The sequence below is a fragment of the Muntiacus reevesi genome, chromosome 2 (genome assembly GCF_963930625.1).
Source record: "Muntiacus reevesi chromosome 2, mMunRee1.1, whole genome shotgun sequence".
Taxonomy (NCBI): domain Eukaryota; kingdom Metazoa; phylum Chordata; class Mammalia; order Artiodactyla; family Cervidae; genus Muntiacus; species Muntiacus reevesi.
In genome coordinates this window covers 156,300,475-156,426,425 of record NC_089250.1, presented here as the reverse complement: position 1 = coordinate 156,426,425, position 125,951 = coordinate 156,300,475, and the positions used below count along the sequence as shown (strand labels likewise).

General features: G+C 39.8%; 2 protein-coding genes and 1 pseudogene across 2 annotated transcripts; 2 read left to right on the top strand and 1 right to left on the bottom strand.

The window, feature by feature from the left end:
- Positions 1-5,620: 5,620 nt before the first annotated feature.
- TDRD1 (tudor domain containing 1) lies at positions 5,621-56,896 on the bottom strand. The gene is made up of 26 exons (XM_065919226.1): positions 56,795-56,896; positions 47,933-48,263; positions 45,169-45,227; positions 39,530-39,674; positions 37,719-37,824; positions 37,158-37,221; positions 36,228-36,332; positions 35,817-35,999; positions 35,176-35,319; positions 34,242-34,413; positions 32,921-33,007; positions 31,160-31,327; positions 30,926-31,033; positions 29,758-29,928; positions 27,232-27,474; positions 26,738-26,878; positions 25,278-25,388; positions 24,353-24,523; positions 22,248-22,523; positions 18,783-18,902; positions 16,839-16,955; positions 14,331-14,498; positions 12,922-13,149; positions 12,238-12,284; positions 12,069-12,156; positions 5,621-6,604 (listed from the first exon to the last, which is right to left on the bottom strand). Exons 1-26 carry the CDS (start codon positions 56,894-56,896, stop codon positions 6,576-6,578), a joined length of 3,684 nt encoding a protein of 1,227 aa, XP_065775298.1. The 3' UTR covers positions 5,621-6,575.
- Positions 39,723-40,211, top strand: LOC136158326 (cytochrome c oxidase subunit NDUFA4 pseudogene; annotated as a pseudogene).
- A 4,406-nt stretch (positions 56,897-61,302) lies between the features above and the next one.
- Positions 61,303-102,616, top strand: CCDC186 (coiled-coil domain containing 186). The gene is made up of 16 exons (XM_065923383.1): positions 61,303-61,512; positions 72,987-73,679; positions 77,010-77,136; positions 79,809-79,937; positions 80,676-80,888; positions 82,080-82,199; positions 86,802-86,906; positions 87,388-87,486; positions 87,651-87,737; positions 88,595-88,737; positions 91,444-91,699; positions 92,329-92,518; positions 93,655-93,735; positions 95,953-96,163; positions 97,663-97,882; positions 98,570-102,616. The coding sequence occupies exons 2-16, from the start codon at positions 73,045-73,047 to the stop codon at positions 98,672-98,674; spliced, it is 2,721 nt and encodes a 906-aa protein (XP_065779455.1). The 5' UTR covers positions 61,303-61,512; positions 72,987-73,044; the 3' UTR covers positions 98,675-102,616.
- Positions 102,617-125,951: the final 23,335 nt, after the last annotated feature.

Sequence of the window (125,951 nt, the reverse complement as noted above, 5' to 3'; positions counted from 1 at the left end):
ATCTGGAAGGTGCCCTGATTTTTTTTTTTTTTTTTTTTGTAATCAAATACCATAAAGCAAAAGTAGCTCAGTCTGGCACACCACCTTGTGCATAGTAAGCACTTAAAAACAAGTCTTTTATTGCATAATCTATAGTTTCCATACTTCATCAAAAAAAGTGTCATTGCATAACGTGTGCTCATTACAAAAAAAAAAAAAAAGAAAGAAAATGCGGTGAAGCAAACCACACCTACTCCACCACCCAGAGATAATCCTGTTAACATTATGGTGTTTCTTCTTGCAGCATGAGTCTACTCAAAATTTTATCGTTAGCTTGTTCCATGCATGGGCTTCCCTGGTGGCTCAGTGGTAAAGAACCTGCCAGCTAATGCAGGAGAAGTAAGAGACTGGGGGTTCGATTCCTGGGTCAGGAAAATCCCCTGGCAAAGGAAATGGGAACCCACACCACCATTCTTGCCTGGGAAATCCCATGGACAGAGGAGCCTGGCAGGCTACTGTCCTTGAGGTCACAAGAGTCCAACATGACTTCATGACTAAATAGCAGCAGCATTCCATGTATAGTGTATCATAGCCAGATTTTCTTTGTCCCTTTTTGACATCTTTCTGTGGCTTTCATCCACTTTTAATGTTCTAGTGTGCTTAACCTATCAACTTTTAATTTTAATCTTTAGATATTTGTGTTTAACCCAGTAACTCCCTGGAGTAAACTGCAAGAATTATATACATTCTTATTGTATGATGTGTATATATATATACACACATACACACAGAAGCTACATTTTAATTCTGGATGTCCTGACAGCTTTATATGTGTGGTTGGAAGTATTTCACATTTTCATTCCATGATTAAGAAGTAAAAAAGCTGAAACTATAAATACTGGTGGAGACACCAAAAAAGAGCAGGACCCTATGGTCCTAGGGGACTATGACCTCAGCCAGTCTTTTGTCTGTAAGAAAACTTCAGCCAAAGAATAAATTTAATCAGAGAAGTGAGAAAAGGCAGAAACAAAGGAAAACACTCAAACAAGATTTAGTCATTAAGCATAATCAAGGATTTTAAGTTCCTTTTCAAGGGCTATAGATAATATTCTGAGCCATTTCCTCTGAACTATCTTATAGAGACTAAAATCCCCACCAGGTGGAAGAAGTTAACCACATGAAGACATGCAGCCATGACTTAAGCTGCTACAATTCTGAGAGCTAGCCTTAAAGCAATGGAAACTAATCAACCTTGGCACTAAAGACTAATTATACTTAAATCAAGATGACACTGATCAAACCACCGCATGACCAACTTCAAAATGACCGTCAGAGCTGCTTCTGCACATAGTCCCTTCCCTTTACCTTGCGGGGGAAATCAGCCTTTGGACAGGAGTCTGCCCTCCTCTCAGGCTGTCAGCACTGAAAATAAAGCAAATTCCTTTTCCAGCAACTTTGCCTCTTTATTGGTTTCAGAGTGGCGAGCAGCTGGACCCCCCACTTTGGGTAACAATATTAGTTGCTTCAAACTCTTTCAATCAAAATTTAATCACCTGTACCTTTCCACCAGGTATGTGTGGGAAGGAGGCAGAAAAGCCAGCAGCCCAAGTGATGGAGGGTGCTGAGTGGTTGACTAGCAGGGGTAGAAGCTTTTAATACAGAGAGAAGCTGGGCAACTACTTTTGTCATCCATGGCAATCCCTGCTTTGTGAAGCTTTGTGGAAATTTAAAAAATAGTCACCATGAAAGATCTTCATCCCAAAGGGCTTGCGAGCCCCTTGTTTCCAAGGACCTGGCAGATTCATCTTTGTGGGCCCAGTGCCCGGAAATTATACATAGTGAAAGTTGCTCAGTCATGTCCGACTCTTTATGACCCCATGGACCATATGGTCCATGGAATTCTCCAGGCCAGAATACTGGAGTGAGTACCCTTTCCCTCCTACAGGGAATCTTCCCGACCCAGGGAACGAACCCAGGTCTCCCACAGTGCAGGAGGATTCTTTACCAGCTGAGCCACCTGTGAAACCAAAATGTGAATTAATTTGTGATCTGCCATGTAGGGCATGTCTCAGTTGTAAACACACAAGGCATGAAGACAACTTTGAATTCCACGAAGAGATAAAGGCAGACTTCAGCTCTCAGCAATGTGCAGAGGGAGATGTCCCTTCAGAGATGAGGAGGTATGGGATTCCCCATCCAGCTCTCTTCCCTACTGACTTTCTGATAGAGATAAGATGCTTAATTTTTAAGTGTTAAGGTTCCTGGACTACAAAATTAAAAGTTGATGGGCATGGTAGTTCCCAGACTTACAGAAGCCCAATTCAAATTCTTTGCGTGCCGTCCCCCAAATGATGAAGCAGGGTGAAGCACATATTTAAATACCCCGAGGAGGATTCGTAACAGAGCCACAAAACTTGTATCTTTTCCAGAACTCTCTTGTTAAAAAATAAAAGAATAGGAAACAATGCATATTAAATGGCAAGGAAACCATCTCAGAGGAAACGAAGGGCTTGGTTCTCAAGTAGTCCATAGGCAACAAATTAAGCCGAAGCAAAAACTGTGGAGCTCATGGCAGCAACAGGAAACAAAGGTGTGGCCGGGGGCATAAGGAACAGAAACACTGCCATCTCACAGCTGAAGACCCTTAGGTTTGGGGCAGGCACCAACTGCTGTTCTTAGGGCGAAAGTATCTCAAGTCCTTAAGATAGTTAGAAAAATTATGCAGAAGGTATAGCTGAATTTGCTTTTAGAAAATGTGATACCTTCTGGCTGCAACAAGTAAGCACGGTATGTCTACAAAGGCAAAGGCTTGGGTAACATTTAGTCATGCAGTCTACATCCAATACCACAGAAGCACTAAGTCAATGCCATGAAATTAAAAGATGTGTGCTACTTGGAAGAAAAGCAGTGACCAACCTAGGTAGCATATTAAAAAGCAGAGACATTACTTTGCCAACAAAGGTCCATCTAGTCAGTTATGGTTTTTCCAGTAGTCAAGTATGGATGTGAGAGTTGGACTATAAAGAAAGCTGAGTACCGAAGATCTTTGGAACTGTGGTGTTGGAGAGGACTCTTGAGAGTCCCTTGGATTGCAAGGAGATCAAACCAGTTAATCCTATAGCAAATCAGTCCTGAATATTCACTGGAAGGACTGACGCTGAAGTTCCAATACTTTGGCCATGTGATGTGAAGAACTGACTCCTTGGAAAACACCCTCATGCTAGGAAAGATTGAAGGCAGGAGGAGAAGGGGATGACAGAGGGTGAGATGGTTGGATGGCATCACCGACTTCATGGACAGGAGTTTGAGCAAGCTCCGGGAGTGGGTGATGGACAGGGTAGCCTGGTGTGCTGCAGTCCATGGGGTTGCAGAGTCGGACACAAATGATTGAACTGAATGCTTTCAAATTCTGCATCTTTAGTTTTCACATACATGTGCATGCCCTAATGTTAAGTATTCATTGAATGCATTTTCAGAGGAATCTGGGTACACCCTTGGAGGTAGTGAAGTAGGCCCTGCCTGACCTATAATCAACCTCACAGACCATCCCATTTCCTCAGTTCAGTTCAGTCAGTAGCTCAGTCATGTCTGACTCTTTGCCAACCCTTGGACTGTAGTACGCTAGACTTCCCTGTCCATCACCAACTCCTGGAGCTTGCTAAAACTCATGTCCATCAAAGTTGGTGATGCCATCCAACCATCTCATCCTCTGGACATCAGTCTGAGCAAGCTCCAGGAGAGGGTAAAGAACAGGGAAGCCTGGCATGCTGCAGTTCCTGGGGTTGCAAAGAGTCAGACACGACTGAGCAACTGAAGGATTAGCCCACGAGTGAGCCCTGGGACCCTCACCAGTGTGGGTAGTTCTGTAGGCAAGACTCGCAGCCAAGCAGAGCTGACTCATTAAACCCAAGTTCCTCAAGGCTGCTGTCTGTGGCTTTTTTTTTTTTTCCAAATAAGAGGAATTGGAGGGCAGCCTGTGGTTCCAATCGTGCAGTTAGGAGTTGTACGATGGTTTTTGCTTGCTGGGATTAAAGGAAGACTCAGATTCGGCAAGACTTCTGCCCATTTGCTCGGGATGACAGTGGTAGAAGTCCCACCCAGAGAAGCGCTTACCCTTTTTCTATGCCTGAACATTGTTCAAGCCACCCTGTAGGCAAGCGGTCTAACGTCCCTAGGAAGCCTCTCAAATCCTGGCAGCAGCTTTCATATAACCTAGGATTAGTTTCATGTAAGGCTTTAGCTGCCCAGCCTCAGTCACTTTCATATGCTTTCTTTTCACCTTGAGGTGCTGCGGTCAGTTCAGTCACTCAGTCGTGTCTGACTCTTTGGGACCCCATGGGCTGCAGCACGCCAGGCTTCCCTGTCCATCACCCACTCCCAGAGTTTGCTCAAACTCTGGTTCATCGAGTTAGTGATGCCATCCAACCATCTCATCCTCTGTCGTCCCCTTCTCTTCCTGTCTTCAATCTCTCCCAGCATCAGCATCTTTTCCAAGGAGTCAGTTCTTTGCATAAGGTGGCCAAAGTATTGGAGTTATTGGGCTAATCCTAGAAGAGCTCAATTTGCCAAACCTGGGCAGCTACAGCTGTGCTGGCGATAAGGCCACCAGTTACACACTCAGTTTATTGCCCTGGGCTGGCAGCCTCAGAGTGGCAGGCCTCACAGTGACTTTATTCCTCCTCTACAATTTGGCAGTTTAGGGCTCTGCTGAGAATGATCCTCAGGTTCACTGGAGCAAGAGAGCTCGAATTTAGACTATCCCTCACCCTCGTTCACAATCTTGAAACTTTCACATTTCCAGCAGCCCTAGAAAAACACATTCCACCAAAATAAAAAGCATACCAAGTATGTCTTCTTCCCCTACTCCCCCCACTATTCTTAATCTATGCATGGTTAAGAATCTCTTCTCTTGCAAAACGGATCTGATTTGTCTCAATAAACAAGGCCTCTGCCAAGGAATAAACTATTTATTTATCTGGTCTCAGCTCTAGAGTACTTATCTATGAGTGAACTAGGTATTCTGAGGAAACCCCAAGACTGGGGTTGGTGCATGTGACAGACCATACATGGCCCTACTGGATGATAAATACATCACTAACCTCAGTGCCAGGCACACAGGTCAATAAATATGTGAATGTGAAAAGATCGAAAACAAGATCTGGTGGTCCAGTATGGAAATATGTTGAATCAATCCAGGAGATATTCAATCCATCTAGTGTGAGACTAGCTGAATCATCAAGTAATATTAAACTGCATTTAATTTAGATTGTTTCTATCCCAATTTCCAGTCTGTACCATAGGATAAAACCTTGGGATCTGACGAACTTTGACTTACGCTTTCCTTAGTGTGTTCTGTGACATTTTCCTAACTTCCCTTAATAAAAAGGACAGTTCTGTGATTCCATAGATTTCATCTGCATTTGCACTGTGGATGGAATTGAACAGAGTAAGAACAAACCAAGCGCCCAGTGCTCCTAGTATGTGCCAGTAAGAAAAGGAAATTAGCAAAATGCTGCTGGTGATAAGAACACAAGGGAAATCTGGCTGTGAAGTAAAAGGATTTTATTGGGCACAGCAGCTTAAATTTTTATCTAATGGAAGCATATCAATGTTTGAACAACTTTTTACATGAGGTAAAACTCCATTTAACCTAGCTGACACACATTACCAGCAAAGGTACATTTTAAAAGAACAAACAAACAAACAAAAAACAAAGTCAAGTTTTTTCTTTGAGCTGGTGACATCTTCTTAGGCTTTCACTGTCTGATACTTAAATCGTGGAAAAATTCCCAAACAGAAACTTCTGCGCTGGCAGGAAGGCTGGCTGGCCCATAATTCCACACATGTGAGTTTAGAGAGTTTAAGATGTCTTTATGTGCGTCAAGAAAAATATATACTCTAACTTGGCTTTTTACATTAAGCTGTTAACTGTGCTCCAGGAACTTGTGCTTCAGAAAATGTAAATTCCACTACACTAAAAATCCAAGTGGCCACAGATTTGGAAAGGTACCTACGGACGGCAGGAGCAGAAAGTGCCTTCCTGGTCAGAGTGGTGAGAGCCCAAGGGCTGAAAGAAAAGTGATCCGAGTGAGGATGGGGAGAGAGAAACTGATGACCTCAGAGTGGACAGGAAAAGAAGGGCAGGCGCCTGAGCAACAACAAACCAGAGAACTTGTATTATGTGGAAGAGACAGGCTGTGACAGGAAGAGCAGGGTGTATTTTATTATGAAACACATCAAACATACAGTGAGAAGTCCAAAAAATAAAACTTGTGTGTCCAACAACTCAAATGACACAGTATTAACCTGGAGTCATATTTTCTTCAGTACCTTTAAGTAATAAAAAGCTCTATGCAGACTAGACAGTATCCCTTATGTATCCCTTCTTGATGCTCCCATGTACTTTCATTCGAGACTTACTGAGAGGATGCATTTAGAGGGGGAAAAAAAAAACACCTACCCAACCTAGACAGAAGAATGGTAAGCAAACAAAAATGCAGACATAAAAGGTCATTAAAGAAAAAGCTTCCAATAAGCAAAAACACAAGATGTGGTACTTTCTCTCCTAAATCTAGCCTTCTCTGTTTCCAGTCTCATTACAGTTGATCTTCAAGAGAGGCTGTTTCTGCAAGACAAAAATCAGTTCTCAGTATGCCTCATATAAAAACCCAGTCACTGTGGTTCTTAATTTCTATCTCAAGTACAAGAAAACCAAATACTCACTTTTAATCTGAAATTCCACATTTCTTTAAGTCAGATCTGCCAGTTAAAAAAATTCACCACTGCAATAACAGGGCTTTATGTTAAGTATAGCTGTTTGTACTCCCCTTCACAGATATGCTCCCCTCCAAATATAAAAAATATTTTATACTAACCTGTATGCTGAAATACTTATCTCTTTGATGAAGAGATTACAGTTTTATGTTCTCATAAACACACCATTCCTAGTTCAGCAATTTTACAATTATATATATATGACATATGAATGCATGCTCAGTCGTGTTTGACTCTTTGTGACCCCGTGGTCTATAGCACGCCAGGCTCCTCTGTCCATGGGATTTTCCAAGCTAGAATACTGGTGAATTGCCAGTCTCCTTCAGGAGAATCTTCTCAACTCAGGACCAGAGTTTTATGTTCTCATAAGTGTATCACTCTTAGTTCAGCAATTTTACAATTAAGCTACTAACAAATTTTTGCAATCAGGAATTCATGATCTGAGCCACAGTCAGCTCCTTGTTTTTGCTGACTGTATACAGCTTCTCCATCTTTGGCTGCAAAGAATATAATCAATTCTTCTAAGGGATTCTTGCCCACAGTAGTAGATGTCTGGATTAAATTCGCCCATTCCAGTCCATTTTAGGTCACTGATTCGTAAAATGCTGATGTTCACTCTTGCCATCTCCTGTTTGACCACTTCCAGTTTACCGTGATTCATGGACCTAACATTCCAGCTTCCTATGCGATATTGTTCTTTACAGCATCGGACTTTACTTCCATCACCAGTCACATCCACAACTGGGTGTTGTTTTCATTTTGGCTCCATCTCTTCATTCTTTCTGGAGTTATTTCTCCACTCTTCTCCAGTATGATATTGGGCACCTACCAACCTGGGGAGTTCATCTTTCAACGTCATATCTTTTTGCCTTTTCATACTGTTCAGGGGATTCTCAAGGTAAGAATATTGAAGTGGTTTGCCATTCCCTTCTCCCTTTTCCTTACTGCAAAATTCAGAGTTAAATTGAAGAAAGTAGGGAAACCACTAGACAAACCATTCAGGTATGACCTAAATCAAATCCCTTACGATTATACAGTGGAAGTGACAAATAAGTTCAAGGGATTAGATCTGATAGGCAGAGTGCCTGAAGAACTACGGACGGAGGTTCATGACGCTGTATAGGAAGCAGTGATCAAGACCATCCCCAAGAAAAAGAAATGCAAAAAGGCAAAATGGTTGTCTGAGAAGACCTTACAAATATCTGAGAAAAGAAAAGAAGCTAAAGGCAAAGGAGAAAAGGACAGATAAACCCATCTGAATGCAGAGTTACAAAGAATAGCAAAGAGAGATAAGAAAGCCTTCTTCAGTGATCAATGCAAAGAAATAGAGGAAAACAATAGAATGAGAAAGACCAGAGATCTCATCAAGAAAATTAATATACCAAGGGAACATTTCATGCAAAGATGGGCACAATTAAGGACAGAAATGGCATGGACCTAACAGAAACAGAAGATATTAAGAGGTGGCAAGAATACACAGAAGAACTATACAGAAAAGATCATGACCAAGATAACCATGATGATGTGATCACTCACCTAGAGCCAGGCATCCTGGAATGTGAAGTCAAGTGATGCTGAGGAAGCATCACTAAGAACAAAGCTAGTGGAGGTGATGGAATTCCAGATGAGCTATTGCAAATCCTAAAAGAGGATGCTGTGAAAGTGCTGCACTCAATATGCCAGCAAATTTGGAAAACTCAGCAGTGGCCACAGGACTGGAAAAGGTCAGTTTTCATTCCAATCCCAAAGAAAGGCAATCCCAAAGACTGCTCAAACTACCACACAATTGCACTCATTTCACATGCTAGCAAAGTTAATGCTCAAAATTCTCCAAGCAAGGCAGGCTTCAGCAGTACATGAACTGTGAAGCTCCAGATGTTCAAGCTGGATTTAGAAAAGGCAGAGGAACCAGAGATCAAATTGCCAACATCTGCTGGATAATCAAAAAAAGCAAGGGATTTTTAATAAAACATCTAATTCTGCTTTATTGACTACACCAAAGCCTTTGACTGTGTGGATCACAACAAACCATGGAAAATTCTTCAAGAGGTGGGAATATCAGACAACTTTACCTGTCTCCTGAGAAACCTGTATGCAGGGTAGGAAGCAACAGTTAGAACCGGACATGGAACAAGAGACTGGTTCCAAATCAGGAAAGGAATACGTCAAGGCTGTATAATGTCACCCTATTTAACTTATATGCAGATTACATCATGCAAAATGCTGGGCTGGATGAAGCACAAGCTGGAATCAAGACTGCAGGGAGAAATATCAATAACCTCAAATATGTGGTGATCCTTGTGGCAGAAAGCAAAGAGGAACTAAAGAGCCTCTTGATGAAAGTGGAAGAGGAGAGGGAAAAGGCTGGCTTAAAACTCAGCATTCATGAAATGAAGATCATGGCATCTGGTCCCATCACTTCCTGGCAAATAAATGATGAAACAATGGAAACAGTGACATTTTATTTTTCTGGGCTCCAAAATCACTGCAGATGGTGACTGCAGCCATGAAATTAAAAGATGTTTACTCCTTGCAAGAAAAGCTATGACCAACCTAGACAGCATATTAAAAAGCAGAGACATTACTTTGCCAACAAAGGTCCGTCTAGTCAAAGCTATGGTTTTTCCAGTAATCATGTATGGATGTGAGAGCTGGACCATAAAGAAACCTGAGCACCAAAGAATTGATGCTTTTGAACTGTGGTGTTGGAGAAGACTCTTGAAGAGTCCCTTGGATAGCAAGGAGATCCAACCAGTCCATCCTAAAGGAAATCAGTCCTGAATATTCACTGGAAGGACTGAGGCTGAAGCTGAATCTCCAATACTTTGGCCACCTGATGAATAGAACGGACTCCTTGGAAAAGACCCAGATGCTGAGAAAGACTAAAGGCAGGAGGAGAAGGGGATGACAGAGGATGAGATGGTTGGATGGCAACACCAGCTCAATGGACATGAGTTTGAGCAAGCTGTGGGAGTTGATGATGGACAGGGGAGCCTGGGGTGCTGCAGTCCATGGGGTCTCAAGGAGTCAGACACGACTGAGTGACTGAACTGAACTAACAAATTAAACATTTCTCCACAAATGATGAAACAATGAAACTAAGCACATTTTCTCCATCTCTAGGAAAAATAATTTAAAGAATCATTCAACTACACTTTCATGACAATGAAGGATGCTTAAGGAGCCATGTATGGTAATTTTCCTCATCCCATAACCTTGTAGTTTCCTGCCCTTCAGAGCTGATCTAATCTAAATGACACCGCAGCACAGCCGCAGGTGAGCAGCAGAGGGCAGCACGGAGAACTCGGCTGCGAGTCAGAAGACCGCCTTTCCTGTCTGTGTGTGTGGTTTCAGGGCAACCATTTAACCTCCTGGAGCTTTCACTTCCTCATCTATAAAATGAGGCTTACTTTCTTTTAATCTTCCAGATACTGTGAAAATTAAATGTGTGACCAGATGTAAAAGTGATTTTTAACTAATGCACTACTCAAATTCAGGGCATGGCACAGTATTCGAAGGTAGTCAAAAATGTGTATTTACTCCTACAGTAAAGGAGAAACCAGTTCAACCACTATGCTTTAAATGAAGCGATGTGTTGTTGTTGTTGTTTTAACATAATGTCTTCAATATATTTAGAAACAGAAAACACTGGTTTCATCTGAGATTGTATATGCAACATTCAATACTCCTATGGGGAAAAAAGAACTTATTTCACAGATAAAAAGATAAAAGCACATACAAGTTAATCAACTTGATTAAAAATATGATGACTTGGCGCTAGGACTAAATGCCAGAAGTTCATGTCATTGCACATTCCCCAATCTATGAAATTTAAAGTATCATTAAATTTCAGATTTTAAACTCAAGTACACAGAACAGCAATCCTGGGTGTTCACTGGAAGGACTGATGCTGAAGTTGCAACTCCAATACTTTGGCCACCTCATGCGAAGAGCTGACTAATTGGAAAAGACCCTGATGCTGGGAGGGATTGGGGGCAGGAGGAGAAGGGGACGACAGAGGATGAGATGGCTGGATGACATCACCGACTCGATGGACATGAGTCTGAGTAAACTCCGGGAGTTGGTGATGGACAGGGAGGCCTGGCATGCTGCAATTCAGAGGGTCGCAAAGAGTCGGACACGACTGAGCGACTGAACTGAACACAAAACAGCTGTCAGTGTTAAAAACAATGTATTAGAAAGGATTGAAAGTTGAATTGCAAGTTAGCATTTATTAAAGAAGTAACCCAAAACTTGTGAAGTAAAGTAAATAAATCATCTCAAAATAAATCATGAGAATCAAAACTGATGATCCTGCATGAATGACAGTTAGCTTAGAACTTAGTCATACTTTCTCAGAAACAGAAACAAACAACTGTGCGTTAACATATGGAGAATAAATGTGACCCCAGTAGGTACCTCCTTAAGAGCTGCTACACTCACAGAGCCCCAGAGAGCAGAAGGACCTCAGGAGCTACTTGCAATGGTCACTTGAGCCCGCCAGAGTGCAGGAATTAAGTCAAAGTTCTTTTGCTTTTAGTTGAAATTCTATCAATTCAAAGTGGCAAGAAGGACAACTTCATTTTGACCAGAAGTCCTAATTGGTTACTGATCACAGAACACTTTCCAAGGGTTATCTTAGATCACAGGATCCCAGGCAGAAAAAATAAGAAGCCACAGCAAGGGAACCACTATTTAAAACCCACTATGGGTTTACCTATGACTGATGGCCAATTCATGTTGATACATGGCACAAACCAACACAATGTTGTAAAAAGAAAAAATAAAATTCAATTCAATTAAAAAGAAAAAATAAATAAAACCCACTGATAGCATCTTTAACCACTAGAGTCACCGGAGCTAAAGAAGGAAGAATATGCTTTGTTCTGAAATGAAATCTATCAGTGCAGCCCATTTTCTTGACGCCTCAGAACTTCTTCACAAAAAGTATTAGCCATCTTCATAGAAGTGTGTACAAGAAAGTGTTAATTTCACTCTAGACACAAAAGAACTTCAGGCTAAGCTTGACCTCACGACAATTTTTACACGTCCCTGCACATACCATCAAGAGCTTTCTCTATGTCAAGCAACAGTTAAGGACAGGATGGCCCTGGACTCAGTTCCACAAGCAGTGTCAAAGGGAGGCTACCAAACGAAAGCTTGGAAGAAGGCAGAATCATTATAGCCAGCCCTCTGATCATCAGACCACAGAGTAAAGCACAGCCTCCAAACACGTGCTCTGCCCTGACAAAATGACTGGAGATGTCCTGTTGGGGGTTGAGTTAAGAGGATAAATAACATCAAATTTAACTTACTTTTTAACAATTTTTTCATTTCAATAAATTTATTTTCATTGGTTGGATTGTTTAAAAGGAAGAGAAGAATTTGCTCATGCTTTTCAACCTGAGGGTGAGAAAGAAAATAGTGTTATTTCATTCCTTAAAATGTTGGGAGTATAATTTAACTTTAGGGAAATTTACCCACTTGTTTCTGTAGCTTCGTGCAGCAGCAGTTCATCCTGTTTGCCGTTTCTAAAAGCAAATGCAAAAAGCTGTTAGACCTCTTAGCTATAAATAACAGGGAAAAAAACAAACCTGGAGTTTGAACATACACAAGCCTACCCTGCAGGGCAGATCCTTTCCAACCCCAAAGGACTAGATGGATTAAACTTCTCATCAGCGCTTTAATGCTGCCCACTACTGTGTCCTGTGTTCTACCAAGTGAGCGCCCTCACCCGTCCAGGGTTTTGGGTCTTGCCTGTCCTGCACAGTGTATCTCTTTTTGGTGGAGATCAGGCCTGACTAATCATCTTATGAAATGACTAGTAAGACCCAGTCTCAAGTATATGAGTTCTTCTCACTTTGATCAGGATCAAAAGGAAGTAGGAAGTAACTGAATGCTTGACTTTTTTAAACCTTGGAGCATTAATGCTATGGACAAGGTTTCCGAGCCTGATATAAGGAAAATCTGGACTGGGAGGTCGGCTTCCTTCCAGGCTCCTCTGAGGTAGCAACATGAGTCAGTACCCCACTGCCGGATTCATAGAAGAGGACGACAAAGGGAACAAACATAGCCATGAGAATAAAGAAGGATCAGACCTACTATATGATGACATCTGTTTCTGGTTACACTTACATCTGTTATTAATTAAACTTGAAAAAACAATACCTTTATTTACAGCACTTGGATTTTCAGATGTGATGTTTTTTGCCAGACCATACATCACCAGCTTATCAGCTATATTGATAGTACCATTCTCGGAACACTTCTCAACTGACACCGTGTGAACATTCTTGATAACTCCTTTTACAGAAATCATTACATTCTGATTCAACATGAAATTCTTCAGTAGCTCTATCATTAGGTAAGAACATCTTCCATTCAACTCCATTAGTCCTGGAAAAAAACTGAGTACTAATCAACAAGTTCCTAAAGGATAATATTTAACTTAATTGTCTAAGGATAATAAAAGGCTCACTGATTTTAGCTAGCTTTAGTTACATACGCTGTAACGTAAAAAGCTGCTGCCTTCGAAAAAAATCAAACCTGACAAATCCTCAATCCTTATTATGTGTCAAGCGCTAGTGAAGTGAAAATCGCTGTCGTTTCCTACTCTGCGACCCCCATGGACTATACAGTCCATGGAAATTCTCCAGGCCAGAGTACTGGAGTGGGTAGCCTTTCCCTTCTCCAGGGGATCTTCCCAACTCAGGGGTCGAACCCAGATCTCCCACATTGCAGGCGTATTCTTCACCAGCCGAGCCACAAGGAAAGCCCAAGAATACTAGAGCCTGTCCCTTCTCCAGGGGATCTTCCTGACCCAGGAATCGAACCAGGGTCTCCTGCATTGCAGGCGGATTCTATACCAGCTGAGCCATCAGAGAAGCCCTGTTAAACACTTAATTTAGGTCTACAAGCCAGAACACTGACAAATGTCTGCCTATGTGGACTTCTGTTCTAATGGGAGACGCAAACAATGATAAAGAGAATTTTCTAACTTTCTGAGTCAAAACCAAAGTAGACGGTGAGGCAGTCCATTATTATCTGGTGGAACCTCTAGGTAAAGAAATTAGGAGTAAGAATAAAAAGCTACTTCAGCATTTTGGTTCCTTATATTCAAATTCCAACTGAAGGGTTGAATAAATATGCAGATATAGGTAAGAGTACAAATAGTAAGGTAGGCTAAAACAGTGTCATGAGAACATCTCTAGTCTGCAACAAGGCAGAAAGACCCCCACAAGAGAGGTCAGAGCAGTGACCCCAGCTGGTCCTGGCTCTGCCACTTTCTAGGTGTGCAACCTGAGACCAACCAGAATCTCTGAGCCTTGACTCTCTGCCACTCATCTGTAAAACCAAAGATGGAATGACTGAATATAATTTTTGTGAGAATCAAAGAAAGAATAAAAGACATGAGTTGGTTTTTTTTTTTTTTTTTTTTTTTTTGGGTAAACTCTGCTTGATATTTAGAAATCTGGGCAGTTACTTAAGATACCCATTTGTTTCAGACTTAATGTTATAGAAGAAAGAAAAAAAAAATCCCACAGACAGCCATACTGGAAAGTGACTTAATTGTCTACCATCAAGGGAACATCTGATAACTTGGAAAGGAAGCTCCAGGTGGCTGGCAGAGATGGGCTGCACTCGGCAGAGAGGCAGAGTTTCCATGTTTCCATAGTCCGCATAGAGCACTTTCACGTCGGCATCTGATGTCCCCAGCACAATGGCACGGTACCAGCAATCATCACCTAAAAATGGAATGGAGTCTCAGTTACCTTCAATGAGGCCCTCCTCCCTTACGATGGTTATTCATAGTTACATTGACATCACTTGGAAATTCACACCAAGATTTCTGACTTCATGCCAAGGATTCTAGATTAAATACAAGCATCACCTCTACTTCTTGCAGATTCTACTGAAAAGACAGTTACAGGATTGAACAGAAAAAAGGCTAAGACCACAAGGATGGAGAACAAGAGAGATGACGATGTAACGTTGGGAAGCTGGAAAGCAGATACATGAATGGAAATAACTTAGCAGAGTTCAACTGAAGCTGCTGTAAGGAAGCCAAGAAGCATCCCAGTTTGCATTTCAAATCCCCAAGTAATCAAGGCTCAATAATTGGTGATAGTCATTCAAAAGTAGGAGTAAATATGAAACTGAGATGGTGACTGAATGTGGAAGCAGAGTTCCTTCCCCAGGACATGTGAATAAACTTTAGTTTATAAACACATTTACACATAATAACTATTTTTACAGGTGATGAAGCTTTATGATTAGCTTTGTGTTTGCATGTTTTAATAACACTTAGAAAGGTCCCCCTTTCTAGGTAATGTCTCCTACCCAAGGACAGAAGACTAGTTTCTTCTTCAGAGAGGACGGACCAGAGAGACTACGGACTGGGGAACACGAGGCAGAGCAGAGATCCCTGTCAGGCCAGTCCGCACTTCAGGCAGGAGACGACATCTCAAGCAAAAGCACCTGAAGACACCAGCGTGAAGACTTCCCAGTGAAACAGCAGAGCCAGGTCACCCCACAGACAAGCTCTGCCCCCACTCAAAGGAACTTCCAATTAGCTTCTTAGTGCCTCACCTTATAAAGACAAACAGCAAAGGATGACCAAACAGAAGAAGAAAGAGAAGACCAGACCAAACAAACGGGATATCAAGGAAACAGAGGCCAAGGACAGAGGAAACCACGAAAATTAAAAGAACATGACCATCCTCAGAGAAATGACCTTCCATCCTTAAAACAAGTATAAGGAAGTGTTAAAACCACACACCTGAGAAACATAAAAACTACTGAAACAAAAAAATGTGATATTAAAAATGAGATAAGAAAGGCCGGAAGAGAAAACCGAGGAAACCTCTTGAACAGTATAAAAAAGATGAAACAGCAGAGGAAATTCAGCAGAAGAGTTTAAGCCTAACATTAGAATACTTGGAAGTTCATAAAAGAGCAGAAAATGAAAGAAAGGAATACAAAAAATTCAGGGAAAAATTTCAAAACTAAAGCCCATAAATTTCAAGATTAACAGGCCCACCCACTGAGTGCTCACTCAGTACAACAGTGAAAGAAAACCAGTGCTGGGGGGAGTCCCCGGTTAGGACTCTACACTTTCCCTGACGGGGCCCGGGTTCAATCCCTGGTTGGCGAACTAAGATTCCACAAGCTGTGTGGAGCAGCCAAAAAAAGGAAGAAAGAAAACCAATGCTAAGTCACATCATAAAATGCAAAACTCGGGATGAAGAGATTACCACAAGTTCCAGAAAGAAGGAAAAAAATATGTACAAAGTTTGGAGAAGCTCAACGCCTTCTACCTCTCCACCAGCAACACCTGCAGCTAAAAGACAATATAAAAGCAATGCCTTCAAAAGTTTAAGAGGAAGATGATTTCCAACCTGGAATTCTATCTATAGGTAAGCTATCAAGTTTAGGGTAGGATACTTTTTCAAACATGGAGGGTAACAGAAAACTTAATTTTATATGTACCTTTTCTCAGCTTCCAGAGGATGAGATATACCCAAATATTAAGAGTAAGTCAAAAGTAAGGGATCCAGAAAGCAAGTTAAGATGAGGGAGGGAGATAATCTGGCATCAAGGAGGGGGTGGGAGAGAAATCCAAGCAACAGAGGGTTGGCGTGATGGTGACACGAAACTTCCAGGAGGACAGCTCAGGTCCCAAAGACAAGCAGTCTAGATAGGAGCTGGTAAAAAGGCCAGGGCTGCCTACGATTATGACAAAAGTGGATCAAGTACATAAAGTACTCTTGGAGAGAATTGATACCAGTACAGAGGACTGGAGATCATTACTGAAAGTATACAGAACACGAGTAACAAAAAAAAGGCCGCAGAAATATTTATAGTGACTACATGGCTAGGCTGTGAATTGCTTTTATGCAACCCTAGTAACATAACACAGAATAATTATCTAACCAAAAATTATGACACATTTCTACCAGGAAGAAAAGAGAGGGAAACTGTAGATCCAGTTGTCATATAAAATAAATAGAAAATTAAATACTTTTAAAAACTGTAAGTCTAATGTTTTAAATGCACACTGTTCCGCGTAACAGAAAGAATCTTACTTGTGTATCTGGCACAACACGCATCTCCAATTTTCGGTGTATAGGGCGATCGGCTTTTCTGAGCATTGCAATATTCTAACAATTCAGCCGTCAATACACTCAGTTTTTCCTGATCTTCTAAAATATATATTAAAAAAAAACACCTCATTAGAACTGATTCAAATGAATTCTTTTTAATGGCTGAGTAATATTCCATTGTGTATATGTACCACAGCTTTCTTATCCATTTGTCTGCTGATGGGCATCTAGGTTGCTTCCATGTCCTGGCTATTATAAACAGTGCTGTGATGAACACTGGGGTACATGTGCCTCTTTCAGATCTGGTTTCCTCGGTGTGTATGCCCAGGAGTGGGATTCCTGGGTCATATGGCAGTTCTAATGAGGTGGATGAAACTGGAGCCCATTATACAGAGTGAAGTAAGCCAGAAAGATAAACACCAATACAGTATACTGACGCATATATATGAAATTTAGAAAGATGGTAACAATAACCCTGTATGCAAGACAGAAAAAGAGACACAGATGTATAGAACAGACTTTTGGACTCTATGAGAGAAGGCGAGGGTGGGATGATCTGAGAGAACAGTATTGAAGCATGTATATTATCAAGTGTGAAACAGATCGCCAGTCCAGCCAGGCTGGATGCATGAGACAAGTGTTCGGGGCTGGTGCACTGGGAAGACCCAGAGGGATGGAACGGGGAAGGAGGTGGGAGGGGGGGTTCAGGATGGGGAACACATGTAAATCCATGGCTGATTCATGTCAATGTATGGCAAAAACCACTACAATATTGCAAAGTAATTAGCCTCCAACTAATAAAAATAAAGGAAAAAAATTAAAAAAAAGTTCTGTGAAGAAACTTTCAGTGCTAATATTTATAAAAGTATATAAAAAGGAAAATTAAATCTAAACTCCAAAGACCCTGTATATTTTAAAATATACATTTCTGTTTTAAAAACAGATAAAACCACTAGGGGGTACACTGTGGGGAAGGGACCCAGTACTGGGAAGGGGTAAGAAGGAAGCCACCGGTGGGCTAATGTGTTGATCAGGGTGGTTAGCCCAGTGTGCTCGTTCTACAAAAACCTACGATGTTAGGCTACAGCTTTACAATTGCTCCGTATACTTGTCAGTGTGTTATAGGTAATAAAATGAAACAAAGTACTTCCAATTTATCACACCGTATGTAGCTGCCAGGATGGAATAACCCTGAGCCCATGCTTCCTACTATACAGTTTAAAGATGACTGTTCCTAAAACGGAGAATAAATTTAAGAGCAGTTATTGGTATCACCACAATTCTTGGGTTGATCACTTAAAAAAAAAAGGTTCATTTTTAAGTATCTGCAAATTTTTCTGAATAGCCAACTTGTATTGTACTAACTCAGCTTCTGAACTATAAGAATAAACTCAAATACACTGATGAGATGACTGAATTGCAATCTTTCATGAAACAAAAAAGGAAAATTAAAGTCAACATTTATATGCTACTCTTCTTCACAATTAGAAGCACTGTCAAACAGTTCTCTAAGTTCCTAGGACTCAGTAACACTGTGATCAAAGAGTGATTTCAAAGTACTTTTTCAACATATCTAAAACAGAATTTGGTTGAAATTCTCTTAATGCTCATAGAAGGTTAAGTTAGTAAGTATAATTCCATACAGACAGTACCTACTTTTAAACAATAAATTATACAGTAATCAAGGACACTGCCTTGTTATAAAAAGCTGCAGATGATCAAGACCAGGCAGAGTAGAGACTGAATGCAGGGCATGTTCACATCTGTTTTTAAAATCAAATTTTCCTTACATATTACTATGATCAATTAAAACACTGAGTGGAAAGGAAACCATCACTTCTCCCTGTCGCTTCCTAAGGAGTTCAGGTAAGTTCATTCTACAATTAAAAGACTAACATAAATATGTCTCAAATTTTTATTTCTTACCTGCCATTTCATTTGGTAGAGCATAAAACAAGTTTGGATTTGCGATTTCTAAAATGCATGCTTGTACAGTTTTATTAACTGGCAACTCTATCGTACTCCACTGATTAGCTGAAGAGATGGCTGAAAATACATGAAATACAGTCCTCTCATGAAACAGATAAAACTTAGTATTCTACTGAATATCAACACTCCCAAAGTCCCAAAATGAAAATCTGTATTTTCACAAAAGAGTTTGTTTAATATGAGGGACTTTGGTGTGCATTACAAAAAAGCTCAACCTATATAACAAGAATCCTTAAACTATGACACTCATATAGTCTATTTTTATTTCTATAGTACATTTAATTATTAACATTTACTCAAACTTTAAGGGATACATAACTGTATGATGTATGTTGGTTTACCTGACAAGTAACTACATTAAAAATGAGTATAGTGTTCAATAAAACCCTGTTTCAATAAACATTCAGTTCAGTTGTGTCCATCTCTTTGTGACCCCATGGAATGCAGCATGACAGGCCTCCCTGTCCATCACCAACTACCAGAGTTTACTCAAACTCACATCCATTGAGTGGGTGATGCCATCTAACCATCGCATCCTCTGTCGTCCCCTTCTCCTCCCACCTTCAATCTTTCCCACGATCAGGGTCTTTTCAAATGAGTCAGTTCTTCGTATCAAGTGGCCAAAGTATTGGAGTTTCAGCTTCAACATCAGTCCTTCCAATGAATGTTCAGGGCTGATTTCCTTTAGGATGGACTTGTTGGATCTCCTTGCAGTCTAAGGGACTCTCAGGAGTCCTCTTCAACACCACAGTTTAAAAGCATCAATTCTTTGGTGCTCAGCTTTCTTTATAGTCCAACTGTCACATCCATACATGACTACTAGAAAAACCATAGCTTTGACTAGATGGACCTTTGTTGGCAGAGTAATGTCTCTGCTTTTTAATATGCTGTCTAGGTTGGTCATAACTATTCTTCCAAGGAGCAAGCATCTTTTAATTTCATGACTGCAGTCACCATCTGCAGTGACTTTGGAGCCCCCCAAAATAAAGTATGTCACTGTTTCCACTGCTTCTCCATCCATTTGCCATGAAGTGATAGGACCAGATGCCGTGATCTCAGTTTTCTGAATGCTGAGTTTTAAGCCAACTTTTTCACTCTGCTCTTTCATATCAAGAGGCTCTTTAGTTCTTCTTCGCTTCTTTCTGCCATAAGGGTGGTATCATCTGCATATCTGAGGTTATTGATATTTCTCCCGGCAATCTTGATTCCAGCTTGTGCTTCATCCAGCCCAGCATTTATCATGATGTACCTTGCATATAAGTTAAATAAGCAGGGTGATAATATACAGCCTTGACGTACTCCTTTCCCTATTTGGAACCAGTCTGTTGTTCCATGTCCAATTCTAACTGTTGCTTCCTGACCTGCATACAGATTTCTCAAGAGGCAAGTCAGGTGGTCTGGTATTCCCATCTCTTTCAGAATTTTCCACAGTTTGTGGTGATCCACACTGTCAAAGGCTTTGGCATAGTCAATAAAGCAGATGTTTTTCTGGAACTCTCTTGATTTTTCCATAATCCAACAGATGTTGGCAATTTGACCTCTGGTTCCTCTGCCTTTTCTAAAACCAGTTTGAACATCTGAAAGTTCACAGTTAACGTACTGTTGAAGCCTCGCTTGGAGAATTTTGAGCATTACTTTGCTAGCATGTGAGATGAGTCCAATTGTGAGGTAGTCTGAACATTCTTTGGCATTGCCTTTCTTTGGGACTGGTATGAAAACTGACCTTTTCCAGTCCTGTGGTCACTGCTGAGTTTTCCAAATTTGCTGGCATACTGAGTGCAGCACTTTCACAGCATCGTCTTTCAGGATTTAGAATACCTCAACTGGAATTCAGAGAAGGCAATGGCACCCCACTCCACTACTCTTGCCTGGAAAATCCCATGGAAGGAAGAGCCTGGTGGGCTGCAGTACATGGGGTCGCAAAGAGTCGGACACGACTGAGCGACTTCACTTTCACTTTTCACTTTCGTGCATTGGAGAAGGAAATGGCAACCCACTCCGGTGTTCTTGCCTGGAGAATCCCAGGGACGGGGGAGACTGGTGGGCTGCCGTCTGTGGAGTCGCGCAGAGTCAGACACGACTGAGGTGACTTAGCAGCAGCAGCAACTGGAATTTCATCACCTCCACTAGCTTTGCTCATAGTGATGCTTCCTAAGGCCCACTTGACTTCACACTCCAGGATGTTTGGCTCTAGGTGAGTGATCACACCATCGTGGTTATCTGGGTCATGAAGATCTTTTCTGTATAGTTCTGTGTTTTTTTGGCCACCTCTTCTTAATGTCTCCTGCTTCTGTTCGTTCCATACCATTTCTGTCCTTTATTGAGCCCATCTTTGCATGAAATGTTCCCTTGGTATCTCTTAATTTTCTTGATGAGATCTCTTAGTCTTTCCCATTCTTTTATTTCCCTCTATTTCTTTGCACTGATCACAAAGAAAGGCTTTCTGATCTCTCCTTGCTGTTATCTGGAACTCTGCATTCAAACGGGTATTTATTTCGTTTTCTCCTTTGCTTTTCGCTTCTCTTTTTTTCACAGCTATTTGTAAGGCCTCCTCAGATAGCCATTTTGGTTTTTTGCATTTCTTTTTCTTGGGGATGGTCTTGATCTCTATCTCCTATACAATGTCACGAATCTCCGTCCATAGTTCATTAGGCACTCTGTCTATCAAATCTAATCCCTGAATTTACTTCTCACATCCACTGTATAATAGTAAGGGATTTTATTTAGGTCATATCTGAATGGTCTAGTGGTTTTCCCTACTTTCTTCAACTTAAGTCTGAATTTGGCAATAAATTGTTCATGATCTGAGCCACAGTCAGCTCCTAGTCTCGTTTTTGTTGACTGTATAGAGCTTCTCCATCTTTGTCTGTAAAGAAATAATCGATCTGATATCGGTGTTGACCATCTGGTGATGTCATGTGTAAGGCCTCTCTTGTGTTCTCAGAAGAGGGTGTTTACTATGGCCAGTGCGTTCTCTTGGCAAAACTCTGTTAGACTTTGCCCTGCTTCATTCAGTACTCCAAGGCCAAATTTGCCTGTTACTCCAGGTGTTTCCTGACTTCCTACTTTTGCATTCCAGTCCCCTATAACGAAAAGGACATCTTTTTTTGGTGTTAGTTCTAGAAGGTCTTGTAGGTCTTCAGAGAACCATTCAACTTTAGCTTCTTCATTACTGGCTGGGGCATAGAGTTGGATTACCATGATATTGAATGAATAAACATTAAACTGATTACCATGATGTTGAATTCAATAAACACTAAACTGATTTTAATTACCTATTACTAATCTATTTCCACAAACGGTATTTCTACAGGAAAATTCTGTCACTTGAAATAGCACAATTTTCATAGCCTATAATAGCAAAGGAGAACACAAATTTAAATAACAGTTTAAAAATGTTACCTTGAAGCCCCAGTGTATCAATCTGAAGGTCATGCTTATCAACAGGTCTGGTTTTCACTAAGTCTATATGTGGTGAACCAGCTTTTAAAACCAGTTGTTCATCAATCAGAATATCGCTAATGATTCTGGGATAAGAAGTGGAAAGATCAGTGAGTTCAATCCCCACTCCGTTTTCAGTGATTTCAACCACTTGGGCTTGTAGTTTTATCCTGGCAACACACGTCTGAAATCTTGCTATGGCTTCTTTACTCCAGTGTTTGTTTCTAGGCTGTATACCTAACAAATAAGAATAGCATTAACAAGAATTCTGTGCCCCAAAGCCACATTTTTTGCCTCAATAACATCCAGGACTCCCCTTGCCAAGTTTACCTTTCAGGTCAGTGGTTTTTAATATCTTTTCTCAATAGTCAATTATACATCTACATCCTCTGTGCCTGTGTTGTAGATAATGTATCTGCAAAAACACTACTCACTACTGGGGTTTTAGGAGACTCAGGGTCTGTCATGACTTTCCTCCCTAACTTATCTTCACCTGGCATTCTTCCCAATAGGCAAAAACAGAATTACTCTTTCTAGAAGCCATCATTGTTATATACACAATCATCAGTATCAATCATTCTGATTTAAACAAAACATACTTTCACATAATTTTCCAATGATAATTTTAAAATGTCATCTTAAATTTGAAACCAAAAAGTATTTTTCTAGGATAACTTTGACTTACACCCTAATTTTCGTAACAGTGATTCTCAAATGTGGCTGTGCATTTGAATTACCTAGAGGGCTGGTGAACACAGATTGGGGGGCCCCACGCTAGAGTTTCCAATTTAGTAGCAGGTCTTGGGTGGGGACTGAGAATTTGTGTTTTTAACAAGCTCTCATACTGATACTACTCACTGGTTGTAGGGTGGGAGGGGATCACACTTTTAAGAAGCACTGACATAAAACATGGTAATTACAAATAATAATCCAAATCATACTCAGTGTAAAATAAGAAACCAGACAGGCAAAAGGAAAAATAAAAAGCATCTAATGCTTCCATACATGACTGCTACTAACATTTTTGTATGCAACCTTCCATAATCTTTACGTGTATATGGAAATACTCACATGGATACACATTCATGATTCTTTTATAAAGAAATTTTATAATACTAAAAACTTATACAAATAATATAAAATTATAAAAATTTCATAGCTAAAAAATTACTACGTTAGGCAGTATTCAGTGCTTTATACTTTATATCTCTTTTATTCTTAATGTCTTTTTGAGGAAGGTACAATAGTTCTCCAGATGAGAGAAAGGAAGCACAGAGTTTAACCAGTTTACCTAAGACCTCACGGCTAGCAGGCAGCAGAGGTGGTGCTAATCTGTTCTCTTAATCACAATACTACCCTGCATCTCTTTTATAACTGGCTTCCTTCACTTAATTCAAGAACTGCTCTTCATATCAACAATACATATTTAACATTTTAATGACTGTGTAATAAGAACAATTAATGGAACTTTCTGAGTGCTAGGCCCCGGTCTAAACATTCACTCAACAATTCTCACAACATCCTTATGAAATAGACATCACCACTACCCACTATGGGCTTCCCTGGCGACTCAGATGGTAAAGTATCTGCCTGCAATGCAGGATACCCGGGTTTGATCCCTGGGTTGGAAAGATCCCCTGGAGAAGGGAATGGCGACCTACTCCTGTATTTTTGTCTGGAGAATTCCATGGACAGAGGAGCCTGGCAGGCTATAGTTCATGGGGTCACAAAGAATCAGACATGAATGAGTACCTAACACTTTCACTACCTACTATATGGATCCTCATTTAACCAAGGCTCTATTTCTAGCTATTTAGATTGTTCTGCCATGATTAACAGTAGTGTAATGAATATCCATGTAGGTGAACTTGGTGAACTCATAAGACTGTTTTGGGAGGATGAATTATTAGAAGCAAAATTGCTAAAACAAAAGGCTGAAATACTTGAGGCTCTTTAAAACAAAATAGCTTACACAAAATATTAAAATTAGAGATATATTAACAGAGAATTTTTTGTAATCTAAGTATTAGAAGACAATTGACAAAATTTCTCATTTTGCATCATACCTACTAACCAGCACTGTATCCCTTGAAATGGAAGTTTTAAAAACTTGGATGGGATCATTTGAAGTTCATCTGCAGTGACTTCTTCAATGTTTCCATAATCTACAAAATGTACTTTAAAGTTTCCATTTGGTAAGATTTCCTTGACCAAAGCACGGTACCAATTACTGTCACCTAGATTTAATACAAAGTTTACAACATGGAGTATTTCCCTTCTATTGAGATTTGAAATTTTTATTTTGAAAAAGACCATCCTTTGTCTAAAGTAGCTAATAAATTTGTTCTTTTTCCAGATGTTACCTTTAGCTTTTAATTCAGAAATCTCTAGAAGAATTCTCAAAATTCATTCTTAGAATTATCCCCAAAGTTTTTATAGCATCACACTTCTACATCTACATAAAGATTTCATTCATAACCTAACCAGTAAGCAGAATATATATATATATATTTTTTAGTAAGCAGAATATTAAGAAAAGACTTAATAAGCTTGAACATATTTGTCAAACTGGAGGACATAATTCTGTTATTGCTAATGAGACTGTTTTACCTGTTACTTGGTAAATAATATAAAAAATAAACAGAAAAACATGCAATGAAATTAAGGGATTTCATCAAATATATTTTCAAGATAAACATGCAAAGGGTAACCAGAAAAAACAATGAACCTGCAGTGAACAGGTCTCCCTTTCACTGCTATCAGAAATTCTGGAAAGAAAAGCACTTTCAAAGTTAAGTAAGAAAGTATCATTTGGAGACTCCTTGTTACAGAGAGAGAAGGGAGAAAACACAAGATCTTAAGCATTCACCTAATTTTGATTATGAAAAATATCTGCCTAAACAACAGGAAGAAAATACACACTAAAAATGAGGTTTGGATGTCAAGAAATAAAAGATTCTAACAGTCAAGACTGTGCCAACTGCAACTTACCTACAAAGCAAGCACAACAAGGCTGCCCTACTTCTGCCTTAAAATCACTAGGCGACTTCTGCTGGCAGTGTTCTGCTAGTAAGTTGTTCAAATCATTGAGCTCCTTTAGGGCTGAAAGCACAACACACAGACGGCATTTAACATTTTTAAAACATGCTGAGTAGCAGACTTTCCTTTAAAGCTGGAAAGTGTTTTGATGATAAAAATCCAGGTACATCTGCAGACAATTATAAAGTACAGCAAATGCCTTTCCCTTTTCCTTATTAAGAACTTGGGCAAGTCAATCATTATTTAGCTAATATTATTTATTATTATTAATAAATAATATTAATATTATTTATTTAGCTAATTATTTAGGTAATATTCTCGGTAAACTCCATACCAACAATTTACTGGGCAGGGAGCCACAATGATGGCATCATTGTCAGTAGGCTAGAGCATGGGCTTTTGCGTGTATACCGGGAAACGGCAGACAAGCCTGCACAGAAAGGAAGTCACATACAAGCTGTCCTGAAGGAGTATATACGAACCACCACTAAGTGGGTGGTGCAGGCAGTGTCTGCGAAGGAAATTCAGAGAGGTGGGCTCTGTGCACTAAAGGTCTCATAGAGAAATCTGAAAGGAGAGGGCATTGCAGAAAAAGAAACGGCTCTGAGGCACAGGACCAAATTAAGCAGCCAAAAACACTTGGTGGGAGTGGTCTGGCAGAGGAGAGTGGAAAGGTGAGCCACTGAAGAAAAACACCAGAGATGTGATGAGAAAGACACGGGCCATGGAGAACTTTAAAAAGCCATCTGAACACCATACAAAGTAGAAGGAAAATATCTTTTAAACATGTGGCAAAGGCCCATTCACAGAAATGGAAGTTAAACTGCATCAAGTTAGAACTGTCACCTTTCAGATTAGTCGAAATAAGAAAATGTAAGCACACACTGTTGGAAATGGTGTGGGAGAGGGCACTTTCACACGCTGCGGAGGGAAGGGGCCTGTCTGACCTCAAGGGCACCCTCTCCAGGGCCCAAGCACACACATCACTCTTATCTGTGCACCTCTCTATGTGTACGTTATACTTAAATGAAGTCAACGATTCAGTTTTTCCAAAAATAAATTTAGGAGACAATCTGTGAAACCCAAATTGGATAAAAAAGAGACACCATTGAAAACAGAAATCACGGCTTACAACAGAATAAAAGGCAACCAAGTGTAGCCAGGGGGCTTCCCTGGTAGTTCAGACGGTAAACAGTCTGCCTGCAATGCAGGAGATCCAGGTTCAATCCCTGGGTGGGGAAAATCCCCTGGAGAAGGGAATGGCAACTCACTCCAGGATTCTTATCTTTCTTGGAAATACAAACACCCACTTGGCCCTTACTGAAGAGGGAACAGTATCATCACCCAACCACAAACTTTTCTTGATTTATTATCTATGACAATGTAACATAAGTAGGTAAGAGTCAACTTACCATCATCCCCTTTAAGCATATGGCAGTAAAATTCTCCAGGACTATCAATCACACAGACCACAACATCTACTGTTTCATCAACAGCAAGTTCAACCCATGTCCACTCCGGTGGATTGACTTTTGCTTCTATACCCAAAGGAACTGTGAAAATAAATGGATATTTTGCTAAACAAATGGCCAGAGTGGTGGGTCAAAGGCAGGAAGAACCTGTTTTCAAAGAACAGAACTTCCAATGACTTTCTTACTGACTTTACAGGAAAGTTAATTAATCTCAGAATTAACCATTACTATTCTCACTGAATTTCAAATTTCAAATTCACATTTCTGATCAATCTTCAGCTGCCAGTGACCCAAACATACTCTCTGGATGAATGGTGGATTTAAAAAGACAAAACGTACTCAACGTCAATTCTTTTTAAAAGTATGAGAACCCACACATTCACAGAGTCATCTGAATTCCAACATGGACATTACCTGGTAGACAACTTACTCACCACTGGTTTCTTTCACGTCACTGGGTTTATCTGTCACTAGTCCCTTGTCCTCCACGGCAAAGCCTGCATTGAGGAGTGCTTTGGTGACACTGATGTGGGGTGTCACAGACCGATCTATAAGTTCCACCAGGGAACTGTTTTCCAGCTTGTCCACCACGTTCACTGTGATCATTTTGTTCTGTACAATTTTCTTCATCAGACAAACAGCTTCTGGAGTCCAAATTCCTAATGATGGCTTTACTCCTAACAAAGAATTTTTAAAAGAATGTTCAAATACTAGAAATTTAGCTCCTAATTTCCACAAAGTTAACCGTAAGGAATCTATGACAAACACTGGAACCAAAAAATCCATTAGAGAAGGAATTTCTAGACATGAAAATGAAAAAACATTACAAAGTTTGTAAAAAAACTTCCATGTTTCTATGTAAACAAACCATCATAAATCCATCGATATGAAATGTCCAAAAAAGCAAACCTACAAGACAGAAAGTAGATTAGTGGTTGCCTGGGAAGCTAGGATTAACTACAAATGGGCATAAGAGATCTCAGTGGGGTGATGGAAACGTTCCAAAACTGGGTTATGGAGATGGTGGTGCAACTTGATAAATTTACTAAAAATCATTGTATTATACACCTAAAACAGTGACTTTTATGGTATATAAATTATAGCTCAATAAGGTTAAGAAAATCATAAACAAAAGTATAGAACAATCCAGGAAAAAACCCCACTCACTAACACTGATGATGTACGAAACATCTGTAGTATTTACTGAAAGGGCCACAGAATCAACAATCCTGACATTATGCCTAGTCATTTCATAAAACTAAGAGCCAAGTAACTTACGAGAAAACCTCCAATCTCATTTGTAATGAAACAGACTAAAATGTTTTAGTTTATCAAAATTGGCCAAGATGAAATAACACAGAAGTATCTATTTGAGTGAAGGAGCTGACTCCCTCCTACATTTTTGGCAGGTGTGTACAGCAGTTCCACCTTTTCCAGAGAACTATCAAAACAGGTACACAGACACGAAAAGCAGCAGACCTCCGACACCTCCATTCCACCTAAGGAGGCATTCTGCAATATGACTATATTTTACAACCTATCCCAAGGAAAGAAAGAAAGAAAGAAAGTGAAGTCGCTCAGTTGTGTCTGACTCTTTGCGATACCGTGGACTGTAGCCCACCAGGCTCCTCCGTCCATGGGATTCTCCAGGCAAGAATACTGGAGTGGGTTGCCATTTCCTTCTCCAGGGGATCTTCCTGACCCAGGGATTGAACCCAGGTCTCCCACATTGCAGGCAGACGCTTTAACCTAAAAAATTAATTTCTAAATTGAGGTATATTTGATTTACAGTACTGCATTAATTTCAGGTGTACAACACAGCAATTCAGTATTTTTATACTCCACTCAAAGTTATAAAATACTGGCTACATTTTCTGTCCTGTACTATATATCTATACAGCTTATTTAATTTATACATAGCAGCCTGTACCTCTTCCTAACAAAACCATCTTGGGTAAGTTGTGAAATGTAGTTAAGAGAACACCGCTAGTAGCAAAAACTTGGAAATATCCTTCTGATAAGCAGATACTAAATTATGGTACTTTGAATCAAAGTTGTAGAAGCCAATCTTTTAAGTTGGAAAGAAGCTCCTGCTCCTAGAGGGACACATTACATGTACAGTAGTTTCTAAGCATACAATCATTCATGTTCTTACTGTTTTTAAAAGCAGTCAAAGTAAAAGTCGCTCAGTCATGTCCAACTCTTTACCACCCTACAGACTGTGGCCCACCAGGCTCCTCTGTCGGTGGAACTCTTCAGGCAAGAACAGTGGAGTGGGTTGCCATTTCCTTCTCCAGAGAAATATTCCTGACCCAGGGATCAAACCCAAATTTCCCACATTACAGGCACATTCTTTACCGCCTGAGATCCCTGGGTCAAGAAGATCCCCAGAGAAGGAAATGGCAACCTACTCCAGTATTCTTACCCGAAAATTTCCATGAACAGTAGAATTTAAAAGCAGATTTTCCCCTAATACACCCAACCAACAGACTGCTGTGATTATATTAAAACACAAGGAAATAAGGAAAGAATAATCAATTTCATAAACACAGGTATATTCAGTTTTATTATAGATAGCAAGGGCTTCCTTGGTGGCTCAGTTGGTAAAGAATCTACCTGAAATGTGGGAGACCTAGGTTCAGTCCCTGGGTTGGGAAGATCCCCTGGAGGAGGGCATGGCAACCCACTGCAGTATTCTTGCCTAGAGAATTCCATGGACAGAGGAGCCTGGTGGCCTACAGTCCATCAGGTCCCAGAGAGTCGGACACGACTAAGCGACTAAGCACAGCACAGACAGCACAAGAGTCACCTGTATTTCCCAAAGGTTTATTAAGATTATTTTTGCATTAAGGTAAGCTGTATCTAAACATATTCCTTGATCACTAGTTTAATTTCCATTCCAATGCTCTTACTTTAGGTTTCAGTATTTTAAGTATATGAGAACCATAAAAATTATATACCTGCCAGCACACACTTTATAGCTTGCATTGGCAATTCCAGCAACTTGGGAGTTATGGGGCAAAGTCTTGTCAAGCTAAGGATCTCAAAGTTTCCATAGTCCACATATCCGACCAGCACAGATTCCTCAGAAGCATAAGCCAGAACAGAGGCACGGTACCACTGGTCATCCTCTGAAAACAGAAGAGACTCATTGGAAATGTTTTTTCTAATGTAGATATAAACAAAAACCTTCCCTCCTCAATTTAGATGGTCATTTAAGGTAGACTCTCTTTTCATGTAACATCAAGCTTTACTGAACAATGTATGCTCATTCAACACTGCTACTTTTGCCTATCAGAAGCTTTCAACTCCTAAAATGTCACTTTTATTCAGCCCTTACCAGGCCACTCTAGTTGCATGCTGCTGTTGCTATTTACTTCCATGCTTTGGCTCCCTAGTAGACTCATTAGGACTGGGAAGATGTCCTGGTCTTGTGGGTGAATCCATGAAGTCTTGATCAATTATAGAATACCCGACAATATGAGTCAACCAGACTCCATCAACCAAGCCACAGATTTACTGCAGGCCTGCTTGTATCTCCCCTCTCGGGAGGGCCACCGGACTGCCCTCCAGCAAATGACTGAACCCGGTCATCACAGGGTCATCATCTGAGGAGCTACAGAGGCTGAGCCTCCAAACCCTCTTCCTGGTCCAAAGAGAACTGGCCAAGACACGACCCTGGGCAGTTCCGCATTCCCAAATGACATAAACAAGTATCTGTATCAGTCTCCTAAACTAAAGAGTTGATAAGATAAAAACCTCCTACACCACCACACCCTCAAAGCTTCCTCCCTCATGCACTTTGATTCTGCTTAATTGGATATATTTAAAAACATAACTGGTGCAGGACAAACTTCAAATGCAGCCATCTAATGCAAACCCAAGACACTGTTTCATTTGTTGGTTCAGTTCAGTTTTGTCGCTCCCGTCGTGTCCGACTCTGCGACCCCATGGACTGAAGCACGCCAGGCTTCCCTGTCCATTACCAACTCTGCGGAGCTTGCTCAAACGCATCGAGTCGGTGATGCCATCCCACCTCGGTCATCCCTTTCTCCTCCTGCCCTCAGTCTTTCACTTGTTGGTACCTAACTGTAAGTAGAAAATTTAACACCACTCCCTCCTCCTTACCGGAGAACTGAGCACAGCAGATGTCACCAATGGTGGGATAGAAATCCGAGCGCGGAGGTACCTGGCTGCAGTACTCGCCGAGCGACCTCTGAAGCTCAGCAAGCTTACCTGGAGACAAAAACCACATCTTAAACCACAGAAATGCAAGTCTCCATGTTACCTGCACATCTGCAGGTGGAGTCTCTTGACAGATAAAGTATGTTACATTGACAGCACTGATCAAGATTTACTTACGCCCACTTTGTAGCTGTTGACAAAAGAAGTCTTCTGGAGTCTGAACGTGGGCGACCACACCACAAAACTCATCCCCTACATTCAGAGTCAACACTTTGGGGATGAGGTCACTTCTGTCCACGACAATTTTGTTTTCAGCGGTCATTTTTCTGACATCGTCAAGATCACCTTATCAGAAAACAGAGAGGTAAGCCATTCTGGTTTTGTTAATCCCATTTCCCGGTTTTTCAGGCTGCCCCGTGCTCTTTCACACCTCTAGGCCTCACTACATGCTGGTCCTTTTTCCAGAACATACTCCCAGATCTCTCAACAACTGGAGTCTTTCCTGCTCGGTATGACGTCCCTGCGAAAGGCTTCCCTCCAAATGTGGTCAGGTGCCCTCCCCAGGGCCCCCAGTACGCACCCCGTGCTTCTGCGAGCAGTCATCTGACAACCCCTTCCCTCTGGGCCTGCATTGCCCACAGGTATTCCGCTGGGCGGCTTTTGTTCCTTCCCCTGGACCCCTGGACAGCATCTGTTACTGCTGATGACTCCCGCTCAGAAGACCGACTCTTCTGTTATTCTGGCAACATTCTCCACGTTCTCTTTCCACCTCTCCCATCACAGCTTCTCCCTTGGTATTGTTAAGCCCAGGTTCATTTCCCTCACTTTACACTCTCCCTAAGACACCACCATCATTTATGGTTTCAACTGTGACTACTTTCAGACCATGAAGTATCGGGTTTTTGCCTCCAGATGGCAAAAAACTACTGACAGCTTTTTAGCAGGGCTGTCACACCCAGATTTATGTTTCCGAGATTCATATAGGCAGTACTATAAAAATACAGACAGGAGACGAGAGATAAATTGGGAGGCTGTTGCAATGATCCATGAATGATGAGGACTCCTGAACCAGAAAAATGGCAGGAGGGAAAAAAAAAGGTTTTTAAAAAAGGAAGCGAAAATAAAGAAATATACAAATGCTATTTAGGAAGAAGAACTAATAAAGATTTAGCAACCAATTATATAGCATAAGAGATGGGAGCTGAGAGATAAAGTAGATTTAAGAAGGACTAAAGTTTCTCTGTGACAGGCTGTGTTCCATCACAGCATCGTTAATCTAGCAATCATCTGAGAGAATGAGAAATAGAAAATAAGTGCATCTACATGTAAAGTCATTGGAAAAAGAGCAAAAAAAAAAAAAGGAGAAAGCAGACTACAAAAAGCAATACATTAAGGCTAGGCAAAGAGAAAATAAAATGCTGACAGCAAAACTTGTTGGTTTTCCTGTTGGATTAAATGAAAATTACACAATTAAATAAGTGGAAAATTTAAGAAGAAATACCACCCTACCAGAAGAGAATGCTATAGCCCTATTTATTACTGCCAGAACGAGAAGGAAGGAGGAAAAACAAATCAAATTACGGAAATGTTAGCTAAAAATCCCTCAACTCAAAAGTGCCGTGATGTTTGGTATTTCGTAATCTCTGGTAATTATCAAATGGAGAATTAGCTGGTAAGAGAGGAAGGAAAACATGAGGGAAGACTGATTAGAAATAAGAAAATAAAAAAAAAAAAAAAAAAAAAAAAAAAAAGAAAGAAATAAGAAAATAATACACTACTAAATTCAAGATTATCATTTTCCTTCTATAAAGTTTACAGAATGGTTATCATTTCCATTAAATCTGACAGTGTGATAGTTGTGCTTTTTTCATTTAGTAGAGAATATATTCTTCAATAACTAAAATCACTATACCGCTCAGTATTAACCTGTATACTCACCTGAATCTGTACTTTGCTTCTTAGAATTCTGTCCCTTAGGTTTCACACCATATCCCATTTCTATAAGCACGTGGTCTAAGAATTTTCCTAAAAGTGATTCAGAAAACATTTTCATTGAGATGCACCAAGTATTAGAGGAAGAGAATAAACACAAAACAAATGCATCCTAGTCACATGATTTGGAGATTATAAGTATTCACATACTGGCTAACTTTTTTACTAGTTCAGCTTCTAGCTGAAAAACATAGTTTATTAATGCTCAGCTTTAAAAATTGAGGCAAAAACCCAATCATTACTTGACAAAAAACTTAATAAAAATATTTCACTTAAAAATTACGACTAACATCAAAGATTTAGCTACCACCTCACTGGCATGCTTAGAATAATCACCATTTACAAGAAAAAAATAAATTTAAGACATAAGACTACTGCATCTCAGATTTAAAGTATGACTGAGAAATATCAACAGTATCCAAAAGCTCAAGTCGTAATATGAAACACACACAGCAAAGAAACAAAACATACAGATTTTATACTTAATTTCACAAAAAGGTGAACTGAATTTTCTACCAAAAACCAACCAACCATGGGTCTTAAAACAGTAGAAGAGTAATAATACCTTGGAAATCAAGAGGCAATTAAAAGCACATAAAGGGAATATAAAAAGTCACTTTTAAAATATGTACAAAGCCATAAAGGAAGAACAGGATCTGAAACTGCTTCCATTTCTACAACTTTAATTCTTGATGTTGTTTAGTTACTAAGCCATGGCAGATTCTTTGTGACCCTATGGACTATAGCCCACCAGGCTCCTCAGTCCCTGGGATTTTTCAGGCAAGAATACTGGAGTGGGTTGCCATTTCCTTCTCTAGATCTTCCCTGACCCAGCAGAGGAGTCCATGGGGTCGCAGAAGAGTCAGACATGACTTAGCGATTAAACAACAATAATGCTAACCAAATCCAGTTCTGTGAAGGCTGTTCAAAGAAAAAGCACTGATGGTGAGGATGGTCAAATTCAGAGAGAAATTCCTGAATTTTCCCAGTAAATGAGTAGAAATTAGGAATATTATAATAGCTATATAAAAAAGATAATACAGTGTTTCCAGACTACATCTAGATCTAGCTCTTAATACACTCAATTCTATAAACTCATGCTTTGTCTCTGACAAACTGCCAACTGCAATAGCAGAGCCAAGGCCGTACTTTCCATCCCAATCTAAATGACTCCAGACCAGGGCTTACTTGGTCTCACTTCATGTTTCTATTTTTTCTCTGAGTTAACATTAAGTGCTCCACTTAAAAAGAAAGAGTCAGATCTTACCTGAACTTGTCATCATAACATCCACAGCAAAGGTCACCCCTTCCTCTTTTAAGATGTCCACTATCTTTAAAGAGCAGTACTGCTCCATTAACAGCGATTTAATAGTTTTGATACAATCATTGCTCCAATTCCCCTCTGCTGGGATAACACTGGCCACAAAGCATCTTATGGCCTGAAAGATTTTATACAAGGTACTAGAGATTAGTATTTGAAAATGACTTTTTTCTAATTATGTAAAGATTTTTTTAAGAACAATGTATTTCATGCTGAAGATTTATCAAAAATCTTCAAGTACTAACCTGATAAACAATTCTATGAATAACTATTTGTCCCTCTTGATAAGTCTATCCACGACATTTTACCTTTTGGGTCTTGAAGTTTGAGAAATCCATGAAAAGACAGTAATTATCCCTCAATTACACATAAATTCCAGTCACTTTCAAATGTAATAAATATAGAAATGATTATTTCTAAAGAGTAGACTGATAAAGTGTCCCTAAAAATGCCAAGTTCCTCACCTGTGAGTGAAAGTGAAGTTGCTCAGTTGTGTCCGACTCTTTGCGACCCCATGAACTGTAGCCTACCGGGACCCTCTGTCCATGGGATTTTCCAGGCAAGAGTACTGGAGTGGGTTGCCATTTCCTTCTCCAGGGGATCTTCCCGACCCAGGGATCAAACCCCAGTCTCCCGCATTGTAGGCAGACGTTTTACCGTCTGAGCCACCAGGGAAGTCTGTGGCAGTACTTTAAGTAAGGCCTAATAAAGTGGAGCCAAGAAAGTCCATTAGTATTTCTCTACATAGTAAAAGATATATCAATTGGTACTTTTTCAGAATAACCATGGTAAAAGAACATGCAAATACTGTGTCTATCAAAACATTAAAAACATCTTTTTTGGGACACTAGTAGGAATTCAGAAAGTAAAAGAGACTCACACAAGGCGGAAACAAGTCAATTTTCCTGTTTAGTTGGTGAATTCTGTTTACTGGGATTATTTCTTCATTTCCATAATCAATATATAAGACTTGTGCCACCTTCTGCAGCAGATCAACGTCTTGAATTATTACTCTGTTCCAGGTCTGAAAGTGAAATATGACAGTGTTCTGCTTCAAAACACCATTTCACAACCTTAGGTTTAAAAACTCTCAATCAATCTATAGAACTTGCTAAGGAAAGGTTACTGTTTTGTTCTGAGATGCTCCATTAACAAGTTAACTTCCTAAGAATCTGGCTCAGAATTCCCCAAACTTGTCCATTTTAGATGCTTTAACCTGCACAATCCCCAGGCTATCCTAGTCCAGCAGACTTGGCTATACAAACAAACACAAGCTCCAGGACTCGTAATCCCTCCTACCCACCCAGCAACTGAGGAGCCTACGTGTAGAGCTGGAGAGGCCTGGGGCATCAAGGAAGTGAGCAAGCAGACCTGGACTCCTGACTGAGGAAGAGAAACGGTGGTGTGACCAGAACCTCGCCTCAAGCCATCTAACGCATCATTAAGAGCGCTGGTGATGAGCTGACAGAACCAAAGTAAATTAAAACGTCTTATTTAATAATTCATTTCATCAGGGGTTACCTGATCAACAGTGTACTTGGCAACACAAATTTCCCCCTTCACAGGAACATAATCTTCTTCGTGTGCCTTATTTGCATAAGTTTCCTTTAAGCTCGCAGAGAGTTGGTTCATGTATTCTAAAACTTCTGAAGAATATAACTGCACATAGAAGTCACCTGGGTGTTTGAATTCAGTAACTGTACCCTTTCAAAGACAAAAAAGTTGCAGTAATTTGCTGAGAAATACAGCAAATGTTAATTCTATAAAGCTCTGTAACAAGATACAAAAAGTGCTAGAGATAGTTTCTGCAATTTGTATCAATTTCAGTACTATTTTGGAGCGATCTTATAAATTCAAATTAAACACGGGAAACAAGGAAAAAAAATCTGTAGTGCTTTGGATCTCTGTCTGTGGAAATTAAACAGCAGATACCTTTATTTCCATGGACTTCCTGAGTTGTAGGCTTCTCAAATCAGAAAACATTATTTTATCAGCACAAATAGCTCTTTCTTTAGTAACTGTGAGAGGACAGTCACTCTGGTTTGAAAACAAAACAAAACAAGTTAGTGAGTTACTTTACAAGCACCCTTTTTAAAACTATGGCCAGTATTTGCTAGAATCAAGGTCAAAACAGCTCAGGTTTGGAAAAAAGCATAGAGAAATAACACACATCTTCAAGAGTCATTAAAACAAAACTGCCCACAGGCAGAGTACACAGCACTGGGATCACGCAAGAATCAGGCCATGATGGTGATAACAATGTTGAGTTTATTTTAAAAAGGGGAGGGGGGGAAGGGGGAGGAGGCAGTGTTTTAAGTTTTCCCTTGTTAACATTTTTATGGGGATGGGTTTTCTTTTTGAAAGTAGAAGCCAGGACCAGCTAGAGAAGACTAAAATTTATCTATATGAATTGGATTCAGTGATACTTTCCAGATTACAAATGATTTACTTCACATACTTACCTACATGGAAGAAAGATATTAACAGGAAAAAAATGTTCCTTTAGATAACAGGGCCCTATCAGAATCCAGTACATAAAGCTAGAGAGCCGTGCACACAGGGACTAAAAAAAGAAAGAACTCGCAGCCATCCGCCTACAGCCAGACACAGCATCTCAAGTCCTAATTTTTAGGAAAAAAAAAAAAAAAAACAGCTGGGCATAAACAATTCTTGTAGACCCCTTACAGTCACCGAAGATCACTAGGGTGTACAGATTTATTTAACATAAAAAAAAAAGAACACTGGTGAAATGGAGAAATAAGTCATAAATATTTTATTTAGCTTCAGTCCTCTTATTTTGAAATAATGGGCATCATTAAAAACTTGCTCTTAGGGCAAAGAAAGAGTATAAACATATCATACCTCATCTTTCACTTCCATGTTCTTTGTTTCAAAATGTGATTTATAATCTTCAAGTTTGTGGAAACTGAAATAAAGCAACCAATTATAAAACATATGGCACAGAACTAATTAATGGTAACATAATTGTGGTAGGGGCCACAGCTATGTTAAATTCTCTGCAAAACCCAGAAAGAGCAAATCAGCCTCTTCCAGAAGAGAATCACAGTAGTAACAAGGCAATACTACCCATGCTGGCTATGCAATGGTCTGCTCTGTGCACAGGTGCGCTTTTGCCAAAAGCCGCCTAATCAAAGGGAGACAAGCCTATTCTCCAAGCCTCAGTGTTCCTATCTGCAAAATGGAAATAATCCCTATGTTACCTAAAACAGAGTTCCGAGGATCAAAAATTATACAGTTGTTCATTTTGGATTTGTACGTTTTGTTATACTTCAGTAAAAAAAGTAACAGGGAGCAACATTTACATACTTCTGCCTGCTTACCTGATTTGATCCTATACTACCAAAAAAAAAACCCCCACATTTTAAAATATCCTCTAATGAAATGCTTAAGACTCACACTTACTTCTGTTGGACAGGCTTGCACACGATTTTGTGGGCGGCCCAGTCCCTTCTCTGGCATATGCTGGAGCAGTAGTATGTCTGCTTGCACTGTGAGCACCTCAGCGACCCTGCAGAAGACAGCCGTGACACCGCCAGTGTGTTATTGCAAATATCTGTCACCAAGAGCAAGACAGATTCAAAGACCAGACATATCACGTGCCACTCTATTAAGCCTATCGAGGAGACTATGGAGAGGATCATGCTGTTCATGATTCCGGGTTAAGACTGAACGTTTAAAGCTCTCTTGAACTGCAGAAAAAGAGGAGTGCCGAGATGAAAACCAGGAGGACAGACTGGAAACACCACTGACTTTGCTAAAGTAGAACCCAGAACACGTGCTGGAAAAGGAACAATCAAAGGGGACAGAAAATCTGGGGCGGTGGTATCAGACAGTGCGCAAGCAGAGTCTGACGGGCGGGGTTCACCTTGTGCTCTTAAGAAGGCACAGAACGAAAACCAATGGGACAACCACACCTAGAAAAACCCAGGAAGTTTCTGAAATGAACTTGAAAGAAAAAATGCTGTCGGTATCCAGACGGAGGAAAACAAGTTATCTAAAAAACAAAACAAAAACCACAAAAAAACAAAACCACAAACCTAGGCTGACCGCGAATGCCTCTGCTCTAGAAGAAATAGGAAAAAGGGGGCTAACATCCAAGCAGACAGTAAGCACAGGAAAACTGCTCGAGATCACTGACCTGAGGGGAAATGAAAATTAACACCACAGAGAGATACCACCACACACACCCACAAGAAGAGTTAAAATTAAAAGGACTGGAAACACCAGATGTCGACACAAGAGGTGGAGCAATCAGAACTCAACAACAGAGGGAATGCAAAATGGGACAACTCTTTGGAAAATGGTTTGACTTTTTCTTATAAAGTGAAGCCTACATCTAGCTTTGACTCAGCAATCCCACTCCCTAGGTCTGTACCCAGAAGAAACGAGAACCTATGTCCACACAAAGATTTATGCAAAAACAGGGAGAGCTATATTCATAATAGCCCAAAGCTGGACACAAGCAAAATGTTCAACAGAACAGATATACAAACTGTGGTCTCACACAGTGAAATACTACTCAGCAACAAACAAATTAACTGTACATGTGACAACATGGATTCAACTCAGGAATATTTTCTAAACGGAAAAAGCTTCACACACACAGAGTCCATATTGTATGATTCCATTTACGAGAAATTTTGTAACTGGAAAAATTAAATTATGGTCAAGACACCACAGTGGTTGCCTCAGGTGGGGCAGGTATATGACTAGGAAGGGACAGGAGAGAACTTTCTGCAGAAATGGAAATCTTCATTTTGACAGGGCTATCAGTTTGTGCACTTCAGCGCATATTATATGTTATTGAATATCTCAAAAAAAAGTATAAAAACAATCAAGCAAAGCAGCAGTAAGAGTGGGAAGATATGGATGTATAGGAATGGTAGAATGTTGGCAGCTGCTGAAGCTCAGAAATGGGCATATGAAGTATATACACTCATCTGTTTATGTTTTACATGAAAATATTTTTCAAATGTGAAAAGGAAAAACTCAACAAGCAATACCGGAGTGGGTAGCCTTTCCCTTCTCCAAGGGATCTTCCCAACCCAAGGATCAAATCCAGGTCTCCCGGACTGGGTAGCCTTTCCCCTTCTCCAAAGGATCTTCCCAACCCGGGGATCAAACCCAGGTCTCCCACATTGCGGGCAGATTCTTTACCAACTGAGCTATCAGGGAAGCCCAATTCAACAGGCATCTGAGAGCAATATGTTTACCAAACAGACCGCAGCGATGGCAAGTTGTTGATCGAAGAGGAGGTCCTAAGGAGTTGAAGAGTGCTGGATTACTTATGGACAAGGAATTCTCAACCAACTTGTGTACTCTCTTTGACTTTGCAGGAGGCACATGATTGTCAGGCTTCTATGAAGAAAAGAGAAGAGCAGTATTAAAACTTGGTAAGAGGGTGAGTGCTTAATCTCCGGCCTTGCGGCTTAGTTTTTCTCTCGGTTTGGGCTCGAGGCCTCTGTCGCAACCATGCTCCGCCAGATCATCGGTCAGGCCAAGAAGCATCCTAGCTTGATCCCCCTCTTCATATTTATTGGAGCAGGAGGGACTGGAGCAGCACTGTATGTCACACGCCTGGCACTGTTCAATCCCGATGTCAGTTGGGACAGAAAGAATAACCCAGAGCCCTGGAACAAACTAGGTCCTAAGGATCAGTACGAGTTCTACTCTGTGAACGTAGATTACAGCAAACTGAAGAAAGAAGGTCCAGACTTCTAAATGAAATATTTCACTTAAAGCTGCTTAGAATGAAGGTCTTCCAGAAGCCATCCACACAATTTTCCACTTAACCAGGAAATATTTCCCCTCTAAATGCACGGAATCATGTTGGTGTATTGTAGTGGGATTTACACTGATGAATAAATAGTCTGAAACTTGAAAAAAAAAAAAAAAAAAGGAAAAAAACTTGGTAAGAATATTCTGTTTTCTTTTATTTGTTAAATATAGATTTGGGATTTTGTTTCTGAGAAGATTAAGTAGATGTACTTTTCCTTACTCCTACCATTAATTACAACCGAACACCTTGGACTTACATGGACAAACACACAGCAAGTCTAAAGGAAGGCAGAAGACAGACGAGGTACGCTGGGGCCCAAAGAAGGACCCAGATGGGGTCCTGGAGAGGCACAGACAATAAAAGCCCCGGCACAAAGCCTGCTCACTCTCTCTCTGGCCAAAAGACCAAGAAAGGGGCGGCCCAGCAAGACAGAAAACCTCCATCAGTAACTGCTCTAGACAATCACTGCAGAAAAAAACTATGGTCCCACTCGCACCAGCAAAGGTAGACTGGGGAGCCTAGACCTCCACCCGCACCAGGGCACAGGGGGTACTCCTCTCTCCACCCGGGGATATGGAGAAGGCAACAGAGCAGGCATCCAGTACTTCATCCCTGTGGGGTCTCCCTGTAGAGGCCATGTGGAGGCCTGGACTTTCTCCTGGCAGTAATGAGCGTCCCTCTTACCCCCATCACCACTACCACCGGGGTGGTTAAGAAGAAGCCTGGCAGACAGTCGGGATTTTCCACCACCATTCAATGGGAATGAGTAGAGCCTCTCCAGATCCTCCCATCTCCAGTCCTCCCTCCACCCCACGGAAGTAGAGAGGAGATGGTGGGGTCGGGGGAGGGTGGTAAGGACACTGGGGAGCTTAACTCCCATCCTTGTCCAGCTGAGCACATTCTGGGACATAAATCACACAGACAATGGTGTTCTTCGGCTACAATGGACTCACATTAGAAATCAGTAACAGAATGAGAAGAGATAAGCTCCACACATTTGGAAACTATAGACAATACACTTCTAAATAACGCATGTATCGCTAAGACAGAAATTTATAGCACTAAAGCGACACATTAGAAAAGAGTAAAGTCTTAAATTAATACTGTAAGTTCTCATCTCAAGAATCTAAACAATAATAAAACATGCCCAAAACAAGCAGAAGGAAGGAAACAATAAAGATAAAAGTAGAAATCAATGAAATTAAAAATAAAACTGGGAGGAAAAAAATCAATCAAACAAGACCTGGTTCATTGAAAAGATTAACAAAATTGATAAATCCCCAGCAAGGCTAACAATGGAGAAAACAAAGGCAGAAATTATCAATATCAGGAACGAAATAGGTATATATTACTACAGACCATGAAGATACAAAGATGATAATGGAACACTTCAAACAACTCTACATAAATTGCACAATGTGGCAAAATGGACCAATTCCTGAAAAATCACAAATTATCATAATATGAAATAGATAATTTGAATAACCCTATAGGTAGTAAAGAAAATGAATAATTTTAAAACTCCCAAAAAAGAAATATTCAAGCCCAAATGGCTTTTATTATTGGAGAACACTACCAAATGTTTAAAGACTTTATACTAAACAATCTATACCCAAAAAAACTAGCATTACCTTGACACTCAAACTATAAAAAGACAATAAAAAAGAGAAAATTACAGACAAAACTCATGAAAATGGATTAAAAAAATCCTTATTCAAAGCAACACTAGGTATAATTCAGTAATATATAAAAAATAACTATACATCATGACCAAGTGGTGTTTATTCCAGAGATACAACTTAAAAAAAAAAATCAATGTAATCTACCAAATTAACAAGTTAAAGGGGAAAAGAATCACAACAGTATCAATGAATGAAGAAAAAGCATTAAAAAAAAATTCAATACCTATTCATTATAAAAAGAAAGCTCTCAGCAAAGTAGGAAGAGAGAAAGCTTCATCGACCTGATAAAGATCATCTACAAAAATCGTATAGCTAACATTCTCAACAGTGCAAAGACTCAATGCTTTCCCTGTAAGCTTCAAACCAAAGATATTCACTCTCATCACTATTAACACAGTGCTAGAGTTTTAGCTCACACAATAACGCAAGAAAAGGAAATAAAGAGCATTTATTTTAAAAAGGAAGAAATAAAACTGTCTTTTATTTGCAGATAATATAATTATCTATGTAGAAAATCCCAAGCAATCTACAAAAAAATTTCTAGAATAAGTGGCTCCTGGAGAGTCATAGGATACAAGATAAACATGCAAAATCAACCGTATTTTTACATATTAGCAATGAAAATGAAGACACATGGAAGTAAAGTGTATAAAAGAATTTACTTAAATAAAAAAAACCCACTTAGGTGTAAATCTAACAAAACATGCACAGCTTATAAACTGAAAACCACAGTGAAAGAAATCAAAGAACATTTAAATGAATTGGAAGACAGACTGTTAATTAGAAGATTCAACCCAGCAAATTCAGTTCAGTTCAGTTGCTCAGTCGTGTCCAATTCTTTGCAACCCCATGGACTGCAGCACGCTAGACTTCCCTGTTCATCACCAACTCCCGGAGTTTATTCAAACTCAAGTCCATTGAGTCAGTGATGCCATCCAACCATCTCATCCCCCGCCGTCCCCTTTCCCTCCCACCTTCAATCTTTCCCAGCATCAGGATCTTCTCAAATGAGTCAGCTCTTCGTATCAGGTGGCCAAAGGATTGGAGTTTCAGCTCACCATCAGTCCTTCCAGTGAATATTCAGGACTGACTTCCTTTCGGATGGACTGGCTGGATCTCCTTGCTATCCAAGGGACTCTCAAGAGTCTTCTCCAACACCACAGTTCAAAAGCATCAATTCTTCTGCACTCAGCTTTCTTTATAGTCCAACTGTCACATCCATACATGACTACTGGAAAAACCATAGCTTTGACTAGACAGACCTTTGTTGGCAAAGTAACGTCTCTGCTTTTAAATACGCTGTCTAGGTTGCAGGCAGATCCTTTACGAGCTGAGCCACAAGGGAAAGCCCCAACACGGCAAAGGAGGCACTAATTCTCAAACTGATATACAGGCTTAATGCAATTCTATCAAAATTCCAGCAAGATTTTTTCTAGTTACAAACAAGAGTACTCCAAAATGTAGACTGGAAAGAAAAAAAACAAGACGGGTAAAACTATTTTGAAAGATGAAAAAGAGAAAATGGGAGGGATCACTGTACCCAACTTCATGACTATGTATCACAGCTCCAGTACTGTGTGGTACTGACTGATGCAGGGAGAGATCAGCAGAAAAAAACAGCGAATCCAGAACAGACCCACACAAATTAGTCTAGCTAACTTGTGACAAAAGGGCAAGAGCAATTCAGTGGAGGAAAGAGAACATTTTTAACAAATGCTGCTGGAGCAACTGGACATTCCTAGCCAAAAAAATTTACCCTCAACCTAAGCCTCATGAGTTAGAATTAACTCAAAATGGACCACACATTTAAATATAAAACTATAAACTTCTTTGGGGGAAAAAAAAATCCCATGGAGAAAGAAATGGCAATCCACTCCAGTATTCTTGCCTGGAGAATCCCATGGACGGAGGAGCCTGGTGGGCTACAGTCCACAGGGTGGCAAAGAGTCAGACACGATTGAGCGACTTAACTAACTAGCTAACTAGTCCATTTGTTTGTCATTCAGTTTGGTTGTTGGACTTGATGTGCTTACATTTTGGTGCTGTTTTAAAAATACTGCTAGAAATATTTCTGTAAAATTTAAAAAATTTCTATTTGAGTATTAAAAAAAATCCCAAAGTTTCTGGAGCTAAACCAGCAAAGAGTTCTTAGACATGACACCAACTCCATAAATACTCGATAAATACTCCGTAAAATGAAAAACTGACCAGGATTTAGTTAAAACCTTTTGCTCTGCTAAATACCTTGTTAAGAGAATGAAAAGAAAAGTCAGAAACTGGGAGAAAATATTTAGAAATCATATATTTGACAAAAGACTAGAATCTGGAATACATAAAGAACTTTCAAAACTCAGTAGGAAAATAAAAAATAAACAATTCAAATTAGAAAATGGACAAAAGACATGAAGAATATTTCACCAAAGAAGAGACACGGATGGCAGATAAACACATGAAAAGATGTTTATCCTTAGCCATCAGGGAAACAAATTAAGGTCACAATGAGCCGTCAGTAGACAAATGTGGAAACAGGGAAACTAAAAATACTAACACTAGCAAACACTGGAGAGAATGCTGGATGCAGAGCATCGGGGTCACTTATATATTCTCGATGGGAATGTAAAATGGTAGAGCCACTCTGCAGAACACTTTGGCAGCTTCTTAAAAACCTAAATATGCAACTACTATATGACCCAGACACTGCACTCCTGGGCACTTATTCTAAAGCAAAAACAAAAACCTTATGTTCACAAAAAAACTCTACACAAGAATGTTTATAATAGTAGTACTTATAATAGGCAGAAACTGGAAACAGTCCAGAATTAAATAGACCTCAGCAATATAAAAGCAATACTCTGATACCAACAACAGTCACAATGAATTTTCAGAGAATCACACTGCGTGAAAAAAATTCAATCACAAAAGGTACAAACTGTATAATACTGTTTGTATAACATCCTATCCTAGAAATGACATTTTGAAATATGGATTAGATTAATAGCTGCCAGAGGTTAAGAAGGGGGTACAGGGGGCAGGAGGGAAATGGATGTGACCTCAAAAAGGTGCGGAAGGGATCCTTGGAGTGATAGAAATATTCTGTATCTTGACTGTATTGTTTCATTATCCTGGTTGTAATATTACACTGCAGCTGTGTAGTGTGTGGCCACAGGGAGCACTGGGTAAAGGCTACAAAGGATCTCTATTATTTCTTACAACTTGTAATTACCTAAATACAAAAAGGTTATTTTTTAAAAAGATACTAGGCTAAAGATAAAACAGTGTGACCTTGAATATTACCTGCAAACTGAGTAATTCTTTACTAACATAATACAAAAACATGTTTAGAATCTTTTATCCAGAAACACCAAAGAGAAGAAAATCCACATTAACTTACACTATTTACTTCTCTGGGTGGTGAATTATTTCCAACATTTAATGGTGAAACAGAGTTACCTGGGGATAGAAAACATAAAAGTCAAATATTACTTTATTCCTGAAAATGTACAGTAACATTGTAATATTCAAATGGGGTTATACCATCATAGCCTTAAAGCCACACTATAAATAAGCAACATCCTACTTTTCCTAATGGAAAATAAGGATTTGCTGAAACTTCCTCTACTAGTACACCCCGCTCACTGTGAACTTTTCTCCATTCACAAAGGAAACAGTTACCAGGCTTTCTGAACTGCAGACTCATTTGCCCTCTTATAAATTACTGAGGACCTCAAAGAGCTTTTGTCTACATGGTTTATATCTATCAATATTTAGCATTATTAGAAATTAAAACTGGGAATTCCCTGGCAGCCCAGTGGTTAGGACTCCATGTTCTCACCGCTGAGGGCCTGAGTTCAATCCCTGGTAAGGCCTACACGCCACATGACACAGTCAAAAAAAAGAAACAAATTAAGAAGTAGAAATTAAAACTAAACATTTAAAAATATTTATTAAAAATAACAAATGTATACATGTTGCCATGATTTTTTTTAAAAACTGCATTTTCCAAAGGGGAAAAAAAAAACACCCAACTGTCTGAAGAGTGGCATCATTTTACATTTATTCACATCTCTTTAATGTTTGGCTTCACCAATGATAGCTGGATTCTCGTATCTGCTTTTGAATCCAATCTGTTGTTATATGTTGCTTTAACTGAAGTCCCTGAAGAAAATCTGGCCTCACACACATATATGGTTACAAATAGGAATAGTATTTCATGACCTTCTCAGATAACTGTGTATACTTTCCTTTAATTCACACCAAAATTCAAGTGGTAGTCTAAGGGTTAGTTGCAATATGGAATCTAAAGTTATATCAATAAACTTTTCATCTGTTACATTAGAATCCACTGATTTATCTTGCACTTTAAATGGATTTTTATCCATGCATGACTACAAAACATTACACATTGGATTTTTGGAAAAGACTAAGAAACTCTGAGTTATGCAGATCTTACAAATGTTGACATATTTCATCAGACAATATTAAAAAATCTTAAATGTTAATATCACCATGCACCTCAGCAGAAAAATCTTCTAAGTATTGTGAAGCTCTCCAGTTCACAGTGGTAGATACACGTTTCCTCAAATTGTATTTTATCATTAGCAACAAAATACTGTCAGCTGTTTCCTTTGAAGTGACAGGCTCACTTTGCCCATTTTTGAGAAAATGACTGCCAGATATCTAAGTCTGAATGACCACAGTTTGTCATTCTTTTCAAGCAAAAATGAAAAATTAAAAAAAAAAATTCTAAAAATGTTTCCATTCAGCTACAATTCAAACAATTGTACACATGCTTTTCATACTTCAGTAAGCAGCAAAAGTTAGAGGTAATTCTCATTTTGTTACACAGAATACTAAAAATACAAAAGGGTCAAAACTTATTAATAAATTTGTATTGCCTTATCAAGGGCATTCTTACGTAAAACTGGTATTTCTGGCTTGCTCTGTCTTAAAAGCAAATGAAAAACAGTGACCCCTAACCCAGGCTGGTACCCCTGCTAAAGGTGAGCTAATGAGGTATTAGAGGCTACCCACCTCTGCTTCTGCACCACCTGCATGACGTCAGGATAGTGAAGAAGAGCAAATAATGTTTTAATATTATTAGGAAAATACTTGTGACCCCAGAGGCCCATGGAGAAAGCAACGGCAACCCACTCCAGTACTCTTGCCTGGAAAATCCCATGGACGGAGGAGCCTGGTGGGCTGCAGTCCATGGGGTCGTGAAGAGTCAGACACGACTGAGCAATTTCACTTTCACGCATTGGAGAAGGAAATGGCAACCCACTCCAGTGTTCTTGCCTGGAGAATCCCAGGGATGGGGGAGCCTGGTGGGCTGCCATCTATGGGGTCGCCCACAGTCGGACATGACTGAAGCGACCTAGCAGCAGCAGTCAGAGGCCCATGGGCTTCCCTGGTGCCTCTGATGGTAAAGAATCTGCCTGCAGTGCAGGAGGCTTGGTTTCAATCGTGGGTCAGGAGGATCCCCAGGAGAAGGCAATGGCTACCTGCTCCAGTATTCTAGCCTGGAGAATTCCATGGACGGAGGAGCCTGGCGGGCTACAGTCCATGGGGTTGCCAAGAGTGGGACACAACTGAGCAACTAGCACTTTTTCAGAGGCCCAAGGGCCAAACTCTGAGAACTACATCACCATATTGAAAGGTCATACCTTACATACATTCACAGAGGCTAAATTCCACCAGGCCCCAACCTCCTTAAAAAGTAGATTTTTAGAACTAAGACTAAAGGAATGATTTTTTAAAAAATCAAATGAAACAAAATATTGTCTTTGATGCATCTCTGTGAACTATTATATGCACAAAATTTGCACAGTATTTCTAGACTAAGGCCAATCTTTAGAACATTCATAAAAAGCCAGTGTTTCCTTTCTACATTTCTAGTGTCTCTCTGAATTGGGTGGGGGGTTGGGGAGAGAAGTTGATTTGTAGATACTTTCTCAAGCATCCTTCTGTGATTAATGTAACCAAAGTAGCTACTTGGCATCTGGTTTTCCCTTCTAAATTAACATTTACATGCAAATACTGTAAGTCAGCCATTTGGTCGTTGTTAATCGGCCCCTGGTGTGTAGTTACAGATACTTTCGGTAAGTCTAAGAAACCATCATAATCAAGTGAGTTTTAAACCTGCAGTTTGTACTCACCTGTTGGCACTATCTTCCTTTCTTCCTTGGATCCAGCCATTTCTCCATCGACACCGTTAGAGTGTGAAGATGGTGAACTGTCTTCCTGACTAGCCAAAAACTGTTTGGTTTGCTCACAGAGCAAAAAATTGTTCTTTTTATTTCCAATTTCTGGGCTTTTCAACCTGAAATTAGGATGGTTAGGATGTCCTCCAGGGCTTCTTAAAGACTCGTGTGATGGAAGCTTGCTTTCTTTTTTCTCAAAATTAAATGGCTCTGTCATTTTACAGGTAGATGCTGCTAAAATATTTCTTGACATCATATTAAGCGGCAGTTTAGCAGTCACAGAAGTCTAAAGGAAGAAATGTATTTAAAAGGCAACTTTTAATTCCAAAAATAGAAGCATTGCAGGCCCAGGTGGTTTCTTTTTTATGCAACAGCTCCTTCTCATAAGTGACTCCAAAGCAGATGTAACTAACTGCGATGCTCTAAAAGGAGGGAAAGGGGCAGGGCACAACTTGTGAAAGAATAACACAGCCCAAGGACACAACACTGATGGATTAGAATCAAATGGGACCACGCTGGCAGACAAGACTGGACCTTGATTCTCCATCAGCAAGGGAAATGACACCCCCACAAGTGCCAGGACAGTTCCAAGGCACTGTTAAAAGACCAAGGAGTGGGTGGTGGCCCAAATCCTGGAAGTCTCCGCCCCTTCCCCAAAACAGATACAATAAGCCTCCCACTCATTAGCATATGAAATTACCCAGCCTATAAAAACTAACCATGCCGATTTTCAACTGCACTTGTCCTCTGCCATGGCCCATACTCTATGGAGTGTGCGTCTCTCTGTATCTGAATAAATCCACTTCTTACCTATCACTTTGTCTCTCACTGAATTCTTTCTGCGATGAGATGTCAAGAACCCGAGCTTCATTAGGTCCTGAAATCAGGTACTGTGGGTTTTGGCTGGGTTGGGTTCAAGTCCCAAGCCGGGTTTTGACTGAGTTTGAGTCCCAGTCACATGGGTTCAAGTCCCAATCTGAGGTGAACGGTTTCAGTACCAAAGCCTGTTCTACAGGCACAAGAAAAGAATGATTCTTTATCATTTAAGTACAAACTCCAAGTTAAACAAAATTCAACAATGGACAATTCAAGAGACATTAAGCATCACACCTCTGTTTCGCATCATTCCTTATTTTAAAAAGCTTCTGGAAACAACCAGGATAGAAAAGGACTATGAGCTCAGTCGGTAAAGAATCTGCCTGCAGTGCAGGAGATCTGGGTTCGATCCCTGGGTCTGGATGATCCCCTGGAGAAGGAAATGGCAAGCCACTCCAGTATCCCTGCCTGGAAAATCTCATGGAGAGAAGAGCCTGGTGGGCTGCAGTCCATGGGGTCGCAGAGAGTCGGGCATGACTGGGTGACTAACACTTACTTAGTTTTTTTTTTTTTAATGTATTTCTGACCTAGAGCCTACAACTCAGTGGTGAAGTGTAACAGAGGGGAGTGTTTAAATCGGGCCATCATCTGCCTGTTGGGCCTTTCAGAACCTCTCTACCCTCTCCTGCTTGTTGCTCTGCTATGACCTTGAACCTGGTCCCCAGAACGGCCTTGCTCTCATCCCCCTGGTCAACTCTTTGCTTCCTAGCCCTCCTTCACAATTTGCCTCAGCTGATTTCTGTTTGGTCTGTTTCCCTCCCCCCCCACCCAAGTTCTCTATTTCATAATCTCCATTTGGGCTTTATAAATTGTAACTTGCATCTGTTGCTTCTGAAGATTTATCTGTGCGAGCGCTTGGTTACAAGTAAGGTATACATATTGTTGCAGAGAGCCTCTGAGAAATCTCTATCCAGACATTAGGCTGGCTTCTTGTTTTTCTATTACTCCTTGAGAATACTAAGTGCTCAGGGGAAGTTAAAAAAAAGTGGAGAAACACTGACCTATAGCTTTGAAATACTGACCTATAGCTCTGTCTTCAGCCTGTAGGCAAAACGTCTGCCTATCTTTCCAAAACAGCTCAGAAAGAGGGAAAAAAAAAAAAGGCCATAGATAGCCAAAACTGGTATGAGTAACAGCTAAATATTATTTACATTACATTTTACATTCAAGTCGCTCAGTTGTGTCCGACTCTATACAGTCCATGGAATTCTCCAGGCCAGAATACTGGAGTGGGTAGCCTTTCCCATCTCCAGGGGATCTTCCCAACCCAGGGATCAAACCCAGGTCTCCACACTGCAATTCGCATTGTAGGCAAGATTCTTTACCAGCTGAGCCATAAGGGAAGCCCAAGAATACTGGGGTGGGTAACATTGTTTAAAATAGAAGATAAAGAAAAAGCAGAAAAATACTCCCCCCTGGTGTCCTAAAACTGCTATCTCTGTTTTAAACCAGGCCTTGTTGTTGTTGTTCAGTTGCTAAGTCGGATCTGACTCTTTTCGACCACATGGACGGTAGCCCGCCAGGTTCCTCCGTCCTCCAGAGTTTGCCCAAATTCATGTCCACTGAGTGACAACACAGGAAAGATCATGAAATTTTAAAAGAAAAGATACACACAAGCAGACGTCAAGGTGAGGGAACTCTCAGGGGACCAGGTCCTGGGACGATGCCTAACAGAAGGCCTGCAGGTGGGCATCTGTGTGGGGAGGCAGGTGTCAGGGAAAGCCTACCTGTAGCAAAAAGCACACTAAACTGAAGGATCAGATTGAGAACTACAACGCTGGATACAGTGAGAAAGAAATACTGCAAAACTACAAAAGGAAAAAGCAGCTCCAGGGGATACTGGGTGAGGATATGAACAGGGAGTAACTAGACTCTGTGCAAGAAATATAAAGAACATCCAGTTAAATAATTAGGGCAACTACCACAAGGACAGAAACAATGTGTAACTTCAAAATCCAAGCCAGGGGGTAATTCGAGTATGATACAGAGAAAACACCAAATAAAATGACCACACCAACTCTAAGTAACCAAAGTATCAATGATTAAGTCTCAATTAAAAGAGAAGAAGAGAGAGAGACCCAGGGAGAAAAATATCCAGGTAGATAATATGCACAAAAGACATACATTAAACAAAATATATGGCAAGCTTGAAAATAAAAGGACTATAACATGTGCTATGCAGATAACCAAAATAAAGTTGGTCTGCTAATGATTAATAGCAGATAAAAGAACCTAAGGTAGAAAATATTCAGATAACATGAGATATTTTATATTAATAAAAGAAACACTCCCAGGAGAGCAGCCAGGAACCTCTAACTCACAATGACATCGCCTTGAGATGTATCAATATAAAGTAAAAACTGATTAGAAGAGAAATTCAAGCTCCAAAAGGACACAGCAACTTTAGAAACATACTAGTCAAGGGAAAGAAAACAATCAGTGATAAGATGCATTTAACTACCACAATGAACTTGATCTAGTAGGGACCAATACAACCAAGAATATTCATTTTTTCCAACACTGAGATATAACGGACTACCAAGTCTACTTCATCTAACTCCAAAAGAAACTAGTATCATACAAGCCAAGTTCACTCACCACACTATACTAATGTCCACCTCAGATTTTACTTCCCTGAAAATCAGCATACAAAACCCACAGTGGAAGATGAAGGGTTTGGCTTTGGTTTTAGTTGTTTTTCTTTCTGGTCACCCCCTGAGGCATGTGGGATCTTAGTTCCCCAACGAGGGATCAAACTCATGCCCCTTGCATTGGGAGCATGTGGTCTTAATCACTGAACTACCAGGGAAATCCCTGTTTTAGTTTAAAAGTAGTAAAATATTACAAAGGAAATGATGGCAAGCCTGACTATAACAACAATTAAAAGCTTACAAAAAAAAGTGAAGAGATCAGGAAATAAGTATTAACTCAAAGATGACAAATTGGATACCTTTAAAAAGTGGGATAAACAGTAAAGAAACATGGAGACAGTGTGGGTGACTGGCTGATTTGCCAGCCTGAGTTAGAGACAGCACTGGCCATCATCGGAGTTCTCCTGAGTTGAGCTTCTCGGGAAGCCCTGTCCTTTTCTGATGAATAGGGACAGATTTGGCTAGCAGGGTCTTTCACTCTTTTCTTCCAGCCACACAGACGTGAGGCCTGAAGATGAACCACCCACATCACAATGAGGAAGCAATAAGCATAATCAAGCAGTACAACTTCAGGACACCAGAGTAGAAAATAACCAGTCTTTGCCCCTGGCAAAGGCTCTGACTCTAGCCCGGATCAGCCTATGCACAGACCTGCTGTGGCATCAGAAAAATAAACCTTTGGGTTTTCCCTTATTTGCTGCCCAAAGGATACAGATACCAATAAAATAAACGCGCAAGAGGCGTGAACGAAACGCACAGAGGATGAAGATTACCTGATTAACATATGGGGTTGGGGGTGGGGTGGGGGGAACATTCAATCTCACATGTAACAAAAAAATCCAAATGGGAATAACTATGTATTACCTCCTACGCAGCATATATGTAATTAAAACACTCAGGGATGACGGGAATATATAAATGAATATGTTCTGTCTGAGCAATAATTTGGAGATTTATATATGCATTTTGTTCTCTTGCATATATGTGTACATATATATATATGCACATAGACATACATAAATATATACATAATATATATTCTTAAAAATGTCCATAGCCACTCACCACACAAGGCTACTTCTAGAAATCATCCCACTGAAATAATTGTAAATATAAAAAAAAAAAAATACGGAAAAAAAAAATACGGTATGTGTAAATATCCATTTAAAATATAAAAACAAAGAAAAAATAAATTAAATAGAAAAAAGAGAAAGTTAACTGTGATGCCTCTACTACTCTAATAGGATTCTACTCTAATAGGATATTACACTACCATTTAGGATTTTAGTTTTCAGAAACACTGGAAAATATCTGTTAGAACAGCAAACAAAAAATCAGAAAAACACTGAGTTATTTAGTATAACAACTGCAAAATAAAAAAGAACAAAACTCCATGTAAAAAAGAAGACCAAAATACATTAAATTTTAAATAACAGTGGTCTGGAGTGGGTTAAGTTGACAAGAAAATCTTTTTCACTATTGTTTTCATTTTCCAAATTATATTAAAGGATGAGTTACTTTTATATAAAAAAAAGTATTTTAAGGGTTAAAATATCACTGCATGTTCAATTAAACCTTTTTCCTAAAGTGTGGTTAATTTTAAACCAAGTAAAAAAAATCACAGTAATACTTAAACCACAAAACTAGGGTACAGACAGCTTTTCAAGACACCACCAGGACCCTCAACACACAGTCTTTAACTCCTAAAATAGCCTTCCTACCTTTCTCTTTATTCGGTAAGGCTGACAGTCAGTCTACAACGCCTTACTACCCTGTACAGTTACCTAAAGACAGTTATTTTAAATTGGTGCTGGAACCATGTCTTACTAAAAAATTAACAACAAAAACCCTTCTAATTTCCTATAGCACCTACTGTGGTGTTTGGTATAAAGAGGCATTCAAAAGATACTTGTATGACAAAAACTATCTAACATGCCCTATTGCACTGTTTTCCTGACAACCTGGGCAGGACAGTTAAATTCACTGTCTGAAAATGTCATCTGACCATCCTAAATAGAGAATTACATCATTGTATGAGTTTACAGAAATTTAATAGCAATAATTCATGTCTTAACTCTTCCAAAGTCCAAAAATTAATAAATATTGACTTTAGGAAGGATAACAGAATCAGTCTTAGACCTAATGTAAAGTTTAGCCTGCTTAGTGGAAGTTGCTCAGTCGTGTCCGACTCTTTGCAACCCATGGACTATACAGTCCATGGAATTCTCCAGGCAAGAATACTGGAATGGGTAGCCTTTCTCTTCTCCAGGGGATCTTCCCAACCCAGGGATCGAACCCAGGTCTTCCACATTGAAGCAGCAAACAAAAAGGATTTAAGCTTAAAGAAGCTCCACCTATGGTGGAATCTTTAGGTTAGAATTTAGGTTCACTTGCCTCACCCAATTTAGGAATTTTCATTACAACCCCCAGGGCAAACAGACATCTGGACCTGTCCTATAACTCGAGGCTTCTAACATCCTTTAATTTTGGACAGCCAATAGTACTGCACGTGTCTCTATAAAATGATTCTCTTCTCCAACTGACTACTGAGTCCTGTTGCCGCCCTGTGACCCCCACCTTTCAAACATCTGAAATGGGCACCGCATCCACTTTCCTCCAGGTCCTTCACCAGCTGAGGATCGGCCAGACCTCCCACAGTTTAGCACTTTCTCTAGTTCATCCACAACCCAAACACAGACAGGACTCGCCTAAAAGCACAGGATTCGAGATGTGGGCTGACAAATGGTCAACAGGAGAACTGTGCTGTCCTTGACTCTGAAAACTACTTTCACCCATGCTCTAGTTTTTGGAGGAAGCAGGACCACTGTGAGCACACATACGGAGCCATCTAAAATCTTTTGGAACTCAATTTTTTTTTTGTAATGTATAATTATCATACCACGCAACTGCCTCTTTTCTTCTGATTTATAAGTTCTATGAATTTTAACACATATAAAGATTTATGTAACCACCACAATTGGGATACACAGAAGGGTTTTAAAGCTGAGTTTCAACATTATGAAACACTGAGAATGTGCATGTGTCTTCACTTGGCTTCATCCTGGTTCAGTCACTGAGGCATAACTGAATATGGAGTCAATGGGCTCGGCACCATAATGCTGTGCTTCCCAACCTTGGGTTGCAAACTTCCAATACATATAGGTATAGATATTGCTCTGCAGGTCATAATACCTCGAGGACGGCCTAACCTCACCCAGTTTTAAAGTAAGTAGTTCCTCCATATAAAATCCACTATTTTTTTTACACGCTACTGGTGATGAATAAAATGAATTTAAAATCATCCTCAAATCCACAGTAAATAGTTTTGTTGTTTTCTTAGCCAACACAAGAGGTTAATTAGAAAGATCCCCAAATTTCTTTAAGGATGATGTAAAAAAACAGCAGTGGAATGAAAGTAACTAACTTCTGCAGTTCTATAGGCAAACATAAGGCCTTGGTTTTGTATTGTCCTTTAGCTCTATGCTTCATGAACTGATCTCAGCAAAACTGGACACACCTTCAAGGGTAAAAACTTTCTTTTATTCCCTTAGAATTCAGCAACCCCTCCCCTATGAAGCCAGGAGCATTCCAGGATACACTACAAACGGTGACATAAGGCCTCTCCTCTCTTTTCAGGAGACCACAGCCAAGAGGTGAGAGTAAATTCACAGTGTGCTGTGCTTAATTGCTCAGTCGTTTCCAACCCTTTGCGAACCCATGGACTGCAGCCTGCCAGACTCCTCTGTCCATAGGGATTCTCCAGGGAAGAATACTGGAGTGGGTTGCCATGCCCTCCTCCAGGGGATCTTCCTAACCCAGGGATGGAAGCACTGTGGGCGGATTCTTTAAGGTCTGAGCCGCGAGGGAGCTAAATACCGAAAGTGCACGCAGTAGATAACTCATTTTTCCCCTCCTGTTTGCTTTTGTCTTCCCGATAACCCCTTGCATTCAGAGAGAATGGCTACCCAAAGGAAACATTCAACTTTTCGAGCTCTGAATCTCAACGGTTCCACAGGAACATGAGCTTTAAAGTCTGTCAGATATAACTCTGAGCAGTTTCATCTTCCTCATTCAGTATGCTAGCTCAGGCAAATCACTTCACCTTTCTAGGATTCAGTGACTGTAAAATCTAGCCAGCAGCAGTAACTTCCTCATAACATCTAATCATGAGGATTAAACGCGAGGCTGTATGTCAACCACCTAGCACGTTGGCAGGAGCCTACTAAACCCTTAAGAGGCAGCTGCTATTTTTACTTTACTTCTGTACCACTCCCCCACTCAAGGACTTTCTTCCACTCATGTGGAATTAGTTTGCACATTGAAGAGCGAAATAATTTAAGATTTCAAGTAGTCCTATTTCTTTATTCCTACAGAGAAGGAAAGGAGACCTGGGAAGGTTTAGTAACTCTCCAAACCCACAAGGACCAGGGCCCTTACACAGTTGAGATGAAAAAATTCAGGTCATGTTCCTAGGCCTTGCAATTGTGCATTCAATACCCGGATGGCTCAGCAAGGCAACCAGAGGCATGCTCCTTAATTCCAGAGGCCAAAAAGGCAAGCATATTTATAGCAGGGCCTGAGTACCAAGAGAAGCGACTGCACACCGCACACACGCTACAGACACGTGTTAAACGAACCAGGCTTGCCTCACCTATATCTAAGCGAATGCTGCAATGCACCTTCCTTTTACAGGAGGTAGGAAGGAGGCGGGGGATAAAATCTAAAAAATATTCTTTGCACTATAGCTTTGAGTTAAATGAAAGCACTGAATCCACAAGTCAGATTCTCCTAGAAGGGGATATGGGTACTTGAAGGGGATGCAAGTGGAGGTTTGCCCTCTGGAGAGTCATGACTGGAAGTTATGAACTATTTTCCAAACAGGCTGCAAGTCCCCCTCACGTCCAAAGCTCAACTCTCACATCTCTCGTCCCTCCCCCCAATACGGGATCTTCCCCCACCAAAACCTCCCACCCCAGACGTGCCTTCCCCGCCCAAGCTCCCAGGACCTCTCCAAACCTTCGATACTCTCTCCACCTCCAGGCCCCTGGTACCCGCTCAACGCCCGACCTCAACGCCCGACCCCAACGTCCAGCGCCCAACGTCCGGCCCCCAACGACCGAAGCCCCGCAGCCCTCATGCAGCCCCTTTCGCTCCCCCCGTGCACATGGGAACCCTAACCTGGAAAAAGGCAAAAGGGCTGTGGATCCGATCTGCCTCTGAAGCCTCGTAGTGGTGGCGGCGTCTGCCCGTGCCAGGAGCCCTGCCTCCCAGTTGCGCACCCCGAGCTCACCTCGCTCCGGGTGCCCGGCTGGCCCTTCAGGCGCCAGCGTGGCGCCTGCGCAGTCCGTGCCCAAGTGCTTGCGCTGCGTCCACGTGCACCCTCCGCGTGCATGCGGAGGCGTGCTTCGGCCCTGGTGGTGCAGCTTTGTGAGGGCGGCTACAAAGGCTCAGGGCGATCCTCTGCGGATACGTAAGGTACCTGTTGTTCCAGTTTCTAGAAAGGAGTCTCTGGAAACTCCAAAGGCAAAGATGCAGACCTTGCCTCCTCAAAGGTCACTTGGGTCATATTAAGCACTTAAAGTCTTAAAAAAGGTTTTTCAAATCAATCCCTGCTTCTGTGAGCTTGCGGAAAGTAGGTACACGTGATCACAGTTTGCCCTGAGAGCACTTCATTATAGTTGATGTTGCTCAAAGAAAAACGTTTGCGAACTTGTTTTTTTAAACCATGACTTTAACAAAAAATTCAGAAAAATGTTACTTGTATGTACCCATCACCTAGTTCCAATAGTATCTATTTAAGGTCTGTCTGTTGCAACAATCTCTGGTGATTGTCGGAAGCAAATTCCTACTTGTATGCTGTTCTCTTTTTAATCAGTTCAGTTCAGTCACTCAGTCGTGTCCCACTCTTTGTGACCCCATGAACTGCAGCAGGTCAGGCCTCCTTGTCCATCACCAACTCCCAGAGCCTACTCAAACTCATGTCCGGCGAGTCAGTGATGCCATCCAACCATCTCATCCTCTGTTGTCCCCTTCTCCTCCCGCCTTCATCTTTCCCAGCATCAGGGTCTTTTTTAGTGAGTCAGTTCTTCACATCAGGTGGTCAAAGGATTGAAGTTTCAGCTTCAGCATCAGTCCTTCCAATGAATATTCAGGACTGATTTTCTTTAGGATAGACTGGTTGGATCTCCTTGCAGTCCAAGGGACTCTCAAGAGTCTTCTCCAACACCCCAGTTCAAAAGCATAAATTCTTTGGCGCTCAGCTTGCTTTATAGTCCAACTCTCACATGCATACATGACTACTGGAACAACCATAGCTTTGACTAGACAGACCTTTGTTGGCAAAGTAATGTCTCTGCTTTTTAATATGCTGTCTAGGTTGATCATAGCTTTCCTTCCAAGGAGCAAGCATCTTTTAATTTCATGGCTGCAGTCACCATCTGCAGTGATTTGGGAGCCCCCAAAAATAAACTCTCTCACTGTTTCCCCATCTATTTGCCATGAAGTGATGGGACTGGATGCCATGATCATAGTTTTCTGAATGTTGAGTTTTAAGCCAACTTTTCCACTCTCCTCTTTCACTTTCATCAAGAGGCTCTTTAGTTCTTCACTTTCTGCCATAAGGGTGGTGTCATCTGCATATCTAAGGTTATTGATACTTCTCCTGGCAATCTTGATTCCAGCTTGTGCTTCGTTTAGCCCGGCATTTCTCATGATGTACTCTGCATATAAGTTAAATAAGCCGGGTGACAGTGTACAGCCTTGACATACTCCTTTCCCGATTTGGAGCCAGTCTATTGTTCCATGTCCAGTTCTAACTGTTGCTTCTTGACCAGTATACAGATTTTTCAGTAAGCAGGTCAGGTGGTCTGGTATTCCCATCTCTTTAAGAATTTTCCACAGTTTGTTGTGATCCACATAGTCAAAGCCTTGGTATAGTCAATAAAGCAGAAACAGATGATTCAATCATATTCAATCATACATACATCAACAGAGACTCAGATATTCACTTTATGCTCTGGGTTATAATCCAACACTCCTTTATTTCCTTGCTCAAATTGTCCCAACTTTGGCTACTGGCAACTCTTTTAGTTATGTTTTGTTCTTCTTTGACATACCCCCATCAATGTGGGACTGTTTTTATTTTTTGAAACATGTTCTTTCTTTCTGGTATATTGTATCTTTACATCCATGTATATTTAAGTATGTATCTTTAAAAGATTTTAACTTCTGAAAAACATCACCTAAATTTATCCCATCTTTAAAAATAATTTCATAATATCATAAAGTTAGTATTTAAAACTTCTGAAATAGTCTCAAATGACTTTTAATAGGTATGGTCAAATCAGATCCTATATTTGCATTCAGTGATGTATTTTAAAAAGAGATTTCTCTTTTAATCTTTTCATCTTCTTGCAACTTATATATTGAAGGAATGGCAGTTTTTCTCACAATTCTGTTGATTACATTCTCTCTGGCAAGAATACCTTCCAGGTACTGTTGTGTTCCTCTATTGCTTCACTCTGAAGACACTTAATATCTAATCATTTCTCTTTGGGCGATATACACTCTAACGTTTCCAGCCAGCTTTTCATAGGAATCTGGATTCACTGGTGATCATTATCTAGATACATTATTTCATTGGAAGTGAAAGTGTTAGTCACACAGTGTCCCACTCTTTGTGACCCCATGGACCGTAGCCCCCCAGGCTCATCTGCCCATGCAATTTTCCAGGCAAGAACACTAGAATGGGTTGCCATTCCCATCTCCAGGGGATCTTCCTGATCCAGGGATTGAACCCAGGTCTCCTGCATTGCAGGCAGATTCTTTACCCTTTGAGTTACCAGGGAAGTGTTTCCAAAATGATAATAATCTTTTTCTCTGCATTTGTTATCTGAAAGTCCATATAGAAGAACTTTGTCACATCAACTATTTGAGATTCAGTTTGTAACAGAAAAGGCAGGATGTTTGATTCTTTTATTAGTTTTCAAAATGTGATGATTTATTGGCATCCTCCAAAGGTGACCAATACCATTAAAAAAAAAATCAACACACTCATTAATTTTTAAACTGGTAGATTTGTCTCATTTGCTGTTACTTTTAAATGCTAAAATTGTCTTCTTTCTATGGGGAACACCTTTAAATTGGCTCAAATGTTTTTGACACAACTCCTTTGATCTTTACTTTCTGGTACAACCAAAATATCCTAAATTTTCTTGTACATTTCTTGCCTTGTAGATTTAGCCCTTCAGTTCCAAGAGGAACCTAGGTTACTTTTAGTGGGAAATTACATTTAGAGATGAGTAGATAATAGGGGTGTCCATTGGGTTGATCATTATTCTAGGCCTTTTCAGTAGACAGGCTTTTTTTCTTTTTAACAGAAATGAAATGTACCATGAGTTCATGCCAATATTTCTAATTTCAAATTTAGTAATTCATACTGATGTTTCTAAATTCAAATATGGGATTGCAGTGTTTTTATACTTAATTTCTTTGATTTTTATATTTGTATTTCCTTTCCCCAATACTGAAAATCTTGGTTCCAAGGATTACATATGTGCTTTATACTAATATAGTTCAGAAATAACACTATCAATATTACTGCCAATAAACATACTGAAAAAGCTTAAAGTTTCTTTTATATTTTTCCCCTTGGAATAACATCTCAATAGGAATGCTTGGTGAAACACTCCAGTTCTCTTGCTGGGAAATCCCATGGACAGAGAAGCCTGCTGGGCTTGGGCCGCAGTCCATGGGATCACTGAGTTGGACGCGACTGAGTGACTAAACAACAGGAATGTTTGGTAAATTTATTGCTTAAAAGTCAAGTCATTTCTTTACTGTCACACTTTAACTGCATAATGTGTTTTAGCCAGTATCTTCACTTAAGGAGGGAGGTGCCATTTCCTGTTGGAAGGAGGAATAGAGTTACACAGTGTTGAATGTTTTTCAAGTGATACTTTTTGTTTGTTTTGGGGGTTTTGTTCTTTCATGAGTTGTGCAGTAAGAAGCCTTAAATCAAAGAGCAACACTAAAGTGGGCAGAGTAAGTCTGCAATACCTCCAGACTGAAACTGCTCACCTTCTCCAGACGCGATTAGGCAACTGTATTCAGTACACGTTTCCGCCCCAGTACACTATATATATGTATATATATACAGCTAATTATTGAGCAGCACTGGCGTGCCAAACCCACTTTGCGTGCTGGGGTGATGACACTTCCCGTGCTCAAGGCTCACAGTCGGGTACTGGAGAGGAACGCACCCACAGTTTACTATTAAACAATGGCAGTAGGTGCCAAGCGGTGGGCATGAATGCGGTGTTATGGAAACCCCCACAGCCTCTCCCGGAGATGAACTGTCTGAGGGGCAGGTAGGCAGCTCCTGCTGACTCCGCCCACGTCAGGTGCAAGACGAACGCATCAGAGCTGGGAGGTCACAATTTCAAATTCTCTTCATGTCCCTGAGTAAGATGACTAGGGGCCAAAGGGTGAAGAAGGATCAGCTCCAACGAGCGCGTCCTACAGGAAGCAATAACCTACTTGGGTCGGGGAGGGGCGTGAGAGGTAGAGCCGGACTAGCGAGGCAGGACAGCCGGCTAGCCAGGGTGGCCAAAGGGTGTGGAGCTCCGAAGACGAAGCGCCTGGGCCGGACGCTCGCCGAGCTGGAGACAGCGGAGCGTCGGCCCCGCCCACTGCAGGCAGGTTCCCTAGGCCCAAGGTGCGTTGCGTCACGACGCCTTCGTCTCGTTGATTGGCTCCTCCGGGGAGCCCCGCCCCCTCAGCTGTAGCCGGGCCGGCTTCGGCGTCGCCGCCATCTTTGTTGATGTGTCAGCTCCGCGGCGGCTTGGGGCAGCCGCGGAGGAGGTAGCGTGCTGTTGGCGCTCTTCCCGCCGCTGTCCCCACCGCCCCCGCACTTCCAGGTCTGCGGGACCCTTCTATGAAGAAGTTGATCCCTGAGCGGTAGTTCCAGCGGCTTCTTTAGGGGTGTGGCCTGAGGCTCGGATCAGTGGGGTAAGTACCGTAAAGGGGCGCCCCGGGAGGACCGGAGAGTCGCGGTGGTGGCGCGGCAGGCTTCCCACCTCCTGCGCCGTCCTGCACGTCCAGGGGCGGCTCCCCGGCCTGGCTTCTGGAGGGAGTTAGGTGAGCGCTGGGGGAAGGAGTTCCCTCCTCTCTGCCTCCCGGCCGTCAGTCCCGGGCCCCCGGGCAGGAGGCGGCGGAGGGGTCGCCGGGGGCCGCGCCGCCTGAGAGGTCCCTAGAGAGCGGCAGCACAGGCCGCCGACCGGGTCTCCCCGTGTGAACAGCTGCTAAGCCCCACTTGCTCGGCCACCCCTCACAGACTCAGTCGCCTCTTTCTCCCTTCCTCTCCAAGTTGACTGTGTTGGTGTTTCATGTTTACTGTAGTTACTTTTTAAACCCTCTTCTAAACACTTCCATTACTGTGATTTTAAGTAATTTTAGAGACGATTCTTGGGGATCGTGGTTACGAGCGAAATCCTTCTTGGTATTTATATTGCCCCCCCCCACCCCCCCCGCCCCGGACATCAAGGCATTTGATAAATCTTGGTTGCTAAGGATCAGATTTCAAATTTATGTGTCTGTCAAACCTGTTAAATGGTAAACCCCCTTCTACATGTCCCCTCGTAGCAATCTTGGGAAACAGTGCAGGTATAATTATTGATCGCCTGTTAACAATGGAGAACTTTAGCTAATTTTTACATCTTGATTTTGTTTAGAGGAAAGAGGCCTGGATTTGAAACATCTGGATTATCTTCGATTTGATAATCTTGTTACCTTGGAGAATTATGTAGTATGGTAATGCCGGGCAGCCCCAGGCATTTGGCAGTTTTCTCTGTGTGTACCTGTGTAATCTACCTTTCGTGCCTACCTTTTAAAATTTCTTCTAAAATGATAAGTTGGGAGTTTTTCTGAGGACAATATGTGGCAAATCAGTGAGAGTGTTTCAAGAGGTATGCTGGTAGTCGCTCAAAAACAAACAAACAAACACACCAAAAAACTGGAAGTGTTTAGGTATGCTTGTTGTGGGTGTAGCCTTCCGGACTGCTAACTACACCTTCCTATTTGCAGAGTGTGGGAAAGATTAAGGTGCGATAGATGGTGAGAGTAAAACCGACCATCTGCTTGTGTATCTTCTCTATTCAGCTACTTTCAAATTCTTTATCCATCATTGCACAGATAGAAAACAGTGATGATTGGCTTTTCCTTTTTCTCTTTTTTCCTTCCTTTTTGGTCCTTTCCTATTATTTTAAATTCAGTGGAGGACACTGAGTGATTCACAAACTTAGCAGTAAAAAAATTAAAACCCCTTGTTACATTGTAATAGCCGGGCGTGTTAAATCACTAAAGATTCTACCTGTAAATGCCTGGCTTGCATTTATATTGGTTTTATTCTTTTTAAGACCTTTTCTTATTCATAATACCTGCACATAAACTCAGAGGTTCCTTTTAAACAGTGGAGATTCCATAGAGTATCATTGATATTTCACAGTCTTGTTTATTGCTAACAGGAAAGGAGTGGTGGAACACAGTAACCGGCCTTTAACCTTTTAGTCCCTTCAACCATAAACGAGAGTTGTTCTTTGATGCTGTTCAGTGATAGCATAGCTAATGAGGATTGCTTAGTATATTCTTCTTAAAACCATCTATTTACAAATACATGCTAACTTCTTAGAAGTCTACTCTTTAGAAGAGATGATAGGTTGATGCAGCCTTTATTTAGAGATTTAGAAAAATCATCTTTTCCTTTGAAGAATGACTAATAATCTGTACTAGTTTTTCAAATTCATCTAAGTTTCACGTTAAAGACTCCTTAACCTGAAGTTATGTTTCTTTCACAAAGTTTAGATTTTTCTTTTACCTGTTATCTCTAGTTTTAAATAATTAAAGCTGATTCTTGAATTTCTTGCAAACATGTCACTGGGCTTACTGTGTTGGGAATATTATGTTCAGTGTCATTTCAGGGCAACTTTGGGAGTTTCAGTTCAGTTGCTCAGTCGTGTCCGACTCCTTGCGACCCCATGAACTGTGGCACTCCAGGCTTCCCTGTCCATCACTAACTATCGGAGCTTACTCAAACTCATGTCCATTGAGTCGGTGATGCCTTCCAACCATCTTGTCTTCTGTCGTCCCCTTCTCCCACCTGCAATCTTTCCCAGCATCAGGGTCTTTGCAAATGAGTAAGTTCTTTGCATCAGGTGGCCAAAGTATTGGAATTTCAGCTTCAGCATCCGTTCTTCCAATGAATATTCAGGACTGATTTCCTTTAGGATGGGAGCATAGATAATTTAAATTTGCAAGTAACCCTGTAATCTTATCATATTATTTCAGAAGCCACCTTTGAACTTTATTTCTCAGCTACTGAGATTTTAAAAATCTATTTGGCCTAAGAAGTAAACAAAAGAAAAAGTACTGGCATGAAGGGGCAATAGATAGAAAGTACAAATCAAACCCAGCAAAGTATCAATTGGATTGTGAGTATAGTTGCCTGTCATTAAGAAACATGAACTATTGACTTACTTCAGAGATGATCATGTCATAACTAACGAATAATTTAATTTTTTGATAAACTGCACTGTACCAAATTAACCAAGCGCAGGCCAAAGGTGGCTTCAAAATGTAAACATTAACCAGAACTTGTTAATATAAGGCAGACTTAAAACGTATCTCTTTTTTGTTTATGATATTAGCTGGTTCCATTTTGAAAAGGAAACTGTAGGTCAATCCTGCCCTCCTGGGTGTTTTTTTGTTTGTTTGTTTGTTTGTTTTTTAGATTTTTGTGGGGAAATTAGCTGAAAATACTTTCCATGTTTTCGTAGACTCATTAAAGTTTGTTTAGTGAGTTCTATACAAGGAACTTCAAAATGAGATTTCTATGCTAATAACTTTTCTGATTTAAAAGTTACTATAAGAGATATATAAAATTCCATGGATCTAAAATACCAAACTGATAATATGACATATAACTTGTAATGTGATATACGATGTGGCTACTTTCCATCTTTTTCCTGGAGTATTGATGGACCGTAATTTCTCTTGTTACCGTATCACAGGTTTTGGTACTATTTGTGGGGGTGAGTGTCCTGCTGCATCTATCACCCTGAGTCTTTCCACTGTCTTTTTCTGTGTGTGTTACAGTATACATACTGTAAAATTCTGAATGCCCTGACCCCTGGGTGCAAAGCTAAACAAACCCTTACGGGGATAATTGACCTTGGCCTCATATGATACACTCTTTAAACTAACGGACAAAGAGCTAGTGATGTGTTTCACATAACGGAAACGCAGTGTATTCAAGTTGAATTTTACCCAAAAGCTCATTTACAGTGTGACTACTTTACGAATAAATCTTCCTTTTGATAGAACTAGTCTAGAGTTCTTTGAAATAACCAGCTCAGGTTTTAATCTTTTAAGAGTAGAATTTGATTCGCCATGTATAAACGACAGTGTCAGATATTTTCATTACGTGAAACGAAGTTTTTATGTCTCTTGTATGGGTTCTTTTCTGTTCAGTATTCTGTGTTTTAAAACTTTATCCAGAAATTGAGCTTCAGGAGTTGCTTGTATATTTTTGAGATTAATCCTTTATCTGTTTCCTCATTTGCTATTATTTTCTCCCAATCTGAGGGCTGTCTTTTCACCTTACTTATAGTTTCCTTTGTTGTGCAAAAGCTTTTAATTTTCATTAGGTCCCATTTGTTTATTTTTGCTTTTATTTCCAATATTCTGGGAGGTGGGTCATAGAAGATCTTGCTGTGATTTATGTCGGAGAGTGTTTTGCCTATGTTCTCCTCTAGGAGTTTTATAGTTTCTGGTCTTACATTTAGATCTTTAATCCATTTTGAGTTTATTTTTGTGTAAATGGGCCAAAGAACTAAACAGACATTTCTCCAAAGAAGACATACAGATGGCTAACAAACACATGAAAAGATGCTCAACATCACTCATTATCAGAGAAATGCAAATCAAAACCACAATGAGGTACCATTACACGCCAGTCAGGATGGCTGCTATCCAAAAGTCTACAAACTATAAATGCTGGAGGGGGTGTGGAGAAAAGGGAACCCTCTTACACTGTTGGTGGGAATGCAAACTAGTACAACCACTATGGAAAACAGTGTGGAGATTTCTTAAAAAACTGGAAATAGAACTGCCATATGACCCAGCAATACCACTCCTGGGCATACACACTGAGGAATCCAGATCTGAAAGAGACACGTGCACCCCAATGTTCATCACAGCACTGTTTATAATAGCCAGGACATGGAAGCAACCTAGATGCCCATCAGCAGATGAATGGATAAGGAAGCTGTGGTACATATACACCATGGAATATGACTCAGCTGTTAAAAAGAATTCATTTGAATCAGTTCTAATGAGATGGATGAAACTGGAGCCCATTATACAGAGTGAAGTAAGCCAGAAAGATAAAGAACATTACAGTATACTAACACATATATACGGAAATTAGAAAGATGGTAACGATGGCCCTATATGCAAAACAGAAAAAGAGAACAGACATACAGAACAGACTTTTGAACTCTGTGGGAGAAGGTGAGGGTGGGATGTTTCAAAAGAACAGCATGTATATTATCTATGGTGAAGCAGACCACCAGCCCAGGTGGGATGCATGAGTCAAGTGCTCAGGCCTGGTGGGCTGGGAAGACCCAGAGGAATTGGGTGGAGAGGGAGGTGGGAGGGGGGATCGGGATGGGGAATACGTGTAACTCTATGGCTGATTCATATCAATGTATGACAAAACCCACTGAAAAATTAAAAAAAAAAAAAAACAAAAACTTTATCCAGGAAAGTATTTATATTTTGTAGTTCATATCTATCAAAAGTCAGACATTTGGGGGTTGTGATCAGTTTATGTTGGATTGTGGATGATGATTTTGATTGCTTCTGATTTTAATTGCTTTATTAGAACATTATTAGAACTGATCAGAAAGAGAAGTTATCATTTTGTTTATTCTGCTTTCAAAGTGTATTTGGGGAATACAAAGACCTTTTGATGTACTTACTCTTTTTTCAGAGGACATTAAACTATTACATTGAAAAACAGGAGTGCCATCACAAGCTCAACTTGCTTATCTTAATGGGCATTACTTGAGAAGCTACAGCTGCTATTATTTGAGACTCAAATGGTACAATTTGTAAGTTTAAAATTTGTAGTTTGTTATAGATAATATTTATGCTAAACTGAGTCACATGTTTCTGTTGGAGTTAAACACTCATGTATCTTATATAGCTTCTCATGGAACACTGACTTCCAGTTAAAATACTGTAAACAAAGAGTAAAAGATATAACACAAATTTTGTGTGTTAGTTCACTACACCAGAAGGTAAACTCCAGAAGAGATGTCTGTTTTATTCACTGCTTTGTTCCCAACACATAGGACAGTGCTGAACATAATATGTATTCAATACATATGTGGTGAATAAATGAATTAATATCTAGTTTAGAAATGTATTTCTGGTTTGGCACTTTTGTATGAGGTTTGTATGTTTGATAATCTATTACCAGATGTCTGTGGATTTGAATTAGTTTGTATTTGCATTTATTGAATAAGCTTAAGTTCTTTTGTTGTTTGTTTATACTGCTTTCTTTTTTTTTTTCCTTATCAGAAAAAAGCTTTTAATCATCTTTAGGTGATGAATATAATATACTAAATAAATGTTACAACAATTAATGTAAAGGTATTACATTTCTTTAATACAAAACTTTATAGATTTTATGCTATCTATAAGAGAAACTTTCAGAACAAAGTGGAACGAATTAAAAAGCAAGTGGAATCCAGCAAATCCTTGGTGTGTATCTAAAAGCTGAAAGCAAGAACTAAGACTTGTGTGCCAGTGTTCACAACCCAAGTGTCCATCAGCAGATGAACGAATAAACACCATGTGGTGTATAAATACAAAAGAATATTAGCCCTACTATAAAAAGGAATGAAGTTCTGATATATGCTACAACATGGATGGGGCTTGAATTCATTATGTTAATTGGAAGAAGCCAGACATAGAAGAACAAATACTGTGTGAATCCATTCACATGCGTTTCCTAGAATAAACAAATTCATAGAGACATGAGGTAGCTTAGAGGCTGGCCAGGAGATTTGGTGTTTGGTGGTGCCTTTAAGCTGGTACCTGTGCCTCCATTATTCTTTGAATACTTCCTTACTTTCAAGCATGACGATGTTCCAGGCTCATTTGTACTTTCCCTTTCTAAACCCCGGACATTTCTCCAAGGAGTCCTAGTTTCTTTCAGTGGAGGCTAGTATTAAGAAGTCAAGATGTGAGTTCTAGGTATGCTTATTGCTATTGGAGTGTTGCAGCTCGCACTGCCTTCACTGGAATTAGGGAATCAGCCTGGCCTGTCCACAGTAGGGTCCCAATGGCTCTTGCTTGGTTGAATGTGCTAGAAAAGGGGGGACATACACAAAAGGAGCTTTTTTCTCAACTTCTCTCTATAAATGGTATAATTCTGACAAAAGCTTCCATTTGAGTCACTCCCCCCCCCCCCCCCCAGGAGAAGACTAAAACCTCCTAGATCACTGTCGGCTATTGACAATACCACTTACCTATCCTACGCCCCTTAAGCTCCATCAGGGGCCTTACACTTGCCTTGCCTAAACTCTTCTAGTTGATGTTCACAGAGCTAAGAAACAGCAGGACCCAGGCCTCTTCCCAGAGGGAGTGGGAGGTGGGGCTATACTGCTAATTTCTGGCAAACAAGAAATAGTATTAAAAGTTGTTAAAAACAGAGTTTTTGTTTATAAGGTTCTTATATAGAAATAATTTTGTACAGTTGCTGGTTCTATAAGAATTAAAATCTGTGGTGGATAATGATTGGCTTTAAGGCAAGTGAAGAGTGTTTCTTGACCAGTTGCCTACAGCTGATGAGCTCCAGTAAGAGCGAAACCACTTCTCACTCTGCTGAAACAGTTTTAAAGTGCGAATTGGTCCTGTAGTACTGTGTCAGAAACAGAAACAACCCTTGTGGGGAAAAAAAGCCCTTGAATTAAGAGGAATTTTGTGACTTGGCTAAATTTAAATATAGTGTCTTCCCCTAATGAGTAAGAATTGCTAAAAAGTCAAATAACCTGTGCTTTTTCTTACCCTCAGCAATAGAGATTGTAATTAGTAATTGTAGTCACTATGTCTATATATGAGTGTGAAATTGATTTATACAAGCACTTCTTAATTGAAGCAATCTTATATACAAATGTATAGTTTTGCATCCTACCCCTTTAATATACTCTTGGGCTAGTCCATCATTGGTAGCTTTCGTGATATCTGCTCCTTTACCCCCACCCCCAAGAAAAAGTTTGCACCGCAGCCAGATTGGCCTGCATCAGCATTGCCAACTGGAGGCCCACAGGAGGACTCAGCTGACTGTTTTTTCCCCTGCTCAGTTATGGACAGTCAAGCACATGATGGTGGCCCCTCCCTGCATCTTTCTTGTGTAGTTTCTTGCTCTTGGTGATGGCTTTTTACATATAGGCACACAAATCTTTAATGCCTTTCCTTTTGCCCCATCAGTATTCATTTGAACATTAAAAAACTGAGTTTGCAGACTAAGTGGTTATCAGATGCCAGTTTATATGGATACTTTTTCCAAAGATCATGGGCATATTACTGAGAAACAATATAGAAAGCACTTGTCTTTTGACATTGAACTACATTTGTGTTACTCGTGTAGTCGTGTCCGACTCTGTGACCCCGTGTATTGTAGCCTGCCAAGCTCCTCTGTCCATGGAATTCTCCAGGCTAGAATATTGGAGTGGGTTGCTACTTCCTTCTCCAGGGGATCTTCCTGACCCAGGGGCTGAACCCAGGTCTCCTGCATTGCAGGCAGATTCTTTACTGTCTGAGCTACAGCCTTCTTTAATTTGCAGAAGGATGATATGTAAAACAGAATCTAAGCTGATGTATTTATAGGAACATGTGTGTGTGTTCATTTATAACCTAGATGAATAGCCAGCAGAATGAGACATTTTTGTTGTTCTGTGCTGTCTTGCACTTAACAAGTCTTCTTACAACCTGGTTTCCACCCTCTAAATGCCTTCAGCACCCCCAGCTCATTATGTAAATTCAGTCCCACCCTCACTGAGAACCATTGAACAGTGTTTGCAAGAATGACTGTAAATGTAGTAGAGAATGTATTTGTTGGATTTGTTTATCTATTTACTGTTACTGTTATATTGCTTGAGATTTAAGAAGTTTGATTCAGTTTAGAGTGAGATGCCTCTTCCTTGTGAGTACAGAGATCATTTAAAAGGCTGTTGAGAAACATCACAAGGAAGGCTATGACTGTGTACCTGATGAGTATGTTTTCATTTACATGAGAGGTTTTTTTTTTTGCTTGCCATTAGGGAAAATTCGGAGGAGACATGACCTTAGAGTCTGTCCTTTAAGTATAATTAGGGTCTGGATAGGCTGAAGGGAGGGCCTGCCTTGGTAGCTCAGCAATAAAAAGTCTTCCTGCAATGCAGGAGAAGCGGTTCAATCCCTGGGGGGGAAAGATCCCCTGGAGAAGGAAGTAGCAACCGGCTTTAGAACTCTTGCTTGGGGAATCCCATGAACAGAGGAGCTTGGTGGGCTACAGTCCATGGGGTCACAAGAATTGGACACAACTTAGGGACTAAACTGTTGCCACTAGACTGAAGGGCAGACCTGTCTAGAAAAGAGCAAAGCCATGAAAATGTTAATGTGCACATTGTTTGGAGGAATCTGAAGTAGTCTGGGCAAGGGCTGGTAAGGTCCTATAGTGAAGTACTAGAATTTTAAGATTGTGTTGAGAGATAAGATTGGAAAAATAGTACAGCTGTAACTCTGAGGCATAAACATGAAATGCTCACATCCCCGCCACTTCCCTCTGAGGTACAGTCCTTTAATAATGTCTTGGTTTGGTGTCAAAACTCTTCTGCCACTTTTGATGACTAGAAAAAAACTTATTCCAGGAATTAAGACAGGTTTCACTTGCTTACAAAAGCAGGCAACAAAAACACGTTAATCATAAACTCTTTCTTCTCTATGAAGAAATGTTGAAACTGTTAGCTCCCAGCTGCTTGGATTAAAGAAGAGATGTAATTTGGCTCTAAAATTTGTCCCCCCTCCTTCCTCTTAACTAGTCCTTTCGGAGCTGGGGGAATACCAACCAGTGGAGGCAGAGTTCGCACTATCTGAAACTTGGAAGAGGGAAGCAGTAGCTCTGCCTTTACTCTGATTCATCTGGTTGTGTTCGGTGGTGATCTCTCTGGAGGTGGTGTGTGTGGTATTTTTGGGAGAAGGGGCAGTTTTGTAACTCCTTTGACCCTTGTGCCATTGAGGACTCACTTTGTAGGGCATCTCCTGTTCCTCTGTGACAGAGCCAGTGTGGTGTACACTTAATGCCTTCTCTGGGTGGGATGACACTTACCTGGTGCTGTCTCAGGTCATCTGCCCTTAAATCAGCCTCCTTGCTCCTTGACTTGGAGTTTCAGGAAGGAGAACTGGAGGGAGGATAGAGTGAGACTGAGAAGCCAACAACTCGAGTGTTCCGGATAGGAAGTTATCAGGCCTGGGTTGAGTTGCAGGTAGGGGACAGTGACAGTAGAAATGAGGGTGTAATTGCAGGAAACATGAAATCAGTAAAAGAATATGAGGCTAAAGGATAGAGTTATGACTAAGAAAAATGGTAGCAATGACAGAAATAAAAGATTAGGTGTTCTCAATCTTAGAAGGTGCTGTTGTGATTCTAGATTTAGCCATTTTTTGAATTGAGCCATTGGAAATGCCACTATTCATTTGAGATTATTATAAAGTGAAAATGAAGAGGTAATTTGTTATCTATAATTCAAGAGCACAGGAATGAAAACAAAGTGGGCATCAACTATGAGTTTGTGGTTTCAGTAATCATATTGGATGAATTCTAGGAGGGAAAATAAAGCTGTGGACTGAACCCTGGGGAATGTGAAAGCTGGATAAGAAGATAACCATTGTTTGCGTAATGCTTTTCTGTTGACAAAGCATGGCACGCAGACAAGAGCCATAGAGTTATCAAATGAAAGTTTCTTCTGGTCAATCTATGCTGGAGAGTCACAATGCCTTCATAGACTCATTCTCTTTTAAATAGATTCTTTATCTTCTGTCCATTACCTTTGGTCAGCTCTGAGTTCGACTTCAATAGATATCACATAACATTGACTAGTTATGACTAGTTATGATGTTTGAAAGCACTTTTTAGATTGATTTCCAAATTAAGATTTCAAATTCAGCAGCAACACATTTATAAGTTATGTCTTAAAATTAATTATTTTGAGGAAGGTAGTGACTTCCTTCCAAATGATGAAGCCACATAGTACTAATGTCCCTGTTTGAGAATTATTTTACTTTGTCCTTGATTTGGAATACACGTTACTCATAAGGGTTTTTATTAACTTACTGCATTTATTTATATTGCCTAAACCAAACCTTTATTGCTAGTGTGGACTTTGTCTTAGTTGTAACATACATGCAGCAAGATAATAATGATTGGTTATTTGGAAGTATGTTGTACAAGTAGGTAATTTATAGTATCAAGGCCAATGTCTAATTACTTGATGCCAGGATATTTAACAGGCAATTTCATCTTTTCCTTTCTTAGAATTCTTCATTAAGATTGTTGGACTGTTCTGTATTTTTCTGTCTCAGGATAAGTTGAAGTTGACTAATTTTCAGAAAATAGCTAGCTTAGTACCCCTCATAAACAGCTTAAAAACTAACTTAAGCTAACATAGTTGAATTAGGTTTGTAAATGTTTCTTTAATGAGCGAGGCAGTGCATGTGGGGTCCATTTGAGTTGTGCTGAACATTATGTGTTCTTGATGAGAATGTTTGGAAATCACTATGATACTTCTGTATCCCAGGGTGAAACATGAATTCCTGTCAGGAATCCTTTACACCTTGACTTCTTTCAGGTCAGCTATATGTGTCTGGGCTTGTAGGTAGCTGTGTTTTATTATCTAGTTTTCCTTTGGCAGTAAATATCATTGTTAATGTACATTGTTTTATTACCTTGATTTGTAATTTCTTGCCTAGTTTTTTCTTTGCCTGTCTGATTTCTGCAATAGTTTGTTATGAGTTCTTTACATAGTCTTTTTTTCCCCTTGTGGAGCTGAAGGAATTCTATTAATAATTCTTGGCCACTAATCTTCTCATTATTAGTATCATTCTGTACCCAACATCTTATGAGGTCAAACTGCAGTTGAAGTGAAGTGATAGGATCGAAGGAGAAGAGAGTGAACCTGTATGCTACCTGACCTGTGGTGACTCATTTGGATCAGCTGTTTTATTCTTTTTTTTTCCCCCTCCAAGGAAGGAATTTTTAAAGAATTATTACTGGTAAAATATGTAGCCTTAGGTTTTCCACATCATGAAATGTATGCAACTATATATGGAGTCTTGATTTTAAAAAACCTTTTTTAAAATGTGTGTTTTGACTTTCTTAGATGTAAAACGAAGATCAGGAACGGATTTGAAGTACACAGTGAATCGGCGCCAGTCAGCATGTCAGAGACAGAGCACATAGCCTCCATTTCCTCTGATCAAGATATTGAGAAAACATCGGAAACAAAGGAAGACTCATGCAACTCCTTTTCTGGTGATGAAAGCAGCAGCTTAGAAAATGAGTCCAAACTGTTGTCATTAAACTTTGATAAAACTTTATGTCAGCCTAATGAACACAATAATCAGATTGAAACACAGGAAAATTATATTCCAGATCACGGTGGGGGTAAGGATTCCTGTGCTAACACAGACACAGGCCCAGAAAATTCTGAACAAATAACTAGTTTTCCTGGTGGAGATTTTACACAACAAGTTTTGAAAACAAGTGAAGCAGAACAAGCAGTTACACAAATATTGGCGGAATTAAGGTCATCTACATTTATAGAAGCAGGTAATCAAAAGACTTATTCAGAAAGTCCTTATGATACAGACTGCACCAAGAAACTTATTTCAAAAATAAAGAATGTTTCAACATCAGAGGATTTGTTGGAAGAAATAGAATCTGAGCTCTTATCTACTGAGTTTGCAAAAGATCACCGAGTACCAAATGGAATGAATAAGGGAGAAAATGCATTAATTATGTTTGAAAAGTGTGTGCAAGATAAGTATTTGCAACAGGAGCACACCATAAAAAAGTAAGTTTTTTATTCTTCTAGGTTATTTTTTTACATGAGGATTAAAGATTAAATTCTTTAAAATATCATTTTATTTACTTTTATTTCCACAGTAGAGCCATGCACATAAGTAAAGTTATTGAGCAAATGTCAAGTTTGCCTAGTTAATATGTAACTTTTTTTTTAGGATGTGATACTTTCATTGTTTTAGAAATAATAGGTAAATAGTGTTTTTATGAGTGTTATATATAATATACCTATGTTAAATATGTTAACATATATAGAAATATATATATCTGTAAAGGCACTGTTTTGAATATGATTCAAAATTTGTTTTACATAGAAGTCTTATTATGTTAAGTTAAAGAAAATAAATATTTTATTAAAGTGTAAGTTCATTGAAGATCTAGAAATGTTTAAAGACAGCTCAAATTTTTCAGTTTTAGGAGAATGTAAAGCATTACATTGTCAGAACTAAGATAAATTCAAAAGGAATGAGAAGTCATGAAATTAAAAAATTTTTCTTAAAATCCCCACTGTACATTTATTGGTTTAAAAAATTAAAATTTAGAGAACAGAAGAATTGGTGTATTATCATTCAGTAAATAAGAATATAGTTAATTTTTGACTTCTCTTCAATTTGTGGAGTTAACTTCTATTTTAACAACAGTTTAAATTTCATTTTATCTTTTCCTGGTGTTATATCACCCCGTGTTTTTATTTTATATTTATATGTGTAAGTGGTGCGTATATTTAGATACTCTTATAACCCTTATAAAGGACAATAAAAGTTGCTAGCTTTCATTAATATCGACTGATTCTCTTTTTTAAAAAGTGATACTTTAAAAGTTTTTTGGAATGGGAGGGGCATGTGTAAAGAAAGGGGAGGAGGCAATTGGTTTATCCAGTGAATTTTAATACCAGCATCCAGAGCCTTTTTTTAATTTTTAAATTGTGATAAAATACACATAGCATAACATTTGCCACCTTAACCATTTATCAATGTGCACTTTGGTAGTATTAAGTATATTCACAGAGTATGCAACCAGCACCATAGCTTTTCATTTTACTGATTTGAAGCTCTACATCCATCAAACAACTCCCTATTTCCCCTGCCCTAGACCCTGGTAACCACCACTCTGGTGTGCTTTCTAAGAGTTTGACTGCTGTTGATGCTTCACATAAATGAAATTGTACAATATTTGCCTTTTTGTGACTGGCTTGTTTCACTTAGCGAATGTCCTCAAGGTTCATCCAAACTGTGTAGTATGTGTTACAGTTTCTTTCCTTTTTAGGGTTGAATAATATTCCACTGTATGTATGTTGTTTATTGTTTATCTGTTCATCCATCAGTGGACATTTGGGTTGCTTCTACTGTTTGACTGTCATGAATAATGATGCTGTGAACATGAGTGTACAAATATCTGCTGAGACTCCAGATATCTCTTGATACTTTCTTAATACTGCCTGAAAACTAATGGCAGCTACTGCTGCTAATAACTTTACTGGAATGCTGCTGTTATGAAAAAAGCTATGATTTTATGCTTGGACCATCAGTTTTTCTGCCATTCTTGCTTTTCTGGGTAACTTCCTTATTTCCTGCTATCTATACTTTAATCTTTTAAACTTTCCCTTTGAGATTATTCCTGATACTTCTTTCTACTTTCCTTAGATTTTGAGTCTTGACCACTTTCATGTTTCTCTTGTAAATGATAAGATGTTATAGATTTGATAATAATAGCCAGAAGACTTCGTGTGCCTGGCACTTTCCATGTATTAATGCATGGAATCCTCACAAAACAACCCTATGCGGTATGAACAGTTGTTATTCCCATCTTACAGATAAGGTACCTGAAGCACAGAGAAGTTAAGTGCTAACTTGCTCAGGGTCACAAGTTACTAAGTGACAAAGTTAAAATCTGAACCCATTTAGTCTGGCTTAAGTGGATTTTTTTTTAATGTGCTTATCAGAAATGAACAGGTTACATGTTATTAAATTTATCTAAAAACATTGGGAATACAGTAGAAAGTTAACTCCAAGTTATGTGCACTTGGCATATAAGAATAATAATTTCAGGGCTTGCTGTTCTTTACTTCTTTCTCCCTAAAATGTTTACTTTATGAACTATAATCAGGATTCTCGTGTTTCTAGTTGTTTCCTGCAACAAATTGAGTGTTCATCTTTATCATATAATCTGAGTTAAATCACTGTGCCATAAAAGGCTTGAAGAAGCTTGTTTGCTACACAGTTTTCTGTTCCCAAGCATTTTCACAATGTACCTCCTCACTGCATTCCTGTACTATCAGAGAGGTCTGTCCTGATTACCTGACGTATAGTCATAGTTCAAGTCATTTTCCCTGTTCGCTTGCCCTTTTTTTAGTTTTCTTAATAGAACTTAATCACAACTTGACATTTCATTATATATCTATTTATTGTATAATTTCTCTCTTAGAATGTGAGCATTATGAGTGCAGGGACAGTTCACTGACGTACCCCCAACATATAGACTAGTATAGGTACATAGTAGGTACTCAGTCAACGTTTGTTGAGTAACTGAGGGATCTTCAAAGTAGAAGATGCAAGGAATTAGACCTGGGTCCAAATCTAATCTTCACCCACTTACTAACTATGTGTGTTAGTTGCTCAGTCGTGTCCCACTCTTTGCGACCCTATGGACTGCAGCATGCTAGGCTTCCCTGTCCATCACCAGCTCCTGGAGCTTGCTCAAACTCATGTCCATCAACTTGATGATGCCATCCAACCATCTCATCCTCTGTTGCCCCCTTCTCCTCCTGCCCTCAGTCTTTCCTAGCATCAGGGTCTTTTCCGGTGAGTTGGCTCTTCACATGAGGTGGCCAAAGTATTGGAGCTTCAGCATCAGTCCTTCCAATGAACATTCAGGGTTGATTTCCTTTAGGATTGATTGGTTTAATCTCCTTGCTCTCCAAGGGACTGTCAAGAGTCTTCTCCAGCAGCACAGTTTGAAAGCATCAATTTTTTGGTTCTCAGCCTTCTTTATGGCCCAACTCTCACAACCATACATGACTACTGGAAAAGCCATAGCTTTGAGTATATGGACATTTGTCGGCAAAGTGATATCTCTGCTTTTTAATAGGCTGTCTAGGTTTGTCATAGCTTTTCTTCCAAGAAGCAAGTGTCTTTTAAATTTCTTGGCCATAGTCACCATCTGCAGTGATTTTGAAGCCCAAGAAAAGTAGAATATATCATTACAAAAGAATTACTTGGAAATATTTGTTTATTAATCATAAGTATCTCCACCTCAGTCTGCAAACAGGTTATTTTCCATATTTTTAATTATATTTTACTTATACTGGCCTTTTTATATTTAGGTTAATTAAAGAAAATAAGAAGCATCAGGAACTCATCTTAGACATTTGTTCAGAAAAAGACAATTTAAGAGAAGAACTTAAAAAAAGAACCGAAACAGAGAAGCAACATATGAACACAATTAAACAGGTAAAAAGACAAAAATCTTGGAAGTCTCTTCTTAAATACATTCCTGAAAATTTGTATATAAGTTGAAGTTCTGTAGATTACATCATACTTTAAATGCAGAAGATTGCTTGGTATGTGAAGCATTCTTTTATGAAATGGGACTCCTAGCCTTATCTTTTTGTTTCATGTAAATTAATATTTTTATGTGATATGTGTGGCAGTATTCTATGTATAATAGATATCTGAGAAGGAAAGACAGTTTGTTTGGCAGTCAAATAGATTGTTTCAGAAGAAGCAGTATATACCTAAACGTTTGCATCTGGCTTTAGAAGGTTTTACAGCTTATGCGTACATGCATGCTTAGTCGCTTCAGTCGTGTCCCACCCTGTGTGACTCCATATAGTATAGCCCACCAGGCTCCTCTGTCCATGGCATTCTTGAGGCAAGAATACTGGAGTGGGTTGCCATTTGCTCCTCCAGGGGATCTTCCCGACACAGAGATCGAATCTGTGTCTCTTACATCTCCTGCATTGGCAAGCGAATTCTTTACCACTAGTGCCACCTGGGAAGCCCTTTTAAGCTTATAGTTTAATGCAGTTCTGTTCTTAGTATTTTGTAAACTATACTGAAGGCTGACTCTTTTATTTCAGATTTTATCTGGTTAGCTAGTTTTCCCAAGCCTTTCCTTTCCTTTCTTTTTTAAAAATGTACTATGATGCTTGGATCAGCAGCGTGCATATTCTAGACTGGTAGCTCAGCTGCTCTTTATCTTTTTGAGCTGCTTTTTTTTTTTTTAATTTCCCTAGTAGCTCAGCAATGAAGGAGATCCCAGTTCAATTTCTGGGTTAGGAAGATCCACTGGAGAAGGGATAGGCTACCTACTCCAGTATTCTTGGGCTTCCCTTGTTGCTCAGCTGGTAAAGAATCTGTCTGCATGTTGGGAGACCTGGGTTCAATCCCTGGGTTGGGAAGATCCTCTGGAGAAGGGAAAGGCTACAACTCCAGTACTCTGGCCAGGAGAATTCCATGGACTGTAGTCCATGGGGTTGCAAAGAGTCAGACATGACTGAGCGACTTTCACTTTCATTTTTCTTCCATGGAAAAGGTTAGAAACATGGTAGCCTTAAAAGTCTTTGTTTTTGCCTCATCTTTCACAGAAAGCTATATAATGAAAATAAAAGTAAACAGCTGGTAATACTGTAATGAAACACTAAACCAAGTTTCACTTACTTACACTTTGTTATACTTAATGAAATTATACTTTTATCAGGAAAGTTTAATCCTGATTTGTGTGTGTGTGTGTGTGTGTGGTCTACCACATGTAGACCAAACTTAGAATTTTAAAGTGAAGGTGTCTTAATTTTAAAGTGTGGGGCTGAATATGAATTTTGGTAGACAGATCACTGCTGATGACCGGAAACTTCAGAATAAACAGATGGAGGCTAACCAGAGCTGTTCTTTTCCTGAGATTGTTAGTGGTTGTGCCCTATTAAAGGAGAAAATTTGATTCACCTTTCTTTTGCTAGCCAGTATAGCAGAGTTTTCTTTCCTAATTTTATCTTTGAATCTGTACCACTTAATATGGCTGCCACTGGCCATCGTGATATTGGGCATGTAAAAGGTGGCTAGTCCAAATTAAGAGGTGATGTAAGTGTGAAATATGCCCTTTAAAGAGACTTAGTACAAAAAGGGGTAAAATGGCTCAGTTTTTTAATGTTGACTACATGTTGAAATGATATTCTATATACATTGGGTTTAATAAAACATTTATTTCTCCTGTTTCTTTTTACTTTTTAAAATGTTGCTACCAAAAAATTGGGCTTGTATTGCTGTTGGACAGTGTTGACATACGGAAAATTAGTACATGTGTACTATATGTAAGCTAACTAGTAGGGTTTTTATAGCAGTTTCATTGATATATAATTCACATACCACATAATTCACTCATTTTAGTATACAGTTTGGTGATTTTTAGTTGTACATTTTGTCACAATTTTAGAAAATTTTATCACATGAAAAAACTAAAAGCCCATTAATAGTCACCCTTCGTTTCCCTCCAGCCCCTGTCAGTTGTCTTCCCTCAGCCCTAGGGGACAACTAGTCTACTTTCTGTCTCTCTGTGTATTTGCCAGTTCTGAATATTTCATATAAATGGAATCATATATGTTTCCTTTTCCTTCATATAAGTAGAATCATGTAATATCTAACTTTTAAGTGTAATTTTTTCAAGATTTCTATCAAGATGTAGCTTTTACAGTATTTAAGATTAGGGTTATGGGTTAGGTTTATAGGTTTATGTCTACCATTTTTGAGTATTTTATGTCTACAGTTTCTCTATGTCTTTTCTGCTGTGTTCCTATTTTGTTTCCCTATTCCTCACTTACTGCTTTATATTGCATTAAGTAAATATGTAACATTTAAATTTTTTCATGATATTTTAACTATTTTTTTTAGTTATTTAATTGATAATTACTTTAGAGCTTACCATCTGTCTTCTCCGAGTCTGCTTCAGATTTATACTGACTTAATTCTAATGATATATTGGAACATCATTAATGTTTACTTGTTATGTCTATGACAAGTATATTCTTGAATTCTTTATGCTCATATATATATAATTTATATTTATTTGAAATGTTAGTGGTCTGTTTGTTATAGCTATAAAAATAATCTGGAAATAATTTTCTTTACAGTTAGAAACAAGATTAGAGGAACTTAATAAAGAAGTTCAGGCTTCCAAAGATAAAGTATTAGCTCAAGACATTGCAGCCAAAAATGCAATTCAGCAATTACACAAAGAGATGGCCCATCGGATGGAACAGGTATTTTTCAGATCATCATTATTATTAACTTTCTGTTGACTTTTTGTTTATTTAACCCTGTTAGATAATTTTAGACAGTGTGTATTAGGAATAGGATTTTTAAAATGCTAAAGCATTACATAAATGTATGTTAACTACAAAAAACTTCAACTTTTATTTCTGTGATTCTTTACAATATGCTGACCCTGAGCAATAAGAATGTTACATGCTTAACGCTTATACTATCAGCTCTCAAACTTTTATACTAATTAAGAAGAAGATAGTTTTAGTGAACCCAAACAGTTTCATTAAAATAACTATTAGAATTACAATTATGTTTTAAAATCAAAACACAATGATAATAAATGGTACACAATAACAGTTCAAACTGTAAAACATGTCTTCTTCCAAACCTTTTCTTTATATGAGGACAAAGAAACTTGTTAATATGGTCCCTGATGGTCATTTTCCCAGAGCACAGGTGAGGCTAGGAAAGAGTAGAAAAGTGATCTGAAGGCAGAAACAGAATATAGCATCTGTATTAGCTAGAGGAAAAGAAATAGGAAAGGGAAGAAGCAAATGTTAGTGATATGAGTTTGTTCATTGTATCACTTCTTTTTTATGATTTCATGACACAGGTCCCCAAAATGTGCAAAAATCAAAAAATAAATTGTTGATATTTTAGGAAAATATTATTTATTTTAGTTTATTTTTACTTTAAAAAACATGTTGTATTAACGCTAGATACTTTTTTCGAAGGCCAACAAGAAATGTGAAGAGGCACGCCAGGAAAAAGAAGCAATGGTAATGAAGTATGTAAGAGGTGAGAAGGAATCTTTAGACCTTCGAAAGGAAAAAGAGATACTTGAAAAAAAACTTAGAGATGCAAATAAAGAATGTGAGAAAAACACTAACAAAATTAAGCAACTTTCTCAGGAGAAAGGACGATTACACCAGCTGTATGAAGCAAAGGTATCACTTTTGATATTGTACCTTACCTGAAGCTTATTCTCTTTGCTTTTCCTTATTTAATTAAATAATCATAAATTAACATGGTTCAACCACTGTTAAACATAAAGCTGTTTTTGTTAGTTTACCTTCAAAGAAAGTGAATGCTTTAATAATTCCAGTATGTTGTTAGCTAGCTGCAAAACGTTTTTCCTGTGAAAATATGAGAAACTGACACATGTTGTTTATTAGATCTTTTTTAAAACTTTCTTTTAAAATCTACATGTTGTAGAAATGACTTTGTTCTTCAAAGGAAGATTTTACTTTCGTAAAAGATACACATGAAAGTGAAAGTCACTCAGTCATGTCCGACTCTTTGCGACCCCATGGACTATACAGTACATGGAATCCTCTAGGCCAGAAGACTATAGAGTCGGTAGCTGTTCCCTTCTCTAGGGGATCTTCCCAACCCAGGGATCAATCCCAGGTCTCCCTCGTTGCAGGCGGATTCTTTACCAACTGAGCCACCAGGGGAGCCCAAGAATAATGGAATGGATAGCCTGTCCCTTCTCCAGGGGATCTTCCCAACCCAGGAATCGAACTGGGGTCTCCTGCATTGCAGGCAGATTTCTTTAACAGCTGAGCTACCAGGGAAGCCTAGTTTTTGAGCTAGAGGTATAATTTGACCAGAATTTTAATGTAACGCTCATAGAATAGGATTTATATTTTTCCTGCAGAAGAACATGTTTTTAGATACTGTTTAAAGAGATTTAATTACTGAGCTATTCAGAGCCCTTGCTTTTAACTAACAGCCTCATGGCATAGTTTTGTGTCCAGCAGGTTATCATTTCTTGATAATCAGTGTTATTTTCTACTAAGTTTTGGTTCAGAAATGTTGTCATTGTTCTCAGGAATTCTGGCACGACCAATTTAATTTATATTTCACCTTATGTCAGCCATTTGGGAAGCACCAGAGGTATGCTTATTATACTCACAAAACATAATAGTTGGTTAAAGTATAAATGTTAATCATCTTATATCTGTTCATTGGTTTTAGGATTTTACTTTCCTCTTGTGATTTAAACTTTAGTTTTATCGCTTGTAAGCCATAACGTGCTGGCCCCTGGATTGCTTTGACTATCTTGAGATATGAAAGACACACAAATGATTGTTGATTGTTTAAGTGAAAAATATGACCCAGTGATATTATTTTAGGAAGGTGAAGCTACTAGACTCATCAGAGAAATAGACAAATTAAAGGAAGATATCAACTCTCACATCATTAAAGTAAAATGGGCACAAAACAAGTTAAAAGCAGAAATGGATTCACATAAGGTAAGTACCGTCACACAGTGGGAAAACTATTAGAATCAGTTTTAAGAACAAATAGAGTAATAGTTATTAATCAGGCATAGAACTTATTTTAGGGACTCCTGTAGGATAGCTTGAGCCAAAATACTTGGTGATTCAGTTCAGTTCAGTCACTCAGTTCTGTCCAACTCTTTGTGAGCCCATGAACCGCAGCACGCCAGGCCTCCCTGTCCATCACCAATTACCAGAGCCTACCTAAACTCATGTCCATTGAGTCGGTGATGCCATCCAACCTTCTCATCCTCTGCTGTACCCTGCTCCTTCTGCCCTCAATCTTTCCTAGCATCAGGGTCTTTTCAAATGAGTCAGCTCTTCACATCAGGTGACCAAAGGATTGAGAGTTTCAGCTTCAACATCAGTTCTTCCAATGAACACCCAGGACTGATCTCCTTTAGGATGGACTGGTTGGATCTCCTTGCAGTCCAAGGGACTCTCCAAGAGTCTTCTCCAACGCCACAGTTCAAAAGCATCAATTCTTCAGCATTCAGCTTTCCTTATAGTCCAACACTCGCATCCATACCTGACCACTGGAAAAACCATAGCCTTGACTAGATGGACTTTTGTTGACAAAGTAATGTCTCTGCTTTTTATTATGCTGTCTAGGTTGGTCATAACTTTCCTTCCAAGGAGTAAGCATCTTTTAATTTCATGGCTGCAGTCACCATCTGCAGTGATTTTGGAGCCCCCCAAAATAAAAGTCTCTTACTATTTCCACTGTTTCCCCATCTATTTGCCATGAAGTGATGGGACCGAATGCCATGATCTTACTTTTCTGAATGTTGAGCTTTAAGCCAACTTTTTCACTCTCCTCTTTCACTTTCATCAAGAGGCTCTTTAGTTCTTCCACACTTTCTGCCATAAGGGTGGTGTCATCTGCATGTCTGAGGTTACTGATATTTCTCCCAGCCATCTTGATTCCAGCTTGTGCTTCTTCCAGCCCAGCGTTTCTCATGACATACTCTGCATATAAGTTAAATAAGCAGGGTGACAATATACTGCCTTGACGTACTCCTTTTTCTATTTGGAATCAATCTGTTGTTCCATGTCCAGTTCTAACTGTTGCTTCCTGACCTGCATACAGGTTTCTCAAGAGACAGTCAGGTGGTCTGGTATTCCCATCTCTTTCAGAATTTTCCACAGTTTATTGTGATCTACACAGTCAAAGGCTTTGGCATAGTCAATAAAGCAGAAATAGATGTTTTTCTGGAACTCTCTTGCCTTTTCGATGATCCAGCGGATGTTAGCAGTTTGATCTCTGGTTCCTCTGCCTCTTCTAATTCCAGCTTGAACATCTGGAAGTTCACAGTTCACATATTGCTGAAGCCTGACTTGAAGAATTTTGAGCATTACTTTACTAGCGTGTGAGATGAGTGCAATTGTGCAGTGGTTTGAGCATTCTTTGGCATTGCCTTTCTTAGGGTTTGGAATGAAAAGTGACTTTTTCCAGTCCTGTGGCCATTGCTGAGTTTTCCAAATTTGCTGGCATATTGAGTGCAGCACTTTCATAGCATCATCTTTTAGGATTTGAAATAGCTCAACTGGAATTCCATCACCTCCACTAACTTCATTCATAGTGATGGTTCCTAAGGCTCACATGACTTCACACTCCAGGATGTCTGGCTCTAGGTGAGTGATCACACCATCATGGTTATCTGGGTCATTAAGATCTTTTTATAGAACTTCTCCATCTTTGGTTGCAAAGAATATAATCAATCTGTTTTCGATATTGACCATCTGGTGAGGTCCACATGTAGAGTCTTCTTTTGTGTTATTGGCAGAGGGTGTTTGTTATGGCCAGTGCGTCCTCTTGGCAGAACTCTTATTAGCCTTTGCCCTGCTTCATTCTGTACTCCAAGGCCAAATTTGCCTGTTACTCCAGGTATGTCTTGACTTCCTACTTCTGCATTCCAGTCCCCTATTATGAAAAGAACATCTTTTTTGGGTGTTGGTTCTAGAGGATCGTGTAGGTCTTCAAAGAACCGTTCAACTTCAACTTCTTCAGTGTTACTGGTCAGGGCATAGACTTGGATTACTGTGATGTTGAATCGTTTGCCTTGGAAACAAACAGAAATCATTGTGTTGTTTTTGAGATTGCATCCAAGTACTCCATTTCGGACTCTCTTGTTGACTGTGAGGGCTACTCCATTTCTTCTAAGGGATTCTTGCCCACAGTAGTAAATACAATGATCATCTGAGTTAAATTCACCCACTCCAGTCCATTTTAGTTCTCTGATTCCTAAAATGTCAATGTTCACTCTTGCCATCTCCTGTTTGACCACTTCCAATTTACCTTGATTCATGGCCCTAACATTCCAGGTTCCTATGCAATATTGCTCTTTTTAGCATCAGACTTGACTTCTATCACCAATCACATCCACAATTGTGTGGTGTTTTTGCTTTGGCTTCACCCCTTCATTCTTTCTGGACTTATTTCTCCACTGATCTCCAGTAACATATTAGGTACCTACCAACCTGGGTAGTTCATCTTTCAGTGTCCTATCTTTTTGCCTTTTCATACTGTTCATGGGGTTCTCACGGCAAGAATACTGATGTGGTTTGCCATTCCCTTCTCCCGTGGACCATGTTTTGTCAGGACTCGCCAGCATGACCCATCCATCTTGGGTGTCTGTGTTGACAGTGGTCAGAGGTCAGAGAGTGGTGGGTTTCTGAGCTAATCGCTGATCAGCAGATGAGTGTTAGGGAACTGTTGATAACTGCCAGAAGGAGTAGGAGCAGGAATCCTTAGGGTTCACACCGGGCTATAAACCGTTTAAAATTGTATTTGACACATTGGAATGTCTCGGTTGCTATGTTATGAATGAATGGAGTGAGTACCTCTATGTGTCAAGCTCTGGTATAGTTATTGATGATATAGGAAGTGTGTGTGTGTGGGGGGGGGTACAGATAAAGTTCCTTTATCTCTCCATCCTCTTGTTGAGCTGATATTCTCATATTTTAAAAAACAGTATATTAAAAAACCTTCAAATGTTTATATTTTAAAAGTCACTATTTTAATATAAGCCAAATTATTAAAAGACCTGCAACTGAAAGTATGTAACTAGACACTTAATTGGGTAGTAAATTTATCTGAAAACAAAGTGACATATAAGAAGTGGTATCTGAAGTGTAGATGGAATTTATATCAAGAGATGAAGAGAAAAAAAAAAAAAGAGATGAAGGGAAAGGCATTCCAAGTGAAGTAACAACAAGATAAGGAGAAAAGGGAGATTTGGTGTTTGGGAAAACCAGCCTAACTAGAACAGAAGATTCATGTTAGGTATTCCTTCATTAATTCAACATTTATTGCATGAACAGTTCATATGTGAATACTGAGCTAGGTGTTACCCAGAAGCTGTCTTCTCAACAGGGAAGCATGTAATAAGCTACAGTACAAAGTACCATTTGTTACAGTGTCAGGGTTCCCTAGATTCTCTCTGTGGGAAGGTAGAATAGCAGCTTCTATCCCTTTCTGAAGGGAACCTCCTAGGAGAAGATGATACCTAAATTTTCATTTGAAATCCATGTGATAGCACGAATTATGGCACTCTATGGGTGATCTGAAGGAGAATGTTGAAGCTGAAGGGTAGGGCTGTACTTGGACAATCAACACAGGAAGTCTAGCGAGTTAAGAAGACAGAGAAGGCAAGAAGTGGGGGAGAAAAAGAGAAATATACTGCCTTATAGACAGAGGGAGGCTATTAAAAGAAAGAGTCAGGAGTGATCAGAACTGGAATAGGTACGTCAGGAATAAGAAATTAGAAAAGGCAGTTGGATCTGATGAGAAAGTCTTCCATGGAAACCATCAGAATGGCTATTCTAATAGAGTGGTTAGGAAGAGAAACCAAATTGCAGCATGAATCTGTAATAAAAGTTTTGAATGGATACCTTGGCCATAAAACAAAGAATCGTCTTTCATGTGGGTCTCAAAGAACTGCTTAAACATTTTGCATTTTTGTCTTTTCAGGTCAGTAACTTCTAGTGATTTGCTGAAAACTATCAAATTTGACTTTATTTAATGACTTGATCAATCACCTGTGCAGGCCACATTAGTTTTTTGTCAGAAGCACAAAGTGTGATTACTGGAATTGTTTCTGGCTCCAGTAGCAGTGCTAAGACAAGAACTTTCTTTACTCTGGTCACTGTTGTCACCATTCATAACATCACTGTGCCAGCCTTGTTGCTAGTCTGTAAATTGAAAAAAAAAAAAAAAGTTTTCCTCCAGCATAGGGAAAAATCCAGTTCTCCCCTCCTGTGTGTTTCTTCTTGTGCGTCCCCTTTACTTTTATACAGAACACTTCACTGCTGACTCATCTGGTTACCAGTGTGTGGAAGCTTTTCCCCACAACAAGCAGTTGTGTGTGACACCAGCCAAGTGGCCTACAGTTGAACTCACTTTGACACTGTCCATCCAGAGAGAGTGTCAGTCCCACAAAACTTCCCAACCTGCCACTTCAGATGCCAGGCCCGGGCCCAGACTGTGAGGGGTTTCAGGAGCTCTGTCAGGAACTGGGGGCAGAGACCAATATATATTTTCTATTATCTCACACTGTCTTTTTGTCAATGCAGGAAACCAAAGATAAACTCAAAGAAACAACAACAAAATTAACTCAAGCAAAGGAAGAAGCTGATCAGATTAGGAAAAATTGTCAAGATATGATAAAAACATATCAGGTATGCTAAAGTTTTGAATAGATTTCTTTATAACAAGTTAGAACAAGTTTTATCAAATGTTACTACTCTTTTGTTTCATAAATTTTTGTATCTCTAGTATTTGAAGTGTGGAGTAGATTTTCTAGGGCAACTAAATTAAATGCAAGCTATTTCCTATGTTAAAATACTTGCAGCTTAAGTAGAAATCTTATTTAAAAAGTTTTTAGACAAATAAAAACACTCTAAAACTTTAGAAGAAAGACGAGTACAAAGAAATGTATAACTTATGGGAAAAAAAGCCCACTCTGTATAATATGTATATTAAATATGCTCTTCTCTTGGTGCAAAATTGATATATTTAAAATTTTTGAATTCAGTCATCAATTTTAGATGCATGAGCTATGTATTTTATGATTAGTAAACTTAATTGCAAAAGCCATCTTGACATTTCAAAGCATAAAACTTTAAAACTTGCCATACTTTTGTTGTTTCTTTCCCTTAGGAGTCAGAAGAAATTAAATCAAATGAGCTTGATGCCAAGCTTAGAGTCACAAAAGGAGAACTTGAAAAACAAATGCAAGAAAAATCTGACCAGTTAGAAGTGAGTAGCTCTGTATTTGTATACCTTAGATGGTGTACTATTGAAGGAGGGAAACAAGTGCTTATTGCCATCTACTTTTAAGGTCTTTTAGAAGGAGCAGGCAATAAATGTTAGCTCTGGGTTAGCGTATAATGATTTGTGATTTCTTTTAAACTTTTAAAAAGATGCATCATGCCAAAATAAAGGAACTAGAAGATCTGAAGAGGACATTTAAGGAGGGCATGGATGAGCTAAGGACACTGAGAACAAAGGTAATTCAGTCTTTAGCCGTGACTCTAGAGGACGGGTAAACAACTTTAATTTAGTACTCATTCTGATTTTTAAATGTTGGGGAAAGGATATTTATATAGAAATAATCTAAAATCAAAAAGTAGTGTGTCAATTCCCTAGCAACAAAATTGACTCTTAGAGAAATAAAAATGTCTTCCATTTCAGTCCCTTTAAAGTGTTTGCCAAACATTCCTGTTTCACAGCATATTTGCTCTATCTGTAACTTATCCTTGGACCTCTGATCTAAAGGCAGTCTTACTAGCAAATTAATTGGGAAGATACGTGGGCTTTAGAACTGTGTGAGAAAATAATAGAAAGACTGTACATTTCTCTTGAATATATTTAATAATCTTGTATACAGGTTTAATTTTTAACAGTCTCCTATATCTTTTCCAGTATTTAGGGTCCTTATATTACAAGAATAATATCCCTTTTAATATAAGTGTCAAATATGTTATCATTGTGTATCTTTCATTTACTTAGAAATAGGCTTTTAGGTAACCATCTTGAATTTATGATCACTTAATTTTTAAAGTGTCTTTCATGTACCCTTCTACTTTTTCTTTATGCCAGTACTTTGAGGTAGGTAGGGAAGGTATATCCTCTTCAGATGAGAAAATGGAGGTACAACAGAAAGTTAAAACTGCCATGACTAAATCATGAGAAATCTGAGACTGAAACACAGGAGTGTTAACTTCTCGCTGTGTTTTCTTCATGTTAATTAATACTGCTTCACAATTCAGCTTAGATTATTAACACATAACCACTATCTGAAACGGCTAATAAGGAATAAGAAAATATCATTTTGCAGTTTAACTTGCATATGATTATTTGATAGGTAAAATGTCTAGAAGATGAACGATTGAGGACAGAAGACGAATTATCAAAATATAAAGAGATTATTAATCGCCAAAAAGCTGAAATTCAGAATTTGTTGGACAAAGTGAAAGTTGCAGATCAGATACAGGAGCAGCATCAAAGGTATAAAATGAGCAACTTCTGTTTGTGCTAATCAACAGGCTTTTTGATTCTATCTAAGTTGCTGTTTTTAAATGCAGTCATTGCAATAAATAAGAATAATCTTATATTTTACTAGGCAAAAAAAATTTTTAATTCCTGTCTTCATTTGAACTGTTTCGGGTTATTTTTGAGGTTCCCAACACTGCTTCTAAAAATCAAAGTTTATATTCATATGTAAACATTGGCAGTAGTTATTTATAAGACAGAATGGATTGTGGTTTTTTTTGATCCATTCCTTACCTTTCGAATTCTGTTACTTACACATAGTAGTTTTTCTTCTGAAAGGTAGATTTGTATCTCTATCTTTGCATGTGTGTAGCTTTCAATCAGGAGGTAACATTATTCCTTGGCTTCTTATAACACCAGTTAACTGAGTTCTACTTAGGACTTTACCTGACAAAGCCTAGATTCAGACTGGATCCAAATATCTTCTTCTTTATACCCTACCAACACCCAGGCTGCTGAGTGCTGCTGAAGATACCTTCACTATCATCCAGATTGATGCTGCTATAAATTCATGGTTAGCAACTTCAGCTGGGACTGCTACTGCACCCCGAGTCCTACCATATGTCCTTAGAATCTTCTCCCCCATCTTCTTAGCACGTCCCAAACCACACCGCTTTCACAGTGATCTTTCCTCTCTCCTCGTGCTTCACTCTTGGCAGAAGAAAGGGGGCTGTCGGGTGACAGTTCTCTCCACCTCTTGCTGTCAGTCCTGTGAACTTGCATCTGCACTCGTTTTTCTTTTGCTTGTGGTTTTGTGAAGGAAATGTTCCTATTTCTGAATCAAACTGTGGTCTCTACTTATACTGTGGATCCCATGCTCTTCTGCCTTCTCAGGGTCTTTCTTGATTCCTTCTTTTTCCTTTATCTCTTACCTCCTCCTTTTTACTGACTCCCTCTTTTCTTCTGTCTGCATTTAAATGTTACTACATCTTAAAAACTTCAAAAACCCTATGATCGCCCTTGTCCTTTTATTCACAACCACGTCTTTATAGAATCATCTGCAGCCCTCCTCCATTTCTTTGCATCCTTTGCTCTTCTGTTTCTCTCCATTTTATTCAAGCTTCCCCAACGTACCATTGCAAACTGCTAATGCATCCTTAAATATAGTAGATACTTCCCAGATTAAGCCATGCTTGAGTTTCCAGTATGCACACACTAAGCCCCTTACTTTCTTGAAGTGCTCCATTCCTTTGGCTTCATTTCATTGTGCTGTCCTGGTGTTCCTCCCCAACTTTCTGGCCAGTCTTTTTTTGTGTGCTCTGCAGCCTTCTCTTTCTGTCATAAAGCTGTCTTTTATTCTTATTTTATTATACCCCCGGGTGATCCTAACTCTTCCTGTAATGTGTTGCAGAACCTTCAAGTTATTATCTTTAACCCTTTTTGCTGAGCTCCAGACATGCAAGTATCAAACATATCTTAAACTTTTAAACATGTCCAACACTGGTTCATCTGTCTTGCCTGTAGATACGTTTCTCTGATGTTGCTGAGATGAGTGATGAGTGTGACATCCAAGTGATTTTCCAATCCAGGAACCTGGAGGTTACCCTTGGCTCTTCTATCCTTTCCCTCACACGTCACCAGTCACAAAATATTTTTGACGTTAACTCATTAATATCTTTAAAGATATTACTTTTTACACCCCCATTGCTACTACCTTCATCTAAGCCATTATCCGCTCTCATCTAGAAAACTGCCACGGCTTCTAAACTGTTTGTTGTTGTTGTTGTTGTTTGCCTACCTCCCTTTTAGTCAGTTTACTACAGTGTAGTTAACATAATCTTTTTTAAAAAGGAAGTCTCAGACCTTTCAGTGATTTCCGATCGCCTCAAGGATTGCCTAGTGAGTTCAGATGCCTTAACATGGCTTGGATGATCATTTGTAACATTGCTTCTCCTTCTGTGCATTCTCCTTTTTCATGCCGTATTTCAGCAGTAGTTGGTTAACAAGCGTTGATTAACTGTCTCCTAGGTGTGGAGCCCTGTGTAAGTGCTATGATATAGTACAGTCTTTATCCTCATCAGTATTGAATATCTATCTGTTAGTATCAACAAGATGTCATTCTCTCGTTCCCTTCCCAGCGTTGCACATACTGTTTCCTTGGCCTGGACTGTGTTGTCTTTTCCTGCTCACTCCTACTTCTGCTCTTACCCAGGAATCTGTACTCTGTGACCCACAAGGCAATTCCAGCTCACTGCCTCTTTTTCTAGAGAAACTTTTTTTGGGTATACAGCCACTCTCATTCCTTTATGTATTGTGTGGCTGCTTTCACACTACTGTGGCTTAGTTAAAACAGTTGCAACAAAGGCCATGTGCCCCAGAAACCTATATTGTTTACTCTCTGGGTCTTTTATAGGTAAGGTTTGCTAACCCTTTAGGTATTATTTTAATCACTTACAGTCTGTACTTTCATCATCAAAAATGTTTTTTTCACAGTGCTTGATTAAAAGCTCTTCAAAAGCAGGAGTTAGATCAGTCTTGCTTATAGCTCTTAGTGAGCTCTTAGTTCCTAGAGTATATTAGGCATTCGTGGTGATCCAAATAAGTATTTGGATGAATGAATAAAAGTACCTTTATAAAGCATTTCAGTCAATGAAAATTCTCAAACCCTTAATGTCCTTTAATAGTTAATTTTTTTTCTTAAATATAAACTTTGTTTTTTAGAGGTAAACAAGAAATTGAAAATTTGAAGGAAGAAGTGGAAAGTCTTAATTCTTTGATTAATGACCTACAAAAAGACATCGAAGGCAGTAGGAAAAGAGAATCTGAGCTACTACTGTTTACAGAAAAGCTTACTAGTAAGAATGCACAGCTTCAATCTGAATCCAATTCTTTGCAATCACAGTTTGATAAACTTTCCTATAGTGAAAGTCAGTTACAAAGTCAATGTGAACACATGAAACAGACAAATATGAATTTGGTAAGTATTAGCGTACATTCAACTTTTACGGCAACACAGCAAGAAGCACAAATTAAGTTTCCCTAAAGATGTAAACCTAATGGGTAGATGATTAAGCTCTTTTTGGTGGGACGAGCACGGACTTTCTGATAAATTCAAATGCTATGAGAAATGTCAGTTTTTCCTTTCAACTTACGTGTTTTTTAATAAAATTTCTCCCTAACATTGTTATGAAGAAATATTTCACGTTTGAAAGTAAGAAAACCAGGATTTTTGTCATTCCTAACTGGAATTACTATGTATTTCTTAAAAGGACTTTAAATTTCTGTATTTTTATAGCTTAAAAATGGTTTAATATTTCCACGTTGTGAGGGGGACTTAAGTTAAGACTTTAGTCCAAAACTACAGAGACCTGTATCGCATGTTGTTTTGCTTGTGTGGGGTGGCAGATGCATTAATATATCACTCCTCCCCTTCTCCCCCAACCCCACTTTATTGCATAAGAAATTTGAGGAACACAATAAACAACCTGGTAAGGAGTGATGATAGAAGAATTTACTACCAAAGACCTTGTATTTTTAAGGTTTTAAACTTTGAGCAATAATTAAAACATATCAAAATCAGTATTTTTATCTTATTTTAATATTTAGGAAAGTAGATTGTTAAAAGAAGAAGAACTGCGAAAAGAGGAAGTCCAGGCTCTGCAAGCTGAACTCACTTGTAGACAAACTGAAGTTAAAGCATTGAGTACCCAGGTTGAAGAATTAAAAGATGAATTAGTGACTCAAAGACGTAAACATGCCTCTAGTGTCAAGGATCTTACCAAACAACTTCTGCAAGGTATAAAATTCTTCTGCACTTAGATCTTGAATGTTCTTGTTTGTTTTTGTTGAAGGATTTATAGAAAAAATATATTTTACATTAGTTTCTCCCACACTGGGTAAAGCTGTAGGTTCTTTTTAATGTTCATAAACCAAATGACTGACCGTGTTATTTCATAAATAGTTTAAAGCATGTTCTATTCTAAAATACATTTATTCACAGAATCACAGAATATAAGAATTGGGAAAGTGCCTTTCTAGGACAGCAATGTCTAGACTTTGTTAATCACATATTACTGTCAATGAAAAGTGTTTAAGTATTTGTTCTCCAGTTTGTAAATTGTAAGCATGTATTACTCTATGCACATTAGAAAAACATGAAAGATATAAATTTAAGAAGATCAGATTAAAATATAAGTAGAGTGCTAGTATTTTCTGCCTACACTTGTCTATGAATTGTTATGTACAGCATCTAGGGTACCTGCACCCACCTTGATGACCTCTAACTTAGAGATTGTTGAATCCTAACCCTTAATTTTAGGGGAAACTGAGATCCAGAAAATCTATAAATTTCCCAAACACAGCAATTGACAGCTAGAACTAGAACTCAAATTTCTGTCATTTAAAAATTTATACAGTTATTGGAGTCTGCTGTGTGATTGGATACACAGATGAATAAGATATTCTGACATCCTGTTCTCTACTACTCCCCACTGTTTTATTTGTATTAAAATAGGGTGACATACAGTAATATGATAAAAGAGACTTAGCATTTACTTAATAGAAATATATTCAGATACTTGCCAGAAGAATTTAGTTTTCATAGATGTAATTGAAGGGAAATTTGGGGTGATTTTCTGGTACTGTGGAACTCTTTTAAATCTTTCAGAACTCCAGAAGTTAGGTTCTGTGTGCCTAAATGATGTCAGTATCAGTTATCATAATGTTATTTTCATGTATTTTGTATTTGACCTGTGCGTTTCTAGATGTCATTTTATGTCAATGAACCTACAGACCTCCTGTTGTATATATTCAAGAAATTTCTTTTGTCGCTTATGCCATTTTGGCCTAAGTGATTTTAGCAATTAAAGTCAGAGATAGTGGGGGCAGATGGTCATGATCGTTGTCACAAGTAATCCATTTCTTTTCCTGCAGCACGAAGAAAGTTAGATCAGGTTGAGAATGGAAGCTGTGATAAAGAAGTCAGCAGCATGGGAAGTCGTTCTAGTTCATCAGGTGAAAAACTAACGCTTTTATAGTTGTTTTTCAGTGATCGAGTATAAAAAGAAATAGCATTTTTTGTTTTACAAGGTATCGATACGTTTTTCTGTAATTTTGAATTATAAAAAGCAGAGGTTATACGCAATTACATTGTAAAAAATATTTCCAGTTAAAACGTTTAAGTTCCAATCATTACACAGGATTTTAAGTTTGTCACGGGGTTCTATACCATCCGTCTTCTTACCTCCTTTTCCTTATCTGCTTTTTCATTCTGTGCAACAATTTCTTCTTCCATTTTTCAGTTCAGATTTGTATCCATCTCTATAGAGAGATATGGTATAGCATGTCTTCCATTTTCTTTTAATTTTATATTGCTTTTAATACCTGAGACCTAATGAGATGGGGTCATCATTTTATTTCAGATTATATATACATATATATATATATATTTCTAAATCTTTTTGCTTTTTCATGCCTCTTATTGTTGAGTCGCTCAGTCGTGTCCAACTCTTTTTGCGACCCCATGGACTGCAGCCCCTCCAGTCTGTCTATGGGATTCTCAAGGCAAGAATACTGGAGTGGGTTGCCATTTGTTTTTCCACAATATGCCTCTAGTTTAAAGCAAAAATTAATAGTTTATAAAATTGATTGATAGCATTGTGAAAATGATAATTAGCAAAATATCAGCATATTTATTTTATTTGGAATGCCAGGAACCATGCTGAATGCTTTAAACATATTATCTACTCACAGAATAGTCATGTGAGGTAGGTGTTGTAATACCCATTTTATAAATGGGGAAACTTAAAATTCAGAGTGGTTCCATCAGTTCAGTTCAGTCACTCAGTAGTGTCCGACTCTTTGCAACCCCATGGACTGCAGCACGCCAGGCCTCCCTGTCCATCACCAACTCCCAGAATTTACTCAGACTCATGTCCATTGAGTCAGTGATGCTTTGCAGTCATCTCATCCTCTGTTGTCCCCTTCTCCTCCCACCTTCACTCTTTCCCAGCTTCAGGGTCTTTTCCAATGAGTCAGTTCTTTGCATCAGGTGGCCAAAGTATTGGAGTTTCAGCTTCAGCATCAGTCCTTCCGGTGAATATTCAGGACTGATTTCCTTTAGGATGGACTGGTTGACTGCAGCCATGAAATTAAAAGACATTTGCTCCTTGGAAGAAAAGTTAACGACCAGCTTAGACAGCATATTACAAAGCAGAGACATTACTTTGCCAACAAAGGTCTGTTTAGTCAAAGCTATGGCTTTTCCAGTAGTCATGTATGAATGTGAGATTTAGACTATAAAGACAGCTGAGCGCTGAACAATTGATGCTTTTGAACTGTGGTGTTGGAGAAGACCCTTGAGAGTCCCTTGGACTGCACAGAGAGATCCAACCAGTCCATCCTAAAGGAAATCAGTCCTGACTTTCACCAAATCCACAGTGACAGAATTCAGACTCTAGAAGCTGCATGCTACGACATTTTCACTGCCTCCCAGGAGTTGCACAGTAGGGAAAAAACATCATCAACTCTTACAATAGTGGAAAAATTGTATAGTAGAAAGAAATGGGTTTGAGATTACACATAGGTATTTAGATCCCAATTCTACCATTTACTAGTGTATAGCCTAAGATAAGATAAGATAATATTACTTAACTTAAATCTACAAAATGGGATTTGAAAAAAATATGTCTTTGTAGGATTAAAAAAGATTAGAAATTCTTCTCACCGGATATTGGTAAAATAATAGCTACCATTTACTTATTGCTTACTGTATGCTGCTCTAAGCTCTTCAGACATATTAACTCATTTAAATGAGGATAGCAGTCCACCGGGGCAAATCATATGGTTCCCAGTTTTAAATGATGTGACTGTGATACAGAGTCCAAAGTCACAAAGCTACTAGGAGGACTAGCTCCAGAGCTTAACCTACTGGTTATATTCCGTCTTTTGAATTTTTTCTCTTTCTGTGTGTCTCCGTTTAATTTTGGTATCTTGAGTTTCTCGTTTCTCTATTGCCACTTCCCATTTCTGTTTTTTAGAAACATACTAGACCCTTTTTTCTATCATCAGTCTATTCAAAAACAAGAACTCAGGTCAGATATGACTTGAGTTCTGTGCCCAACTCTGTTAGATTGAATATTTGAAAATGATAGTAGAAGAAATAATGCCTGAGATTAGAGTTGTCTCCAGACTAAGTACAATAAGTTAATTTTTTTTTTTTTTTTTCTTAAGGGTCCCTCAATGCTCGAAGCAGTGCAGAAGATCGATCTCCAGAAAATACTGGGTCGTCAGTAGCTGTAGATAACTTCCCAGAAGTAGACAAGGCCATGCTGATTGAGAGGATAGTAAGGCTGCAAAAGGCACATGCCCGGAAAAATGAGAAGATAGAATTTATGGAGGATCACATCAAACAGCTGGTGGAAGAAATTAGGAAAAAAACAAAGTGTGTGTTTTTTGCATTTTTGTTTGCTTGTGGCTGTGCTGGGCTTTCATTGTTGGGTGCCAGCTCCCTCTAGTTGTGGCCCTTCTGGCTGTGGCCCTTCAGCTTCTCATTGCGGGCGCTTCTCTCCTTGCAGACCACAGGCTCTAGGGCGCACAGGCTTCAGTAGTTGTGACACATGGGCTTAGTTGCCCCTTGGCACGTGAAATCCTCTCAGACCAGGGACTGAACCTAGGTCCTCTACAATTGGCAGGAGGATTCTAACCACTGAACCACCAGGGAAGTCTCAAAGTGTGTGTTATTATGGTACTGGGATCCGTGTTTAAAATACCATTATTCATACATCAAAAAGTTCCTGAGTTCATAATTAATTATATCAAGAGCCTTTCTTTCAGAGATTTTTTTTAAAACTATGATCATATAGTTCTCAATCTTTTATTGGTCACTTATTTTTGTTCTAGGTTTTGGGAATACAGAAATGAAAGAAAGCATAGGTTTTTCCTTTTAAGGTGATACAGAGTTCAGTAGGTGTTAATTTTTTTGATACTAGAATAACTTTGAACTTAAAAATAGATGGTGCTCTGCTTAGCTTCTTATTTTCAAGATGGTGATTCTAAGAGATAATGGGGTTGTGGATTATCGTTCCTGTTGAGCAGATTTAGGGAAAAATTTGCTCATGACTTTTATTTTTAAAAAAATTGTTTAAGTTACCAAAGCCATTCTTCTTTTTTTCCCACACGTTTATTTTTATTTATTTATGTTTATCTGTGCTGGGTTTCTGTTGCAGTGTGTGGGATCTAGTTTACCTACCAAGGATTGAACCTGTGCCCCTACATTAGGAGCATTGAATCTTAGCCTCTGGACCACCAGGGACATCCTTGCCCATGACTTTTAAAAGAAAAAGAGGACAACACAAGTTTTAAGTTTAGTGGCAAGAAAATAGAAAATGTTAACTGAAACTGGAACAATAAATTGTTCACATATTTTGATTTACATAAGGAAAAATATAGCCATGTTTATATATCTTAAATCTAAATACCATGTATAACAAAAATGGAATCATTTGAGAAGCCATCTGAATAAGAAAAATTCCCTTATTTTCTAATACTTGCTAAGTTGCTTCAGTCATGTCCGATTCTGTGACCCTATAGAGTGTATGTAGCCTGCCAGACTCCTCTGTCCATAGGATTCTCTAGGCAAGAATACTGGAGTGGGTTGCCATGCCCTTCTCCAGAGGATCTTCCCAACCCAGGGATTGAACCTGAGTCTTTTATGTCTCACTGGCAGGCTGGTTCTTTACCACTAGTGCCACCTGAGAAGCCCCTATGTTCTAATATAGTTCTTTTTATTTTTGTCCCCTGTGTTCTAATATAGTTCTGTTATTAACCTAATATGTAATTATTTTATGCATCATCTTTACACTTAGGATTAGTTCACTCTTGAAAATTGCAGTATTTGTAAATTCTGCAGGGACATAACTGTCGTAGTGCTTTATTTTACAGAATAATTCAGAGTTACATTTTACGAGAAGAATCAGGCACACTTTCTTCAGAGGCATCTGATTTTAACAAAGTGCATTTAAGTAGGCGCGGTGGCATCATGGCATCTTTGTACACGTCCCATCCAGCTGATAGTGGATTAACATTGGAACTCTCTTTGGAGATCAACCGGAAACTACAGGCTGTTTTGGAGGATACACTGCTGAAAAATATTACTTTGAAGGTATTTGTATTTCTCATTCACTTACCAACCAAGAAACATGGCAGAAATGGTATACCTCTCTTATTCAGTCTAACACATGGATGGACTATTTCTGTAATGAAGGGTAACCATTGTTTCCATAGATGAAATTTTATGTTTTTCTCTTTTTGAAAAATGTAATTTTTAAAATTAACAAGGAAAGAAAGAAATAGCAAAAAAAAAAAAAAAAATTAGTATAACTATTGGATAGACTCCCTAAATGAGTGGTTTACTTCATGGAAAGTCTTTGACATATATTACAATAGTTATAATTGATTACTGAGGCATTAAGATTGAGGTATTTATTTTCTAATGTATTTTCCAGCTATATTTTATTTTTTGCAGCTGTTATCTGACCCAGCTATTCTGTTTGTGCTGTTTGGGCCCTAATGGTTAGTAATAGGTTTAAGAAATAATTTTTTTAATCTGATAATACTTTTATGCACTAAAATTTGCTATAGCTTCAGTGAAAAGATTTAAGTATGACTCTGAAGTACACAGGATTGCTACACTGAAAACATCCGTGTGCAAAGTTTATCTCACACGGCAGATAGGACTGTTTATCACTCTTTAGTTCAAAATTTAGGGGAAAATAGTTCAAATCGAATCTTTTTACTTATTACACTTAGTAGTTCTGTTTTCTTTTCCCCCTTTTTCCAACTGCTAAAGGAAAATCTGCAAACACTTGGAACAGAAATAGAACGTCTGATTAAACACCAGCATGAACTAGAACAGAGGACGAAGAAAACCCAACACAAAGCTCTTCCTCAGTGAACAGACAAAGCCACACGAGGAGCAGGTGCCGCTGCCCATGACTGCCGGAAACTTCTCCCTGCTTTGTGTGGCAGCTAGTACAAAGTTTGTTTTGCTTCATCTGTATAAAAAAGTACCTTTTTACAACACAAATGCATTGCTGTGTATACTGTAAGAATGTAAGCGCTGAGGAAACTTGTTCTTGTACAGTGACAGCCTGTCATTGAATCTGAACAACGGAATTTAATTTGCTGATAGTCATATGAAGTGCTGAATATTACAACAAGGGCTTTTGAAAACCCCTTCTCCGTATTTCTTCCCTTTAAAATATATAATGTCAAAAAAAATGATTTCACTTTCCAAAATTATGCATGAAAGAACAGGTGTTAATCATTCAGTAATATGCTATTTCTCCAACATGAATAAAACTAAAGAAATGAGAAAAACTTTTGTTTTGATATTCTGATATAACATTTGCTTGTTTGTTAGGGACACCAATGAGTTCTTAAACCCCTTGATCTTCATGGGAGCTAATGGGAAAGCTAGCTCTTGGTACCTAGCAGTGATTGGGCACTGTATGCTTCTATCAGGCTTCCTTATTTGTGCTAGGAACAGTTTTTTCAGATTTGAGTTAATTGTTAAGTTTTTTAAAATCTCTAGTTACATAAACTATGATTTGAAATAATTTGCTCATTTAGAAAATTCCTGTGGACCTAAGTTGTATTTTAAAACGTGAAGTACATTAGTCGTTAGAACCAAGAGATGAATGATGAATTCTTGGAAACAGAAATACTTTAGCTTTACTGACATCAAGTATAAAGATAAATATAAAATACTTATGGAGAACCAGTTCCCAAGAGAATCCAGCGTAGGGCACTGATAACCATTTTATCTGTGTGCCATTCTTTACTGTTAGTTTAATTATATGTTATAGTGGTGTGATCTTACAGTCCCTAAATGTGCTGTGTTTCAGTGTATTTATTTAAAACACAAAATAATTATATCTCTGTAACCAAAGGAGTTTTAGAGCCAAATTTATGTATCCTGTTGGATTTTTACAATATTTATTGAAGATACACAGTCAAGTGTTGCTGGTCACAGTATCGGTATTTCTGTCACTGAATTTTTTTCTCGGCTCTTGTAATTTCTCACTGTGATTTTCTACATTTCGTTATATTCAGATCATTTCTGTAACGATACCTTGGCACGTACACAGATGTTGCAGCAAGCTTCATTTTTGTTTTGAATTTTTGCATCCTTCTTTTCCTCTCAAGAGAAGTAAGTGTTGAGGTGATGGATTAAAAGCCTTTAAAGAATTGTATGGCTTTACCAGTTGGGCTGGGCTTTTGATGGCAACATCCCTTTAATGTATTTTAATTTTTTTTTTAATCAACCTACCATTGTATAAAAAGATCATTTACTAAAGGTTAGATGATTCATTGTAGCATCTTATTTTTTCTATATATTGAGTTAATAGGTTTCATCCAAAAACAGAATCTTTTCACTTCAAAATGGAAATATAAGTTCAGAAACACTTTAAATTTAAAATAACTGTAAAAGTTTTGGTCTTACCATAATGTGTCTTGCTCTTTTTTACCAGTAATAATTTATTAAAATAAAGAAATGAGGGTAAGTGCAATCACATCTGAATTATTTTCCTAGTTGTTTTTGATAATAGTATTGATGCTCCCAAAGACTATTTAGTCAATGCAACTAAATTTTTACATCTTCTTATGTGATATAGGTTCATACACTACAGTATTTGTTTTTTCCTTCCAAGACACAAAATATGTTAATGGAGACCAAATAGTGGTCAGATCTACAGTATTCTATGTCTGTACACTTTTAAAATATATATGTACATACACACACACATTTTTGCATACATATATTGCATATGAAAATGAAGCATTCCAATATTGACATTTGTGCCAGCATTCATTTAAAGACGTTTAATGGTTAAACAGTTTTAGAAGAATGCAATTATAAACCATATGTTGACTTATTATTGCTCCCCCCATAAATGTAAGGAACTGTGGAAAATTTGAAGGAAATGATTTATTTTCCTTTTGTTCTTTAGTTTCTACTATATCCTTTTGTATATAGATCATGACTGAGCAAAAGTGTGTACAGCAATGTGCATTTATCAGATCTCTCTCTAGACTGACCCAAAGATCCTGATTAAGCATTTAGAAGGCAATATATAGAAAGAAGAATGGGGTGTCCAGAAAAGGAAAATGGTGTGGATAAACGATAAACTTGACTTCTGGGAGAAATTTTGGTTTGTCTGTTTATTATTAATTAAACACACCAAAGGCTGTTTTTGTTAGCGCTATTTTGATTTCTTTGAGGAGGAAATTATTTTTGTGTGTATGTATACATACATATGCACTGTGACTGCCTTTTTCCCATACCACTTCAGACTTTAGTCTGTTAAGCTCTAAGGATTGGAAATGGTGGATTTGAACAGTAGAATGAGTTTAAACTTTAGTTTGTTTTTTAAGCTTTCTATCCATAACCATTTAAAGCAATTTATCTTGAAATTAAATTTTGTCAGGCTACCAACAAATGTTATTTAAATAAACACATTTATTGAAAACCCCTTGATTGCCAGGCACCATACAGGGTGTCAACATTATACTGTAGACAGACCAGACAGGGCAGTTCGTGTCCGCATGGAGCTTATGGTCTAGTGAAAACCGCTGGGAAGCAGTAGGAGCTGCTCTTTTGAGTGTCTACAGCCCACAACCAGCCCTTGTCAGTAGAAGGTTAATGCACTTGTGCAAGTAGGTGATCCAGAAGTCTCACTCGCATGAAGCTTTAGGAAACGAATCCTTCCTTAGGTACATTGAGAGCAGATTGTTGTTTTTGTGGTGATTCTGCACATTTCCTTTTTTCACAGTTTTATGTTTAATTATTGTTTTAGGAAGGGGAAAAAAAAATCCAAAGACCATAAAATGGCACTTAATTTTTGCCATTTTAGTAAATTATTAATGTCCACTTGATGCTCATAAAGATGAATCTAATCATGGTGTCATGTTTGTTTCTAAATTGTTTAGCAGTATATTATTTTCTAAAGATTTTTACATATAATTTCAGACCAGAATTTTCCAGTGGAAGAAAAAAAGCACTGGAAACCATTAATACTGTAAATGTTGTATATGTTCCCCAATGAAAATATTTTTATGTTTATCAATCATGTTATTCCATATGGTTAATTTGCCTTATGAATGCTGGATTCAGTGGTCTGTCTTCCAATAACCTTTTTAAAACAAAAGATTTCTTTTTTGACACTAAGATTGTTCATGTTTAATACCGGTTGGTGGCACTAGAAACCTGAAAATTTTCAAGATTGAACATGAGAAGATAATCAAAAGAGAATCCAAATAGAATTTTTCAGGAAAATAAATGAAAAATATAATTGTATTTTAAAGATGTATTTTTCTTCTGAAATGAAATTCTTTTTTAAAATGCATATGAGCTGTCCATTTTGACTATGATGAAACTTGTTTATCTTCCAAAGTTCATATATATATATATATGTGTGGATTGTACAGATAATCTTTAGTTTGAGTACACTGTTCATTTTGTAAATATCTTTCTGTATAAAATGAAGCTTTTCAAGAGAATTTTATGTATATATTGTACTTATTAAATAGGAAATGCCTGTTTACCAAGTTGTATTTTACTTGTATCTTTGATTATTTACACACACCACTACTAACAGACTGATTCTCCAGACTTCACAAGACTGATCCAAATTGCTTGAATGTTCTTTTTTAAACCGTATTAATAAGAATTTTTGCTTTCTATTTTTGTATTTGTTCTACTAATTACAAGCCAGTGAACAATAGTAAAATTCAATGCCACGTTGTATTTTAAATTTTTGTCTAAATTATTGATAGCAAAATCTGGCCTTTTGTAAATGGCTGCCTATGTGAAAATTTCTCGTTGAACTTGACAAGTCAGTAATAAATTCAGATTTTCCACAAAACTATGGAACTTACTTGCCCAAATTATCTAGGTTTAATAATAAAGATCTAGTAGGTTCAATAAAAAGATACTGAAATGGCATTAGCTTCATGCAGGTAACCTGTATGATGGATATTTCACATCGCAGTGTGTTGTTTTCCATTTCTCAGAACAGTTCAGGTACACACAGATTATGCCACATTCCTTAAAGAGTTCAGTATTGGAAGGAATTCCCTGAAATCAGGATCCTTAAAATAAAGGTACAATTAATAGGATTGAGGAAGCTTTGCTGACTTACTTCGTAATCTGTTTTCAGCGGCTTATACATTTTTTTGCAAGAGAAAGGAGTATATAAAGAGTTTTTGGAAGAGACTAGCTTATGGTTCTTAACTGGTCAGTGTGACCTGCAGTTATGAAAGACCCTTCCAATGAACTTAAATCCAAGCCTGCTTTTTTTTTTCTTTTTTTAAATGATTTCTTTTTTAAAAAATTTATATTTTGGCTGCACTGGTCCTCATTGCTGCATGCGGGCCTTCTCTAGTTGCAGTGAGCAGGGCCTCCTCTTCACTGCGGTGCGCGGCCTCGAGGTGGCGGCTTCTTGCTGCAAGAGCACCGGCTCTGCCAGTTGCGGTATGCTGGCTTAGCTCTGGTGCATCGGCTTAGTTGCTTCTCCACTTGTGGCATCTTCCCGGACCGGGGATGGAACCTGTGTCCTCTGCGCTAGCAGGCGAATCCTTATCCACTGTGCTACCAAGGAAGTCCTGCTTTTTCTTACTAAAGTTTGCTTCAGTCAGTGAGTGTACAACGAGGGCACACTTCTTCAAGAGGACCAGCAACTTGGGAGGATGCCTCTGGCTGACCAGGGCTAATGCTGACAACAGTGTGACCAGACTGTCCCTGCCCTTGCAGAGATGCACTATTAATTCCTAAATCACAGTTAGGAGACTTGATTCTAATTTTTTAAAAGAAGCAGCCACTTAAGTCATACTCTACTTCTGAGGGATTTTTAGCCTTTTAAATTGTTCAAAGGGCGTGCTGCTAGCCAGTCAGATGGTCTACCCATAATTGCACTTCAGGAAAAAAGGGGGAGAGGTAGGATGTTGTATCTGAAAGAGGAGTCTCTGCCATTTAACCCAGTGCAAAAAGTTCGTTGAAATTTTAGCATTCACTGAAATAAAGAGTTACCTGTTGATGGTCAACTTCTAGTTACATTTACTTGGAAACTAAATACTGGAATGGCTTTCCATATCATCCATTTCACTGTGTTTTTATTTTTAATAATTAAAGACCAACGGGCAAGATGTGTTCTCAGCATCCTTACATGTTTCTTGTCCCAAAGCAGTTAAGCCTGCCATGGTATTTCTTAAACAGGTTATTTTTTTATGAAGTCTGACCAAACGCCCACTACCCCTGCTCCCGTTGATCTAGTCTGCCCACCAACTTGACAGAAACACTTTGAGCTCTTCCCACCAGGGCTCCCAAAAGATCCCAACTCCCCCCCCCCCCCCAAAACCCAGCTCCCTAGGAGTTCATGCTAAAGAAGGCTGTTGCTTTGGACTCTGAACCAGTTTCTCCCTGAATTTTATGTTTTTGTGTTATTTGGGGAAGCCTGGAAGGACTGGAGGGAGAACCTGCTTGGGACTGGCAGGTCAAGAAGAGTCTCTTGCTTCCTAATTGGAATCCAGAATCCACTTTCTTATAGAAACGGTTATTTTGAAACAGTGACTAACTCTCATCAAAATTTATGGGCAAGAAGGCTTTGTGTGTTTGTTATTACATTTTTTCTTTACTTTTATGTGGTTAAATGCTTTCTAAGCTCCAAGGCACGAACTTTCAAAAAAAAAAGTTAAAGCAGTTGCTTGGAAGCTTCAAGGCAGAATGGCGCTCCACACACTCAAGCCGCAGATACCTCCTGAGAAATTCGATGGCCCAATTTTACAGTCTCATGAAGGTCCAAGTCACTTGTTTGCAAAGTCCGTCCTTTAAAGCACAAATGTTGCTGATGATTTTTAAAGATCGCACTCTACAGGCATAATATAGTTTCATTTCAGTAACAACTTTAGGATAAAGCGGAAGAGAATTTTTCCTTTTTTCTCTGTCCACACTCCCATCTCCCACACACACAACTTAACACACACCCAAAACAACAACCCGAACACTACTTGCCCAGAGCTGGTTTGGCTGTCTCTTGAGTTTCCAACCTTCATCACTTCCTTCAAATTCTGCTTGGGTAGGCTTTTTTTTATAAGTCAGTCAAGAGATAAAAGGGGAAAACGGGAAAGTTCAGCAAGATTCCTTGTCACATTCAATTCCTTGTCATATTACTATTTTGATGGTGGAAGTGCTCTGTATCACACATAGGTTTCCCTGTGCTATGGATGGTATGCCACGGGAGGCAGGACCCATATAAAGTGGCTGTTTATAGAGGATGTTCCATAGTGATTCCTGATGTCATCTTGTACATTTTTGTAATTATAAGTTCAACTAGAGATGTACAGCTTAACATACATGTATTATTTTTTAAAAGGAGAGAATTTCCAGAGAGTTAACACACTGAATAGAAAACACTAAACACTAGAAGAAATCACTTTGTCTGATTGTGTGTTGAGGGGGGATGAAGGAGGGGGTGCCAGGTTTAAGGACTGCTCCAGTTTTTTAATGGATGAAAGTGAAAGTCTGTCGTGTCTGACTCTTTGAGACCCCTTGGATGTCCATGGAGTTCTCTAAGCCAGAGTACTGGAGTGGGTAGCCTTTCCCTTCTCCAGGGGATTTCCAACCCAGCGATTAAACTCAGGTCTCCCGCATCGAAGGTGGAGTCTTTACCAGCTGCACCACAAGGGAAGCCGAAGAATGCAGGCGTGGGTAGCCTATCGTTTCTCCAGCAAATCTTCCCGACCCAGGAATCAAACTGGGATCTCCCGCACTGCAGGTGGATTCTTTACCAATGGAGCTATCAGGAAAGCCCTTTTTAAAAGGATAAATTCATGTATTATATAATTTAAAGTTGATTCTATTAAAACTTTCCCTCTAAAAAAAAGCCAGTCAATCCTAAGAAAGAATTATTCAGAGTATACTGAAATGTTTTTCTAGATTAATTTCTGCCTTAAATGCTCATTAACAGATCAATAGGTGTCATAGAGTGGTGGGAATGAGAAGCAGAGAACTTATCAGGTTTGGGGGTGGGTAGGGTAGAGGTAAGGACCAAATTCAAGTGAAGGTGAGGTCTGCAAGAGGCGGCTTGAGGGCCCTAAGTCTCACATTCTGATACAGCTGGTTGCATGATCCCTCCCACAATGAAGTTAAAAACCCCTCTGATTGGTTCTGGACACTTGTCAGCATAAGAAAAGTAGTTTCCTATATGAACATGGTTTGTCCCAAGAGGTGCTCTTAAGTGTTCTAGGGGTTTACCCAATGCTGAACTTACGTAGCCCAATAGCATTTAGGACCTAGTGTCTCTGGTCAGAAATAAATATGATGTACTATACTGCTTTTGCATGTTAAGAATGTGTGTTTTCCTTTTGAAATGATAAGGAACACAGTTAGAGCACAAATACATCCATGAGTGGGTTGAAGTCATAATTATGGTTTGTATTAATATGGTTTAAACAAAAAGACCAATCAACTGTTACAGAAGATGGATGTGCGAGCTTGGGTGATTTAGCAGACTCTTAGCTGGAGACTTGGCGCCCCTCTTTTCTTCCTCTTTCTGATTGTCTTTTGACTAAGCTCTTCCTCTAACTGAAATCAGAGAAGTAAAAAATCAGTCATTTTGTTCTCTGTAATCTCAGTAATGGTTTTGCAGAGGACTCAATTAATGGATGATACTATAATTTTTTCAACACTTTGGGTTCCTTAAGCTTCTGAATTACCTATGGGTATATCTTTTCTTGCTGCCCTGTTGGTGACTCTAATGGAGCCTCCCTTTCCATCTAAGGCAGCTGGAGAACGCTGAGGGCTGTAAAATGATGTGGACACGGACTTGCATGACCCTGCCCTGCCACTGATTGTGAAACCTCAAACACACAACTTAACCTCTTTGAGCTTCAGTTTTCTCACCTGTAAAATGGGGATGATAAAACGCACTTTGCAGAGCTGTTCTGAGGATTAAATTTGGCACTGAATGCGGAAGAACTGTGTAAACTGTGAAGCTCTGAGATGTGGACAGATAAGCTATATCTTTAAAAAGAAAGGGGGCAATTCCTGTTTTTGCAAATACTATTACTAAAATGTTGAAGGGTGCATATATAAGTGTATTATAAAGATCGTTGATTTAATAGAATAGCCTTTACCACAGACTGAAAAAGCACTGTTAAATATACAACTGTGTGTATGTAAAGCCAAAGTTCTGATTAGATGCATAGACTCAACAGTGGCTTCCCCTGAGGCGTGCTACATTTTCTTTTAAAAAGATTTTTTAATGTAAGTGCTTCCCTGAAATTGCCATGTACACACTGCTGTATTTTTTATTTATTTGTGGCTGTGCTGGGTCTACATTGCTGTATGTGGGCTTTCTCTAGTTGCAGAGAGTGGGGGCTACTCTCTAGTTGGAGTGCACGGGTTTCTTATAGAGGTGGATTCCTTGTTGGAGAGCAAGACTCTAAGCACATGGGCTTCAGTAATTGCAGCACAGGGGCTCATTAGTTGTGACTCCCCAGCTCTAGAGCCATGCAGCCTTCAGAAGGCATGTAGAACCTTCCTGGACCAGGGATCGAGCCCATGTCTCCTGCATTGAGAGGTGGATTCTTATCCACTGGACATGGACTGCATGTATACCACCAGGGAAGTCCCCGGTATACTTTCATATTTCACTTTAAATTCTTGTTTCCAAGATATTTTTCATTGAGTGTGTGCTCTTTTGCTATCAGTTCAGTTCAGTTCAGTTGCTCAGTTGTATCCGACTCTTTGCAACCCCATGAATCACAGCATGCCAGGCCTCCCTGTCCATCACCAATTCCTGGAGTTTACTCAAACTCATGTCCATCGAGTCAGTGATACCATCCAGCCATCTCATCCTCTGTCGTCCCCTTCTCCTCTTACCCCCAATCCCTCCCAGCATCAGGGTCTTTTCCAATGAGTCAACTCTTCGCATGAGGTGGCCAAAGTATTGGAGTTTCAGCTTCAGCATCAGTCCTTGCAATGAACACCCAGGACTGATCTCCTTTAGGATGGACTGGTTGGATCTCCTTGCAGCCCAAGGGACTCTCAAGAGCCTTCAACACCACAGTTCAAAAGCATTAATTCTTTGGCACTCAGCTTTCTTCACAGTCCAACTCTCACATCCATACATGACTGCTGGAAAAACCATAGCTTTGACTAGATGGACCTTTGTTGGCAAAGTAATGTCTCTGCTTTTTAATATGCTATCTAGGTTGGTCTTAACTTTCCTTCCAAGGAGTAAGTGTCTTAATTTCATGGTTGCAATCACCATCTGCAGTGATTTTGGAGCCCAGAAAAATAAAGTCAGTCACTGTTTCCACTGTTTCCCCATCTATTTGCCATGAAGTGATGGGACCAGATGCCATGATCTTAATTTTCTGAATGTTGAGCTTTAAACCAACTTTTTCACTCTCTTTCACTTTCATCAAGAGGCTTTTTAGTTCCTCTTCACTTTCTGCCATAAGGGTGGTGTCATCTGCATATCTGAGGGTATTGATATTTCTCCCGGCAATTTTGATTCCAGCTTGTGCTTCTTCCAGCCCAGCGTTTCTCATGATGTACTCTGCATATAAGTTAAATAAACAGGGTGACAATATACAGACTTGACGTACTCCTTTTCCTATTTGGAACCAGTCTGTTGTTCCATGTCCAGTTCTAACTGTTGCTTCCTGACCTGCATACAGGTTTCTCAAGAGGCAAGTCAGGTGGTCTGGTATTCCCATCTCTTTCAGAATTTTCCACAGTTTCTTGTGATCTACACAGTCAAAGCTTTGGCATAGTCAATAAAGCAGAAATAGATGTTTTTCTGGAACTCTCTTGCTTTTTTGATGATCCAGTGGATGTTGGCAATTTGATCTCTGGTTCCTCTGCCTTTTCTAAAACCAACTTGAACATCTGGAAGTTCACAGTTCACGTTCTGTTGTAGCCTGGCTTGGAGAATTTTGAGCATTTCTTTACTAGCGTGTGAGATGAGTACATTTGTGCAGTAGTTTGAGCATTCTTTGGCATTGCCTTTCTTAGGGATTGGAATGAAAAGTGACCTTTTCCAGTCCTGTGGCCACTGCTGAGTTTTCCAAATTTGCTGGCATATTGAGTGCAGCACTTTCACAGCATCATCTCTCAGGATTTGAAATAGCTCAACTGGAATTCCATCACCTCCACTAGCTTTGTTCGTAGTGATGCTTCCTAAGGCCTACTTGACTTCACATTCCAGGATGTCTGGCTCTAGGTGAGTGATCACACTATCATGATTATCTGGGTCTTGAAGATCATTTTGTACAGTTCTTCTGTGTATTCTTGCCATCTTCTGCTTCTGTTAGGTCCCTACCATTTCTATCATTTATTGAACCCATCTTTGCATGAAATGTTCCCTTGGTATCTCGAATTTTCTTGAAGAGATCTCTAGTCTTTCCCATTCTGTTGTTTTCCTCTATTTCTTTGCATTGATCGCTGAGAAAGGCTTTCTTATCTCTCCTTGCTATTCTTTGGAACTCTGCATTCAAATGGAAATATCTTTCCTTTTCTCCTTTGCTTTTCGCTTCTCTTCTTTTCAGAGCTGTTTGTAAGGCCTCTTCAGACAGCCATTTTGCTTTGCATTTGTTTTCCATAGGGATGGTCTTGATCCCTGTCTCCTGTACAATGTCACAAACCTCCATCCATAGTTCATCAGGCACTCTATCAGATCTAGTCCCTTAAATCTGTTTCTCACTTCCACTTTATAATCATAAGGGATTTGATTTAGGTCATACCTGAATGGTCTAATGGTTTTCCCTACTTTCTTCAATTTAAGACTGAATTTGGCAATAAGGAGTTCATGATCTGAGCCATAGTCAGCTCCTGGTCTTGTTTTTGCTGACTGTATAGAACTTCTCCATCTTTGGCTGCAAAGAATATAATCAATTTGATTTTGGTGTTGACCATCTGGTGATGTCCATGTGTAGAGTCTTCTCTTGTGTTGTTGGAAGAGGGTGTTTGCTATGACCAGTGCTTTCTCTTGGCAAAACTCTATTAGCCTTTGCCCTGCTTCATTCCGTACTCCAAGGCCAAATTTTCTTTTGACCAATCTTTTGCTATAGGTGGCTTTTAAAATTGTATTCTAAGAATCATATCACATGCCAGGCACCATAGGAGGAAGGGGGCAGGGGTGGAGATTATATACATAAACACGCATACTTATTATCTAGAAAGATCCTATTGTTCAATTTTCTAATTCTCCTGAAGGAGATTGCTCAGTTTTCTCATATAGTTGGAAAGAGGTAGGAGAAGGTGATGAATTGCCAGTGTTCATTTGAACAGCACTCCCTGAGAAGATCTAGAATTCAAGTCTAGATTCAGACCTCATGCTACCTGGAGACACCTGCAGCCTGATGCCACTTCTGAAGGTGGGACGGCAAGTGCAGCGGCTGCAGGATAAGAAGGATGCAGGCGCCTTTGCACTTATTCATTTTCCAGCCAACCCCATCCTCTCATGCACAGCCACTGAGGTGTCCACAGGGAGAGTGTTTAGATGGCTGGACCTTTAAAATTAAGATGTGTTTGACACGGTCACACAGACTCTGTGCTAAGGGCCAGGTTCTACTATGGATGTCCTGTGGGTGTTTCACCTTTGCTAGGAAAAGGGAAGAAAAGGGAGGAAAAGCACGACAGGGCTTGGAATTTTACTAATCCCAGCCAAAGGAAGGTGTTGGCAACACTTGCCTGCTTTAGTCCTTGGGTCAGGGGGTTTAACCAGGGCCATGGTGTGCCGTTGAGGACAGGAAGGCAGACAGGTGCTGGCAACTAACCACGTGTCCCCCCTGACACAAGGTTGGCACTCATTCTCCAAGTTTATGAAAGCTCCATCATCAATATTTCATTTAGGTGCTGTAGTGTTTTTCAAAGCAATGTAGATAACTCAAGCACTGCTCCTGACTCAGGGTGTATATGTTTAAACATTTTCCATTTTATTTTTAAATTAATTATTTAGGCTGTGCTGGGTCTTTGTTGCAGAGTTAGGGCTTTTCCTTTTCTCTAGTTGTCAGGCTTAGTAGTTGTGGCTCACAGGCTTGGCTGGGAAGTGGGATCTTAGTTCCTCGACCTAAGGAACTAAGGTCGAGATGGAAACTCAATGGGATGGAAACTGCATCTCCTGCAAGGTAAATGCGTAACCACTGGACCACCAGGGAAGTCCCTCAATGTGTGTTTTGATAGAACTCGGGCTGTGTTTGCAGCCACTAAGATTCAATCCTTAAGCTAAGCCAGATGCACATGTAAAATAAATTCTGCATCCTTTTCTAGATTTTCTGTCTGCCCTTGGATTATTTTGTATGATTCAATTATATCTCCATTATTGGCTTGGGTGTTAATCCTCTTTGTAAAATGTCTTAGTGGTTGCCCTGGGGTTTACAAAATATCTTAAAAATAGGAAATACTTTACTTATTCGTGAGTCATCACTGTGTAGGGGCCACATGAATTCTGTGATGGACCCAAATTTATTACACGTGCTGCTGGAGCAAACACCTTTTCTAGATTTTCTTCTGCCCATTTTAGAGTTGGATGGTGGGAAGCAAAGACCACAGTGCTATGTGGACCACAGCTCTCAGAGATGGAGGAAGGCTTGAGAGAACATCTAGGCCCAGGATGAACAGACTTTCAGGTCCCACAGGCTAATAACATTCCAGAAACAAAATTCTGAGCTTGCAAACTTTTATTCTGCTAAGCGAGGATCAAAAAGAATTGCCATTTATCACCATAATTTCATGAAACAGGAAGCATTAACACTTTTAAAAAGAGGCTGAAAGATTTAACTTTTACATTGCATGAGTTTAGTTTTGTGAAAAGCTCTATTTATTTTTCTCCCCTCAGTGGGGTCTGGTCTTTGAAAACCACAGATCTACTCTAGCCGCTCAGTATAAGATGAGGGGAAAGGCCCATGGGAAGAAGTGATCTGCCTGAGGTCACACCGTGCCAGGCTTTTCCTTGCCCTTGAGGCACTGATGACTCTGATAGTGCCTGAATCACAGTTAGTAGCAATAACTTATGGCTCTACATATTCGGTTCCGAGCCCCGAATGAGTTAAGGAAGCTCTGAAGATGGAAAGTATGTGGGTTATTGAATTATTGCCTCTCAGGTCCAAATGTGCTGTGAAATATCTGCCCTGTGACCAACAGGAGAATTCCTTTAACCACGCCTCCTTCAAAGTGAGCATGGTGTTAAGCTTCCTTAGCAGAGGGCAATGGAAGCACATTACAGGAGGAAGAAGCTTCTAGAAATTGCTGGAAGGTGCTGAGTATCAGCCTTGTGAGTGAGAGGACATCTAGTGAGCCTGCCCCAGCCATCCCTCTGCAACTCTGCAGCACCTGATGACCTTTCCATAGCCTTCTCAGCATAGCAGGCAAAGCCCCTGCAGGGCTACACACAGTTACATGTGGTCCAGAGAGTCGCAAACACCTCTGCTGCACAGTGGGCTGGACCACACCTTCTGCAATGAGGTCTGATCCCTGCCGAGTTTGTGTTTTCTTGGGTTCTCTCCATCAGCCAAAGGTACCATATCGAATTTCCTCATATCTTATAGTAACTCTTTTCTCAAAGAGTTCATTTTCTCAAAAAGTTAGTCATTCTTTGTATTTAAATTTTGCTTAACCTACTGCATTGTTTCTCGCTCCTGACTAGACCCAGACTACTGCTGAAAGTGAGAGTGAAGTACGTCAGATGACCTGAAAAGGATTGCCTTCTTTTTTTTTTTTTTTTAATTTTTTAAATTTACTTAAGCTTTTTATTTTGCATTGGCATATAGCCGATTAACAATGTTGTGATAATTTCAGGTGAACAACAAAAGGATTTTTAATGCTGGATAATACTCCGTTGAATATAAATGCTACATTTTTAAATCCATTCATTTGTTGACGGATATTTAGGTTACTTTGTGAATAATGCTGCAGTGAACATGGAATGCCGATTTCATTTCCATTGGCTATGGACCTGGAAATGGGATTGCTGGATCCTATGGTAAGTCTACTTTTAATTTTTTAAGGAACCTCCATGCTGTTTTCCATAGTAGCTGCACCAATTTACATGCTTACCAACAGTGTAAAATGGGTCCCTTTCATGCAGTACCTCCTTGCCAACACTTCTCCTTTTCATAAAAGCCCTTCTAACAGGTGTGAGTTGATAGCTCATTGTTGTTTTGATTTGCATTTCCCCGATGATCAGTGAGGTTGAGCACCTTTTCATGTACCCACTGGTCGTTTGTATGGCTCCTCAAAGCTGTGATGTTCTTTTCTCATGCCTGGCTCCTAAAATTCTGGAGGAGGAACCTAACACCCAATGTGCGTACTCAGTCATTACAGTTCTGTCTGACTCTTTGTGACCCAATGGACCATAACCCTCCAGGCTCCTCTGTCCATGGGATTCTCCAGGCAAGAATACTGGAGTGTGTTGCCATGCCCTCCTCCAGGGGATCTTCCCCACCCTGGAATCTAACCCGCATCTCCTGCATTGCAGGCGGATTCTTTACCACTGAGACACAGGGAAGCCCAACACCCAATGTAGGCTTTAGATAATAGACATTTCATTTGGAAAAATAAGTCTGGAAATCATTATAAATTACTTTTCGGGAAACTGGTGGTATTCAGACCACATGACTGTAGAATTTTTTGCTCTCAGCAAGGACACCAGAGTCCTAGTTGCCAGAATCCTCAGCCCTAGCATAGCCCAGCACTGAAAGAATGCAGTCACCACTTAACAAATAAGTGAATGAATTATAAATTATTCAGTGTTCTCTTAACTACTATTTATCTAAGCAGTTGCAAAACCAAATTACACAATGTCAAAGAAAAATTAATACAGGCATATAAACAATATCTCAATAGGTCTCTGTACTGGTCACATTTTCCTTGGATAATTCAGATTAATTTGTGCAGCCCAAGGTACAATTTGCTCTGCAGGTCATTGAGAAAGAGTATGGCATTCTTGGATTGTTATAATTTACAAAAATGGCATGTATTTCTTGCCAATGGGGTAGTATATCTAGGAAAGGTAGACACTCTTTGCCAACTTTCTCTAGCAGGATATGCAAGAAGACACTGACTTCAGGAAAGACAAAGAAATGTCCGGCTGTGGACTGCCTTTGGTATCTGGCTACATTTTTAGTTGAAAGGAAGCAGTTGAAACTGCATTTTAATATGCAGTAGAAAACAACACTGTCTTGGGACTACTTCAAATTATACATATATTTGGCCATGCTGCATGGCTTGTGGGATCTTAGTTTTACAACCAGGAATGGAACCTGGCAGTGAAAGCCCGAGTCCTACCCACTGAATTGCCAGGGAATCCCTCACCTTATGTTTTAAAATATATCTTCTACTTATAAATATGTATTTATATTCTAAAAATATTTCTTTTCTGTACTGAAAAGTTTCCTTGGCAGACATTTTGCTAAAAATCCAACAATGTATTAAAAATTTTTTGTGTGTTAACTACTTTGGTTGATTGATTTGCCAACAGCCAAGGTAAAAACTGTTACAGTTCAGCGTTATTGGATGGGAAAGGGTTTCAATATGTAAAATTGTACATATATTGTAAAATAAAGATATGGATCAAGTAGACCCAAGATTTCAAGGCCAAGTAAAGCTAGTTGCCCGTTTCCGACTTACTGACATGTCTTTACTCTCTTTTTCTGTTTTATGGGCATGTAGCTTGCAGGATCTTAGTTCCCCACCCAGGGATCGAGCCTAGGTCCCAGCAGTGAAAGCACAGAGTCTTAACCACTGGATTCCCTTATTGACATTTCTTATAATAATTAGTATATTATTACTCATTAATTATTATTTAAATATTAAATTAAACTTTAAATTTAATTTAACAAAAATATTTTTAAATTTAATTAAAATAATTAAATATCATTATAAATTGTTAATATAAGATATTAACAAGATTATTAATTAATCTTATAATTGGCATGAATCAAATGCCTGTTGTAATAGATGCAGAGAAGGTAGAAATACACAAGTAGAGATAGACAGAATTAATCATATGGGTGCAATCAATTACTGCCCTGTACACCATTGTTCAAAAGGCAAATTGAAAAAAAAACTTTAAACAACCTCAAATGACATGAGTGTCAGTTTTTCTGGAGTCTGTTCTCTTTAATATTACTAATTCTGACCCTTCTCATTGTTCTATCCTCAGCAGAGTGCCCTTTCTCTAAATGAAAACTAATTTTGAAAGATCTAGGAGCGCCCTGAGGTGACAAGGCCATCTAACAGAGTTAGCCACGCTTGGCCTTAAAACCTCAAGTGGCTTTAAAAATTGAAAAGCCCAAGACTGACTGAATGATTTCATTCATGTCAAAGCACTAAAAGACATCCTATGCGTGCCTGAAAGTGTGTAAACAGAAGCATGCTTTTTTTCTGCTGTCACATTTTCTTCGAGATTTTAAATTTCAATGTTTATTTTCCTTTTTAGCTTTGTCAAAAGAATGATTTTTAGCGATTGATGAAAGTAGGTTCCGAATTCATTTGACTGCATAAGAGGCCTCGGTGTCTGACTTTGGATCTGGGCTCATTTCATTCCTTCACATCATCTATAAGGTCTTCCTTTGAAATGGCTCCGGGAAATCTTCCCTGAGATTTGCTAGTCTGAAATATGCTACAAAACTTTCACATGCGTAATTCACTTCTAGGCCTCTGCTTCAGTGCTAAGAAGTCCTTGATACAATGTGATATGCATTGGCAATACGGCACCCATCTCCTGGCATCAGGCTGTGGTTTTTTATGCCACATACTAAAGTAGCTTCAGTCGTGTCCAACTCTTTGTGATCAAATGGATCATAGCCCTCCAGGCTCCTCTGTCCATGAGATTCTCCAGGCGAGGATACTGGAGTGGGTTGCCATGCCCGCCTCCAGGGGATCTTCCTGACCCAGGGATGGAGCCCAGGTCTCTCATGTCTCCTGCTGAGACCTTATATTTGTGCACAGTGATGAGCTTGGACTATAAATCAAGCAACTTGATCAATTTGAAAAATTCTATGTTTTACATCATCGAAAAGCCCAACAGTGGAGATATGATAGGAACATGAAGGCAGTTTTGCCAAAATAGCAAAAGAATGTACATTTTGGAATCTGACCATATGGGTTGAATCAGTTGATCAAACCACTATATCATTTTTTAACAATTTATTTATTTTAAATTGAAGGATAATTGCTTTACAGAATTTTTTTGTTTTATGTCAAATAACGTCTATACCTTTTCATGCTTCAGTTTCCTCGTAGGTACAATGATGGTGAGGGTAGATACCTTCTTTACAGCATTACTGTGAGATTAAATGAGATGACGAGTCTACACTATGTACTCTGTCACACAGTGTGAGCACTGAATAAATGCTAGCCATTGCATTGGTTGAGAGTTCAGAACACCAGAAGTGGACATGATTCTTCCAGGCTTAGAACAGTGCAAGGTCATAGGCACCAGGCAAAGACTGCAGGCATGTAGATGGCATGATGTCATTAAAGACTGGCCTGATCCTTATAAAAGAATCCCCAACGCAATACACATGCTAGAGGCTCCTGCTGCTACCAAGTTGCTTGAGTCTGAAACAACTTAGCAGCAGCAGCAGGAGCCTCTACCATATGTATTGCTTTGGGGATTCTTTTAAAAGGCTAGTCAAGGAATTATGGTGGACCTCCTGGTCTCTAGTGATGAAGAGAGCAAGGATTGTGTGTGTGTATGTGTGCGCATGCGTGCGTGCATGCACGTGTGTATGTAGCTTTTGTGCTGTGGATCACATTATTATGATGGAAAAAGCTGTCACTTGCTACAAGTTCTCAGGCAAAGGGTCCACATGGTAAAGTGGTCATCACCCCAGACAGCAACATAGACCTGAGTCAATTCTCATTGATCACCTCTCTGACAAGCCCCAGGAAGGATGTTTTAAAAACTGAGTAAAACATAAAGTTAATTCATAAAAGTCTTGCGGATAATCCTCCCTGACATGGGAATCCCTAGAAAGTTCTGTGGAATGTACATGTAGACTCTGCCACTAGGTGGCAGAGGAACGTTATGAAACCAGCCGATCATCACAGACTAGGAAAAGCGCGTGTCTCCCTTTCCTGATCACCTGGAGGGAGCCCTGTCTGGAGGAACCTGAGAGACCTTTCCTGTAACTTGGACTTTTAGACCCTGTGGTTCCACCTACTCACCTCCCAGAGGAGTCTGTGGCCCTGGATGGCTGGTACTAGCATAACACAATGTGTGTGTGTTGCCCAGATCCCTAAAAAGAAAATACCAAAGGTTTTCCAACCTTTGAAAAATTGTCGAGTCTCCTAGAGCTGGACATTTGGAAGAAAAGCAACATTCCTGCAGCACTCTGCAGACACTTGTTAGAGAGAATGAGCCCAATACACTGCCCAGCTGTCTTGCTCCCTTCCTGTGGTCAGATCCACTTCTCAACCTGCCCACTCCCAGGAGGAGCCAACAACACTACCGCTATGAAAACCTTTAACTTCCTAATCTCAGAAATCATTCATTTTGGCTACTGAGCATAGTTTCTAACACTCCAACGTTTGAGAGGCTAATTCAGTTTCAACTTGAATGGTTCATCAATGGGTCTTCTCTTTTTTAAAAATTTTCTTTCTTTTCTTTTTCTTCCTTTAAAAATAAGGTTCTCAGTCTGAGCTAGAAAGCACTGTTTTTATTTCTGAGTGCTGGCTCAATTATATTCTATCTGGAGAGAGTTCAGGATGGGGTTGATCAAGCAGCACTGTAAGCAGAGAGGAAATGCCCTCTTGGAGAACATGCAGCTTTAATGTCACGTCACCACCCCATGAAGAAAAAATCCAGCAGGCTCTGCTTTATGACTCAGAATTTTATTATATTCAACATAGATTGCTAAGAGTAATGAAACTTTCTCCTATCACAACCGTTCAATTAATTGTTCCAATGTCTGGAGAAAAACCAAAGGTAGCTAGCTGAGGACCTTGGTTTAAGAATCAAGTCCTCCTCTTCTATTTCTACATGACAGATGTGACTGAGGATTGGCACAGGGCCAGCTGAGATGGCAGCAGGCCATGTGATAGACAGACAGGACGGAGAGCTCATCGTGTGAAAGGACGCCTCATCCAGGTGACGGGAGCTGGGTTGGAGACGGCTCCTGAGAGAGGTCCTCTGGTGCAGCCCACTCTCCTCTGTCTGTGCCCCACTTGTGCTAAGTGGGCTGCTTCTGTCGTGTCCGACCCTGAGACCCATGGACTGTAGCCCACCAGACTCCTCTGTCCATGGGATTCTCCAGGCAAGAATACTGCAGTGGATAGATTCCCTTCTCCAGGGGATCGTCCCCACCCAGGGATCAAACCCACGACTCTCACATCCCCTGCACTGGCAGGCAGGTTCTTTAGCACTAGCACACCCTGGGAAGCCCACCTGTGCCCTAAGCCACCATCAATTAAAGCCCAAGTCCGGGATCTGTTCAGGGCCTCCACCTCCCGCTTGGGCGGTGCTTTCTTGCTGAGGAGCTCCTAGCTTCTGGTGTCTGCTGAGATGTCACCAGAGCATTTTTTCTACCCATTGAGCCCTTCCTCCTGCGAGTGATGGCCGCAGTGGCCATAGGCTCTCTCTGGGGCTGGAGCTTTCCAGCAAAAGGATTTGTTTCTCGGCTTTGGGAAGAAAGTAGGGGAGAAATCCAGCTTTCAAATTAAGGGCACATAAAGTTCAGCAGCTTCCAAGTTAAGTCAAGACAATCATTCCCATCTTTGAAGGAACTCTACTGCCCTTGCCCACTCGAGCCAAGCCGGGGACTGGAGGTTCCCCTCCTCTCGCTGTCTATCAAGGGTTATTGGGAGCGCAGCCATCTGTGAATGGAAGGAAGCCCAGGTCGGGAGCAGAGCGCCGGCCCATGGTCAGGGGCGGCTGGAGGTGGAGAGGAAGGCTTTGTAGAGGGGAGAAGCCTCAGGCAGCCTCATTTCTCTGCTGGCTCTTCTGTTGGCAGATGTCTGGACAGGGCTTTGAAAATGCCCTGGGGGTGGGGAGCGAGCTGGAAACTGCCCCCCTTAGGGGCTTCCGAACACTTTGCTCACCGCTGCGAGTCCCCGTTCACTCCCCCAATCCTCCTCACTTGAGGATTTCCCACTGCTCGCACCGTGGCCCAGGCCTTCTTGTCTTTCCAGAGCCCCAGCCCCACCTCCAGCAGTGCCCATGAGCCCAGCCCCGCCCCCCAATCCGGGGTGTAAGGCCGGTTTCTCCTCCTTTTGCATGGGGTCCCTCGCAGTCCACGGGGAGGCTGATCCCTGCTGCCAGTAACCTTCTCGGTGGTTTTCACTCTAGGAAGGACAATCACACTCATTTTGTCTTTCTCCTTTTAGGTGGTTCCTGGCTTGACATGCAGGTAATTTGTTTTTTTTTTCAGGGAGCTATTTTCATTTAATGTAGGATCATATTTTCTTTAGTAGTGAGTGTGTCTCTTGAGCTTTGGTCATAATACTGAAGTATTCTTAGACATTTCCAAACTGGCTTTAATGGGGAGTGTAAAATATGGTCTTCCTTAATGAAGTCTTGAATAAAGGACTGTTATGCTGCATCGGGAACCAGCAGTACATCCTCCATGGTGGCTGTTTAGATGGACAATCACCCGCCGCCTGGGGGTTCCTATGCCTCATTTTATGATGCTTGGGGACCATTAGGTTTAGTTTTGCCTTGACTTCAAAGGCCACTGGAAGAGAGGGAGGAGCTGCGTCACTTAGAGCCTACCAGGTCTAGAAATTCACCCATCTCCCAACCCCCGTTGTCATCCTTACGTCACAGTCTGGGTGGGATGCCAACTTCCCCACTCCTCATGAAGATCAGAGATTTTGAGATTGGCCTTTATTGGCATGATTGGCATCTTTGACAGTTGTGCATATATTGATAACAAGCTAATGATCATCCCGAAAGCTACAAAGATGATGACACTGAAGACAGAGGCACATTTTTAAGGAATCCAGTTAATGTTTTTGTTGTTCAGTCGCTAAGTCGTGTGTGACTCTTTGCGACCCCAAGGACTGCAGCACACCAGTTAATGTTTAGCACTTACCTTAAAGAACAGGAATGCAAATTCTCAAAGCACTTAGGTTTTAGTCCTGGAGCCAGGAAGGATACAAAATGATCCAGGGCAGTCCTCAGCCAGAATGTGGCTGGAGAACTCAGATGGTGACTGCTGCATGCATGGATTATGTCGCTGTCACTTTCAGCAGTTACTATTTTAACCAGGTCGCGCCTGATCTCTGCCTGCTGGGAAAGTCAGCTGTGTCCTTCCTCGGCCCCCCCTCCCACCCCAGCGTAACAAGGGCATTTCTAGCCCTTTCGGCAGGGGGTGTGTCCTGCCCAGAATAGAGCTTGTCTCCTGGGCCACCTTGGGCTTCCCTTGTGGCTCAGCTGGTAAAGAATCCTCCTGCAATGCAGGGGACCTGGGTTCGATCCCTGAGTTGGGAAGACCCGCTGGAGAAGGGGAAGGCTACCCACTCCAGTATTCTGGCTTGGAGAATTCCATGGACTGTATAGTCCATGGGGTCGCAAAGATCGGACACAACTGAGTGACTTGCACTCACTCACTTACCTGGGCCACCTGCTACAGAGCTGTCTTAGGGACTGAGGGGGCCTCTTGGCTTCAGAAAGCCAACCCCAGAGGTCAGACCCACGTGAGACGGTGAGCGTTCCTCCGGAGGCTGGGAGGAAAAGGGGAAATGGGTTTCTAATGAAATCACTGCTCACACCCAGGTTTCAGTTCCATTTCAGAATGCAGAGGGGGCTTCGCAGGCAGATGCAGAGAACATGCCTGCCAACGCAGGATATGTAAGAGACACAGGTTGGATCCCTGGTTCAGCAAGATCCCCTGGAGAAGGAAATGGCAACCCACTCCAGTTTTTTTGCCTGGGAAATCCTATAAATCCCATGGACAGAGGAGCCTGGCAGGCTACAGTCCACGGGGTTGCACAGAGTCGGACCCGACTGAAGCGAATTAGCACAGAGTCGGACCCGACTGAAGCGAATTAGCACACACAATTGCAAAGAGTTCTGCTCTGCTCTACTTCTGAGAAAGTAAACTGGAGATGGGGAAGATATTGACATAGAGTTAAAACGTTGGCCCCTTCGCAGTGACCAGCCACTTCTGGCCTGAGGGGAGGAGCTGTGTACTCCACTTTTCCCCAAAGGAGACAAGTCAGGATCCAAGAGCTGGTTTATTACTATTATTATTGGAGTATAATTGCTTTACAATTTTGTGTTACTTTCTGCTGTAGCATGCAGCGAATCAGCTATATGTATACATATTTCCCTTCCTTCTTGGACCTCCTCCCTACTCACCCCCCACCCCCATCCCTCCTCTCTCGGTCATCACAGAGCACAGAGCCAACCCTCTGTGCTATATAGCAACTTCCCACTAGCTATCTGTTTTACGTATAGTACTGTGTGTGTGTCAATCCTAGTCTCCCAATTCCTTTCACCCTCCCCTTCCCCACCGTGTCCACATGTCCAAGGGCTGCTTTAATTGGAATTATGCCTACCTGAAGAAGCCTATTTTTTCTCAAGATCTCTGTGATTCTCTGTGTGTTGCTCAAGTAGGAAATGTAAATATTGGATAAACAGGGAATATAGGAGGGATGTTTTAGCTTTCCCATGGGGGAAGCGGGAGGTGGAGGGGGTTGGGGAGGAGGATCCTGAGTTATTTTCCAGCACTACTAAATAGTAATTGAATTTTAACTCTAAATACTAATTGAACGAAAAGTCACCTGAAATGAAAGGAACATTGGAATTGGTGTCTGTGTGTGTACAACCCCTCAGGGAATTAAACACTGAGAAAGCAGTGAGTAAATTAGAGACCCATGACTCATTAGCAGCCATGAAGCAAGGGTTTTCCCCTTAAGTCAATTGTTTTATTTGATAAAGAATTTTCAAATTGGGGCATGTGGACTGAAGTTCATTCTGTCTCTTACAGGGTGTTAATGTCTTTGAGCCGGGGCTAGTCTGTTATGGCTGCCATAACAAAAGACCGCAGACTGGGTGACTTAAACAATGTTTTCTCACAGTCCCAGAGGCTAGACGTCAAAGATCAAGGTGTTGGTAGGTTTTCTTCTTTCTCAGGTCTCACTCCTTGGCTTGTAGAAGGCTGCCTTCTTGCATGTCCTCACCCAGTCATCTCTGTGCTCCCGTGATGTCCTGATGTCTTCTTTCTGTGTTCTAATATCCTTTCATTATAAGGATACCAATCAGATTAGACCACCCTAACAACCCCATTTTAGTTTAATTACCTCTCTTCTAAATTGATTACTTTTGTCTGCACTGGGTCTTGTTGCTACGCAGAACTTCTCTAGTTGCGCCAAGTGGGGGCTATTCTCTAGTTGCAGTGCGCAGGCTCCTCATTGCAGTGGCTTCTCTCTTTGCAGAGCACAGGCTCCAGGGTGCAAGGGCTCAGTAGCTGTAACACTGCAGCTTACTTGCCGCACAACATATGGAGACTTCCTGGACCAGGGATCAGGCCTGTATGCCTGGTGCTGGCAGGCAGTTTCTTAACCACTGGACCACCAGGGAAGTCCCTTAATTATCTCTTTAACTGACCCCAATAGAGTCTACTGTCTACTGACACTGTCCCCAGTAGAGTCACATTCTGAGGACCTGGGGGGTAAGGCTTCCATACATGAGTTTGGGACACAGTTCAGCCCATTCCCTGATAGCTCAGTTGGTAAAGAATCCGCCTGCAATGCCGGAGACCCTGTTCGATTCCTGGGATGGGAAGATTCCCTGGAGAAGGGAAAGGCTACCCACTCCAGTATTCTGGCCTGGAGAATTCCATGGACATAGCAGCCTGGTGGGTTCCAGTCCATGGGGTCTCAAAGAGTCAGACACGATTGAGTGATTTTCACTTTTTACTTTCAACTCAGCCCATAATAGAGTCCCAGTTTCCTCACTGGGAAAACTGGAGTAAGACTGCCTCTCCTTCCCTGTGTTGAAGGTCGAATGAGATGAAGTAAGTAAAAAAGTGACTATGAAGGGCATCAGATGGGAAAGTTATTATCTTACAAGGGTGAGATAAGCAGCTTAGGACTGGAGGTCTTATGGACCAATATAAAAGTTGTATCCTCTATATATACCCGAGCTTTGGAGGACAAGTTTTCCAGGAAAAGATGCATTGGCAAAGGTGCTACTAAATATCATGCTTTCTTGGCTCTTTGAGCTTAAATGCCAATCATGTTTCCGTTCGTTTATTCTTTACCATTGATTTCATACCTACTCTTCTGGACACTGGGTCACTGTGATCCATTATCTACAGATGATGCAGAATGGCATCTTGGCTAGATGAATTTTGTAGGAAATGTCGTTAAGCAGGAGAAGACTTCTAATTTGTCTTCCTGTGCAGCTTATGGGGACCTCTGCTAAAAATCTCTCTTGCCTCCAACAACTTCCCCTGACTCTTCCTTCCTCAATCACAGGAGGCTGCTCAGGATCTGGAGGCTCAGAACTCAGAGGAGGTCACCCTGGGGCGGGGAATGGAACCACATAGGTTAAACTCAGGGTGGAAAAATTCAGATTCTGTCACTCTTAAAGACTGAATGTCTGCTATAGTGAGGCGAAGCTGGGTTCTATGGAAAATAAGGGTCAGTTACACACACACACACACATAGGAGTGTACAGAAGTGTACAGAAGCCAGAAGAGTTTGCACTTGTCCTTAAGTAAAGTACATGGGACAGGTATTTTTTACTGTTTGGGCTTCCCAAGCTGCACGGAAGCATGGCACAAATTCATAGAGAGTAAAACAACACCATCATACACCCTGGATCTCTTTCTTGAATTTTGAAACTTTGAAGTTAAATGAAGAGCATATAATCAAGCTCTGATCTCAGCCATGGGCACCCCATTTTTGTTGAGTTCTAGTCACCTGATGGGGTATGGGCAGGAATCCAAGAGCAAAGTGGGGATGGCCTTAATTTCTTTTGTTTTTTTTGATGATTATTCTTTTATTTAGGTTCTTTATATCTTCCTGGCTCAAACTGGTATTTTAAACAAAATTTTCTAGAAAAATTGTTTAGATTATCTGTGTTGAAATGTATAAGCCTAAACATGTTTATAGTATTTTTCTGATTTTTTAAAATATCCTTACTATATGCATACCTACATATTCGTTTTTATTCCTTCGCATTTTTCTATGATTTCTTTTTTTTTTTTTTAATTATTTATTTATTTGGCTCCATTGGGTCTTAGCTGTGGCATGCAGGATCTAGTTTCCTGACCAGTGATCAAAGCTGGGCCCCTGCACTGGGAGCGCAGAGTCTTAGCCATGGACCACCAGCAAAGTCTTCTGGTGCCCAGTCCTGAATCTGAACTCTCACTGTCCAGGAGGAGTTCCAAGAAGAGATAAGTCCACAGCCACAAAATAGATGTTGCAATAAACTGAGGCAGAAAGGAGACTCACAGTAAGCACTAAGGAGGAAAGAACAAAAGGGCATCAGATTATGAGACTGATGCATGGCTCACTACACTAAGAGGATGCTTGAGAGAGCATCAGAAAGCCCATGCTATGTGACAAAAGAAACCTTGAAAAAAACGGGAAGAAGGGGACCTCAGAAATTTAACTTTTTGCCTTGGGCCAACAGACCATTTTGTGGTTCTGAAACTCCTTCGGACTTCAATCTTGCTTTATTTCCAAAACAGGACTGGAAATGGGAATGAGGAAGCCAAGAATATCAAACGGCCTTAGATCCTTGGTTAAAAACATTAGCAGCAACAGGCAGCAGAGCTCACCTCCCCCATGCTTCTCATTTCATTGTAAGAGGAAAACCACAAGCCGATCCTGCAGAAGCTGTTATAATTAACTCGCAAGCCCTCCTTTGCTTCCTAGTGGTTTCTGAGTCTCTGAGGTGCAGAAAGTAATGTGAGAAGGGGTTATTTTATATGCATTATGGGAGGAGGAAACAAAAACACATTTTTAGTCCCTTTTGCTAAAAGAGTCCATCACGTCCATTTAATGTACTGTTTTACTGTTTCCAGGCTCCAGGGAATCTTCTCTGTGGGACATTTATCTATGTCAATTTGGAATAAGAGGAGTTAACATGTATTGATTAAGGTGTTGTTTTTTTTTTTTTTTTTAAATTAAGGTTTTAATGGAAAATAGCAAGAGAACAAGTCCGGCCCCTCGAAGCAGAAAAAGCATTTATTAAAGTGCACTAGATGATGTCTAGAATTCCAGGGGCCGGAGAATAAAGCTTGGAGACTGCGTAATCAGCCACAATCCCTGACATCAATTCTGGAACTGTCCTCAGGTATGTTCCACTGACTTCACTTTGGGCAAAGAGGTTACAGTTTGTCCTAGACCAGATCTCACAATGAACAAACTGCTAGGTCCTCTGTTATTAAACTGGCTGTAGTGGTCATCACAGCACACCCCCAAACCTGAACTAGGATCCTCTGATTCTCAGACTGTTCCTCCCTCTCCAAAGACCTGTATGAGGATCTCCCCCCATCTTTTTTGGGAAACTCAACTTGAGTCAATGGGAGGGGGCTCATGCTCTGAAACTATGCCCACATCCCTGTAGGCATAGGTACCCCTATGCTTTTGGTACCCCTCTTGCTTTTGCTCAGATTGGAGTCTTTCTGTTGAGAATGACACCTGGGGCTTCAGCTTGATGGTCAATAATGTTTGAAGAGGTGGTCCACTCCCCTTGCTAACTGAGCCCTCTTCTTGTTGTGCTGTGGGGCTGGCAGGCACTCCTGTTTATTTGACTGCTTGGCCTGTTAGAGCAAGTTGGTGCACGTCTAAAGGAGGGACAGGTATGAAGCCTCAAGCGGTAGTGTAATCTAGACTCATATCAGCAAAGAAAATTCTCACCTGCAGTGCGAGGCTCTTTTCCTGCAGGGACAGCCAGGCTTATTTCTATGCAGAGTGGTCACCTTGGAAGCCCCCCAGACAGTAAAGGACCCCTGCATGCGTGCTAAGTCATTTCAGTCGCATCTGACTCTTTGTGACCCTGTGGACTGTAGCCCACCAGGCTCCTATGTCCAGGAGATTCTCCAGGCGAGAATACTGGAGTGGGCTGCCATGCCCTTCTCCAGGGGATCTCCCTGACCCAGGAACTGCATGCATCTCCTACAGGCAGGTGGATTCTTTACCTGCTAAGCCACTGGGGAAGCCCCAAAGATCCCCTTCTACTCTCTATTGGCTACTGCTGTTG

Coding starts and splice junctions, on each gene's coding strand:
- TDRD1 (XM_065919226.1), bottom strand. CDS start 56,896: ATGCACGCGGAGGGTGCACGTGGACGCAGCGCAAGCACTTGGGCACGG. Junction 26,879..27,231: donor TGACGTGAAAGAAACCAGTG/GTGAGTAAGTTG, acceptor TTATTTTCACAG/TTCCTTTGGGTATAGAAGCA. Junction 16,956..18,782: donor TCTACCAAATGAAATGGCAG/GTAAGAAATAAA, acceptor TATATATTTTAG/AAGATCAGGAAAAACTGAGT.
- CCDC186 (XM_065923383.1), top strand. CDS start 73,045: ATGTCAGAGACAGAGCACATAGCCTCCATTTCCTCTGATCAAGATATT. Junction 82,200..86,801: donor CAGAAATGGATTCACATAAG/GTAAGTACCGTC, acceptor TTGTCAATGCAG/GAAACCAAAGATAAACTCAA. Junction 91,700..92,328: donor AACAGACAAATATGAATTTG/GTAAGTATTAGC, acceptor TTTAATATTTAG/GAAAGTAGATTGTTAAAAGA.